General features: G+C 40.8%; 12 protein-coding genes across 23 annotated transcripts; 5 read left to right on the plus strand and 7 right to left on the minus strand.

Annotated features, from left to right (window-relative positions):
- Window positions 1-11,638: 11,638 nt before the first annotated feature.
- Window positions 11,639-15,232, minus strand: LOC102705673. The gene is made up of 2 exons (XM_006644688.2): window positions 14,704-15,232; window positions 11,639-11,869 (listed from the first exon to the last, which is right to left on the minus strand). Exon 1 carries the CDS (start codon window positions 15,114-15,116, stop codon window positions 14,709-14,711), a length of 408 nt encoding a protein of 135 aa, XP_006644751.1. The 5' UTR covers window positions 15,117-15,232; the 3' UTR covers window positions 11,639-11,869; window positions 14,704-14,708.
- Window positions 15,233-18,441: 3,209 nt separating this feature from the next.
- On the plus strand, window positions 18,442-23,822 carry LOC102705959 (glycerophosphodiester phosphodiesterase GDPD6). Its single transcript, XM_006644689.2, has 8 exons — window positions 18,442-18,607; window positions 20,219-20,397; window positions 20,966-21,149; window positions 21,640-21,714; window positions 21,987-22,096; window positions 22,544-22,762; window positions 22,928-23,083; window positions 23,516-23,822. The coding sequence occupies exons 1-8, from the start codon at window positions 18,592-18,594 to the stop codon at window positions 23,750-23,752; spliced, it is 1,176 nt and encodes a 391-aa protein (XP_006644752.1). The 5' UTR covers window positions 18,442-18,591; the 3' UTR covers window positions 23,753-23,822.
- A 1,473-nt stretch (window positions 23,823-25,295) lies between these two features.
- LOC102722269 (protein CHLORORESPIRATORY REDUCTION 7, chloroplastic) lies at window positions 25,296-26,895 on the plus strand. 2 transcript variants are annotated; one of them, XM_006646289.3, is made up of 3 exons: window positions 25,296-25,437; window positions 26,289-26,434; window positions 26,523-26,895. In XM_006646289.3, exons 1-3 carry the CDS (start codon window positions 25,395-25,397, stop codon window positions 26,793-26,795), a joined length of 462 nt encoding a protein of 153 aa, XP_006646352.1. In that variant the 5' UTR covers window positions 25,296-25,394; the 3' UTR covers window positions 26,796-26,895. The 2 variants fall into 2 exon arrangements, with proteins under 2 accessions (XP_006646352.1, XP_015699243.1); XM_015843757.2 differs by having other exon boundaries at window positions 25,301-25,437; window positions 26,262-26,434.
- Window positions 26,896-30,575: 3,680 nt separating this feature from the next.
- On the plus strand, window positions 30,576-34,221 carry LOC102706236 (exocyst complex component EXO70E2-like). The gene is made up of 2 exons (XM_006644690.3): window positions 30,576-31,038; window positions 32,250-34,221. Exon 2 carries the CDS (start codon window positions 32,291-32,293, stop codon window positions 34,100-34,102), a length of 1,812 nt encoding a protein of 603 aa, XP_006644753.1. The 5' UTR covers window positions 30,576-31,038; window positions 32,250-32,290; the 3' UTR covers window positions 34,103-34,221.
- A 467-nt stretch (window positions 34,222-34,688) lies between these two features.
- Window positions 34,689-36,449, minus strand: LOC102706513. Its single transcript, XM_015839152.2, has 3 exons — window positions 36,010-36,449; window positions 35,546-35,887; window positions 34,689-35,453 (listed from the first exon to the last, which is right to left on the minus strand). Exons 1-3 carry the CDS (start codon window positions 36,304-36,306, stop codon window positions 34,941-34,943), a joined length of 1,152 nt encoding a protein of 383 aa, XP_015694638.2. The 5' UTR covers window positions 36,307-36,449; the 3' UTR covers window positions 34,689-34,940.
- A 1,999-nt stretch (window positions 36,450-38,448) lies between these two features.
- Window positions 38,449-39,850, minus strand: LOC102722547 (PLASMODESMATA CALLOSE-BINDING PROTEIN 3-like). Its single transcript, XM_006646290.3, has 3 exons — window positions 39,449-39,850; window positions 39,323-39,356; window positions 38,449-38,989 (listed from the first exon to the last, which is right to left on the minus strand). Exons 1-3 carry the CDS (start codon window positions 39,765-39,767, stop codon window positions 38,707-38,709), a joined length of 636 nt encoding a protein of 211 aa, XP_006646353.2. The 5' UTR covers window positions 39,768-39,850; the 3' UTR covers window positions 38,449-38,706.
- Window positions 39,851-47,973: 8,123 nt separating this feature from the next.
- Window positions 47,974-51,796, minus strand: LOC102706795 (probable glutathione S-transferase GSTF2). Its single transcript, XM_006644691.2, has 3 exons — window positions 51,534-51,796; window positions 49,358-49,406; window positions 47,974-48,654 (listed from the first exon to the last, which is right to left on the minus strand). Exons 1-3 carry the CDS (start codon window positions 51,681-51,683, stop codon window positions 48,209-48,211), a joined length of 645 nt encoding a protein of 214 aa, XP_006644754.1. The 5' UTR covers window positions 51,684-51,796; the 3' UTR covers window positions 47,974-48,208.
- A 10,564-nt stretch (window positions 51,797-62,360) lies between these two features.
- Window positions 62,361-66,140, plus strand: LOC102722825 (protein RETARDED ROOT GROWTH, mitochondrial-like). The gene is made up of 7 exons (XM_040526965.1): window positions 62,361-62,746; window positions 62,943-63,054; window positions 63,238-63,397; window positions 63,888-64,036; window positions 64,128-64,279; window positions 65,297-65,411; window positions 65,508-66,140. Exons 1-7 carry the CDS (start codon window positions 62,406-62,408, stop codon window positions 65,643-65,645), a joined length of 1,167 nt encoding a protein of 388 aa, XP_040382899.1. The 5' UTR covers window positions 62,361-62,405; the 3' UTR covers window positions 65,646-66,140.
- Window positions 66,141-66,992: 852 nt separating this feature from the next.
- Window positions 66,993-70,564, minus strand: LOC102707073 (chorismate mutase 1, chloroplastic-like). Its single transcript, XM_006644692.3, has 6 exons — window positions 70,294-70,564; window positions 69,099-69,318; window positions 68,926-69,012; window positions 67,957-68,100; window positions 67,581-67,673; window positions 66,993-67,433 (listed from the first exon to the last, which is right to left on the minus strand). The coding sequence occupies exons 1-6, from the start codon at window positions 70,479-70,481 to the stop codon at window positions 67,197-67,199; spliced, it is 969 nt and encodes a 322-aa protein (XP_006644755.2). The 5' UTR covers window positions 70,482-70,564; the 3' UTR covers window positions 66,993-67,196.
- Window positions 70,565-71,949: 1,385 nt separating this feature from the next.
- Window positions 71,950-77,537, minus strand: LOC102707351 (clp protease adapter protein ClpF, chloroplastic). 5 transcript variants are annotated; one of them, XR_001549470.2, is made up of 12 exons: window positions 77,366-77,537; window positions 76,428-76,838; window positions 76,130-76,189; window positions 75,965-76,056; window positions 75,757-75,835; window positions 75,588-75,681; window positions 75,269-75,381; window positions 74,753-74,798; window positions 74,250-74,290; window positions 74,007-74,168; window positions 72,604-72,668; window positions 71,950-72,458 (listed from the first exon to the last, which is right to left on the minus strand). XR_001549470.2 is itself a non-coding variant. In XM_015832852.2 (11 exons), the coding sequence occupies exons 2-10, from the start codon at window positions 76,749-76,751 to the stop codon at window positions 74,010-74,012; spliced, it is 1,008 nt and encodes a 335-aa protein (XP_015688338.1). In that variant the 5' UTR covers window positions 76,752-76,838; window positions 77,366-77,537; the 3' UTR covers window positions 71,950-72,458; window positions 74,007-74,009. The 5 variants fall into 5 exon arrangements, 4 of the variants coding, with proteins under 4 accessions (XP_015688338.1, XP_040385701.1, XP_006644756.1 ...); XM_015832852.2 differs by lacking the exon at window positions 72,604-72,668; XM_040529767.1 differs by having other exon boundaries at window positions 71,952-72,668; window positions 77,422-77,537.
- A 2,128-nt stretch (window positions 77,538-79,665) lies between these two features.
- On the minus strand, window positions 79,666-84,062 carry LOC102707821 (isopentenyl phosphate kinase). 3 transcript variants are annotated; one of them, XM_040526000.1, is made up of 12 exons: window positions 83,912-84,062; window positions 83,533-83,769; window positions 82,715-82,812; window positions 82,503-82,545; window positions 82,081-82,139; window positions 81,905-81,961; window positions 81,477-81,512; window positions 81,311-81,388; window positions 80,999-81,065; window positions 80,811-80,873; window positions 80,213-80,316; window positions 79,666-80,117 (listed from the first exon to the last, which is right to left on the minus strand). In XM_040526000.1, exons 1-12 carry the CDS (start codon window positions 83,979-83,981, stop codon window positions 80,031-80,033), a joined length of 999 nt encoding a protein of 332 aa, XP_040381934.1. In that variant the 5' UTR covers window positions 83,982-84,062; the 3' UTR covers window positions 79,666-80,030. The 3 variants fall into 3 exon arrangements, with proteins under 3 accessions (XP_040381934.1, XP_006644758.1, XP_015693336.1); XM_006644695.2 differs by having other exon boundaries at window positions 82,081-82,142; XM_015837850.1 differs by having other exon boundaries at window positions 82,081-82,142; window positions 83,533-83,783; window positions 83,912-84,014.
- A 253-nt stretch (window positions 84,063-84,315) lies between these two features.
- LOC102708106 (putative pre-16S rRNA nuclease) lies at window positions 84,316-89,586 on the plus strand. 5 transcript variants are annotated; one of them, XR_005812267.1, is made up of 9 exons: window positions 84,316-84,494; window positions 84,755-84,924; window positions 86,032-86,089; window positions 86,511-86,582; window positions 86,675-86,770; window positions 86,914-87,006; window positions 87,160-88,177; window positions 88,608-88,955; window positions 89,248-89,586. XR_005812267.1 is itself a non-coding variant. In XM_006644696.3 (7 exons), the coding sequence occupies exons 2-7, from the start codon at window positions 84,776-84,778 to the stop codon at window positions 87,226-87,228; spliced, it is 537 nt and encodes a 178-aa protein (XP_006644759.1). In that variant the 5' UTR covers window positions 84,316-84,494; window positions 84,755-84,775; the 3' UTR covers window positions 87,229-88,278. The 5 variants fall into 5 exon arrangements, 1 of the variants encoding a protein (XP_006644759.1); XR_005812268.1 differs by having other exon boundaries at window positions 88,608-88,928; XR_001550420.2 differs by having other exon boundaries at window positions 87,160-87,934.
- Window positions 89,587-102,947: the final 13,361 nt, after the last annotated feature.

Consider the following 102,947-nt stretch of genomic DNA (forward strand, 5'->3'; position numbering starts at 1 on the left):
ATGTGCTTCTAGCATTAACAGTGGGTTGGATTAGCAAGATACAAGGATATGCAAATGCCTAGCTAGATATGCTTCTTGAGAAATTTCGTACCACACCTTCGATCAGTTAATCCTCGGATTACGCCAACTTCTGGTGAATTAGATCGAACTAATTAAAGAATCTTTCATGTTTCATGGGAAGGTACATCTGCTGAACTTTTAATTATTTTCTTTCAATTAGAATGGTGGTGAAAGCTACAATAAATGGAACTGATGAGGATTTGCAAAATGAAGTTCATTTTGATAGGAAATTGGAACCCTGCATATATATACACTTGATTTTGAACTTTGTTAGATTGTTGAATAGTATTTTTCTTCCCACTAAAATGCAGTACCTTTACAAATCTTTCAACATCGAAATCTAGGAGGCTAGTTTAGTCTAGGGACCATCCATCTTTTGAGCATCAACTAGTAGCTAGCAGGACCACATCTACTTTTATCCCCAGTAAAGACATAAATTTGGACCCAAACGGGGATAAATAATCAGATAAGATCATTTCCATGAAAAGAGAAAGGATTTGGGATTAGTAACATCTTCTCATCGTCACAGAAAACTGTCAATATACAAGGTCAGTTGTTTAATTTTGGTTGTCCATTACTCTACCTCTAGCTAATTAGCAGTAGCAGATATATACTGCTGTCTCAACCCATCCTAATTACTACTCCCTCATCCTGAAATGCACTTTATCCCAAAATATAAAACCTTCTACACCTACATTCTATTTTCATCCAATCACAAACTTCCACCATTAAAGTTTCTTTTTTCACAAACAATCACAAATTCCACCAACTCTTTTAATACACGTGTCCAGCGATCTTAAACTTCATATAATGTAGGATGAGATAATAATTAATGTACGTAACTCCTGCTATGTCAAGTCAAATTCATTTTTACTCAAAAATTAATTTACCTCATACAAAATAATTCTTTTTAAAAAATAATTAAAGTATTTTCCGATAAAAAGGAATTAATTAATTGCACTGACCCTCAATAATTTCTATTAAACATACAATAATATTTTTTTATTTAAAATACTCTGATTTGGAATTTTTATATAATACTGCTTGATGGATAAATATGTGATCTACAGTGAACGCTCATATATACATGTGCTGCAAGTTGGATTAAGCAAACCAGCATGCATGCATGTACTAAATATAAGTCTAGCTTGCTGGTGAAAAAAAATCATAAATGAGGACAATGTGTCCCTGAGCTACTTTATACGTTGGCCGTATGATCAATAATATAGCGGCGAGCAGCACCCAGCAGTGCAGTGACACCCATCAGAATCAGCAGTGTCGATCATTTCCAATGTTTCTCACGATCAGTGAGAGAGAATGGTTCTCAGTTCTCACAAAAAACACTTCTCACGCCCCCCATCTTTCTCACTCAGACATGATTATTTATTTATTTCGCAAATTGACATTTACTCTTGCTGTCTCTTTCCCTTTCTTTCTCATCTTTGTGCTTGTGCTACATGTGTCAAAGAGACCACAGGGATATTCTGCAGCGATCTTTTCGCTGCATTGGGTCGTGCAAGCTGCTGCATCACTGGAACATAATACCCAGAAGCGATGAACCATGCATGCATCACTGACATCCCATTGGCAAAGTGATGCTCATCCATGCTTGGACCGATCATGCAAATATATATATCAGAGTAAAAAAAGAAGTGCAGAGCATCTCTCCACATCTTGATGCCTGCTTGCAGCAGGCGCTAGCTAGCATACACTGCACTTCACACATACGAATATGCATAATCCTCCTCGGTATCATCCATGTCGTCTCAAAGCATTCTCCCCCCCCCCCCCCCCCCCCTCCTTCTCCTTTCTTTGTGGAAAAGGTTATTGCTGCAATACCAGCTAGCAGCAGAAGCAGCGGTAAGCAAAGACACATCAAGGCGACATACACACACCGCAACATGCAGTTGGCAGTCATCAGAACATCATTATAGATTGTTCCTTGGGACAACTCATTCAGAGGGCCCAAACTAGCTAACTGAAGGTCCCCAATGGATAGCAAGCACAGGAACAGCGAATGAATATAAGTGAGAGAGAGAGGGAGGATATTATGGTGGTGAAGAGGGGTGAAAAGCACTGGGTGATGCACATGTTGACATGTACACCTGCAGTAAATCGATTACTGCTGTAGGAAAAACACAGCAATTGCCCATGGGAAAACACCTGCACACGCAGCTGCAAATGCGCGAGAAAACTGCATACTACATGAGAAATAGTCTATGCATGAGCATAACAGCTTTCCATGCAATGCATGATGAATGGTTGCAACCCAAGCAAGTGTCTTGGCGTTGAACGGCGGATCGATCTGTTTCTAGTACCAATCTCTGTTCGTCGAGGAGACACTAGAAGACATCCAGGCTTGCAGAGATGCCTGCCTGCCTGCCTGCCTGCCTGCCTGCTTGCTCTCGCCTGTGACTGAGCTGAGCAGTGAAGTAGTGCCTGCCGCTGCAGTGTGTTTCATTGGCCATCATGCATGCATGCATGCCTCTCGCCCGGCTCAGCTCTTCCCTTTTGAGCTACTAGCTGGGGTTTCAGCAGCTGGCTAGTTGGCATAGCAGCCAGTAATTGCATACTTCACAGGTCTGATCTGAGCAGCGACCACTGCGATGCAGCTCGGTGAAAGAGAGTGAGAGAGCATCAACCTTTTTCTTTTCACGCACCCAAGTCGATAGGTGCGACCTAATATGGTTATGAAAAGGTTTCATAAAATATAGTACTACACAAACATGAACATGGAAGTCTAAAAATTTAATCTACACTACATATAGAAACAAAAAAAAATAGCAAGTTTTATTTGCGTTGTGCAAGTATGGTTTGCTATCTGGTTTTATTAGTTTTGGTTTCTATAGTTGTAAATCAAATTTAGTTATGCATGTATGTGTATAAACTTAAGTAATCAATGCTAATATTTAATTTGTTTCAAAATTTTCTTCACTTCTTTAGGTCTCCTGCATACAGTGGGTGATATTGCACCTAGGTGAAAGAAAAATCTCTGTCCGAGAGAGGGAGAGAGTTGCAGGGTGCAGCTGAAAAAGGAGGTGAGTGAGAGAGAATAGGTGTGGTCCTGTGGTTGTGTGTTGTGTGTGTGGGGTGAGGATGGAGGCAGGCAGAGGAGCAGTGTTGGGGACAGCGGCCACTAGCAAGGGGCAATGAATTGAAAGGGCTACCTTTAAGCTTGTGTGTGCAGTGCAGGCCAGCCTCCTCTCCTGCCTCCTGCAAACCAAGCTGCATCTAGTATATGGATAGATCGATGTATACAGACCGGCCAATATGCATGCATGCAGCTAGCAGTATATGCACCCCTTGGGCATGCATGCAGTGCAGGGAGAGGGAGCAGACAGCAGCCGCTGCAGCTGCATGCATGGCTGCCACAAGTCCCCATCTCATCTATCCCTAGCTAGCAGCAATCAAGCAAGCTATCTTCCGTCGTTCGTCTCATTTCTGATATATCGGCCAAGACTTGCGCGCGCATCATGATGCCGTCGAGTACGTACGTACGCTGCTATATATGGCCCCTCATGCACCAGCCGTTCAGCAGTCCATAGCATCAGGCAGTACCCACCGTACGTACACCAATCGATCGATCGCGATCGGCCGGTCGATGCAGAATGCATGCAGAGTGCGCGCGTGGAAAACGTCGAGCTGTCGTGTATTGCACGTTGAATAGAGATAACGGAATTAGATAAAAATTTCTAGAGATAAAGGATATAGTTATAGAGAAATACAATAGAATATCTCAAGTATTTATCTTCTATGTGTACTATATCTAACCCCATGATGGTCTGTGCATACACAACAAAATATTATGATCCCCTCTATTCAATATTCTCTGCGGAGTGCTCGATCAAGCTGTAGATGGTAGACGAAACCGACGATTCCTCCCTCATGCTTACCGCGACAACCATGATTATCACAGCAAGAAACCGCTCAAAACAAGGAAAAAACCATGATAATCACACTCCGTCAGTTGGTGGTTTTGATGGTCTCCGCGGTAAGGTAAACCTGATAGATATACAGGCCGGCCGATCCTGTCCCCCTTTCTCTCTCTCTGATCAGCTCGTCGCCTGCCGGCCAGCCAGTAGTAATTGTCATAATTATTGACTGCTGCTCATCCACAGCTGCTAGCTATAGCGATCGATCGATCGATCGAGCTTAATTAGGCGTCCTTCTGCCATCGTACGTGTGTCTGAGCAACTCTGCACCGTCGGTCGATCCATCCATGCATGGATAGATCTCGCGGCGGCCGACCGGCCGGGCTCTCTTGGCTGCATGCTATAGCTAGCCTGCCTGCCTAGCATGCATGCATTATATTGCAGCCTCGACCGATCGCAGCCTCGATCGCACTACTATATATGTCACATCTCGATCGCCCTACGCATGATCTTTCTGTCAGCAACGGACCTGCAGGCATATGCATGCATCGTATCGATCGATCGATCAGGCTACGAGATATCGGCATGATGAGGTATAGCTAATTTAAGAATTCAAGGTTCAGCTGAGGCACGTACGATCGAGAGCATGCAAAGGCTCCGGCCGGTCGAGACCGGCCGCGCATTCATTCTGTCTCCCATGTGTACGCTCTCGACGTCTCTGCTACGCACTGGTGACCCCTTTCCATTAACCTACCTCTGCCATAGCACGGTTATTTAGCACACCATGCACGGTCGGAGATAAATGGGCCATGCATGCTTCGACATTTATGGGCATGATCAGGTTCAGGCGTACAGGCCAGGCCAGCCGGATGTGCAGCTAGCTTCAAACAGCTAGGAACGGTATAAATGAGAAAGTGGCTAAACTCCTGTGCATGCATTTGCTACTGATCGATGGAGATGAACCCCCATATATACTGCATGTTCAGAGCTTCAGATGCTCTAATACTGTTCAAAATTAACGCACGCGTTTCTTCTGCATCAAATCGATCATCAATCATGCATGTTTCAACAGATCGAGGAGGGTTTGGTAATGTTTTACACACACTAGTTATATAATTGCATCATATATTTCATACACTATAACCGGGCCATCTCCATCGGTTATGTGTTGAATTCTTATCTGATAAAGCCAAATGCAATGTGCTGCGTGCAGTTAGTGGCAGAGCCAATGGCACTCTCGAGACCGGGTGGAGAAGGAGCGTTTGCTAGTGACCAACACTTTTTTTTATGTAAAACCAAAAAAAACACTTTTTTTATGTATGTTCAGACGGGAGGGTAGTGATGGCGCTAACTACGTACGGAGCTTGAATGGCCGCGGGACTACTGGGATCTTGGTTCGGCGCCCCTGGCAATATGGAAGTGAAATAATTTTTAAAAAATGTGTGTGAATAAATACACACACATATCACTCAATTGGATATTTACTCATTTCTTGCATATCATCTCAATAGTTACACTTTTGAAAAAAAAAGTTAACCGGATAGATATCCGGTTAATATGTGATATATCACTTGAAAACATGCAACTTAAAATTCAACTTCTATAAGTTGTAACAAAAATATATATGTATCATTGACTTTTAAATCATCGTTTGATCGTACATCTTATTTAAAATTTGTATGCAAATATAAAAGATCATAAGGCACTCTTAAAGTTCCTTTATAATAAATCAAATTATAACAAAATAATTAATAATTATGTTTCTTTTACTAAGACGATTGATCAAATATAGACTCAAAAGTGATGGCTTCAAATTAAAAATAAAAGGCAGATGGAGTACGTATATACTCTCTTCAATTTTTTTTTGATGTCGTTGACCTTTTATCTACGTTTGACTCTTCGTCTTATTCAAAAATATTATATAATTATTAACTATTTTTTTATAACTTAGTTTATTACTAAATTAACTTGATTTATAATTTGTATGTTTCGATAAAAAAATTTAATAAGATAAAGGGTCAAACTAAAAAAAAAAGCCAACTGCTTAAAAAAACGGAGGGAGGGAGTATTCATTTCGCATGGAATTACAGAATATACATGCATTTCCCGCGGGTTGGGAATGCCGCCATGCGGCGTCGTCAACGCAGAACGACACCGGCGTACGTGGGAACGATAGGACGACCAGCGCGGTGGCGCGCGCGCGCGCTCCTCCCGCCTACCGCTCATGGTGCCACGCCACCCACGCGCGCCGCCGGCGGCGCCACGAAATGGGGCGTGCCATCGCGTGCGGTGCCGACCGCGCCATCACACACCGGGGCGCGGAGCGACCGGACCAGCGCGCGGTATAGTACGGTGGCGTGCATCACGGACGGGCGTCACCGGCTCACCGCACAGCATGAACCATGCATGATTACAGTATGGTTAAGTTAAAGCTGAAAAAGGTACGACGAAACAAATCTCGAAATTTTAAATTTAAGATTAAAATTTAAAGTTTTGGCTTGTAAGTATAAATAAAAATTAAAAAAGACGAGGATGTTTGATTTGTTCGTAGATTGATGCTGTTTCCCTTACTGCTGTCCCTCTGCCAATGCATTGTACCGGTATCTCTGTCGAGAGACAATGCATGAGCTGAGCGTGACAATCTGCAGAGAGAGATGCTGCGACGGCCGGCAGCTGGCCGGTCCAAGCGCGTGCATGCACGCACGTACGATCTAACAGCGAAAGGGGCTTGGCTAAGCTATCCCCGGCGGCTAGCTGCTTGTCGCCACGCCCTTTTCGCAAGCTATATGGGGGCTTGCATGCTCCAGAGGGGCTTGTGCACCGGGGCAGCGCATGGTCGTCGCTGCAGCCGGCCGCCCGGCAAAAAGCAGGCCATGGCATGACTGCAGAGGCACACGAAGCCATCTAGGCTGCAGGCAATGGCACCATCCATCGTACACATATATATGTACAACGACGACTGTGTGCAAGTGCAACTGTGCCTCAAATCTACTCTAGGGCATGCACAATACAAGCCACTCATTAGGAGTGGTCGTATGTGTCACGTGGAGATGCAACCACTCTTTTTATAATACATTTTTATAATACAAATCATTTATGGTGGAACACATTAAAATTTTACATTATGGACCTGCAAAATAAAGAGTTATTACATTATATCCTTCCCGGCCCCAACTCCCCACTGATGCCTCTCTCCCCCCTCTGGCGTCTTACTCTCCTAGCTGGCGGCAGCGACTCCGTGCCCCTCTCCCCCATCCGGTGTCCTCCTCTCCCTGGCGGCGGCCGCTCCACGCACCTCTCCCCCTCCAGCGGATCTAGCGATGATGGCGATGGATCTAGCACGAGCGACAACGGATGAGGCGTGGCGGCGGCGAAGCATGGAGCCCTACGGTCGTGGATCCAGTGTACTAGTACTTCTCTACCCCTCTACCTCTACCAACACGTTGCCAAGCACTCGCCCCAGCCTCCTCCCGACAAATCTGATGAGGGCCTTTGTTCCCTTTGCAGGATGTGAGTGCCTTTGCGAGAGCACGGTGGACAGATATCTAGCATAGCGGCTCTGACATGGTGAGTTGTGATCAACTCGACGCGTTGGAGCAATATTGTGCATGCCCTTAGAGACCGATATGTACATATCCGGGCCAACTGATTAATTTCGCTAGTGCAACAAATCAACCTCACGTCTCAAAAACATGCCATGCATGGTCTGCCCTAACCCTTAATTAGTTCTCCCTTATGATTGGATGGCTAGCTAGTCTCTGTCATCATCATCTTTTTGATTCGGCCTATTTTTATAGCTAAAATTTAAATTTTCAACCTTAAAATTGGAGTTAATTTTGGAGGCTTTTAACCGAAGTTTATTTTTCAGTCATGAATTTTAGATCGCTAAGGCCGCCTCCAACAATAGAGATAACATACTATCTCTAAGCATTCTAAAAAGACAACTTCTTCAATGATCTAGCTCTTAGCAAATAGCTCATAATACAAATGACCCTACCATTCATTCTCGCTTGACATTAAAATATATGCAAGAGACTATCTCTTGATTAAGAGATAACTTTTGTTTCTCTTCTATTAAAAAATTATATAGTATTTCTTATAGTTAGTTTATAGATACTCATTGGAGGTGGACTAAGAATACATATATAAAAGTTTTATTCAGGATTTTTTTATGTGCAAATATGTTGTTTGTTTTTTTTCATGAAAAGCCAAATAACTACCCCTATACCCTGATGTACTCCCACCATCGCCAACTTTATAAGTTTATATCGTGTGATTCTCACTCAGTATTCACTTAGATTCGAATGCCATCATCATCCCCTTAGAAAATTTGTACTTGGGGACATTCCAAAATAAATTTATGTTGCTAGTTAAAATTAAACTTAGAAAGATAAATTTGTTTTTTGACGAGAAGAGTACGTGCATACCAAGCAGTGGTGTATCTAACATATTATATTTGAGTGGCTCAACTTATATATTTTTTAAATAACATAAATATATCATGCCAAGAATATATTACATGTATGAAATTATAAAAAAAATCACTATCACATGTTATTAAGAAAGTTTTTTTCTTTTTTCTCTTCATAGGATTTATTTTTGTTCTTTTTACACACATAAGGCTTGGACCACCCCTTGAATACACCGCTTATGCCAAACCGTGAAAAATAATGTATATTTTAAAATTCTTTATCTTACCATGCAAAAGCACGGTACATACGCGCGGCCATCGGAAAAGCAGCGCGTGGCAGGCGGCAGGGGCGCAGCCCCGCAGGCACAGGTCAGGTTGTGGTTGTGTGTGTGCTGGGTGCCACTGCCACCCCGGCCGCGAGCGGTGCCAAATGAGTTGAGCCATCGTCTTCACCAATCAAAAAGTTTTGGACACGACACATATGCATCTCGGGTGCATTTCGGTAGCCGTCTTAGTCGTCGACGACGTCCGTGCTCGAGAGACCCGGGCGGCACCCTCCATGTTCATGCATGACCGCGATTGGGTTTTTTTCTTCCATGCAGCGTGGCAAGTGGTACCGGGGTTTCATTTATCAGGGAGGCTAATGAAACTGCACATTCATGGCAACGCAATCGTCCGCGATAATCACGATAATCGTTTAAAAATCATGTGAACTTTTTTTTTAACAATTTTATCGTGATTTTGAAGGGATTACTAGAGGCGTGATAATCGTACGATTTAATGCAATTATCATAACGATTTTGAAGATGACGATAATCACTGTGTTGTGATGATCACTGTAATTTTGAAGACGATTATAATCATAGTTTTGATCATGATAATTACGTGGTTTGGTATGATTATTGCCATGTTTTCGTGTTTCACCTCATTGGATCATATTGGGCCTCGTGAACCATGCGGCCTTCAATCTTTTTCTCAATTAACTCACGTCCCGACCATTTTAATCAATTCATGTATTATTTTTAGAAATATTCTTCACCACTAGGTTTAGGAAAAGCATAACTATCCCCATATTTTCTTTGGAATTTTTCTATCATTTTTTTAAAAATAATTCGGACGATATTTATTGAACCCTATCGTCAAAAATCATTAACTTGCCCCGATGATATGCACGATTCTCACCATAATTGCGGTTTTAGGAACCATGTATACTTCATTTATCCCTTAATTCTTGTCGATATGAACCACACCATAATATTTAAAAAACATTAACAAATTATATATATATATATATGTCACATATGATTTTAGTAAAGCATTTTTAAGATTAATCTAACATATAATCTCGGTACTTCTCAAGCAAATATCTTAAAACTTATTTATAATTAAAGGTTTAAATATACAATTATTAAAAACTGATGAGTATTATAGACCGGAGCGAGCACTACTAAACTGAAAGCTACCGCAAGCTAACTACAGATGGTCAAGTCGCACGAAGCTGACAGAACATCTGATTCTTTTTGGTGCACGGTCGTGGTCCTCGCCACTGTACCGTGCTCCGTCAAAACGGGTAACTCAAGGGGGGCGTAGAGTCGCTAGAGGATCGATGAAAAACGTTGCCCTGGAAAAGCGTACGAGTTGCTGCTTCTCCTTCCGATGCGAAAATTTGGCGTGCTGGTGGGTACTACTGTACTACCGTGGAGTGTGGACTACTGGAGTGTGCTAGTATTACTGTTTCAGAAGCAAGGTGACAAAGTTAACCAGGGGTCCCCCACCTGTCAGTGTCAGCCCATTTTTGAGAGAGCCGTTTGACTGCTAGTGGCCAAAGAGTTAATGCGTAACGATCTGTAGACAAAACAAATGACATTTTCCACGAGACAGCGATGAGAGTTGTGACTGCCTCACCCTGCTCTGCGTACACAGGTCGAGCGACTGTTTTTAGCCCGCAAATTCTACCCACCCTTATAAGCCAAAATTTAATTTTTTAAATGAGAACACCGCAGACGCTCACAACGCACGCACACTTTCCCTAACAACGCACGCACGCAAACCTCCCTATGAACACCTCCGAAGACTGGAGACAAAATCTAGAGAACCAATGCTCATAGGGGGTGAGCACCTCCGAAGACTAGCCGACCGACCAAATCTAGAGAACCACGAAATCGCCACAGGCGCCTTGATGTCGACGGGCACGTCGTCTCCCACTGAAAGCACAAAGCCATTAGAGTCCTGGAAAATTCACCCTCCAACAAGTCTCCCACCAATAGTGCTACTAAGGCCTTTATAACCAAGGCTATATGGCCTTTCAATGTTAATTTTGAAGTTTTATTATAATTTATTTTTCAGTCCATGCTTTTAGATTATTAAAAATATGGATATAAAAGTTTTATTGATAAATTACTTTTTATTTGTAAATATGTCCTTACAATCACCCCTTAACCTCAATGTATCTGTCCATGTATGAGCATTCCTAGCATCCATCCAAATTTAATTGTTCATATTATCATTTATATTATCATTTGAATGACCATCTAAAATAAATTATCTCTTATATCCGTTACCACTCCAACTGAACTCGTCTGAAACAGGAAAATGAAATTCCAGAGAATTTAAACAGAATAAGTTAACTTCCCGTAAGAATCATGTAAAATTACTATTTTGTAAAGGAGCCCTTTCTATCAGCAAATCTAAAGAAGCACAGCAAGATCAAGGCACATGTAGCAATGTCACCTTTGCTCGGTAATCATTACCACGAGAAGATCCAAGAGGAAAACATCAAGACAGTATAGGGTGTCATGTTCTTCCACGTGTTGAGCTGATAACAGCAAACAGTTCGCATTTCCAACTCTAACCATGAGTGCACATGGTATTCCACAAAGCAACATTGGCAGCCATAGTCAAATTAGACAGCCTTATTACTGGCATGCAATTAGTGAAACCCCTGACACCTTTATCCCTATCAGTAGCTCTTAGCTAAGCCTAACTGGATTTATTATTCTGAATGCACAATTCAGCACACTCTGGCAGATAATTTTTTCAGTATATGCGGCTACCTGCCACAATTCCGCAAAGTGCATGTTCAGTAATGGCCACCAGCTGTATGCTTGTAGCTGGTCCTGTGTCAAGTTCTTGGTCACCATTGAGTCAACTGTGTAAAAAGTTCGTATGCCAAAACTTGTTAGGCCTACTAGATATACTGTGTAGAGTTGTAGAATTCTACTCACTATCGAGAGAACAATTCAATTGGATCGTCAGTCAAAATAATTTGCAGTAAGAGCAAATGATGCGGCCATTCCAGAAGGAATCCTCTCCTCTTTCATTAAAGCATATCATATCAGGTAGTTCCGAATTTTCGAATATAACTTACAAGAAATATGCAATCAGCAAAGTCCAGAGGTGTCATATTATTGCCGCCATCATCTTTTACAATCAGATTTTTTTTCTCTGAAACACAAAATGGATTTGAAGGGAACAAATGAAGATAGTGCAACTTCTGAGGAAGTGCAAGCACAAGACAGGTAGATACCTGAAAAAAAAAGACGAATTGTAGAATCATTAACCTCTTTTAAATGATGATTCACGAAAACAGCAATAATTAAGAATGAATTCAGCTTTACGTCTGCAGTTAGGTAGTAGTGAAAGGCCCGAAACCCCACCTAGCAGGCTCAAGTGCTATATCTCGATCTGAACTAAAGGTACTTATGAATCTAGACAATGACTTAATAGTACATGCAATTTCAGACGTCATGTAGCCTGTACCACTAAATGGAGTACTACAATATCACACATTTTGCCACACAGAATGCATGACAGCGTCAGTAGATGCTACTAATTGTTGTTACTTGATGCGATACTCCTGTTGGGAAAGCTAAACAGACATGTTGGGAGGATTATATTCATGAAAGCTGTTAGATAATGAATATAGTGTGAGATGACAATAGCGGAGAGCGTCTGTACTACTGAACAAATCAGCATTGCTACAGAATACTTGCAGAGCACATGGGATACTGAATTAGTCGTACAGAACAAATCAGTTAGGCCTAGTTTAAATCGAACTTCCATGCACAGACATGCGATTGTAGTTGTATGGGCGAGGTTACCTCAAACTTCCTAAACAGAAATATTAGGCAGCATTCTCTTTAATGCATGATATACAACATAGTATCAACCACTGAAAAATATAAAAGCCAAACAGCTGCAAGGGAAGGTCTCGATAAAGGTAAACTGATTTTTCACTATACAAAAGAGAAGGTAAACTGTTGTTTCTTAGTAAAGTGATTTTAACAGAAAACAGTGGATAGTGTTTTTGTTAAAGCATCAGGATAAACTTACCCAGGTCACACCATATCACCCAATAAATATGAATTTGATAGCTAACTCTAATCAGTACAGGTAACACAATATCCCTGGCCCAATCACTCTTCACCACAGTCATTTCAATTTTCAAGTGCCTATCTCAACCATATTAGGCTTAAGATTAGAATGTTTAATTACTTACCAATTTTAGCTAGCAATAGCATATACACTAATTAGTTTGTCTAATCATCCATAGAGCCCAATAAGTTGGAAACTCTTATTAGTTTTAGCTGACGATGACATACTCTCTCCATTTCAAAATATAGAGTGTATTTTATTTCGTTAGGATAAGAGTTTGACTGAAGATTATTATGCCAATACATCATTTATGTGACACAGAAGTATAATCATAAGAAAGTACTTTTGAATACGAATCTAATAATATCAATCTTGTGTCATAAAAATTACATTCTTATAGAGTAATCTTCGATCAAACCCTTGTGCTAACAAAACAAAATATGCCCTACATTTTGAAATGGTGGGAGTACATTTTTTTTATAACGTCAATCAAATAGATGACAGGATTCATAAAACTCAATAGTCAACAGCAGGAAAACGGTCCATTTCTTACTTGGAATGTTTTGTGGTTATCTACTGAAAAAACTACTTGGAACTTAGAGACTAAATTATATACTCGCAGCCGAAACTAGCAGGAAGAACCTAACCCATGCCTTACAGTATTAAGGCCTAACCATGAACATAGGGTAGAACCACCACAAGGCATTCGATAGGGAAGAAACTTCTATGAAAACATACTATATGAAATATGCTGTATGGCCTCATAGCAGTACATCTCTATAAAATGTTCTATTCCTATTGCCATGCGCAACTTTGTTGTGTCCAGTAGATTATGCGTGGACCCTGGGTCCCTGACTCAGGTAAATCGGCCAGATTAAGTTGTGTATGCTGTGCTGGTTCAGACTAGCTAACCAGTGGCTAAACTCAGAACACATCATATTGCAGTTTGCAAACACTAGCTATTGCAAGTGCACATCTGGTGTTGCTGTTATCAGTCAAGAGGGGAAATTTACTTCCAGAAGAAGCTGATGGATACGGAAACTGTCTTAACTTATAGCTCGAGATCAAATATGTACCGGTATAATCTCTAAAGAAACCAGCCAACCCATATTAGGAAGAAAAAGATGCTACAATTTTCAGATGTCTGAAAGTTGTATTTCTAACAACAAACTGATGTTCCTTGCTAATATCGGACAAGATACAGTCTCCCCTACACACACAAATGTCATTCCAATCGAAGTGCAACCGAGGTTTGAATGGTCATAAGTCATAACAACGTTTGTAGTTGTAGGCTTTATACACGTCAAAAGAAGATTCCAACCAAATCCAGCCCAAAGATGAAGACGACAGGTAAAACAGCAAGGTAGATTTTTGCTATGTATTATAATACAAACAGATTTTGATTTTTAAGAATGATTATGGTAGAGCTTTCACTTGTCATTTTAGCAATCATGAAAAGAGAGCTGTGCAATGAAAGTGACCAAATAATCCATGAAATGGATCCTAAATCAAAATTTAAAATTCAAAATAAGCTTCTGATTATACTCCGAAGAATTGTCAAGCAGGCTTTACAGGCAACAAAATTATATGGCAGTCCTCCAATGTAGTCACCAAAAACATATATCACTATGTAGAAGCAAATGCAGGTGACAGGTCAAAAATACGATCAGCACTATAAGCTTGATTCATTCTGGTTTTATTACATTTGTTACTATTTTGCAAATTGCAAATTGGTCAAGAGCTAAGGCATGACATTTGCGCAACTGTTTTGCAAGCTAGCAATCAACTTTGTTTCAGTCTACAATCTACATACATGGCAACACACATAACCTATCCTCAACTCTAATCATAAATCATAAAGGGAAACAGCCAAACACGTGGATTCAAAGATACTAGAACTGTAGTCATGTTCAATTTGGCGATACAATGAAGGGATACGTAAACCTAGTTCCAACCCTAGATCTAACGGTGGCAGGATATCCTCACCTCGATCACTTCTGGTAGCCGCCGCCGACGGCGTCGTAGTCCTCCTCCACGGCGGTTTTCACGTAAGGGGCGGGGAAGTCCTTGGTGGGGTCGAACTGCTTGGCGGCCATGTAGCGCTCGAGGTCGGGCTTGCGGAGGAGGGTGCGGCGGACGGGCGGACGGTCGCGGCGGCGGTCGCGGGTGTAGTACTTGATGTCGTAGACTGTCTCCGGGTCGGAGGTGGGCACGACGGCCCTCGTTTCCTCCGTCAGTGTGGCCGGGCAGCGGCGGCGGTACTCGAGGGCGCCCGGGAGCGCGCTGCGGTACTCCGGCGAGGCGCACGGGCCGGTGATCTCCCACGGCTTCTTGAAGAACTTGCGGAAGGTCTGGAACAGCGACTTGCCGGCGCCGGAGGCGGAGGCGGTGGCGGCCATCGGGATCCGGCTTGGTGGCTGCGGCGCGACGAGTTGGGAGGGGAGGGGAGGAGAGGGGGAGATCGGCCGATGCGAGGAGAGAAGACGCTAGAACTCTTGGGTGCGTAACGTGGCGCGTTCTGGACCGTCTGATCGACGACGAAGGCTCAGAGATTGCTTATCGTAATCTTACACGAATTTCACTCAAATTCAAGTGGATTAAGCACAAAAACTTGCGGATTCATGCTGGGATCATTGAGCTACGGCTGATAATATGTAGAAAGATAAATAAAGCAACTAAAAATATTTTATGAGCTAATCGTGGTTTTGGGACGAAAAATAAGATACGATAAACAGAATCAAAATCAGGTTGTTAAGTTTCACTTTTATATTTTAGCCCGGACCGATAGAAATAGGTGATGAAAGATTTTGCTAAGCAATTTGGCAGATCTACAACTATCAAGCAGAATTAGATTTATATCTCTCTGCTCACATTTTCATAAATACAATAGATTTTGTACAATTATTATTAAAACTATATTTGGATTTGACATGCAGTTCTTAACGTTTTCATAGATCTATTTTGTATAGAGCTGATGGCCGTATCTATCATAACATATATTTTTTTTCCAAAAAAAATCCTTTATTATCTCGGAAATTATTTTATCTACGTTTAACAATTTTCTCTACATGGATTCAATTTATATTTGGCCTTCTAAGTTATACGGACAACATTTGATATTATTATACGTTTTCTATTTCCACCACCAACCATTTAATTCTACATAATTGTAAATTTAACCAAGGAGTTTAAGAGTTGTACAATTGGATGTTGAGAAGAGGAGAACACAAACACCTAAATTTTGGGAAGGAAGATGTGCTCTGCGGGTGTTCATACCGGACTCATGGACAACTTAAAACAGCAATCCGTGCACGCCATCGCTAACACAAGTTTACACGATTATATCATGCCTTTAATCGATAATACGAGTTCCAGCGGTGGAACTAGCTCTCCCGGGAGGTCGGCCGGCCTGCCGGACTCCAAAATATACTATTCCTTTCGTTTTATATTAGATGATCTTTTGGTTTTACTTCGATTCATATATGTGCTAATAAATCTATACAAATATACAAAATATATGTATTAATTCGTGAATGAATCTAAAATATCCGAAAAACCTAAAAAATATTATAATATGAAACGGTTATAATATGAAACGATAGAGTAATTTTTTTGGGAGGTGTGATAGGCTTCGTCACCACAGGTTCCCTTGTAAGATCATAGCTGATCACGGCTAAGACTATCTTCCAGGTTCCCATTTCTAGCTTCAATTATGTCTCCCTACAAAAATCACTGCTCATAACTCGCATGGAAATAAACAGTTATATGATCTTGTATCAAGGTGATCAAAATCCCAATTATATCATATAATTTTTCGATTACAGTGGTAAGAGGTTCGATGGTATGATTTATATGCATTCTCATCTTTTTGTTATAGTCATGCTTATGTTTACAAGTCATAATTACTCTGTAATTTTAAAGTTGATTTCGTGATGTTTATCAAAGTTTATTTCACAAGATTTACTTTTGAATCGTTACGTATAACACTTTTAACCATAAACAAGTTTTATTCGTAACATTTACTTCTGAATCGCTACCTATAAAAGTTTCAACCATACATAAATGGTAGGGATAAACGTAAACAAAACTACGATGTTTGTATAATCTATCTATTATATATATAATAGAAAGAGGGGCCTGTTGGCTCTCACGAGCTTTTTAAGATTAATTGGAGGAAAATAGGAGAAAAAAAAGAAAAGATATTTTTTGAACAAAAGAACGGCAAAAAATATTGAATCGGACAACGAGTAACGAGGGGAAAAAAGGAAAGAGCAGAAAAAAAAAATTTGAATCGGACAATGAGGAAAAGAAAAGGAGTAGTTTATTTAGGAGAAAAGGTTAATCGGACAGATCCGATTTATAGCAGTAAAAAAGAGAAGATCAAAACGATCTGCGGATCAGAAGTTTAAAGCTATAAAAGATCACGTCAATGGTTTGGTAAGAAAAAGAAAATAAGAGATAAAAAAGAAAAGACAGTTTTTTAGACAAAAAACAACGTGATTTTTTGATTAAAAGGTGATTTTTTTTGATTTTTTGGAATTGAAAAAAAGAAAAAAATAATGATTTTTGGATTGAAAGGAAAAAAAATCGGGTTTTTTTTATCAAGCCATCCAAGGAAAATAAGAGAAAGAAAAGAAAAGATAATATTTTCTTGAATCACAAGGAAAGGAGAACAAACAGGGTTTTTTTTTTCTCATATGCCTAAACAATATTTATTTTATTTTATTAGTGAGCTCTATGTTATTTGAAACAGTCACAAATAAGTAATATATATGAAATATACGTGATTAAGAAGACAAATGAAAAAAGAGATATTATGCTATAAATTTTGTACAACTTTGATTTATTGTAGTATTATTGTTAGATCTGCTATGTTATTAAGATAATATAAAAGGAGCAACTGTTTTATTTGTGTGAACATCAAATATATAATAGTTTGATCTAAGTTAGATTCGAGTTTAACGCTGTATTGCCACTTTGATATTTATATTTTATAATATAATATAAAATTATATTTTATATTATATAAAAAATTTTATAACGAAGTTAGCCGTGCACTCTACGCGGGGCAAGATGCTAGTTGTATAGGATATACGAGCACACGATTACGCCTACAGGATTGTTTATGTTCGTTTTTTGGTAAAGACAAAGCAAGAAGCTGACTGTCCGGTAGTTGGACCATACTGGGAAAAAAGGCCCTCAACGACCATCCCGCAATTCAACGCTCGGTAGTTACGTCAGGACCCACATGTCAGCTATTAACGAAGAACGGATATTTAGGTCACCCCAAATCCTATTACTCCCGACGGTTTTCTAATTAAGATGGTTGATTTTTGATATAGGTCTGACTCTACGTCTAATTAAAAAAATAATTATTTTGTTACAATTTAATTTATTATTAAAATAATTTTAAATATAATTTATAATTCTATATATCCAGATAAAATATTAAATACGAAAAAAAGATTAAACCTAGATAAAAATGAACGTAGTCAATTAGAAAAATAGGAAGGAATACTGGAAAAGCCGCCGATATCCCACGAATATTCCGTCACCGTCCTGGAACAGCGTAACAATGCACTCAAGTCACGGACATGTGGGCCCACGTCCCGGCGAGGCCGACGTGGTCGCCCCTGTCAGTACTGACAGGGGGCAAACTGCGTGGCGTGGAAGGCCATCATTGGCTGCGTAGCATAGAAGTACTTGAAAAGGCGGGACCGGAGAGAGAATCCGCCGCCGTCGTCTTCTCCGCTGAAGCCAAGGCACCGGCCCTCTCCTCGTCGACCTCCCGGTGGCGTGGAGAGAGAGAGAGAGAGAGAGAGAGAGAGAGAGAGATTGAGAGGGGGGAGAGAGAGCACTGAAGCAGCCGGCAGCATGCGGCCTTCGTTCTGTAAGTGTCCCGCCCTCCTCCTCGAATCCTCGATCCGTCCGCCGGTTCTTCTCCGGCGCTTTCGTTCTCGCCGATCTGAATCGCGGGGCACGGATCGTCTCTCCGCTTGCACTGATTGGGTTGATTCCTGCATTTTCGACTGATTACAAGAGTTTTCGATCTACTGCACTCGAAAGGCCTAGCACAGCGACCCCTGTTCAGGTGGTTCTTGAGACGCTGTTTGTTTCTGCAGGCTAGTACCGTGAAACGGTGAAAGAAAATGAAAAAGTGGTGACCAATGAGCTCTGCTTCAGAATTACTTAGCTGTAGCTCGTACGTGTGATTTTTATGTATTTCTGTGCAGTTGACCCGATCAAGTTGGTAATGGATTACTGCTAGTACATTCTGGGTGTACACAGTATTTATTTTTCATTATGACTGGTGAAAGGAATATGGAAACATGGAGTTGAGATCGTTTCCGTATTTAGTGCTGCTGCTCCTGCACGGGGGAAATGATGGCTTGATTAGTAAAATTTGACAAAAACTCTACTATTTTTATACTGGAGGGGAAAAAGATTCTTGTAGAGGTGTTTGATCTCTTAATTTGTCATCTGATTTGTGCTTTTATGTAGGGAAAATAAAACTTAGGTGTGATGTATTTTGTTCTGAATGAGCGTCATATAAAAAAATTCATATTCACTTTCTTGAACTTTATCTTGGAACATTGCAATAGCAAGACAACTGATACAAACTGGAAGACCCTTTTTCTGAATTTTTTTTAAGGTTTCCGTAACTGTGAGCCGTCCGTTACTTTAGATCCAATGGATCTGATTTTCTTATACTACGCTGATAGCAGTGTAGTAAAAATTTTATAGAGGTAAAATTAGAACTAAAATATATAACATTGCAATAAATTTATGTATAATAATTCATATTAAAATAGATAAATTACTAAGTATATCTTATCGGAGTTTCAAATAAAACATTTAATACACTTATGAAAATATATAGTTAGATTTAAATTTTACTACACTACTGCCCTGCCCTTCCTACCGAAGGTACCGTAACAATACCGTTTTTTTCTTCTGGATGAAAAAAAAGGATCCGTTTTCTTTTGTCCAAACAAGAATCTTTCGTTGGGCATACTCATAGCCCAGATGTCTATCTTCTTAGACATAACGAAGAGATAGAAAACAGTGGGAACAGTTCATTAAATCTTTGTCCGTCTCATATAGCAATATGTCATGGTTTGTTACCTATTCTCCACGTAGCATCTGTTTCCCGCAATAATGCATTTTTGTGAGCAGATGATGGCAACTTTGTGCTGTAACTGTAAGCTATATTTCTGTACAAGTGTTTTTTCAGTCCATATTCCCTTATAACAAACCTAAATTCCTAATATTTTCTGGATAGAATCTCTGCTTTGGCTAGACAACTTTCTTATAACATGTTAAAGTATGTATATATACACACACACGTCAAAAATCATATCTGAGATAACCAAACATGGATACTAATGAGAAATTTAAAAATTAGTTGAACTGTTCTTCTGTTTGAGCTTTTCATTTATTTATATTTTCATCTTGCACATTAGCCTATCCCTGTATTTATTTGTCTTGTCATCATTGGCAGGTACTATTTGTTTTCTCCATTTTCTACTGCCACTTGTGGTTTTTGCTAGACCTCTCTTTCCACTACCAAGTAAGACTAATGAAATAGAGAGGAGACCCTTACAGACTTTTCGACCATATAACATTGCTCACCGTGGCTCAAATGGGGAAATTCCTGAGGAAACAACTGCTGCTTACCTGGTACAAATCAGAGAATGTCATATATATACTCCTTTCTAAAAGAAGACAATGGTGGCGGTGAATATGCCACTCCACCTCTGCATCCATGTTTTTAATGAATTTCCCATTTAGTTCTTCAATATTACTTATAATCCTTCAACATATTGCCACCTTTTGTTTGGACTTGTAAACACAATCATAACACAGAAAGACTAAGATGACTAAACTGTCACAGATATGTATACAAGCTAATTTGTACAATTATAATCGTGTGAACAATGTCAAGTATTTGTTGTAACAAACATTTAAAGGTCATTGAATGAAAAAAGTACATTATTTATTTTGAACAATACTAGGGCATGTTTGATTCATTTTTATTTCTAGCATAAGCTTTTAAACACTTCATACTATATTTGCATGGAATGCAATAGCTTTGTTTCAACGATAAACCAAAATAATTTGCAAATGTTGGTTATTTAAGTATGTTTACAATTGCAAATTAATTGGATTTTATACTGATGTGTTCCTATCCTGCGATATTTCACTTTGGAAAAAAGGATTCCATGTAAATAATATTTACCTATCGCAGAGGGCTATTGAAGAAGGTGCAGATTTTATAGAAACTGACATCCTCGCTAGCAAAGATGGGGCCTTGATCTGCTTTCATGATGTAACACTGGATGATACAACTGATGTTGCCAGCCGCCAGGAGTTTTCCAATAGAAGAAGAACGTATGAGGTGGAATGGTCCAATGTCACTGGCTGGTTTGTAGGTTTGCATATTACAACCAAACCCAATTTCTTCCCTTGTTCTTGTAAATGCTTGCAACTTCAAAATCAGCAACAGGGTTTAACAGTACATACTATCTGATTATTTCTTAAGGCCTTAACTTGAACTCATTACAGTTGAAAGTAGTGTACGCATGATTTTTGTACAATAATTAATTTTTGCATTATGCTTGTGTTATTAACTGGCATTATGCTATTTTAATATAATGGTATAAACTATGTGGTGTTTGCTAGAATGACTGGCATAGAAAAATGGATCACCTTATCTTGCAGTTCACGACGATTGTATCTATATTTATTTCTTTCATTCTCTTTATCCCACTTTATTTTCTATCATTCATATCTTTTTTCCCCTAAATTACGTCAAGTTTATACTGGTTGGTTTATGCCTCTAAAATGCATATTGCTAGTATGGAAGTAATGAGAATGATAACCATTGAATATTCAACCAAAATATCCTTTGTTGATATGCAGTGGATTTCACACTTGAGGAACTTAAAACACTGAAAGTCAAGCAGCGATACCCATTCAGAGACCAACAGTACAATGGTATGTGGCATGTGTCCTTGAGCATAATTTTTTTTGTATCTCTTTATGTTATCATGATCATCGCCCATACTACATTACTCTCTTATATGCGTCATATTGTTGTAGTTTTAAACATCATTAATGTGCATTCTTGACTTCTTGTTATCAATAATGCAATGCTGTCTTCACCTTTACCAGTATTTTACAGATGTGACAATTAAATGCCAATGTTTGAAAGAACAATTTGGTGGTATATAAAGGACCAAAAATAATTTCTCTATCTGGTGATGCAGGCAAGTTTTCAATTATCACATTTGAAGAATTCATTTCAATTGCCTTAGATGCAAGCAGAACTGTTGGAATATACCCAGAGATGAAAGATCCAGTTTTTATCAACAAGCATGTAAGGGTCTCCATTCTCAATTAGCAATATTTAAGATCCCCAAAATTGTCAAGTGTTTTCCACCTCAAATTTGTGCTCATATGTTATGTAGAAATTCCATGTGAATCATTTTAATATGTCTAGCCACCTAACTTTGCAGGGTAATCAAATTATTATAATATGAGCAATGTGGACCTGAATGTAATTCTTTGGATTTTATGTGTTAGTCCTGTTAAGCATATGTTTTTGTCACAAATCTTGATTTACTGTATGACACATACTTTTTGTAAAAACTTATCCTGCGCACTTGTATAATTATGAAGCAGCAACTGATATGCCTTTTACCTGAAAATAATTTGATTTGGTTTATATGAGGTTGACAATGAACAATTTTTTGTTTTGTTCATAGCAAATTTCCGGTTTCTGAATTGCCACAATTGAGGGATTTTTTTATTCTACTCTTGATAGGTCAAATGGGATGGTGGGAAGAAGTTCGAAGACAAATTTGTGGATACATTACTGAAGTATGGATATAAAGGTCAATATATGTCAGAAAATTGGCTAAAGCAGCCACTGTTTATACAATCTTTTGCTCCTACATCCCTTGTACATGTGTCAAAGTTGACAGACTCTCCCAAAATATTGCTGATTGACGATTTCTCAGTTAGAACACAAGATACAAACCAGGTATTTTTTTTAATAAATTTTCTCTCATATCCGTTGATTTCTTATTTATTTTGAAATGGGCTAATACGGTAATACCCATGGTTTCAATGTTATGAAAGTAAAGTGAACACATGGCTGGATTATCTGCATCTGAATATGACATACATTAGTCTTTTTTTCATGCAGTCATACTGGGAAATCACTTCAGATGACTACCTAGCATATATTAGTAACTACGTTGTTGGCCTTGGTCCATGGAAAGATACTGTTGTTCCACCAGCTAAAAACTATTTGATGGCACCGACTGATCTTGTCGCAAGAGCACATGCTCATAATCTCCAGGTATGGTATTTGCTTATATATTCTTTACCGTTGTCTGGATGTTCATGTTTCCATGGGTTTTGCCTACTTGTAAAGTAATATGTACAAGGTGCGCTTTTATGAGTTCATTTTCATACTTCAGAGTTCATAATACCTTCAGCTTTTTCTTGTTTAAATCTATCCGGTTGGTCTCAATAACAACAACTAATGACTATTGCACAATTAGTAACCGGATGGTTTGAACTGTGTATTTCACATGATTCTCTATAATCCCAAATGTAGCTATCATTAAGGCGTACTAACTTTATGCTATACACTACATGTATAGTGCAGGAAGATTAAATTGTTGCTCAACTTTATGTTGCACTTTTTAGCCTATAACATACGTGTTTCATGACAAAAGTTGTCTAGTAACTTATCTAGATAATTAAAAAACTATTGCTATCATTGCAGGTGCACCCGTATACATACAGGAATGAGAACCAATTCCTGCACTTGAACTTCCATCAGGACCCTTATGCTGAGTATGATTTCTGGATAAACATCATGGGGGTCGATGGATTGTTCACAGATTTCACTGGATCTCTGCACCGGTACCAGGAAATGATATCTCCACATCCAAAGGGTGAAACTGCAAACAGCCTCCTAGTTAAAATTGCTCAAATGATCTCCCAATATGAAGGTCTCTGACCATGCTTCCATTTTCTGTTAATCGACATGCAAGTGTACACGAAACAAGGGTGGCCTTGAATGTTACGGACACACGAAACAAGGGGAAAACGTTGCTTGTTTTCTGGTAGCTAGGAGTTAGAACGGATTGTAGAGACATCTATATAAACCCCTGAATTGCAGGGAGAAATTTCTTCTGCTGTAATAATTGTCTTTAAAACCAGTTATATCCTCAATAGACCTGTTTGGACAAGTTGTCAGTATGTGTGCATATTTATCAAGTGCAGATTTGAAAAAAGGTGGTTGAAACTGGTGTTGAGAGTTGCACCCTCATCTTTTCCCTTACGCTTATAAGTTAAATTTTCAATTTTCAATTTTAAATTAGAGTTGATTTTGACCTGTTTGGACAAATTAATTTTTTCTAATGTATACTTTTGAGATAATCCAAATGTGACACCAATGGCATTAAATGCTATCTCCGCTCCAGTAAATATGGGCACCTTTAAATGCAAACGGCAAGTCAGCAAGCACCGCAAGAGCAAGGCTAATAATATAGTCAACATGCTGGCTATAAGACTTTTTATAGTCTTCTCTTAGCTCACCCATATACTAGTTAGCTCTTCATCATTAATATATGACTCACATGTTACTCTCCCAGAGTTTTTTGGTTCCTGTGTCTAAGTTGGCTATAAGGTTACAGTCTGCTTACCCTCTCTCTCATCCCATCTCTCTTCCACATAAGCATATAGCAACAGTGCTTTTAAATTGATTAATTTGCTAAATATGAAAGAGTTAAAAGATAAAATTGTAATCCAACAGCATCGTTATCTTCCTCCTCCGGAAAACTCGGTCGCTATTCTTCTCACGGCGCTAGCCAAGTTTGGCGATTCTGCACGAGTCGTCATCCCTCTCCTGCGCGGGTTTTTCGGCTGATTCCCGCGACCTCGCGCTCCTCCCTCGCTAGTTCAGGCGCTTTTCCTCGTTCCCGCGCTCGCACCGGCGGACAGGCAATATGGCATGAATACACTACAAGACGAGCATCGGCGGGCAGCGTTAATGCAGTGCAAGGCAATCGCTGGCGTGCAGCTTTTGTATTCAGCGATCACTATTTCGGTAAAGAGCAATCAGCTAGGTGATCGAGCAATTTGTATGCGGTGGCGGCGGCTGCTATCTCTCACCAAGCTTAATTTTATTTGTTGATTGCTAAAAAGAAAGGAAATAATGACGTGGAGGAAGTTTAAAATATAGAGGGTGTAGATTTACCTATTCTGTTGGTTTGGCCTATAATTTTAGGAGGTTTTATTTTTTTTGAAAGGAGTACAAACACTAAATTTAGCTAATTGGATAAAACTACTGTTGGAGTTGCTCTTATAACCTGCTATTATACTTGCTCTAATCACATCTAACGAACAGTCGTATCTGGTCTGCCACTTGTGCAGTGCCGGAGACCGGTGTGATCAGGCAACTCTTGTGTGGTTTGCAGTAGCATGGCAAGTCCCTTTCTATTGTCACTGAGAGGGAATCAGTCTTCTTTTGATAGCTGTGTTGCTCACCAATCTCAATGCATAGGATGTGAAACTAAAGAAGAGCCTTGAAGGATAAGGCATTCAGCTAAGCTTTTGAAGGGAAAGATTTCAGGCCACACAACTTGAGCAGAGGAAGGATGGAAGCGGCGATGGCGGCCTCCACCGGCGAACTGTTCACCGGTAACTGCAACTCTGATTCCCCCACTCTGATCCTCTGTCAAAGCTATGAAAATGCCATATTGCAAAGCTTTGATCTTCTTCACTGTGACTTGGGTCTGTTTGACGATACTAGACTGTGCTGTGACCTCAAAGTGATATGATTTCTGAGAAATATTTTTTTATCGGTATCTTGAGTCGGTCGTCTGATCAACTTCTTAGAAAAAGAATGTGTTCATGGTGATAAAATATAGAGTTCTTGGGACAGGACGACTTTGAAGGATAAGTTCTTGTTGTTGTGCCAAGTGCAACTAATACTTCTTTGATCTCACATCCCTTTTGACCAGGACAATCTTGCTAAACAAAGCCAGTAATAAGTATGCTCCTTAGTCCTGCAGTTGAAGTAGAACATGACTGTATAAAATACATGTCTTTGAATTCGGAACATCAACCACTAGTCTTTTTACCAAACTCGTAAAACTCTTGCTCCTGAAGTAGTAAAGTTCAGGCCTAGATTCTTTACCGAACTCAAAAAACTCTTACCACTGAAGAAATACCATGGATGCACACGTCACAGAATATACAGAAATATCTTGGAAAAAGCTTGCTCTTTTCTCCCTAACTTTTCGTATGGAAAATCAACACTGGCAGCCCCATGCAACAGTCCATCTTTGAATCGAACAACCTTTTGAAAAGAAAAAAAAATGATCCTCCATATCTTTTTCTTTTATTTTTTGATAATGACTTCCATGTCAAAGGCTCTCGAGCTTTTCCCTGCACTTTGTCATCATGCTAATCCCTTCTACTCCTACTAGTGCCTACCACTAACGATTCTTGGAAATTTTCAGTGTCGAAACGTGTTCCCTCCAACGCAGGCAAAAGTTCAGTGCTGCTACCCCACCAGAGGCGATGGCAGCAGCACACGTTCACTGCAGCGGCGGCGGCGGCGTTTGCAGGCTCTCGTCGTCGCGTCGCCGGCCACCACACGATGATCCAGCACCAGCAGGGCTCCAGGACAGAGGTCAAGCCTCGCACACACTGCGCCGGCGGCGGCGGCGGCGACCGGCCGGTGAAACGTTGATTGCTTGCCGTGGCTTGGTTGTTTTCAGGTGGGCGCGGCGCGGCGGAGGAGGGCGGACATCCGGTCGGAGACGTACGTGCTGATGGAGCCCGGCGAGGAGGAGGAGTTCGTGTCCAAGGAGGAGCTGGAGGACAGGCTCAGGGCTTGGCTGGAGAGGTGGCCCGGCGGCGAGCTGCCGCCGGACCTCGCGAGGTTCGACACCGTCGACGACGCCGTGTCCTACCTCGTCAGGTCCGTCTGCGAGCTGGAGATCGACGGCGAGGTCGGCTCCGTGCAGTGGTACCAGGTTCAGCTGGAATGAATAGCCATGCGTCGTGGAATGCACAACGCGCAGTACTACTGTTACACATAGTCGTTACATGTGCGTAATCGCCGCTTTCCCTATTCCAAGATGTTTTCGATCTAGATTAATAAATATATAAATATATTTTATATGTGTGTTTAAAAATAGTATTTATAAAATCTAGAAGTATTGAAAATATTTTATAATATGAAACGAAAACAGTAATAATTTTATGAAAACACCTTTTTTCCCCTCAAATTTTTCACCCTTTAAAACACATGATTGAAAATTGTAAAATAGAGAACTACCCCACCATCCCAAAATGAGTCAAAATATAAAATACAAAAGTAACCGTTTAATTGTATCGTAGAGAAAATATGGAAATTTGAGAAAAGATAAAGGGCATGCTTAGTGGGGCTCCAGTAGCAGCTCCAAGTGGAGTTAAAACCAACTAAAGCCCCCCTTCGATTTAAAGAAAATTTATAGGAATTTTAGAGAATTTCATTCCTATAAGAATTTTTTCTACAAAATCTTTTGAATAAATGAATAAATTCTATGAAATTCCTATAAAATGTCTCTTCCTATACAAGTTTTGAAAAAAAATTAACAAGAAGTAGAACCTCATGTAAAAAAATCTTATGTGTCTTTATCTCTTAATTCCTGTGTTTTTCCTGTGGTCGAATCAAACGGCTATTTCAACATTTTCCCTGTGTTTTGCAATCCTCCGTTTTACATGTCAGAATCATATGTTTTTTCTATTTCTGCGTTTTTTTATTCCTGTGATTCAAATGACCCTAAACAGTTTAAACTTTGCCCAAAATAAAAAACAGAGCACACTGAAGTAAGAAAAAATGGTTAGAGTTTTAAGCCGCTCAATTTTAGAGTCCACTTTGAAAGTGAAATTTACAAGTCGGATAGACATATCAAACGGGTAAAGAAAACTCAAAGATCTTTTTTATGAGATTAGACCGGGATGTAAAGAATTTTGCGGAGACTAAAATTCAACAGGTACAAATTGCCACAAAATTCAACCTTCCTAGAAAGAAATGGCCAACTATTACTAGTTCGACTACCGTATCAGTTTACACTGCAGTCTGCAGATAGTCTAACCTACTCCGAGCTAGGCAGTCACGGTCAGCCATCAGCGCTAGCCAGTGCAATACGAAACCACGCCAACGCCATCGTCCCTGCAAACGAGAGGTCGCAGCCAACGAGCTGCAACTTTCCTTTTTTTTTCCCCGGGGGAAGATGCAAGGCTGAAAAAGGAAGATTGAAGAGGGGAGGGAAGCGAGCGGGCGCAGTATTTTTGACGATTTAAATTAAAATTTTATTGTATAAATAAATACTCAAAAACTATTTATCTATAAATTATCATTTTTTCTTGGCACCGGCATCATCAGCATGTCGAGGTCTAACGTTTTGGCGCTAACACTCTTGCCCCATGGCCGAGAACATAAAAGGGGTTAACGTCAATCTCTTTGTCACAAATGATCTATTGTAAATAACTTATTTTACAAATAGAGTGGCAATATCTTATATGCTAAGGATCTATTTATAAATAAGTTATTTACTTTTTATCCTTCTATGGGCATATGTATACATCAATTATTTAGAAATAGATCCTCGATGCTAGCCTTTTTGCGCCAACTCCCACAATGCCATCACTTAGCTGCCACGAGGACTGAGTGTGTTGGTGTTGGTACCAATTAACCTAACACAGAGAAATAGTTTGTTCCTTAACTAAGTTTTTTAAAGATTTATTTATAAAATAAAGGAAATTCCTTATGTACCCTTGGAAAATTATCCGATCATTTCTATATCACTAAGATTTAGTGAATCCCTCCTATAGAATCAGAGATCCCTTACATACCCCTACGACAGAGTTGTGTCGGTTTGTGTGTTTGTCCATACATTATCTTGTCATTATTTTTAAGAAAAATCAAAGTACCCTTAATAGTAGTAGGAAATGGTTGATCAATCCTTAAATTTGTCGACCCTCATCCTCAATAAGAGGAAATTTGAGCAAGCGGAGAGGAGATAGTGGTGCCGCTCATTGTCGTTGGTTGTGTCCCGCATGTTGAGATCGCACTCCCATCGTCGGTCGATGCTCATGTATGCTGCATCAGGACCGCACTCCATCGTGACAGTGAAGGGTCCAACTCCTAGCGGCATGCGGGATCCCGTCGGCCTTAGCCCCTAGTTGTTGTCCCTAGCGATCAAGCTCCCATTATTGCCATCCATCGGCGCCTAAGCTCTCGCTGTCGACTACTCCCTTATACGACCCCCCCGGTGGCCAAGCTTCCATCCCAACAACCCTCTAGTTCTCTAAATTTAGTTGACTTATCTTTTCGCTTCTATTTATACTTATAAGTTAAAATTTAAAATTTTAAAACTTAAATTTAGAGTAGATTTTGAGATTTTTTATTATAGTTATTTTTCAACATTGACTTTTAGATCGATAAGAATATATATATAAATATTTTATTCATATTTTATTTTTTATTAAAAAAGTCAAACGATCGTCCCGTTGATTTCTTCTCTTCTCTTCTTATTGTTCACATCAATGTCTTCATTTGTTCTTTTGGTTGTTCGATCAGTGTGCCTAAGTGCATACAGTTGGGAGGAGAGAAGAGGAAAAGCAGAGAAGTGGATGCCATTGTTTTTCAATCCTGGAATCACATACTCAAGGCTACGGATCACAAAAATGATCCACTGTCCTATTAAATTTCCAGAAAAAGAGGAGTTCAATGTACACACAAAGTAATTTTTCAATATTTTTTAAATTCTATGTTAATTTTTATGCACTAATTATTTTATCTCATTAGTTAGTCTTATAATACACATATTGTACACTCAAAGTATTTCGTAAATCATTTTTCAAGCTAGCTGTCACTCATCCATCGTCAACGGTATTATGGATATTTGTATTAAACTTAGTACTCCCCGTCCCAAAATAAATCAATTTTTCAGTTTTTATCTATAATATTTGACTTTTCATCTTATTTAAAAAATATGATTACTATTTTTATTTTTATTATATGATAAAATATGAATAGTACTTTATACGTGAGTAAATTTTTAAATTTTCTTAAAAAATTAAATAAGACAGATGATAAAACGCTGGATATGAAAACTAAGGAATTGTACAGAGGGAGTAGTCCAATGAAAAAACTTAGGATGTGTTTGGTTTCAGGGATGAGATGGGTTGGGACAGAGCCAACCCATCTCTGACCCTTTTTGGTTGGTGGATGGGTACAATGGGTTGGACCCAGAAAAGAAATATTCCTCCCAGATCCAGGTCTAACTCATCTCACCAAAACGATGGACGGATCCGTCCCAGGACAACCACGACGCACAAAGGATATCCATTTTATTTATTAAATTTATTTAAATATATTACTTATATAAATATACATTCAATTACTTTAGATTATTCGTATATTAATTCTAGTATTTAATATTTTATTTTGGATATGAGAGGTAACATTTATCGTATCTCATCACTTCAACCAAATAAAAAATAGGTCCAACACATCCCATCTCATCCCTTCCACCAAATAAAAAACATGGTACAACCTATCCATCCAATCAAACAGAAAAATAAAACCAACTCATCCTATAATCTAAGGATGGAGCCAACCCAACCCACCTTATCCACGGACTAAACATATCCTTATTTGTAAGGACATATCACATATGATGGATCAAATTAAAATATTCGAGTATAGGAGTGAACGTGTAATTAATGTACGCGAGAGATTGGGTGAGTTTTGAATTAACTCAATAAAACAAGGTTTTGAAAAGGATCCCAAATATAAAAAAATTCCAAGTAGCGGGCGGCTGCGGCTGCAACTGCCATCAGAACGGGAACGGAACACGGTCACCCGCCCTTTCAACGGGAGACCCCGGCAGCACGGCATCCCTTGCCCTTCCCTTCCCCTCCAGTCCCGTCCATTCCATTGACCGTCCACATCCACGCCGGCGTAGTTTTTCCTGCCGAGTCCGGCTCACACCGCTGCTCCCCCGTCGCCGTCGCCCAGCTCGGGTTGACTTGACTCCTCCCCCCCGTACTCTGTACATACACCTCCCCGTCCTCCCGACTGACCACTCCATTTCCGTCTTCTTCTTCCTCCTCCTTCCCCCTCTCTCTCCCTCCTCTGCGCTTTGGCTGGTTCTTTAATCTTTCCCCCCTGGCCTCGATCGATCGAGCACGGTGGCCTGGACCGGCAAAGAAGCAGTTTTTCGCTGCGGAGGTGGGGCGGTGAGTCATCTTCTCATCCCTTTCTTGTTTGTGTTTCCACTTGTCTTGCTGTGTTCTTTTGTGTTGGTTTCTTTTTTTTAGATAATATAATGAATTGAAATCCGGTTTATATGTACACAGTCAAATTATGTGTTAGTTTCTGCTACAGTTAGAACTGGAGCTCAGATGATGGAGGTGTGCTGCTTGATTGTTTTCTCTAATAGAGTGATAATCTGACTCGAGTTTTATTTCTTCTCTAACGGCTTGACGTTTTAGATGACTGGCTTTTAATATGGGATTTTCTTGTTTGGATAGGCAAAAAAAACATATTTCTTTTGGCCTAATCAACTACCTAGTGAACCATGGAAGAACTATTTCCGTAATACTCTGGATGTTGTAAGTATATAAAAAGGGTATCTTTTATGGACAAAAAAAAACAGAAAAGGTGATTGCGACCTAATTTTGTGGTAATCTCCACTATGAAGATTTTCCGAAGTTGCTGTGCAATAAATATAGGACGAATCACATTTGTGTTTGTTGTCCAACTAGAACAAGATGTCTTGTCGAATCATTGAAGGCTGAAAATAGTATGAAGTTTTTACTCTTTGAAATTTTTTGCTTTTGGTGCAAAAAGTGGCAAGTTGTGCTCCTAGCCTCCTACAAGGAGCCCTCATGGTATTTATCTAATCGATTCAACCTTAGACAATACATCTTCGGACTTTAACATATATACTGGAACTTATTTATTCCATTATCTATCTATATATATATATATATACTGGAACTTCTTTATTGTTCCTTTTTTTTTAGAATAATGAGAAATGGCTGGGTAACGGAAATCTCTGGGTAATGGAGAATCGGTTTTGTTACTGCTGCATTCTTTAACATCTTGAACCATGACGTTGCTTCATAGTTAATTTCTTTCTATTTCTACGCTTGCTTGCTAAATTGTTATGCTTAAAATTTTATTTGTACCTGCATCTTAAATGCTCAAGGTATTCTTGTAAGTCTTGAATCCATTTCGGTAATGCAGCTAGGCGCCAGCAGCCCAGCATTACCATGCATGGCCGATGTTAGTTAAATTCAGGGGCGTCTTTAGCCTATGTCTTTGTAATTTGTAAACTTTGCATGATATAATCTTCAATTATTATCTATCTTCACGTTTTTTGCATCTCCAAACTCCAAGGTAGAATGATGTTAGACTTACTCTTTTGTTTGAAAATGTGAATCAGGTATTGATTTTATAGAGAACATTGAATATACAGTTCATAGAATGATGGCTGCTGAATTAAATAAGCAGTTTTCAAACGTCACCCTGGGAGAAGAACAGGAGATATGTGACATTGGGCATGCACTCAAGGCACTGCGGAAGAAGATTCTTACTTTGGATTTTGAAAATTCCATGCGTGTTCATGATCCGCAGAATTCATTTGAGTACTTGGAAGTGCTGTACAAAATTCAGCAGCTGACCGAAAGCTTAGGGAGTTTACATCCCAGTGGAGAAGCCAAAGAGCAGCATAATGAACTCATGATATATGCTGCTGACCTATTTGATATGGCATTGGCGAGGCTTGAAGAGGAATTTGTTTATCTTCTTACGCACTATAAACAACCATTAGAACAAGGACTTCTTTCCTTCCGCTCCATGGAGGATGGCAGCATAGATGACTTTTCAAGCAGCTCATTCAGCGAGGAACAAAGTGAAGGCAAGACAACACAGCCTGATACAACTGGAGGATCAGAATATTTTGCAACTGATTTGATTCAACATGGTGCACTCTCTGCTATCAAGTCCATTGCCAACTTCATGTTTCTGAGTGAATATGATAAGGAGTGTTCACAGGCTTACATAAACACACGGCAAGCTGCAGTAGATGAGTACCTTGGGTCTCTTCATATTGACAAGCTCAGTATAGAAGAACTTCTGAGCACCAATTGGACCAAGTTGAGTTCATTGATAAAGAAGTGGAATCGTGCAATGAAGGTCTTTGTCCAAGTCTACCTTGCAAGTGAGAAGCGCCTTAGCAATCATGTCTTTGGTGAACTTTCAGAATCAACTGCAGACTTGTGTTTCTATGAGATTTCATTGAGCTCAGTCATGCAACTTCTGAACTTCTATGAGTCTGTAGCAATTGGGCCACCTAAACCTGAAAAGCTTTTCCGTCTGCTTGATATGTATGAGGTCTTAAATGATTTATTACCTGAAGTAGAATTCTTGTTTCAAGAAGGATGTGATGATATAATTTTAACTGAATATCATGAAGTCCTACTACAACTGGGAGAATCGGTAAGAAAAGCATTTACAGAATTCAAGTATGCTGTTCAGTCCTACACTTCATCCAATGCAATGGCCCGTGGTGAAGTGCATCCCCTTACAAAGTATGTTATGAACTATATAAAAGCTCTCACAGTTTACAGCAAAACTCTTGATTTACTTATAAAGGACACAGACCGAAGATGCCAGCAGTTCTCTGCTGACATGCAGTCTATGGCAAACTCATGTCCTCATTTTACAGTCACTGCATTGCATCTGCAGTCAATTACTGCAATTTTAGAAGAAAACCTTGAAGCTGGCTCTAGATTATATAGAGATGATCGATTACGGAACATCTTTATGATGAACAATATCTATTACATGGTCCAGAAAGTGAGAAACTCAGAGCTGAAAACTTTTCTTGGTGATGACTGGATCCGAGTACACATTCGGAAGTTTCAGCAGCAAGCGATGAGCTATGAGAGGGTGTCATGGAGTCAAGTTCTCTCTTACCTGAGTGATGATGGCTTATGTGCTGCTGGGGATGGTGCTTCTCGTAAAATCATTAAAGAGAAGTTCAAAAATTTCAACATGTCCTTTGAAGAGGCTTATCGAATTCAAACTGGATGGTCTGTCCCAGATGACCAACTTCGTGAAGACGTCAGGATTTCGATATCGCTAAAAATTATACAAGCCTATCGAACTTTCATGGGACGATACTATAGCCGCCTTGATGGCATTAAGCACCGAGAGCGATACATAAAGTATAAGCCTGAGGATTTGGAGAAACTTTTGCTCGATCTCTTTGAAGGAGCTCAAAAATCATTGTAGCTTGCAGAGTGTAGAACTTAAAATCACAATTGTTCTTGAAGACATGTGCAGTTGTAATATTTGGTTTGTACTAAGTAAAATGGTACAGTTGATAATTATATTGATATCTTTTTTTACTCGAACTTCCTCAGGTCATTTTCCATGCTACTTGAAGTGAAGTGCTTCAGAGCTTTCTGAATTACAGATGATGATTCATAGAATTTGTTTCCTACAACAGTTCTTTAAGAATCTTTCAGAAAGTGTTTGTAGTTTGTGAACATTGTACTATCAGAAAATGTGTTGCTGTTGATCCACTGCTCGGATTGTCCACACTTCTTTAAGGCTATTTTTCTCTCTTTTATTTTTCGCGATGGAGACATGCATAGCCGTACCAGTCCAGGATTGAACGTTTTTGAATCGTTCAACTGATAACGATGGCATTGCAACTCCTAAGTTGATTTATTTCGGCACGAATTTTTCTTTGTTCATTCCTCTTTCTGTTTTCTGCAGAATGCTTGCCAGGATTTCAACTGGAGAATTGAGCCCCTGAGAATTGAGCGGGCGAGTGAAGATCAAATCAATTCACGGTAACTTGGCTATTACCATAGAAATTTCAACAATAATTTCCTTTTGAAAAAAAAACAAATAGTCAAGCTCCTATCCAGCTATACTTTGTAGCCATGTTTTCTCCTAAAAAGGAATCCTTAAGTACTTCTATTCCTGGATCATGGCTTGCTTTGCGATTAATTAGACAAGAAAAAAGAGAATATTAAAAAGAATCAAGAACAAACCCATACACCTATCGCCACCAGATCTACCAAAAATTTGGGCTTCATGAATCTTATTTCTAGCCGGCCGGTCAGCCGGAGCGCTGCTCGTCGGCGTCCTTCTTGAGGTCGGACGGCGGCAGGAAGTAGTCCGACGTGAGGCCGTACAGGTTGAAGTCGGCCTCCTCAACCGTCCACGTCTCCTCCAGCTTCCGCTTGTGGTTGACGGAGCCCTCGCCGTAGCGGAAGAGCGTGACGGTGGTGTGGCCGCCGTGCGCGATGTTGATGCCGTCGATGTGGCGGTAGTCGGAGATGACGGACTCCATGCTGGTCTCCCAGAAGATGTTCTCGCTGCGGCGGGCGCCTTTGCCGGACTTCATGCGGAGGAGGTGCGAGTCCTCGAGCTGGATGAGCAGGCCCGTGCGCTGGCTGAAGTAGCCCCACACGGTGTGGTGGATGATGTCGAACGCGGCGGCGCTCCGGGCGCGCAGCGTCGCCGCGCTCGCCTCCAGCTTGAGGATGAAGCACTCCTCGCCGTTGATGATCTTCTCGCCGATGCACACCGCGTCGGAGAACAGGTTCGCGATCGACCGCGGGTCCAGCCCCTGCACGATGACAGCAAGCTCTTGGATTGTTCAGAGAGAGACCGAGGCGGCGCGGCGCGGCGCTGCTGCGACGTATGCGGCGGGCGTGTGACCTGTAGGGAGCGGCGGAGGGGGCGGGGCGGGCCGCGGGAGACGTGGGAGTTCTCGGCGGCCGACTGGCGCCAGGCGACCTTGCCGTCGCTGCCGGCGCTCATCTTGTGGCCGGCCATGATGAGCTCGAAGTACCAGACCTCGGGGCACTTCTGCCAGAGCACGAAGCCGCCGACCTCGGCGCGGCCCTGCGCGGCGGTGACGTTCTGGTCGCCGAGGTGGAACTCCGACGCGCACATCCGCACCTTCCCCACGGCGTACATGCTCTGCAACCCCTGCAGCGCCGCTTGCCCGCCCGTCGCCGCGATGTACTGCTGCATGATGTACTTGGCCGTCGACGCTTGCTTCACCCACACAAGGAGGAGGAGATCAACATGTCAAGAACCAACCAAACGGCGGTGCGTGGACGCGCCGCGCGCGCGCGCGCATGCGGCGCGGGGCATCGAGGACGGTGGTGCTGGCTTACGATGGAGGAGTCGCGGATGGATCGGCTGAAGGCGCGGTCGTGGGGGACGGGGCACGGGATGAGCGGCGAGCCGACGACGTTGAGGAAGAGCTGGAGCTCGGCGGTGGCGTTGGCGGGGCCACCGACGGTGGCGCGGTCGAACGCCTGGTTCTTTAGCCACGCGCGCATGTTGGCGCCGCCGGCGCCGCGGCGCTTGTCGGAGCCGGGCGCGTTGATGAGCATCTCATCGGGGATGGGCACCTCCAGCACGGTGTCCAGCGAGTCGTCGCGGTCCAGGTTCGGGCACAGCTTCCTCATGGCACGCACGCCCACCACCGCCACGCCGCGCCGCGCATCAATGCCGATCTCGCCTCGCAGGACGCCGCAGCAGCAGCCGGCCGGAGCTTTCGCTCAACGCACGCCGCGCAAGGTACACAACGGATCGAGAGAGAAACAAGGAGGGGGGGGGGGGGAAGGGAAAGAGCGAGAGGGAGAGGCCGCCGGGGACATGAAGAAGAAGGAAGAAGCAGACGGCCATGAATGCATTGGGAGCGAGGAATAAGTGGATCGCGGCGAGTACGGAGGTGGCTCGAGCTCTCGACACGCGGAGCTCGGACATGGCGAGCGACCAGGCAGCGACGCTGGGTTTCCCCACGATTTCATCGCGGGCGCGAAACACCAGCAGACACGACACGAGGGTGTACAAACTACAAACACGAGACGACTTGGATACATGGGCCGGGCCAACGAGAAATATCGTCCATGTACTAATTTGGATTGGTTAGGCCCAACAATGTCTGCGTGATACAATATGAGCAGGGCCGACGTGCAAGTGGGCTGGACCAAAGGTTCACACGAAAGTGGGCTGGACTAAAGTCACGCTTTTCGCCTCCGCCGATCCCGACTCCCGAGTTCCCGACGGAGCGCAACGCCACCGCAGTGCCGCACGGCCGCAAGCAGGGATGGCAATGGGTGAATAACTATCAGGTATTGCTAATTTAGACTCATACCTATAAGCAATAGGTAAATAACTAATTACTTACCCACAAGTAATATATTTAGTTCATATCCGTATCCTAATGGAGTAAATAACCGTCGGGTCGTGGGTCTCCGTTGCCATCTCTAGCCGCAAGGAGAGCGTCCTAGGGATGGTTACACGCTCTATTCATGGATCACAAGTAATTTACGATTAACTCTAGTTTAAAATCTAAGATGTATGAATCAGTCCATGGATAATTTAGAATTAACTTTAATTTGAATAAATAAAATTTATTTTATTTCACGTTAATACTTAATTTATATAATTGAATTAGAGTTATTCTTAAGGTACCTGCGGACCGACCCATCTACGACCATCCCTAAGCGCCACAACAGCGGCCACCTCAACTGTTCAGGTCACTTGCATTCAGTATTGTCTTTCTACTGCACTACTAAATAATCTAATCACCACAGTATTAATCACATGCACCGCAGCACCGCAGGTACACTTACAAAAAACCTAGATTAACTTGCTATGTCGAAATTAGTTGCTACTAGTGCTTCATGAATTCGCAAGTGAATCCGTCGAGTTGTTCTCCTCTTGACAAACAGGGTATATGCTCGTGGCCACATTTTGATGCTGTGGATTGCCATTTCGTTGCTTAAGCTACGCCTATCTAGTTTTTGGACCTCTGTCTGACTGATTTAGCTAGGGGTGGACAGAAACCTCATGGCTCGTTAGCTCGTTCGACTCGTGATAAACTCAGCTCGGCTCGGCTCGTTTTATTTTTCTAACGAGCCGAGCTAGCATTTTAGCTCGTTAGAGATAACGAGCCAGCTCGAGCTGGCTCGTGAGCTGCTCACGAGCCTAACGAGCAAGACCAAATATACGCGATTCGTCGGCATTCATTGATTCTACACCGAAAAGCATGTGTTCAATACTTTATAGGTTCACCATGTGATTTGTTGGTTCAAACTTTAATATTTAGATATAATTTCATATGATTTGCATGTTTGAACTGAAAATTTGCTTATATAATCTATTAAAAAATTGTTTAAATTAACTTTTCATGCATGGCTCGCGAGCCTAACGAGCCAGCTCGAGCTTTGTAACGAGCCAAGCCATCTCGTTATCTTAACGAGCCAGACCGAACCGAGCCGAGTCGAGCCGGCTCGTTATCCACCCCTAGATTTAGCTGAACTCTATATCCCGTTGGTCGAGCCTAGTTTTTTCACTGTAACTTCAAGGCTCATTGTCATATATTTATAATTTCATTATATCAAGTGAAAATGTGCTAACACTAGCACCTAACATCTTTTAGCTTATTAAAAAAACCAAACGACATATTTACAAACGAAAAATAATTTACAAATACAATTTTATATACGTGCTCAGACCAATCTAAAGTTAAGGCCAGAAAATAAATCATGATAAAAAAACTAAAAATTTAAAAGTTTATAAGCATAAGTAAAAGCCAAAAGATGAGAGATATAACATACATGATGAAAACAGGTCAGTTCACTAGTCTGGCAGTAAGCACTGGTACAGCACTACAGCATATGAAAACAACACAGGGACTGCAGTTCAGGTAAAGGAAAAAAGAACAGACCGTGACAAAGCACCAAAATCAGTAAGGAAGGACAGCCAAATATCTCCACGGTTAAAAGGTGCTACACTGGTAGTCGATCTGGTCCTCCATCTCACGTTACTTTCCGGTGTAATGTAAAGCAAAGACACCACTAGCGCGCCAAGAGAGAGGAAGAGAGCAGCAAGGAGGCAATGCTGCACAGGAGAGGGAGGCGGCCAGGGGACGGAGACGGTGCTTCGTTGCCGTCGGGATTCATGGCGCTCGTCGTCGGCCCAGACGCGCCGCCGATTGGCGTGGCGAAGGTCCCCCCCATGATGGGCGTGCCGCCCGTGGCAGCGGTTGCAGAGCCCGGAGAAGTGGTGGTCGTGGTCGTGGTCGTACCGGCGCCTGTGCTTGTACCCACCGTGCCGGTTCCGGTGCTTGTCCCTGCCGCACTGTACAAAAACACACCCAAAAAAAAAAAAACCACCTCAGTTCATGAATCATGAGCTGAAGGTTAACCAGTTTTTCTATACCAAGTTGAAGTTTAATCAGTTTCGCCACGTGAAGTTGAAGGGACGGTTGTTTGGTTTTGTTAAGTAAAACCAAACAAAAAATAATTTACAAACGAAAAATAATTTATAAATAAAATTTTTACATATGTTTATAGCAATTTAAAAACTAAGAACGAAAAATAAACAAAGATAAAAAATCTTAAAATTTATTTTAAATGTAAAGTTCGAAAAATTTAAATTTAGCTTACGAGCATAATAAGGAAGATTAATCACCTTGCGGTTGCAGGGTATTTGCAGGTTCCTGAGCCTGCGACATAAAGAACACAACAACGTTTAACCGACAAGAGTGACATCGAAGATACTATCAAAGGTACGGTGGAGGAGAGTTGAGCACAGTACTGGGGTCAGTGGAGGAGAGGGTGGCGGCGCCGCCGAAGTCGCAGGTGGCGCCCCTGGCCTGGCCGTTCCTCTGGAAGTAGCTGTTGGCGGCGTAGGAGCAGTGCGCCGCCACCGTGTTGGGGCTGTAGCACGCCCCGCTCGGCGCCACCGGGGCGCAGTCCGCGCCGTGCCCGCACGCGTAGTCCAGCGCCTTCTGCAGCGCCGCCTCCGCGACGTCCGGCCTGCACACGCACCACGCCCCCTCCGATCCTCTGGGCGGCACGCCGATCAGCAACACCACCACCACCAGCAGCACCACCAGCAGCCGCCGAATCGCCATTTGCTCCTCGCCTCGCCGCGGTGGTCTCTGCCGCTGCTCTCTAGGCGTTATTATTATTAAGCTCGTCGATGCTGCTGGTTTGGGTGGAACTGCGCTGCTACGAGCTTGTAGGAGTGGTTGGCTTTAGCTTCCGTCCCGGCTCCTTCTTTTTTAGGCCCTGTTTAAATCCTTTAAAATGGTAAAAGTTTTACTATTTTAAATAGTTTTTCGTAAAATGGATCTAAACAAAAAATGGATAACTTTGCATTTGGTATTTGATAGTCTAAAGTAGCAAATTTCGTCAAAAAATGCATAGAGATGTGGACCATCTCTCACTTTTAAAAAAAATTGACAACTTTTGCATGCCTCCAAACACCGAGTTACAAAAATATAATACCAAAACTTATAACCAAAACTTTTGTCATTTGCCTTTTGTTATTTTAAATGGATCTAAACAGGCCCTTATTGATTAGCAGGTCATCATATCACTCGCCGACGGGCAGCTGGCCCGATTCTTTCGCGCTTTCCGACCATTCCGCAGAGCTGCCCCGGCCGGGCGAACGAACGGCGGTGTTTGGGCCGGGTTTACGAGCCGGCGTCCTCCAAAGTAAAGGCAGGCATGCAAAGTCGTCACCTGCGCGTGCTTTGCTGGGCTCTGCTGTACTTGTGTTCGTCGTAGTGGACAGTGGACAGTGTGGTAGTGCTTACCAGATACTCGTGAGCTTTTCTCAATCTCTCTCTCTCTCTCTTTTTTCCCTGTTGGAAAAGCAAAGTTATGTGAATGTGTCCTGTTCATGCTGGGGCAAATTGAATTTCTACTTATGATGCCCGTCAATCATCAGCTGTTTATGCTTAGGTATTGATTGAGCCGTATCTTTCAGCTCAGGCTGCATTGATATATTCGAAGTTTACTAGTTTCCGTCAGATGCACAAAACCAAGGTCGGGAAATTGGAGGATTACTGCTTGATTTGTCACTTCTCACCATGTCACCAGGCCTGTTGATGTATATGAAAAATCCATTTGGCCTCATCCTAGATTCACTAGTTCTACTGCATACAAATTCGCACGATATTGCTAAAACTTTGGCTTGCTAAATTAAAGCCCGGTGATATCATGTAAAGACCATAACTCATACCAATTTTGACTTTACAACACTGTGAAACCAAGAGTGGCTTGTATTAATTGTAATCAAAATTGGCAAGTGTGGTTGAAGCGTGTGTGTTGACTAACGAGGATCAAGTCGCGAAATGTGTGCCCACAAAACAGTGGTTCGGATTGTTTGTATGCAGGTGTTTGGGGTCAACCTTGGTCAACGGCATATCGGGATCAAACTCAGAGAGAGTTATGGTCTGGCACGATCGAGGACGTTGGGTGACAAGGTGGGACACATGCGCGTACGTAATGGATGAACATCGTGCGAAACAATTGGATATTTGCGAAGAAAATCGACGAGGAGGAGGAACACACATACATGGCTGCATGCATACGTACGTGCAAAGAATGGATGGCTAGCTAGCTGGTTGGTGCAAGGCAGCATGGCTGGCTTGGATTGCTCGGCTTGGTCAACCTGCATGCGTGCATGTTTAGGTAAGCTAGCTTGCAGGTGGATGGCAAGCAACAACGCCATGGCGCATGCACTCGGGAGACGGGCCAGTGGTGGCTGACGGCTGGGCCCAGGCGATGCATGCACGCCATGAGAGGGAATCGCTGAGAGCAACCAGTGCTTCGGTCTCGGGTGCGATGCAGCAGCCGCTGATGGGCGGGCCCTGGTCGGAATATTCGGTGCACACGAGAAACCAGCCTGCGGCCGACGCGTGGCAAGACCTTCGTCCTCACGCGCGCACGGGAGGCAGCTGTAAGGTGGCATCCGGATCCCCTGTGGCAGAACAGAAAAAACCTACGTGGCTTATTCTGGAGCGCTGATTTTGGATCGAACGGCTGTGAGGACTTAGAGTAGCCGCCAAGTTTGAGGGGTAGTTTGGTCTTTTTCTAATGGAGGATTAGCCCTATATAAATATGGGAGGAATGGTTGCTTGAGGAAGCAACTTTGTGATGGAATGAAAAATATTTTCGAGAGTGGTTTGTTACTCTAGCTTGTGTTGGCTAGATGTGCCAATAACTCTCATAAATTGTTATTGTTAAGCTTGTAAACCAAGCTTTGTAAACTTCAAAAATAAAATTTTAAGTTTACTTGTGAAATAAAATTTTATTTACCACGTTTAAATTTTACGCTTTTCGCATTTAAATTCCTGTCGATATTTCCTGCTCTGTTTTATTTTTATATCTCCATTCCTGTCCTCCTATTTTTCACGGAGATATTTTTTTGGAGTTTTGCGATCGAATTGGAATTTTGTTCTTTTTGGGGATAGTTACACTTTAGCTATATTCACCCCCCTCTATAGCCTAATCTGATCTCACAATTGGTATGAGAGCTCGGTTATAGTTCATTGTAACTTAACCGTGGCAACGAACTGTACTTACGCTATGGAGAAGTACTCAACGAAGCCGTTCGTTTTCGATGGTGGCTCAGATTTTATGTTATGGAAGGCTCGAATGGAATCTTACCTTCAGAGGTTAGGGTTGAAGGAATGGCAGAGTGTTACCACTGCCTACCAAATACTCGAGGATACCTCAAATCTCACGGCAGATGCCATTGCAAAATAGGAGGCAAATTACCGAGCTTGAAATGCACTTCTTGCTGGGTTAGGGTCTGGGGAGTTCAGCAGATTAAACCACCTCAAGACTGCTAACGAAATCTGAAAAAATCTGTGCTCCTTCCATGAAGGAAGCAAGGAGATTAAATTGGTTCGTCAAAACCAATTCCAGAGGGAATACCAGCGATTTGAGATGAATCCTGGAGAATCTATTGATAAATATTTTAAGAGATTTGAGAAGATTATTTCAAACATGAGGTCTGTCGGTCTTGAGCTTGAAGAAAATGATAAGGCTCGACACCTCCTCAACAATCTTGATCTTGGACTTTGGGCTATGAAAGTTACATCCATCACAGAAAGTGCACCTTTGAGCTCACTCACCGTGGAAACGCTTTACTCTAAGCTAAAAACCCACGAGATAAAAATTTTCCATCACAAAGGTCAAAAACACTTGATGGAACGTGTAGTTGAGCGCTATTCTAGCACTTGTGCTAATGATATTGCTTTGATGTGTGGTGGCATTTCACTTGCCGCATTACACTATGTCTGACGAGCAGATAGAGAAGATCTCTGAAGATGATCTTGCTCTAATAGCTCGCAAATTCTCTAGGGCTTACAACAATGTGAGGCACAAAAAGAAAGGGAGGAGTGGCAATGCCCTCAACTATTTTGAGTGTGAAGAGCCAAACCACATACGCGCCAACTGCCCAAATTTGAAAAGTAAAAATGAAAAGACGTCCAAATGGCCTGAAGGCCAAAAGCGTGGAAGCCGGAAGGAGGGATTGCAAAAGGCGATCCACAAAGTACTTGCTGCACTCGAGGAGGTGGAGCTGAGCGACGACGACAACGATCATGAGAAGAAGAACAAGGATGATATCTTCGCCGGCATGTGTTGCTACGCCGACGACCACTACATCAACATGTACCTCATGGCACTTGAGGACAAGGATGACTCAACGGAGCATCCTAAGGTATGTCCCGATGATGCTCTCTCCCTTGATTCTCCCTTGATGATTCTGAAAATGACATGAATGAATTGTCTTGTGATGAGAATTATTCGAGTGATGACTTGGATGATGATGGCATTAGTAGAGAAAGAATGGCTAGGTTGATGACTACTCTCACTGAAAAATACAAGCTATGTGGTACTAAAATTGTGAAACTAAAATATGAAAAAGACGATATGTTAGTAGAAATCGCTAGGCTTCGCTCCATGATACCTGAGGATGATGAATGTTTTTCTTGCAAAACCTATCTTGTTGAAATTGCTCTTCTCAAGTCTAGAAATGATTCTGGTGCTTTAGGAGCTAGGATAACTGCTAGTGCTAAACATGCTTGCTCAAAATGCTATGAATTGAAACTAGATATAGGTTTGCTTGAAATTGAGCTAAAAGAAGTGAAAGAAAAACTTGATCATAATAAGTCTAGGAATTGTGAAATTTATCAAAATCTTGCTAGTGAGAATGATGAACTTAAAAAGAAATTTGGTTTGCTTAAGATTAGGAACAATTTGCTAGAGCTCATGACAACTAAAACTTCTGTTGAAACTTGTGCTAATTTAGAAGTTGAGCTAAAAGACATTAAGAGTGCTGTTGAGTCTCATGCTTCTTGTGCTTCTTGCATCTCTCTTAGACAAGATCTTGGTTCTGTTAAGAAAGAATGTGCTAAAAAGGAGGAGCAGCTAGCCATTCTAGAGTATGATCTTGTAGCTGCTAAGAAAGAGTGTGTCAAGAAAAATGAGTCCCTAGGTATCCTAGAGAGAGAGAAAATCTACTTGCAGCAATCTTTAGAAAAATTTGCCTAGGGAAAGAAAAAGCTCAATATGATCCTAGACCAATCCAAGGTGAGCAAGTTTAACCAAGGTATAAGTTATGATTTTGCTGAGTCTTTGAGGATAGGTGGACATGAGATTCTTGGCTTTCAGGATGGTGTTATAGAGTTAGCTAAAACACCTACTGTTTTCAAGTCAGCTGGTTTCTTAGATAGCTCTAGCTCTAGTAAACCGAAGCCTGTAGAAGCTGAGAAAGAACCCAAGCTTGTAGAAACTCATAAAGAACCTAAGACTGTAGAAGTTCAGAAAGAATCCAAGCCTGTAGAAACTCATAAAGAACCTGAGCCTGCAAAAGCTGAGAAAGAACCCAAGTCTGTAGAGAAAACCAAGTATGAATGCACCTTCTTTGGTAAGTCTGGTCACTTGGTTAGGTTCTGCTTTAGAAAAGCCAAGAAAGAGCGACAAGAGCGTCTTAGGACTTTGAGATCCATGCGTGGAGATCCTAGAGTTCCTAAGAGGTTTGAGTGCGCTTGTCACTGTCGTTCAAGTGGTGTATCTCGCTTTCCTCGCCGAGATGTGCACCCTCGACATGACTTGGCAGGGTTGGAGCAGAACAGGTGGGACCAGCATGTGCATCATACTATTGGTTATTCTAACTTTGGTTCTACACCTCGATTGAGATAGTACTGGATTCCTAAGTCTTTGCTCATTAACCCCAGTGCTAGATCAACGAGGGTTGTTGCTTCTCACTTCTGAGATGTTGTAGGGAGGTAGATGGACACTTGGCTTTGATCTTTTTTGTTGCAAGTTATGCCATGTGATCCTTTACCTCTTGATGGCACTTAGACTGCTTGTACGACTACGTGAGCCTTGTGGTAGTATCTAGGCTGGACTTTTGCATGTCAGCGTGTCTTTGCCAAGTCAGTTGATGCTTACTGCTTTTGCACTTACTTCCTTCAATTCCTTGCCTTGTGTTTCATCTGATCGGCATGTTTTAAGGGGGAGTGTGTGTTCTTTGATGATTTGACTTCTCAGTTGCCTTTCTGAGCTTCTTGTTAGCTTGATCTTCTTGGCTGAGTCTCTTGATTTCTTCTTGTTTCTGTTGTTGGATTGTCTTGATGCCCTATGAGCTATATGTAGTGACATGGGTTGACATTAAGAGATTCACTGAAACTGGTTTGGTTTATTTCATATGGCGTCAGTTCAGGGGGAGTTCTGTGCTTTGCTCTACATTTGTATATAGTGCATCATGTTTACAAATACCTGTTTGCATTCTATCATGTCTTCCTACATGTGAGCTTTGCATGTTATCTCTTTCACATCAATTTGTTGTGCATGGTTTACATATGTGCCAGTTTGATCCCTTGTCTAGCTTTGATGTGCTCGAGTAGCTTGTTTGAACTTGACGTGTTTAAACAAGTGCGTTGAAACTTGCCTAACTTGAATTTCACTTAAACATAAATCTTGTGCAAGTGCTTGTTCTAAGAGTTTGCTTAAATTGAAGCTTTTTACTCATGCTTATGTCATGCTTTACTCCTTTACAATAGTTGTCATGCTGTCGGAAAGCTTTGCTATGGTCCATGTGTTGAATCTTTCATGCTATCTATGTCATCTTTTGCTCTTGTCCGGACTACTGAGTGCGCTTACGTGCAAGTAGTTCCGAAGATAGCACAGAGACTGTCTGTAATGAGAACTCCAGCTGGATGTTCTGATTGACCAAATCAGAAGTACCTTCGCGATTGTGCTATTAAAAAAAGGTGTGATGAGGCATAAAAAAATGATTAATGGCAGGAAAAAAATGATGATGACATGTGCTCTTCTTGAAAAACATGGTTGATTCTTCATGGACTTTGACATAGCACGTCAAGCATGGGCATTTTGTGGAGTTGGAGTCTTCATTGCATTCTTATGAAGTCGATTGCTTCTTCTTAAGTCTCTTTTAGAATTTGCATTGCACACTAAGCTACTTATTTCAGTTGAAAGATTTTATTGTTGCTTGTGATACAATCTTGTTTCTATATGCCATGATTCATACCTCTTTTGTGCATACATAGCTAGATATTGACATTTTCTTGCTCTTACGTGGACCATGCACCTTGTTTGGATGTTTTTAGATAACTTCCAAAGCTCACACATTTACATTGTGCATTTTTCATCATTTTGCATATGCTCCTTTTGTCTTGATGGCATCATTGTCAAAGGGGGAGAGATTTATGCTTTCTTTGAAAATTAAAAAAATGTTTTATTCTTGTTGAGAGGGGGAGTCTGTGTTAGGCATTTGGAGAGTCATTTCTTATCTTGAGTCTATTTTCTATAACTTGGTTTTTGAGTTTTGATCTATTTGACCAAGTTTGACTTTTGGCAAAACTTTTGCTTTTAAATTTTTAAATCATTAAAATTCTTCTTTAGTGTTGCCAATGTTTCCATAAGGAGGAGATTGTGAAACCAAGAGTGGTTTGTATTAATTCTGATGGAAAATTGGCAAGTGTGGTTGAAGCGTGTGTGTTGGTTGACTAACGAGGGTCAGGTCGCGAAATCTGTGCCCGCAAAACGGTGGTTCGGATTGTTTGTGTGCAGGTGTTTGGGGTCAACCTTGGTCAACAACAGATCGGGATCAAACTCAGGGAGAGTTATGGTCTAGCACGGTCGAGGAGGTCGGGTGACAAGGTGGGACACAGGCATGTACGTAATGGACGAATATCGTGCGGAACAATCGGATATTCGCGAAGAAAATCTACGAGGAGGAGGAACACACATACATGACTGCATGCATACGTATGTGCAAAGAATGGATGGCTAGCTAGTTGGTTGGTGCAAGGCAGCATGGCTGGCTTGGATTGCTCGGCTTGGTCAACCTGCATGCGTGCATGTATCGGTGAGCTAGCTTGCGGGTGGATGGCAAGCAACAACGCCATGGCGCATGCACTCGGGAGACGGACCAGTGGTCGCTGACGGCTGGGCCCAGGCGATGCATGCACGCCATGCAGAGGGAATCGTGCTTCGGTCTCGAGTGCGATGCAGCAGCTGCTGACGGGCGGGCCCTGGTCGGAATATTCGGTGCACACGAGAAACCAGTCTGCGGCCGACGCGTGGCAAGACCTTCGTCCTCACGCATGCACGGGAGGCAGCTGTAAGGTGGATTTGCTGTGGCATCCGGATCCCCTGTGGCAGAACAGAAAAAGCCTTGGCTTATTCTAGAGCGCTGATTTTGGATCGAACGGCTGTGAGGACTTAGAGTAGCTGCTAAGTTTCAGGGGTAGTTTGGTCTTTTTCTAATGGAGGATTAACCCTATAAATAGGGGAGGAATGGTTGCTTTAGGAAGCTAACTTTGGGATGGAATGAAAAATGTTTTTGAGAGGAATGGTTGCTTGAGGAAGCTAACTTTGAGATGGAATGAAAAATGTTTTTAAGAGTGGTTTGTTACTCTAACTTGTGTTGGCTAAATATGACAATAACTCTTATAAATTGTTATTGTTAAGCTTGTGAACCAAGCTTTGTAAACTTCAAAAATGAAATTTGAAAGATTACTTGTGAAATAAAATTTTTTACCACATTTAAATTTTACGCTTTTCACATTTAAATTCATGTCGATATTTTCTGCTCTGTTTTATTTTTGATATTTCAATTCCCGTCCTATTTTTCACGGAGATATTTTTTCCGAAGTTTTGCGATCGAATTAAAATTTTGTTCTTTTTAGGAATAGTCAAACTTTAGCTATATTCACCCCCTCTATAACCTAATCCGATCTCACGACAGATCACCAAATCGACAACCGAAAGTTTACCAGGGATCACTGGAACAGGTGACCAAAACAGAATTTATTATAAGGTTCTCAATTGCGAAGGCCAGAGCACAGGAATGCTCATAGCAGTACAATACTAGGTTAGATCAACAGCATAACAACACAATGCTGAATCCTTGAACATTCAACAATCCAGGACACGTAGTAACACAAAATCTTAACGAGCAACCAACCGGGCACACCTCGGCTTATTTCTGTGGACCATGGACAAACCTGCATTAGACCGGCTACGTTTATGAGGGCGGCTTCATCAGTGCAGCCACCTTCTGGACAGACGGCCTTGCCATCAGGTCAGTCCACCAGGCCTTCACATGCGGGTATGCATCGAACAAAGATGCATAGGGTGTAGCGAACAAGCACAGGGTGGTAGACACATGGCTTAGGTCCGCGACACTGATGTAATCTCCAGCCAGGTACTTGCACTTTGTCAGGCGCGCCTCGTACACCTCCAACACCTTCTTCAGCTTCTCAATATTCTCCTCGACGACTTTCTGGTCGGTGCTTCCTCCGAGCATCGGAAGGATAAGGCACTGATAAAGCACGGGGTTCAGTGCAGAAGTGTATTGGTTGGACTCCACTTCAAGCCAAACATCCACCATTGCTGACTCCTTGAGGTCGCCTTCCTTCAACAGCTCCGGCTTGTTCTTGCGGCATACATACTTGCAAATTGCACGCGATTCTAACAAGAAGAAATCAGACAAAGTTATGGTAACAAACAATAACCAAGATTTTAAAGGTGTGCACAACAGTGGTCTCACTTAAATAAATTGATCCAAAATAACAAAACTGTCCATGCCATGGGAATTAAAATTGTACACAAACTATATGCAGGCTTGGAGCTCCTATACGGCAGTAATAGCTTCATCATATTGAAACCATGCACGGCATCAGACTACGGTGCATGACTAAAGAGCTTTTGAGAATTTTTAGTGGTCTTACTATATGTGTGATGCATGTAGATATATCTACAATGTTCTATTCTTACTTATAAAAACCTAAGGCACACCACATCACTTCCATAAAATTAATATTGTCATGTACATCTCTACACTTTGTTCCCTTCCCCATTCAAGTGCATGTCAAACATTTCAGCTAACCCCTTGAGAAGGTATTGTAGCAAATAACAGTAACCCAATAAAAACCTTACCCCTGATAATGCAATGGTTTACAGACTGTCAGACTCCTTTTATAAATAACGACTGTAACATTGAAACAGGTGCTTCCAGAAAAAAAAAAGTCGGGTGCCATTTAGGCCCATGTGGAAGTGCTAGCCTTGTATATTAGGAAAAGAGGCATAATGGTTTCCACAGTTAAAGAAAAAACACATCAGTTCCCTTTATTTATGAGAGAAAAAGATAGAACTCCAAGAAATAGCATCATACCAAAGAGGTATAAGTCACCATCTTGCAAAGCCGGCACCTGACCAAAGGGCTGCATAGAACATAACAAGACACATTGAGTTTAGCGAACAGATGCCATAGGTTATGCCCTAAGTGGTACAGATGTATCAATTTTCAAAGTCATGATGGTAAGATAATCCTATGGATAAAGACCTCCACTAGTCCGGAAAGGCGACACATTATAACAAGTGTAAAATTGCTACATCACAAACCAGCTGAAAGTGTGCACGAGTTAAATATATCACTATCGAACGTCAGCAGACTAATCTCTACTAGCTCCATCCCAAGCCCCAAAATATAAGAAGTTTTAGAGTCCGACACGAGTATTAAGAAAGTAAGTGGAATTAAATGGGAGGATGTTGTCATTGGTTAAGAGAAGGAAGTAGGAAGAGAAATTGAATGGTGGAGTGGAAAGTTGTGATTGGCTGAGAAGAGAATGTTGGTGGAGAAGTTATTATAATTTGGGACAAATTTTGAATGCTAAAGGTTGTTGTATTTTGGGACAGACGGAGTATGGAGTACTATATAAGAGAACCTAATGGCTGTGCCAGTGCTGAGTCTGTCAGCTCCTACCACCTCCTGAATTGATGGGATCATCTAAGTAGATATTTGTGCATGTGGCTTTTAACAATGTTATGTTATTAATGGATTGGTGTTTGATTGAATATTATATAAGATTTCTTGTAGGACTTATATAAATGTTTTCAACTTTATAATCTATGACATATTTGAAACCGTTACAGTTTACATGGGTATTTGGCTAGTTGTATAACAGATACGCACAAGAAGGTGTTCCCATGCATTCCTTTGTTCATCGGATGGAAGGCTCAAAGCTCTTTGAGAATATATCTGTTCTACTTAAAAGCTGTGTTACTTGTCCTCCCCTACTCTTGAGCCCAGCCCATGGGGATCATGCTCTTTATGCTAGATCCAAACCACAGCCCATTCCCAATGGCATGGGCACATTGCAAAGCATGAGCATATTACTAGTATAGAAGAAATAGGGTACATGCATTGAGAGTTGGAAAACTCTGGTTAAACAAGTACCAGACAATAGTTACTAGGAAACACTTAGCAGCCACAGGTGGCCATCTAGTACCTCCGCCACAGGTGGCCATCTAGTACCTCCTCTCTAAACCTGATTGACACCTAATTATTATCATACCTCCCTCATTCCCAAGCAAATTATGGCGGCATATCATAGGAGCAACTAGTTAACACATTAACCAGGCAGTCAATTGATTCTCATCAGCAATTCTCTCAAAACAGTTTCCGAAAAATACCTGCAAATTTATGTTCTTCAGATCGAGTGGACATATGCGACCGGTTTCCCCACATTTGATCCGGTTCACCCACCCAAATCAAGTTAAGCTATGCACATTTATCATCTCTTAACTTCCCATTTGGCCTCGTCCTGTCGGACGAAGAATCAGACATCTTCTAACCTCCCACGAGCAAGTAAGTCAACATCAGCAGTTCGATGTAAGATGGACGGATCAGATCTTCCACTACAGGACTATACGACATCATCAAAATGGTAGGGTCGCAGCATGAACATGATTGATGGCATATCACAATTATTTGATACAGTATGTCGCACTGTGGCAGCGTCGGTGGTGGTTGAAGGAAGTGGGGATGTGCCTTTTTGAGGAGAAAGGGTGGTTTGATGCTAAAGTAGTCCTAAAAACTCATAAATCCGTTTATTTTGGGACGGGGAGGTCGTAAAGTCAAGCAACTAGCATTTAAGGATATTTTTGTGCCGAAATCGTTTTCCTAATCTGTAAGAAACTATATTAATCCGTAAATCTTACGCCTCTATTACGTATTGTTAATTTCACCTTATACTTGGAACATAATACTCTTCTAACAGGTCTCATTTGCTTCTTATACCTTAACGCCTGATGATTGTAGAAATCCAAATAATATTAAGCGGGCGCAGCGAGACTGAAACTGGCAATTTGGCATGCAATCAACCCGTGCAGTTGCAGCATAAATAGTTAAATACCCAAAATCACTATAGAGATCCTAAAACGGCTACCGCCCGATTCCAAAAAGGGAACAGCTAACCTAGCGCTGGTTAAAACAGTAAATAGGGGAGGATTGGGGGAACAGCGAGCGAGCGAGCGGGCGAGAGAGCCGAGAGGGTTTGTGCACGTACGTTCCGGGCGAGGTGCTCGGGGGTCTTGTGCTCGCCGGTGCCGAAGTTGAGGGGCACGACCTCGTACTCGGCGCCGGCCTCCTCCAGCACCGCCACGCACCTCGTCACGTTCCACGACAGCGTCGCGCCGTACAGCTTCATCGGAGCCATCTCCCCTCGCCCTCTCTACAACCCTCCTCCTCTTCCCTCCTCGCTACCACGCGGCGGCCTGGACTGGAGTGGTGGTGGAGATCGGAGAAGGCGACGCCTGGGGCGGAGCGACTGGGGGAGCCCCCGTTTAATAGGGCGGGGCGGCGACCGATCGGTGGGGAGCCCCGAAGTCTCGCGGGTGTGCGGACGGAGTGCGGTGGTGGTTGGTGGGTCAGTGGGTGGGGCCGCGCCGTCCAGAGCCCGCGCGGGTCTAGATGCTTCCGGGATTTTTTTTTTCTTTTTTTTCGTCTCTGTTTTGCTGTAACCATAATCATCAGCGGGTACGTCATTTTCCACAAGGTGATTAAATTAGTGTAGGTACGATACGAGTACCACTATATCTAGACTATTGGAGTATTCTTTCCTCCTCTGTCGCGAGGTGATTAATTAGTTTCTTGACGAGTATGATAGTACTACGCGTGCAATTCTTTCTCCTCCGGCATTGACGGATCGCGCAGCGAGAGAGTAGGACGGGTAACGGACTGAGATCCCTGTTATTATAGTATTGTAATGATCACCGACGTGTGGGTCCTATTATCCGTGGGAGTCACATAGCCGTGACTATAATATCACTGTCATAATGTTAGAGAATTCAGATCCGACAGTAACAGTAACACAAAGACCAGGTTTGGATCACGTGCAGCATTACCAATACAATACCAAACACGACATTCAATGTTCCAAAACACGTATCTTTTACCCGATAGATAAAAATATTATCTTATTATTATGACAACCATTAAATTGAATAAATGACACAATTAATCACTGAAATGTTAAAAAACTACCGTAGAAAGTTAGGACAATAAACTTTTATATAGAAACTTCCTCCAAAAATATATCATTTAGTAGTTCATAAATCTTGCGACAAAAGTCAAAAAAAAAATCTAAGAAAAATCTAGCAATGGAATACGGTCCTAGTAGCATAAAGCTTAACATGATGTTTTTGGTTGTCGACGGTTGTTGTCATCAGGTTGGTGCAAAGGATGAGTGAGTCTTCTTCTCTTTTCTCCTCTTCCTCCTCAACCCCACAATGTGAGGATAGCTGAGAGCTCATTGATGTACTTCTGCGTGAAGTCGGTGTTTGATGGGGCGTTTGGGAACTTATATACATCTAATGGCGATCGGTCATGCTTGGCGCTGCCCACCTTGGTGCTAGCATCTTTTCATGGCTCGTGGGATAGGAAGCAGATTCTCTAACGTAAAGTCGGAGGGGTGTGATCAATGACATGTAAGCTCTACCATCCATTAGGTCAACATGTCAGTCTATCTGACTTTACGGTAGAGTATCTCACTTCTGTGGGATGAGCTGCTAGCTTAAGATGTGGGTTGTTTTGTTTTATTTTTACTAGTTACAACCATCTAGGATTATAGTTTTATAATATTTTCTCTCTATATCAAATATATAACTTCATGATGTCTTGGATGAGCCATTTAGAAAAAAAAGGTATTTCTCAACACTAGGAGTAAGGTTAGCATCTTGTTATCGAGTCCATAACTCTTATTCTTGTTAGTAACTTATTGAAAGCTTAAATTGGAATATTATAACTTAATTGCATTACGACAAATATGGCATTTTATAGAGAAATAATATGATAAATATGTAAATGACGTTTTTTTTCTTGAAAGATTGTCCTCAATTGATTTTAATGATGAATTAAAAATGTTTTTTAATAGAAAAGATGGGCACATCGAGCTGGTCGGGAGAGAGCTCCTTGCCGCCGCCACCATTAGAGAGGGAGCTCTACGCCATCGATCGGCTAATTAAAGCTTCCCCTGCCTCCATTGAGGTCATTCCCAGTTGTTGTTGCATGCACCTTTGGTCCGATCGGCATCACTTTAGGGAGGGAAAGATGGGAGTTCATCAACTTATGCCGCCCTGATCTGCACAGCTGGGGAGCTCATCGGTCTGTGCCTCCCCACTGTGTTGCTGGGGAGCTTGCTGACCCACGCCTCATGGTACTGGCTACTGTTGTTGGAGATGGGAAAAGCGATAGGAAGGGTGGAGTCGTGGAGGTGGTGGAGAGAAGATGCGACATCAGGGGGAGTGTAAAAATACAATTTAGCTAGCATGTGGGGCGAGAGGGTTCAAATTGTAAATTTCTTTCAAAAAATAAATATTAAATAATTATAAAGTCTAAAATGAATAAAATGAGGACGGACGTAGAAAATTATTTGAGGCCTATTGAAAACACCATGCACTACGAGAAAAATGTCCCAAGTGTAGTTTTATCATATATTTTTTTCTGCAACCACTCCAATAATTAACTCGTATTATACGTGCCCTTAGCCATGTTATCATGGTCAAGGCCAGGACCAGGAGGCTTACAGGAGATGCATAATGCAACGATTAGATAGACCTAAAATCATCGATGCATTGCTTGCCGTTCCACTACTGTACTTGGATCAGCGTCAACTATAGTTCTGTTTTTTTCCTTCTGTATGTAGTATTATTTTAACAGTTTTGTTATTTGGCAGTCGATTGATTTTTTGGTTGTTCGTCAGTCGATTTGTTGACCATCCGATCAAACAGCAAGATTCGTGGGCTGCTGCTAGATTTTTTTTTTCAACTGCTGGCCCATGCCTACAAGCACGTTTAATCCTGGAGGTGGATCACGTAATGGGAAAACATGAGTAAACCAGAAATGTGTTTGTTTCTTCTTTTAGAAAAATACTTTACTAAAACTGTCTTGCATACTCTATTCAATCTCTTTTTTCCCCTAATTTTGTGATGCTGCTGCATCACATTCTTTTGTTTTATCCCTCAAAATTTGATCTAAGATTTGTTTGCTTCCTCAAAATTTGATCTTAGTTTTGCTATTTACTGGCTCTCATTCTTCGCCATCGGTCACCTATACTTGTTCAATATCTATACGAAACTTGCACCTAATTTAACGTAAGTTGTAAGATATGAAAATAAGCAACTTTAGTATAACCAATATGCAACTTTAATAAAAACTAAGTGCAATAATAGGTTTGAGAAGCATTTTGTTTAAGCTTGCACAATTCATATACTAAACTTGCACGTAGCTTACCCTAAAATTGCATAATATGGAAAAGTGCAACTTTTACTATAGATTAAGTGTAACTTTAGTATATATGAAGTGCAACTTATTGTATAAACATGACCCACACATTAATGCCAATGTATAAAAAATACAAAAGAATTCTATAGAACACATACAACCTAGCCGAAAATATATCCAAATTTTGAGAAAAAAATCCAGTACCTAACAGCAAACCAGCTTAGTAACAAATCCAAATATGTTAATGTAGTCATTAGTCCATATTGAAATTTAGTATCCTCGTCTCTATTGGAAAGCCCAAAACCAGAGCCCAAAAAATTTAATATCCATCAGTTAGGCTAGGGATCAACTCACATGGGGTGAATGACGTCAGATGCATATCTTTATGGTCTAGAATGAATCGACTGATACATTCCAAAAAATCAGTCACCTGCTTAATAGGCAGACCCTTATTTTAATTGCTTGGCATGAATCCTTTTTTTCTATAAAGTTAAGACCCAAAGCTCAGTTGACGTCACCTGTAGACCTCAGCTATTGGATCTAATCTAAACGCTCAGTAACCACTAAGTATAGTTAATGCTAATTATCCCTTCTCTCACGAAGCCACATCAGCTCAATTGTTTTTAGTCTTTGGATGACTCATCAAGAGTGTAAATTGCATCTATTCCCCCAAAATATACACCATACAATCCAATCATTTATAATCACAGTTCTCCCGCGGCAACGCGCAGGGTATCCATCTATTGTATTAGTTTGTGACTGTATTTGTTCCCTTGTGATTGTTTTTATTTTGCTTTGCCTTAATTCTTTTGTGGTTTTTCTCTTCAACAATCTTGGAATTTCGGTTACGACTATCTCTGGGTCCTTCGCATAGACAAAGAAATTTATCCTCCTAATCCGATTAAACAAACATCGCTCTTGTTTGACGAATGACAAGTTAGCTACCAGAACTATGAAAAAGAAAATGCATGTCCGTGCGACTTTTAGGTGAAACATCAGATGGGAAATGTTGAATATAGCAAGAAATCAAAATGTCCGGTCGATCTGCTTGGACAATTCAGTTAAGATTTACGTGTGTCAGCAGTGACCTATAAGATGCACGAGCTGTCATCGCTGATGTACTTGGCAACCTGCCCTTTAGCACCTAATCTAACAATCAAGTTAATCTTCTGAAAAATGGTTTTCTGTAATACTCCGTACACCATAATTAGTTGAAGTCCAACAGCGCTGCTAAAGATATATACATAGATAATGGAGAGGGAATAATCGAGTTGTCCTCCGTGCTAGCGACACACTGATCGACATGTTCTCTTCCATGATAGCACAACAATGATGGCTGCGCGTGAGCTTTCCAATCAGCATCTCGCGAGGGGGAAAATAGAATATGCCTGGTGGCTAGAAAAGGCAATACAGAAGGAACAACCATGCTTGCAGCGTGAGGCATAAGTTGGTTGGCTCTAGACCGAGGAGCAACAATCACACGCCCTCATCGTTTCGTTTTTCCTTATTAATAAGTTAAAATTTAAATTTTAACTTTTATTTTAAAGTTGATTTCGAAGTTTTTTCATCAAAGTTTCTTTTTCAACATTTACTTTTAGATCGCTAAAAACGCATGTATAAAGCTTTTATTTATAAATTATTTTACATTTACAAACATGACGTACAATGGGGGCCTTATTTTCCATGTTAGCTATACTTGTAAAAAGCTCCGGTGATGATTGTTTGGCTTTTTGAAGCAAAAAAAAATGAAACAACACATTTGTAAATAAAAAATAATTTGTGAATAAAAATTTTATATACTTTTGTATAGTGATAGCAAATGCTAAAAATAAACTATAATAAAATAATCTTAAAATTAACTCTAAATTTAAGATTAAAATTTTAAATTTTGGTTTAAGCTTGAGGGTGAAAATGAGGCTGTCTACCTAGGTAACAAATACCTATTTAAGAATGTTCACTTGCAAGTTGATCACAACAAACCTAACTTAAAGAAAACAGAGAGCTAGTAGGCCAAGCAGTTTCATATATACACCCTAGTAGGCCATGACTCCAATTAAATATCACAATTAATTCGTTAAAAATAAATATTATCACGATGAAGTGTTATCTAATACTACTGGTAAAGTAGTAGTAGCGACAGTGGGCTATTACATTATTTAATTTGTGACGTAGATTAGACTGCTCTCAAAATTTCGGATTTTCATAAGTAATTTTACTCCCTTAAAAAAAATATCCAGAGATACAATGGTTTTGTAATGTACAATTTAGTATCTGTAGTACTACTAAAATTTACACTTAAAATTTTCAGATCCAAATATATTTTCTTAAGGGCTCATTTGGATGAATAGGGGAGAGATCCCATAGAAAAATATCCCATTCGGGGATTAATTATCCCGTGCCCCTAGCTATCCCTCTCCACCTATAGGGAAATCAGTTTCGGTAGGGGAGATTTCCCTACCACCATTTGGGAGCATGCTCCCTTCCATTTCAAATGTTTTCAGTTCTGCTTATAAGATAAAATTTAAAATTTTAACATAAAGTAGGTTTTGAGGTTTTTATTGTATTTTATTTTCAGTTTTTAAGTTTAGATAACTGAGAATTACACATATATAAAAGTTTTATTTATAAATTATTTTTTTTACAAATATGTTATTTAGCTTTTTCTTAAGAAGGTGAAAAGATGACGCCTTAGGTTGTAGAGAGCAATCGAGGGTTTTTATTTTTATGCATGAGCCAGTTAAATTACACATACTATACTGACAGAACAAGGTAACCAAATGGTCCATTTAGAAAAAGTGCTTAAGTGGCTCACGGCTAGCTACATTTTGAGTACAATTGAGGATTGACAATATGGATTACATTGCACGAATTAATCATCAGAAAATGAATGATGGTTTGCTACATGGTGCATGTCGTGTTCCTTTGATGGGTAAATAACTGACGTAGAAAATGTAGTCACATATTAGCGTATCATCAATAAATTATTAGCTATAAAAACTTATAAAATGGATTCATATGATTTTCAAAGCAAATCTCATATGATTATTAATAGTTATGAGTTTGATGTGCGATACATAATTACGATCAAATTTATTTTTATATAAAAAATAAATATATTTTTATAGATAATGAAATAAAAAATATTTATTTATTTTATTTTTTAAAAGTCATAAACACGAGGAGCATTCGTAAAAAGATAGGACTACCAATGTTCACGATATTTTTTAAGAATGCTCCCGACTAAAAAAATCTATTGTCCTATTAAATTTAAAATGAAAAATTTAATTTGTTACATTTGGTTTATTTTAAAATTTATGTCAAAATTTTCCGCACTTATTATTTAGTTTCATTAGTTACATAAAATGCACATATTGCATACTCAAACAGAATGTTCAATCATTTTCAAGATTATATTTAAACCTAAACAATCAAGGGTATTAAAGATTTGCCACCAAACTTAATAGTGAAATGAAGGCAAATGTAATATCCTGGGCAGGGAAGAGAGCTTAAATTTTATGGGTATAAAAAAGATCAAGTGAGTTTTCAAGGGTATACAGGGAATTTACCCATGATTCAACACTTATATTGGCCCATGCATAGGCCATGGCCCAAATGCGCTCAACTTCAAATCGACGTGATGCTGTAGTTGTTGGCCCAAATTTATGTCCTCTTCCTTTTATCCCGATAAACGTATCTTGAAACTGTTGACAAACCAGTAGTCTATTAGTGCCAATCTAAAGTAGACATTATTGTTCACTCATACGCATGCAAGAATACAATACGCACAGATGTAATAAGAGACAAAACTTTTATTGCTTTTCTCATATATATATGGTCCAGGTGGGTCTAAGACCACTAAAAATTATAATAAAAGCTATATATATATATATATATATGAAAAAATAAAAATAAAAATATATACTCTCTTAATAATACGTGATAGTGAATTTTTAATTAATTTTAAACTTCTATTATATATTTGATATGGTACATTTATGATATTTAAACAAATTATATAAGTTAGACTATCCAAACCTAGAATCCTAGATATGCCACCAATAGGGAGCATGAGCAATGCTTTCGTAACCAAGGTTAGAGCTACATTAGGTGTGTCAGTTCCTAATAGGTTTGGCGATGGGGTGGGGTGGGGCTGGGATGGCAAGAACGACCCTGCCCCTGTCCCGGAAATATATCCCGGCCCTGACCTTGAATAAATAGGGGAAAGCACTCCCCACCCCCGACCCTAGTGGATCTCAGCCCTAAACATCCCCGAGAAAAGTTTAAGATGCATGCTCCTTGGCTGCCCGAAGCTGATGGTGGCTGCGCACGGGTGATGGCCGGAGCCAAATATGACGGTCGTGCATGGACAGTGGCGGAGACGGAGAGGGCGGCGTTGTGTGGGCGAAGGGCGGCAGCGCATGGTGGCACACTGATGGAGAGTGGCAGCATGCGGCGGGGCAAGCGGAGGGCGCTGCCGAGAGCAAAGTACAAAAAACCGAACTGGAGATCAACCCGCTCTAGCTGCCAGTTCACTGGTTTATCGGTCGAACCACTGGTCATAGATCAAACCGCCAATTTCTTTTATAAATATTATATTAATTTATATTATTTTTAATATACAACCTCCACAAATTTGTATAATATATATATATATAAACCAATATATCAAAAAAGATAATTATAGTATGGTAAACTAATAAATTTATAATGCATTACGAATATAGGACAAATTAAAAAAACAGGTTTAATACTAAAAAACTGACACGTTTCACTGAAAAAACGGTTGGTTCACCGGTTGTTTTACCAATTCAATTGCATGGGCTATTTTTTAGCAGAACCGACCCGTCAAGGTTATCCGTTTTTTCGGTTCAATCGTTGATCTGGTTGGGTTTTTTTAACTGTGGCCGGAGAGGGTTGGGGTTAACTAACGTGAGCTTAGTCTGAGAGTTGAGAGAGATATGACTAGGGTTTACCGTTCAACTAGGCCAAAGGCATGTAGACCTTTATAAGCAATGGCCCAATAAAAATTTTAAAAAAATCCATGGCCTCGTTGGGATCTGCGCGGGTAAATTTTGTCCTGCACCCCTAAAAAATCCACGACCTGACCCCGAATCCTTGCAAGATGATTTTGGCCCCGTCCCCGTCCCCGTCCCTGGTGGAGATTTTGCCAAGACTAGTTCCCAAGAACTCAGTTCAAGCTTTTTTTAAGTTAGAGTTAATCTATTCTAACTTATATACAATATATACTTTTAATTCAAAGTATTAAAAAGTAAATCAATGGCACCCCTATCTGTTTAGTTCTGGCTCCGGCTATGTCCATACCACTATAAAAGCAAATCCAACAGATTATCTATCCTATCATCCATCTTAAAAATAAATAATATGAGAGAGAAAAATTGTTCTAACAGATCATCTATCACATCATCTAAAAATAGAGTATCATCTATATCGGAAAGAGAACACCCAAATATAAATATTCTCTCTTCTCTATCTATATCTCAACATCCAATCACAACAGTAGAAATCAATATTAACCTGAGATGATATGGTTGTAAAATATTAATAATATATATATAATGCAATATAGATGTTCTGTTAGAATGATGCATGACATGGATAGATAATCTATTTTAGATGGTTATCCAAATGAGGTTTTGTTCAGTCTAACAAAAAGTATCTCGAGGTACCGGTACCTCGCGGTACCAAATCGTTTCTGATCGTTAGATCTAACAGTGCACATACTACTCAGCTAGATCCCATGGTAAAAAACGATTTAGCATCTCGAAATGCTGATACCTCGAGATATTTTTTTTGGACCGAAGCAAATTTCTATCCAAATACAGATGATAAAATTTGGATAAGCCGTTAGAGATATTCTAAAGAGCCGGCGATTGCAACGCACCGTGCGACAAGCTCTCCGGTTTTCCAGCCGCTGTTGCGATCCCATCGCGCCCGCCTCTCGCGCGCCTCGCCTTTGAAGCCCACCCGCGTCCCGCCCTCGAGAGTCGCCTCGCCTCTCGTCGCCTCTCGAGCTCTAGCGCAGTCTCGCTCGGTAGAGTTTCAGACCAGCTATACACATCGCCAAGAACACAGCAAGATGAAGCATCCGTCGTCTTCCTCCCGCGTCGCCTGTCTCCTTCTAGTGTGCTGCTCCCTGATGCTCCCCGCCGTCGCTTCGGCCGTCACCATCACCCCGTCGGAGACTACGACAGGGGCGAAGACGACGACGGCGCCGGCGGCGATGCCCGACGAGGAGTTCCTTGCCCGTCTCTGCGACCAGCAGCACAGCCCCATGCGGCGGCGGCTCCCCTGGTGCCAGCAGCTGCACGCTAGGCCGAGGCGCCACGGCGGCGCCATCGGTGGCGGCGAGCGATGGGTGCCGATGCCGCCGCCGAGCCGCGACGGCGAGGTGATCGACGTGCGCTACGGCGTGTCCAAGCGGCTCGTGCCGACCGGCCCGAACCCACTGCACAACTAGATCGATCGATCGATCGATCGATCAAATCATCCTGAGCTTGCTGCATGCATGGCTGCATAAATGCCATGATCATCTTTCTTTCCGGCAGTGGTATACTGATTAGGATTAGATTGGTGTATTTCTTTAGGTGATAATCGAATAATGTAAATTTTACACCTCGTTATTCAATAAATAACACTGTGCAATGGCGAATCCAAAATACAAAGAGTGGAAAGCTGGTTTCACTTTTTTCTTCACGAAGCCTATTAAAGACAATTTTATTGCATGGGTGGATAAAACAGAAAAATAGTAATAAAAATATGTTGTATTAATGAAGAAAAAGATGAGTTTATGGGAGAAGAGTCGATCATAGGCTCTATCTTTAAACATGTCCAATAATAGTCAATCCGATCTACTCCAAATTCATTTGAAGTGAGGATATGTTATGAGTTTTTAGATATTCAGTGGATAAAGATTTGGATGTGGATGGTAGTTTGCAGATATGGTGAGCCAACGTTAGTTTGCGGATACGAACACATATTTGGTAATATCCAACGGATACATATTATCCAATACTTTGTGTGGATTACCGATTGTTATTTTTTAGATAATCTGACTTTCAGCCCATACAATCACTTTTACCCAAACCCGATTAACCATCTGCCCATTAGCCCATCACCGAGAGTTAACCTAGGCAATCACATTCTCACCCTCTTGCTTCCACAGCGAAGGCGATCAATAGACCTTCCCTTGCACGGGGAGGATGGCCTGAGCCTTTTGATGAGCTGCATTCGGCAGGGAGATGGCTAGCCATATCACTTGCCCGTTTCGCTGTTGGGAAGATGACATGATGATTAATCGGCTTTGGCAAGTGGTCAATTAGAAGTCGGAGTGGCAAGTGGCAGTGGCATGCATGCTACCACCGTCGCCGCCACCACCACCAGGCAGAGAGTGTTTCGTAACATTGGGATTTTCGCGGTATAAATTAAATAAAAATCGACCCACTGTTGAGGGATCTAAAGTGAACTTTTTTCTCAGAGAAATACATCGAGCCCAATAGCCAAATAGGCCTTGATTCTCGTGGGCCGCCATGTCCTTTCCTCCTTTCCTCTGCGAAGGCGAGTGGAAGCCGCAGAGGAGGAGGGGAGAGAGCCCCGGCGGCTCGCGGCGCGGCAACCCCACCAACGCACGCTCGCTTCGATGGGGCGGCTGCGCGCGTGCAGCCGTCTCCGCCGCCTCCTCGCGACGAGGCCCCCTCCTCCTCCTGCGCGGCCGCCGCCGACGACGAGCGAGCCTCTCCCGCGCCTCGACGCATACTCGCGCTTCGCTAGGGCCTTCTCGTCGGCCTCGGCGGCGGTCGCCGTCGCGGTGCCGCACGAGGCCCGCGACTCCGGCCTCGGGAGCTCAGCCTACTGGGCCTGGATCCGGGCGGCGGCAGAGTCGGCCCCAGCTCCCCCGCCCCAGCATGAGGAGGAGGAGGAGGAGGAGGATGACGGCCTCGCGCGCTGCATCCCCGTCAAGGCGTACTTCCTCTCCACCAGGTACGTCGGAGAGCACGCGCGTGCCTGCGGGACAGGTGTTTGATGGTTTCTCTCAAAGGTGTATGTTTACAGTTTGCATCGTGTTGTGCTGATTTAATCTTCCTTGTGGCATTTTGATGCACGAACACAGTTAATAAACGCAGAGGACTAAAATGGCGGGCTTTTGTCTGATTTTTTTTTCTCTCCCTGGTGACAGCATTGATTTGAAGAGTTTGCAGGCGGAGCATGGGAGCGACGTGGTACCTCCTTCGACCCGATCGTTGAACTACATTGCACTCCGATACTCTGAATTCCCGCAAGAGATCATGGTTAGTGATTCCAATTTAACATCAAATAATTCCTGGTCCAAATGCTTTTGAATCAGCTATGAACTGATTAAGTTATTAGTCCACCATGTTCACTTGTTGAACGTACTGGTGTGACGTGTGACCTCTCTTTACCAGCAGTGCGAAATATAACTCCCTTGCCTTGTTTGGCTAACATTTCTGTAGGACATTGGTGTGAAGGACAGCAGATTCTGCTACCGCTTTGTAGTTGTGTTTCAATATGGTTCTGCTGTGCTTTTCAACATTGCTGATCATGAAGCTGAGCACTATCTTGATATCATCAGGAAACATGCTTCAGGATGGCTTCCGGAGATGAGAAAAGATGGTATGCACTTGCTACTCATTAGCTTGCTGTCATAGTTTAGCTGCTGAGGGAAGACGTTCTGCTTGGTACTTCTAGTTTTTCTTGACTGTATTACACTATAGTATGTGCATGAATAGCATATAATTCAATTTTGTTGTATGACAGTGAACACTGAAAACTAATTTTGATAAAAGCCCATACGAAAACTACAAGAGAGACCCTATGCATCTAATTTGAGTATTGGACATGGTGGATTCATATTTATCTGGCATTGCTAACATGTCAAGTTAGTTAGAGATAGCAGCTTCCTCCCCCCTCCCCCACCCCAAAAAAGGCAAAAGTTTTCTTTCACAAGGGCAAAAATGGACCATTGATGTACAAGATATGTACATGCAGCTATGAAACTGATCCACTTACAGAAAATAGTGAAGTACTGTGTAAGATCAATTCATCAATAATGATTTAATACTTAGATTACATCCTCACATGATATATATTTTACGATGACCAGATTATGCAGTAGTTGAGAAGCCTTCCCTGACAACATGGATGAAAGGAGGTCTTGACTATATAGTTCTTAAAAGTTTAGACACAGATGGAATTCGCATCATCTCAAGTGTTCTTGGCCAAAGTATTGCTCTTGATCATTACATACGGCAGGTACTGAAAATGAACAAAGTCGACGAGCTTTTTCCATGTGGTGGTAGCATTGGAACTCTGTTCTTAAAGTTATAAATTCTAATTTTTGCAGGTTGATGACATGGTTGAGGAATTTACTGAAATCAATCGTGTCATGGAGAAGACTGGGAACTTTACCATGCAAAGAAAGAAGCTGTTCCAACTTGTTGGAAAGGCTAATTCTAATCTTGCTGATGTTATCATTAGACTTGGCCTTTTTGACAGGTAGCTCTTCTACACCCCTTTTTAGATGTTTCGTCTCCGCTGCAACTGCATCATTTATAGCATTTATATTATTTGTTCTCATGTATGGAAGTAATCCATTGTATACCAATCCTATATGCATATGTTATGCTGTAGAGTAGGAGACATGTAAACGAAGATATGACTTAGATATTTCATGTAAACATCCTATAACACATTGTTTACTTATTCACACAAAAAAATTCCTTGGGAAAAACAATCGCATGGGAATATGGGATTTACACTGTTAGATGATATTCTTTTTCGGTGCTTTTAAGAAAAGTTGATGCTTTTGATCTCTGAACTCTAAAATTGGAGTTTACATGCCACTGTCCTGTGTTATGAAAACGCCTTGTTCATTATCCAAATGCTCTGTTATCTGTTGTGTCTGATGCACTGCATTAACCCTAGCTCTGAAATGCCATTCTGCTTAAAGAAGCATACTCATTTGCCAATTAAATAATTGAAGGAAAGGAAGACTTATGTCATATGGCCTTTCGAACAGAAACAATTTACATGTCAAGTTGAAGTGGGGCGGATCTAGGGTGTAGTCCCGGTGAGCCTGGGATCACCCATAAAAATTCTAATCTAAGGTATATATATGTGAAAAAGAAAAAAAAATAACTCCTTTAAAGAGTAAAAAGGGGATACTCCCTTAATAATAGTGTTAGTGAATTTTTGATTAATTTTAGTTCAACCACCCAAACTTAGAATCCTAGATAGGCCAAGTGACATCTTTTGTCGCAAGGCTCATTAGTTACTGCTAATTTGGCACAATCCCTTTAGTAAAAATGCATCTGTTCGTTTCATGCTTAGCTTATGAAAAATTGCTAAACTCTGTGTTGTCCTCACCTGACTATTTCCAACTATGAGGTTTGGGACTTCCAAACTATAGATAGGATTGAACAAAACATGATGGATGAAAGCTAATCTAGGAGATATACAACATTATGGATAGGGTCTCCTTGCATATCTTATGGTAGCTATTAACTTCTCCAGGTCTGAAATTGCTTGGAAGAATTCAAATTATGCACAAATTCTTGAGTATCTTCGGGAAGAATATGAACTGAACCAACGTTTTGGGAGCCTCGACTTCAAATTGAAATTTGTGGAGGTAAGTACTTTAATTTACGTTCATTTCCAGTGCAATAGCTGTTTTTTTTTTGTTTTTATAGTTCCCATTCCTGCTTACACCTTATTATTGTAACAGCACAACATTCATTTTCTTCAAGAAGTTCTCCAAAATAGAAGATCAGATTTGCTGGAGTGGGGTGTCATTATACTGCTGATTATTGAGATTGTCATCTCATTGTACGAAATCATCAAGGACTCCAGCATGATGTCTTGACTTCTCGAGAGCACTCTGCTCACCAGTGTCTTTGACACAACCGGCCCACACTTCATACTCTCCCTAAACCCCCACAGTTGAACGCTAACCTTAGTTGACAGGAAGTAGAGTAAAGCTTCCTTCATAGCTTACTTTTGTGTTATACTGCCTGAGATGCATTTTTTAGTTTATTTATTCTGCTGGTTCCAAGTACATCTCACCGCTAACAAGAGCAGTTCTCCAATACCCAGCAAAATTCAGTGCCCCAGGTTCTTCAAAATTCAAATGGAAAAAGAATTTTGGTTTTCTTCCGCATGCATTTCGACATATTTCTTGATACATGCCCTATTTGCTGATACCACAGCTGGGGCTTCTTTAAGACCTGATAATGGTCTCAATTTTGTTGTAAGACATGAAGCCAGCAGGAAGCTTGGCTATTCGAAGATATGTAAAAAAAAGGACCCGACAACATTCAATACTTAATGGCGTTCTCCTTTATTATAAATGCGTTTCTCCTTCCACGTTTATCTTTGTATTAATATTTAGTGAGATGCAGTGATCTTTGGTTAAACCACTCTTATTACTCCAGTTGTTTGTGCCCAAGGATCTTTGCACATCCCAGGTGATCTTTGGTTAAATCACTCTTAACTATGTATTAGCTTTGTCTATATGGTGACCGTAACCAGTAACCACCAAACTATTACTGCCATTTGGAACGGGGTCTCTAATTTTGTTGTTGAAAGTGATCAGAGACCTGCCTTTTGTATTGGTGATCTGGATGATACTATTATGAATGGTAACGAAAAGTATAGTGTTGCCCCTACTAATCATTGTCGAATTAATATTCTTCGTCATCAAATGAGAAATATATGGCTCACTGACCAACGAATAGTACAGCTGATACTTGGGCCGCGTTTGCCGCAAAAGTAAGTTAACTCCCTTGTTTTGCGCGATTGCTTCTCAAATGATTAAACGGAGTATTTTTTAAAAAAAATTCTATAGAAAAAGTGTTTTAAAAAAAATCATATTAATCTATTATATATATATATAATAATTAATTATGTACTAATCTATTTTTTCGTCCCGCCAAGTTAGCCCTGGTCAAACAAGAGAGATGTTAATGATCTGGTTCTTTTAACGTTATTTAGCAATTAGCAAATGTTGAATGGTGCACTGTTTTTTCTTTTTCCAAATACCACTGTTTACCACTTACGAGCTTTGCGACCGGCCGCGGCCAACTCCCACCGTACCTTCAGGAAACCTGCGAAGATTTTCAGCCACATTACGGGAGGTGCGCATGTTCAGATGATCAAGACCGACGACCGCGACCGATCATCGCAAAAGGAAATTCCATGACAGGCAACGACGACGCAAAAGGATGGTATACATCTATTATATTATATGCAAAATCTCCATATCATCTCCTGCTTGTTCTTGCGACAGAAAATATAGTGTAAACCCGAATGGAAATATTCTTTCAGCTGTCCCAAAATGGATCCTATGGTTGTCGTTCGCATAATTTTATTCTTTCATGCCAGGAAATCGAACCTGGCAGTTTACAATCGTAAACAATCAATCCAATCTCCTAAGCAAGTAGGCTACTTGAACCTCCTTGGTGAGCGGCATGATCCTGTAGCTGTACAGTTCAGCGACCAAGCTGGGCCTAATCTTGTACACCGGCGGAGCACCGTTGTCTTCAGCACCTATATCCACCTCCTGTCCAAAGATCTTAGCCTTAGCTTCCACCCTATGTTCAATAGCACGCTCCACCGTTTCATAGGTGAGGAGGTGCATTAGTTGATCACGGTCCTGAAATTCCCAGATAAAAAGAATTAGACACTTACGTTAATGGACTCAATTGCCATATGTATCTAAAGTAATGTACAAGAAAGAGAATCATGGAATTATTTGCCTCCCATGATAATGACAGAATATACAGCAAAACAGAACACAAACCTGTGCTATTATCGCAGGCATATAAGCTTCAGGAGACTCTTGAAACTTGGCCTCTGCCACAAACTTACCATAGTGGATTCTTTTGGAGAGCGCCTGGATGATAGAACCAGTAAGAACAGGTGAATAAAAACATAAAAAATGGCTAATTGCATGAGTTAACAGTGAACATCAGTACAGTACTACGAAAGTGACATCTAGCGGAAGTCTGGCAGTAGAGACATCTTGAATCAACGCTAAAATAATGAATGCTTTGACTAAGATTATTTTGCTAATTTTAAATTATTTTGAGCAAATGAAAAGCTAAAAGCTATAGCAGAATCGATGCAGTATGAGGCCAAATTAACAGATGATCTGCTATACTAACTATAGTACCTACCTGCAAGCAGATTGTGTCACAAAGAGCACTGGATCCATAATTACCATCACTTCCTTCTTTCACTAATCTTGGAAGAAGCTCATCAAAATACATTTTCCAAATCTCCTTGTTGATATTAATAGAATCAGCTACAGGATGCAAAACCTAGCAAAAGAAAAGAACAAGTAAGAATTTTCACCCAAAATTTACTTGCAACTATATAACAACACAGCAATGTAATAGTAATGTCCGTATTTCAATAGACTGTGCTCCACTTAGTATCAATAGAAGATATATTAGGTTGCAGGTGGATTGTACAGTAAGCACAATATCAATATGTTCATCCACCCCCACCATAAAACCTGATAATTTTGTGGTCAGCCAATATAGGAATATGCTTGCCTAAACCGACAAAAGAAACTACATGAATCTACAGAGAATAAATCAACATCTAAGAACACACACAACTACACAAGATTATGCATAAGCATTGGATGCCAGATAGGTGGCAACAGTAAATACCAAAATCTCGAGTCATTTCAAATTTAATAATAGGTTGCAATTCATCTACTGTCAAGTTGAATGCCAGTATGGGCCTTATAATGTAAGTCATTAGACAATGGCAAAGAAGAACAAAAGCACAGCATCAATATGTTCATGCACCCCAATTATAAAACCTGCACCCCATCTTTTCGCTTCTGCTCATGCTTATAAGCCAAAATTTGAATTTTCAACCTTAAATTCAGAGTTGATTTTAGGGTTTTTTCTCCAAAGTTTATTTTCCAACCTTAGACTTTTACCTCGCTAAGAATATATATATAAAAGTTTTATCCACAAATTATTTTCCGTTTGCAACATGAAAAGGCCAAACAATCACCCCTCCTGGTATATTAGTGGTCAGTCAATAAAGGGCTACGTTTGCCTGTATTGACAAAAGGAATGCCACAGAGAAGAATCCAACTTCTAAGAACACATGAGCTTATGCATTACTGTTGGATACTGGAGAGGTGGCAACAGTGGTTCAGGTAGATCCTCTGGAAAGAATGGGTGCTCATCTGGGCTCTTATATCTCCCAACCTACACAAGATGGTCAGAACCATCAACATACTAAAACTTCTGGCATACACTGAACAAGTATATTGCTTATCACAAGCCTGCTCTACCTGTTGATGTAGCTTTTCAGTTTCTCTAACCATAAATTCAACCAAAGAGCCATCAAATCCATCGACGTGGAAAGCATTTTTGTCATAAGTATCAGCATTGTAACAAAACTGTGCTCTCTCTAAGAGGCTGAATATGATGCTGTCTTCTTGCCTAACCAAGGAGGTTCTAATGTTGTCCAAGGTCAGTATTTCACTTTGATCTATCCTCTGTTTCTCCTCCCTACAAAAAAAGTGTAAGAGAAAAAGTTGTTAATTTCTTTGGTGTAACACAAAAAAGTCAGATCGTTAGTAGAAGTGACACAGTGACTTAACCGGATTATTAATATGTTATTTGTCCCAGACAAAGAAAAAAATGTTCTCTGTTTCTTAAGTCAATTCCCTTCTAAAAGGTGGACATGCATTTCTAGAAAGTTTTGCTGCAATTCAGGGAACCTTGGCCATTAAGATACAGCATCATATGAGTCATGCAAGAAAATAAAATTCACCCTTTGTCAAACTTTCTACACAAAGACTTTCTGGTCAAGTCACCAGCTGCCCATGATTTTTGGTCCAAATGGCAAAAGACCTTGCGGGAAATCTACATGCTTAAGCATCTTTTGCATCGCACAACGATCAAAACTATAATATGGTTTCAATTAATCAAAACTACAATATGGCTTCAAGTAGTCAAAACTATAATACAGCTTCAAGTCACCGCTAGCGAGCACAAACATTAGCATAATCAACTCCGTGATGTTAGGAAATCAGTTCAAAGGAAATATTTCCCAAACAAGCTTAACTAGGAGACCAACTCTCAACCATCAACTCGACATCAAACCATACCCTGATTACCCTCATTTTTTTTTTCTTCCCAGTCAGAAACCACCTCGAATCGTATAGTCGATTCATGAACTCAGCAGCAACTAAAGCATAACGGAACCGGGTTCGATTCACAAGGCGCACAAGCAAATATGCTACACCACCAACGGCAACACAGAATCACGCATCCGATTCACAAGGCGCACAAGCAAGTATGCTACACCACCAACGGCAGCACAGAATCACGCATCCGATTCATTCCAAGACCCGCACGGATAAGCACAAACCCGGAACAATCAAAATCACAAGCAGACCTCGCGAGCAAGCGCAAACAAATCGGCACGAGCTAAGGCGAGCTCTAATTTCGTCGGGAGGAGAGACCAGAGGGAGCCCATACTTGGTGACGGGGGTGACCGAGTTGTTGGTCGCGAGCAGCGCCCGCCGCGACGACGGCGCCTTCGCCGGCCCGAGGTCGACGCGGCTGGGCCCTCCTCCTCCCCCCGCGCGGGCAAGGCCGCCGGGCCGCCGTGCCGCGGGAGACGCCACCGAGGCCGCGGAGCTGGAGACCACCTTGCTGAGGTCCATCGCTCGCAAGCGCTAGCCTGGAGGAACGAGCAAGCACGGTGGCGGGGTTGGTGACTAGGCGAAGGTGGGGGAAATGCGGGTGGTGGCGTCGGCCCGCGACTTTGTACTAGGGGAGAAGCGGCTGGAGAGGGGGGTGGGGAAGGAGGAGACGACGAGACGAGACGAGAGGTGACGGCACGGAGGGGAGAGGGGAGGGAGGATGGTTGGCGGAGGCGGAGGTAGGTGGGGCGTGGGGTCCCCTCCCGAGCGACGTCTCGTCGCGTGAGAAAACAAGGGAAAAATGTCGTGCGGCGCGCGCGGTAGGAGGACGTTAGGTTGGCACGCTCGCTGGTTGGTCGTTCGGGGGGAGGGGTGGGGTTTTCTCCCGTGTTCTCGGGTGGGTTTCGGTGGAGGTGGCGCGGGGGTTGGTCTGGTCAGTGGTGGTGCGTTGCGTGCGTGTGCGTCGCGTGGTTTTGGGAGTGGGGTGTGTGGCTGGGCTGGCGCGAGGAGGAGGACGGGAGCGCGAGGGTCGCCACGGCGACGGGCGCCCGCGCCGGTGGTTGGTTGGCGATCGCGCCGGGCCCTCGGCCGGACGGACAGCGACCTCGGATTTGAGGCGATCCAGCCAGCCGGAAACGGAGAACGAGTGCGACGGCCTGGATTATTTGCTGCCAGCCTACCACTGTCAATTGCAACCAAACGCGAGGAACCAAAACAGTACTTTAGGATTACTGCTAGCAGTCTGTGAACACTAGAGGTTAGCGGCCCCTCGTCTGATCTGGCCGTGGCCGGTCGTGTACGTTACTAAGCAGCCAGTATAGCATCCGGACGACCAGTCGACGGTGGTATCTGTTTTCCAGACGAGGAAAGGTTGTCCCTGTCACGAAGGTGATCATTTTTTTTGGCCTTTTTTATAAAATAAGAGCGAAACAACATATTTATAAACAGTGACGGAGACAGAGGGTAGTCCCACCCAAAAAATCTTAACTTGTGTATATATATATATATATATAGTAAATATAAAAGAAAATTATTATTTATTAACATATATAAAATACATTTTTGATTAATTTTATATTTTTATTATATATATTATATGTTATATTTGTGAAAATTAAAAAACGAACGGTATTCCGTTCGAACGGATTGTTAAATGACTTTGCTAATGACTTTGTCTCATGCACCGACCCGGACTGCTATATACCCTTTTTTTTAATTATCCCGTCCAACGGGATGCCGTGCTCTAGCCATGCTCTTAAAAAATTATGTAAGGTGGATCACCTAAATAAAAATCCTAGATATGCCACTGTTTATAAACGAAAAATAATTTATAGATAAAAACTTCATATATATGTTCCTAGCAATAGCAATTTAAAATAAATCTTGAAAAATAAACTACGATAAAAAAATTACAAAAATAAATCAGATTTAAGGATGAAAATTCAAGTTTTAATCTATTAGTATATGATTAAAAAGTATAAATATAAGAAAAAGATATGTGGGGAAGACTTGGCCAGACCGGTCACAAGGGTGGGAGGGTCAGAGAGTATCTGCGACATCTTTGCGCTCCAACTTCTCAGGCACGACAAGAGTTTATCGAGTTCTAGAGAGCAGCATTTTTTTTCCTCAAAATCCGCGGCAGCAGCCCGTGCTTTAGGGAGTTCTGGAGACTGGAGAGCATCATTTCAACTCCAGCAGCAGCAACACTCCTGGAGTAATGCAGGCTTTGGTCTTCACCCTTTCTTTTGGGCGAGTGTCCAACTAGAAAATCATGTGGTTTTCAGTTCTCCACGGAAGTAAAATTCCAGCAGCTGTGCGTCAACCATTTACTTATTCTGTGCAGAGTTGCAGGTATGATGAATGAAGCTTATCTACAAATGCCCATCAGAGGGGGCACATTAACAGAAGTTGGGAGGATGTTCTTTACATTCACTGAAATTGGAACCGTGTACGTAGAAGGCTTCACGGATTAGGCAATACATGGGAGTTACCCTCAATCTGCAAGGTCAGATATCAGTATATCAGATGCAGCTTGCTTCATTGCAGATTACTGTGGATTGTTGAAGTTCGGGATAGCCCAGCCAGCCAGTCTTCACTGACATTAGCTCACTGTAGTTACATCAGATAGTAACAGCTTCTTTACCGTTTCTGAAACTCAGTCGGTGGCATGGCTTCAGAGATGACATCAAAACAACTCTTGCTGCTTGTCTGAATGTATCACACAGGAACAGATTACATTAAGTTTGTGGTCACTTCCACTTGCCAATTACATGAACAAGCACGGTGATCCGTGCATTTAAGCAGCTAGATTTGCTAAAATCTATATATTTTTATTTTAACAATCTTTACCTTTTTCTTGAAAAAAAATGATAACATACTGTTTTTGGTCGTTTTTTCTTTTGCATGAATATACCTCTTTCTAATTTCCTTTTTACAGAAATATACCCCATTCATGGTGGCAATGGGCGATACTGATGGTGCCGCCCCATCCCTAGGCAACAGCGTGTGGTGCTGTTGGTGTTGCTAGGTAGCTGTACGACACCACCGCAGTCCTATCCAGCCAGGGTTCCTGGTCTGTCGCCTCCCTGACCGGTGACACCACGTCTGGCCAGTGTGCGCCGATCACTCTAACTGGCCAGGTTTGCAGCTGATTGCTTCATTGATTTTGAGTTCCCATATACGAATAAGGATGCCCTTGGAGAGTTGAAAATATACTCTTAATATTTCTCAAATAGGTGACTTCTAAATCGCAATGAAAAATCATAATTCAGACTCGCCATAATCAGATGATGTAAATATTTTTTTTCCATTGATTACTATAATTGAAGATTTGATTTAATGCCAACAAAATGTATTCAGTATTCCCTCCAATTCATATTATAAATTATTTTAGGTTTGTCCTAAGTCAAACCTCTTCAAATTTGACCAAGTTTCTAGAAAAATATAGCAACATTTCCAACAAAAAATAATTATACTATAAAAATATATCTAATGGATTATTTAATGACACTAATTTGGTGTGTAGATGTTAGTACATTTTCTATAAATTTGATCATATTTGAACAGTTTTGACTTCGAACAAACCTAAAAACAAAAAATATAGTTAACTTATATTTTTCCCGTCAATGCAGGTGCATTCACCAGAAGTCCAGAATTACCGATGCCTGTTTGTTTCCTAGTCGTCCTCTCCCTATGTTGTGTAAGCTTGAAATATGATATTTTTATTAATTCCATAGCTGCCAGGCCATGCAGTCCTATTGGGACTTAGGAGTGCAAGTAGGATTTCTCTGTTGGTCAACTCGGGCTAAATTTGTTTAGTAATTTTCCTTTACTTGTATGTATATATCCAATCAAAATTTCCTTTAAATATATCCAATCAATCTCAACCTTTAACTTAGACCACATATGATCTTGACAGTGTAGATTTCTCTTTTTCTACTATATTAATGCGGTAATTTAAAGCCTCAAGAGCGAACATGGTGGCTCATTTTCCAAGCTGCCTTTATAAGATAATAGATAGATGCCTCATTATAAGCGAAACCTCACCTTTCAGCTATCTGTATTGCCATCATCATCATCATCTTCATCCCCAGAAGCTTCATAACGTGGCTGGTCATACTTCTCACGAAGCTGCTTGATAGGAATGAAGTCCCCAGCTGTGTCCTCACCGAAAAACAGAAATTCAATATAGGGGTGATCAAATCTTCCCTGTATTTATGAACAGAAACAACATTAGTTCAATTTGACGAAAAAAGAAAATCACCCAGCAACTGAAGAACTCAAACTTACTTTCTCTGACACTTCAGCTTCTGCAAGATTTTCTTCTGCAACTGAAATTAGACAGACATAAACATGTCTCAAAGTGGCACATCATAGACATAAACAGTAAATCCTACTATCTTGCCTTCTTGTGTCATTTTACACGAAACCAGATGCTCATTAAAAAAAGATCTCAAGATAGAACTCCACCAGTGGTCAATGTCTAACAAAATAGTAGAATCAGAACATAATTGTTCATTTTAACTTAGCAAAGGTAATTTATAAACTGAGTAGAGAAGCTACTGGTTTATGGTTTCAGGGTAGTGCAAAAATACAGTGAGCTGTCTCTGGTGATATTTCTGATCAATAGCCTGAGGAGGCTTCATTAATAACAGCATAGCTAAATATAAATTCGCAATAAATCTGAGCTAGCATATGGAATGTAAGGAGATAGATTTTTCCTGTGGAAAGGAAGATCAATGTCAACCGCCTCACAAAACGAAGTGTCAACAGAGGAAAAGAAAAATCAATACCATATGCAACAAGGAGTTCCGGGTCAGCGTATACATCAACAAGGACCTGCAAGATTTCAGCAATGAATCACAAAGTGTTACACTAAGCATCTCAATTCTCAAAAGACTAAAAACTCTGCAAACAAATCAGTATGCATGGGCCCTATTGTCCAACTGCGGAACAATTCACATAAGTGTAGTGCAATAGGGCCCCCAGTAGTTTCAGTATGGTTCATGGGCTGCAACCACAGATTGATCGATTTTCAGATCAAAACCATGGGCTAGCTAGAAGGATAAATAGGGCTGGCAAAACATGTCCATAATGATCTAGTCAACAGAAAACCAACTTAGCATTAAACATAATAGTATATTAATTGGTGTCAGTCTACCAATCTAGTGGTCCTGTGAATCAATGCAAACTTGGACAAAAATTAGCATTGTTGGTGTAGCTTACTGATGCTACATAAAGAAGAAAATGAGATTTCCATGCGGGCACTGAAGAACTACTTAAATCAGAAGAAGTCAAGCAGTATTTACTTGATAAAAGGGCTGATTCGGTCCTTTGGACAAGTTTTCCACATTTGCTGTCTCCATCCATGATTTGGATTCACAGCACACAGGATCCATGCCACAAATCACAGCTCTATATCCTTCAGCAGTAGATGCAAATTAAGAACTATAGAACTAATGTGTGTTCGGTGCTCACCGAAGTTAATATTTGATATAAAGTGCTTAACTACATAAAAAACTAAGCAGTCTAAGCTGAATAAGAAACAACTTTCAACATATGGAAATGAACCCTTTAAGGATTGTCAACTATGAAAAATTAACAATAATGTAGTATAGGAGTACTCACCGTGTACCTTATGACGAACTTTCTGCCCTAGCCGAAATGCATATTTCACATTTTGATATGCAAGGGCCTTAGCAGAGACTGCCAGAGACTCTGCCTACATGATGTTTGAAATTAATATGCTATTTACACATAATCATCACATGGACAGTGCACTAAAGTTTGGTTATACCTCAAGTTTAGCAATTTCATCACGCAGTGAAGCTGCCACAGCATAGTTTTCACTGCCAACAGCCTTTTGCAAATCCGCACTGAAATAAATAGATGAAACTAAGCCATATTTCAAAGGAGACGATGTTACATAACACTGATCGTATTCATTCAAAAAGAAAAGGGTTCTCGATTCTTCCTGTCATGGAGAAATGGAAACATTAACATACCGTACACGTAAAAGGTTTATAGCTTTGTCCTGAGCTTCAGTCTTTGATGAGCCTCTTTTAGCTTCACGTTGCCTAATTATCTCTGTTTCAATCTAGAGGAGGAGATTTTCTTTAGCAAGCCTTATCCAAGAAATTCATTTATCTTCAAATGAAGCCATTTGATACCTCTGTGAGTTTTTCCCTCAATTGTTTTGCCACATCAAATTGCTCTATATTCAATGCATACTGGTAAGAACCAAGCAATTTGATAGTTAGGCTGGACGTGCATAGATAAGTATCAAACATTTGCATGACCCAGAAGTCAGCAACTAAGAATGATGTAATGCTGATGATGGGCTGATGGTAAATTTAACTAGCAGATTGCATACTATAGTCTACGGAGTTAATCTGTGAAAAAGAATAGCTGCCAGCTGGACTGGTAACTTTATTATCTTTATAAAATGAAGTTAAAGAAACAACTTACCTGTATCCGGGTCTGTAAATCCAATTGGAAGTAGAAGATCAAGATGTCTTCATTAGCAGCCTCACTGCGTTCCAGTCTTGCATTACTACTGCTACGGCCATCTCCTCCAAATAGCCATCTGGCGTTAGTTCTTACTGTAGTATTCATTTTCCTTCCGTTTGTCCTCATATGCAGTTTTTTCACACACCAGTGCCATGGGTATGCTCCACAGATTACTGAATTTATTTTGTAAAACATCCCCAGATCATCCAGCGCAAGACAAGCTGGTCTAAAGCCTGCTCCATGGGACAAGGAAATTGAACCGCATGCAAATATGCCTTGCATTGTGTTGGTCTGAAACCTGGCCAGTTCAATTCCCCCAATTGGGCACCAAACTGACAGTAGTACGCAGCAAGTCAGTGGTATCTCCAACTGCACAGAAATCATTAGTATTTTGTTAGCATTTTGCTTGAAATAACAAAATGCACTAGGTAACTAATAAAGACTTTTATTTATTTATTTATTTATTTTGCGAGGAATAAAGTTTTTGAATTTGTGGTGTCTGAACGGTTATAAACTACTGCAACAAGCAGTGCCTGGAATCCTACCATACCGTAAACGTGCAATAAACATTTGCTAAATTCTTTGTCCCTAGTCATTGATCAACCTGTTATGCATTATTAGATTTAAATCATGCCAAACGTGGTCTAGTCGAGTGGGCGAAGAAACCCAAATTTTTGGAAAGCAGAAAAAAAAAATCCTCAAAAACTGAATGGTTAATGGTTGCCCACTGCAGTTAAAAGGCCGGAACAAAACTATCAAACCAATCAACGAAAACCGCAGGTCATCACCAACGGACGAAACCAATCAACTCTTTCGAGATCAATCAGGTCCTAATGGGACCTCTAATCTACGCCGACCACGCAGCGCGGATGGCCTCCACTGGGAGAGAAGGATACCCTTAGACGAAGCCGCCTGTAACGCAGAGGACCTCCGGCGAGAGTGAAGGATATACCCTTGGAGCCGAGGCGGTGCTCCGGCGGAAGGAGGCGGGGAAGGATCAGCGAGAGGCTGCCGCTGCCGGAGGAGGCCGCTTCGCCTGCAACCACCACTGGCTCAGGTGTGGCGGTCGTCGACGGGGTGGGGTGCTGGAGTAAACTGGATAGAATGTAACCCAACCAGTAGAACTGTGGAAGCCATCTAGACCGTCCAACAACCAGCCAACGTACAGGATTGTCTGCTATCGCGTCTCACCTTCTCCTTTCCTCTTCCTCTTCCTCTGCCGCCTTGTTTCTGGCAGCCTTTCCTCTTTTTTTTTTTCCTGACAGACATGTTTAATCAGCTAATTGCGCTTATCTGCTCCTTGATTTTTCTTACGCTTTTCAAACTATTAAATGGCATGTTTTGAGAAAAACTTCTTATATGGAAAGTTGTTTTGAAAACCAAACAAATTAAGGGCTTCTTTAGATCGCGCAAATTTTTAGGTTGGGTGTCACGTCAGATATTTGACTGGATATCGAAAGACTATTTCAACGACTAATTAAAAAATTAATTACATATGATGTCATGAAACCACGAGACAATTTTTTAAGTCTAATTAAACCGACATTAACACATGTGAGTACTGTAGCAGTTATGATTAACATGGATTAATTAGCCTCAAAGGGTCCATCTCGCAAATTTACATGTGAGTACTGTAGCAGTTATGAGTAACATGGATTAATTAGCCTCAAAGGGTCCATCTCGCAAATTCCTTTTAAATTATGCAATTAATTATTTTCAACTATATTTAATGCTCTATGCATTTGTTCGAAGATTTAAGTCTAACTAGGTATTTTACTCCCTTACCTTTCCAATATCATTTAAATAAACCCTATGATGTTTTTTGCAAGGTGGTTTGCCCACGTTAGCGCTTGAGATGTACGTTTCTGGCTACATTGGAGCAGGCTAACGTGTATGATATCTTGCAAGTGAGAGGTAAAGCGTCATGATGAGCTTGGACTTATTGCAATCATTACCTGATCACCCGGGTCACTGAGGTGAAAGAGATGAGAACCAGGGAGAGAGAGAACTGCCTTTGCGGAGTGAGAGAGTTAGGAGTTTCTAATTTTTTTTCTAAAAACATCACATCAAAATTTTGACACCTAAATAAAGCATTAAATATAGATGAACTAAAAAACTAATTGCATAGTTATGGAAGAAATATTGAGACGAATCTTTTGAACCTAATTAGTCCATAATTAGCCATAAGTGCTATAATAACCAATATGTGCTAATGACGGATTAATTAAACTCAAAAGATTCGTCTCGCGGTTTCCAGCCTAGCCGTGAAATTCGTTTTTTTTATTCGTGTCTGAAAACCACTTCCAACATTCGGTCAAACATTTCACGTGACACTTCTCCCAAAAATTTTCTCAATCTAAACACCCCATTAATTCGTGTATCCTGTGAAAAATTTCGGGTTCACTGCTCTTTAGTTACACTTATCATGTATGTTAGTCTGCTCCAACACAGCAAGATGGTCTAGCTCAGCGTGCCACCGTCGAAAAAACACCTTACAAAACGTGATATAGTATGGGGTTATATAAACTCAAACATTTTCTAAAATATTTAGATCAAATTGTCATCGTCTTCTTCCTCCATCCGATCTCCTATCCATCCTCTCATAGCAAGCATCATCGAAGTAGCAGCCACGGCAGCGACGAGGTCCGGCCACTAGCATCATACCACCTCTGGCAAAAGGTCTAGCTACTTGAATGACGATGTGCGCCTCCTGTCGGTCAAGTCCATGATCTGGCCATCCTCATTCTTGGCTGAGGAGGCAACACCCTAGAAAACCCTAAGTGCAAGCCCAACCTTGGAGTTGGAGGCAGAGGCGGGAAATGGCATCCACGAACGATGTTTGCATGCAAAAGAGAGGCGGCTCAATGGGGCAAGCAGGCATCGATGAGTCTATCGACTAGGGTGGAGACCTCAAGCTCGCTGGCCTTCTCTTTGGAGTCCTGAAGGCAATGTAGAGCACAGCTGCTTCGAATATGTGAGATAAAAGATGTGGATGGACCAGCCGAGTGGATGAACGGGAGAGGGGAGGCGATGGAGGAAGAAGACATATGCAATTTGGTCCAATAAAAAAAATCAGAAATTGCATTGAAGGGGTAAGTAATTGTATATATCAAATAACTAGAATTTTATAATGGCATGGCTCTAAATAGATAAATAATAGTTTTATATTTTAAAATCGTGAAAGTTGTAGTGACATGAATCCAATGAATCATTCTTTTTATACCAATATAATGTCACGGGGTTAATGGGCAAATCGAAGCTCTGGAGCATACAAAATGTCCTCGAGTCTACGAGGCCAAGTGAACTTTCGACAAATAAAATGAAGTTATTTCATACAGCATGGTAAGCTTGTAGCATAAACAACAACATCGTAAGCCTAGCATAAACACCAAGCTTTGCGTCATCGTCTACATGGAATTAAGCAGTAATATAGCCCCATGAATCATCTGACGGACTAGGCTCATCACTTCATCAGTTGTGATTCTTGCCCTACAACAATGGTGATGAATTGTTTGCGAAATGCGAATGGATGCTTATCCCTGAAAATTTTGGCCAAGAAATTCATTTGGAAGATCGTATGACAGTTCCAAGCCAATCTTCTGAGCTAGTATCGCCTTGTAAGGCTCTCAGTGAATGCTCTGTACCAACCTAGATCAGAAGGCACATGACTCACATACCGAAAAAGCAATGTCATCTAAGATTGTATGCATATAGCAAGGCGAGGGAGAAAAGAGAGACCGCACCTTTGTAATGTACACATCAACTCCAAGCCTAGCTATCGCGGCAGCTTCCAATATTTTGGTCTCCATTCCGCCAGTGGTGTCGTGTGCAGCTACAGATATCTCCACTAAAATGCATACAAATTTTCTTTGTCAGGATTAGACAAGCTACAGTAAGCAATGAATCTGTATAATGAATTTTGTTAGCTCTTAACCTAACAGAAAACTGTTACTCCCTTAGTTTAGCATTTGACCCAAATCATTGAATTTTTCATGCATTGCTGCGTTCTTTTTGGCCGGATTATTCCTCGGCTTATGCTAGCGCAATTCCTGAACTGTTAAACGATGTATTTTTTCTAAAAAGTTCACATTTCTAAAGTAGATTTTTAAATTTGTACTAGTTAATTCTATCGTTTATATCATGAAACAACTATCACAAAAATCAATAGTCTTTCATCTTCATCTAACAAAAGAACATTGTTCTGTCATCTGATAAATTTTTATCTACTTGCACTTCCTATAACCAAAATAGATGAATCAATTTCTCAGTATATTGGCTGTATACAACTGCTAGGGATGATTTGACCACCAGCGCACAAATGAAAGGAAGACAAAAGGATACCTCCTTTATTGCTGCCTTTCAATGCAGGTTTTACAATTGACCAGCTCCCAGTGTCATCCACCTCTGTTTTAACAGGCAAACAGCACAATGCAAACAGTTATTGCACATATTTTGCTTTTCATGTGCTCCCTACAATTACTGATGTTCATCAAACAGGAAATCTAGTAGGTGAGTTCTGAATTGCTAACCTATCTCTCTGAGAAGTACTGCATTTGGGTCTGATGGAGGACGATCATATACTCCATGGACATCTGTCTACATCTCAATTTTCAGAATGCTATGTGAAAGCAAGTAAGCAACTATAACGAACAATACATACAAAGAGCGGCACAAAAATGTGATAAAACGGAGTCCATCTGATAATGATCAGATCAACAAGAGCTTCAAGTATTAGAAGAAAGACATTACATCCATGTAAATAATTTGGAGCATGGACATCTCACATGCATAGCATATTATCAAGTAATGGCAAGGAGAGAAGAGAAGGCAGTATGCAGTACCAGAAACACAACATATTTTGGATTGAGAAGCTGTGCGAGGTGGCGTATAATGACATCCCCACTCAATATGGTGCAGTCCTGACCGTTTAATTATGTCATAAATCTTAGACAAGTAGACACAAAATGTTAAACAGTGATATGGGCATGATTCAGTCCAAAAGCTCACCAGTAATTCATCAAGAACAGCATCTCCATGCAAAACCTAGAAGAAATTAGAGTTCTTTATATATGTAGATGATGAAAACATAAGTGGAACTGTGAAAGTATGCCATTCTTTCCCTATTATCAAAACATTTCCTGAACAAAAGGTTGAGTTCAGTTCAAAGTTTCAAACATCTGAACTGGTGATTCATTACGTACCAGCACAAAAATCTAGCTATGTTGGCATCAGAGACGTATCACAAAATACACATTCACATAACAAATGTAATGAATATGTTATATACTACATAAATATTCCCAGAAATACAAACATTTTTCTCACAGCATGGATGCATTCAAAGTGACATATAACTAAATTGCTTAATGTACACCTTCGTCAATGTAAATTCTAGAGAAATGAATCATTCAAGATTATGAGGTACAACAACTTACAGGGACAAAGCCAACATGGAGTGATTGAATTATTTGAGAAGCATTTGCTGACTCAAGCTGTAAGTGCAAAAATGGCAAGCAAAGATCAAAGAGCATCTCTGAATAGGATTTTTCAGGAACTAGCAATGTCAAGTCCATTCCCAGAGATGAAATTTAGTAAATTTTGGCTTTCTCACGTTTCTTTGCTTAGTAGACCATCCACAAGCGAACGGTGACATTCCCACAGACGGTATACCTTCTACATAATCACACGCAATTCAAAAACTTATTTAATTAATATAAACTGCAAACAATAAACTGGCAGCAATAGACTAATAGCAATATATCATGATCATGTGCTGGTCAATTCAATCAACATTGATTAAGATTACAAACATGGGAAATAAGTGTTCCATAACAATTGACAATGGATCCACAGATGGTACTGTTGGTTAAGCCTAGACTTCACAGTTGAATCACGACTAGAACACATATAGATTATTATAGAGCGTGTATTTATTACAAATTAACAAAAGGAACACATAAATATAAAATAGCACGAATGAAACATGATTGTGATTCAAACATGATGAATGATTCTTATCTCAATGTTGTGTACCTCTTGCAAGGGCTCTAACAATTTCCTGGTTAAGAGAAGTCACCTGAATTATATATGTAGAGCATAAGAACATTTTTCAAGCATGTGCATCAAAGAAGCACTACATATTTTGAAGATATACTGGGCAATAAAGTTATATCTCTGAAAGTACCATGAAGAAAAAAAAAGGATATGATATACACATGAAGGAGAATTTTATAAACTAGCCTTACTGAAATTCTTGTAGCTACAAAGCCAGCCTTCACAAGTGTTGACTGTAGACCTCCTTTGTGGACTCCAGATCTACTTGCTTGGAAGTGACCAAAAGACCCTGAAGTAGCAGATGCAGGTAGCCAGCTATTACAACATCATAATACTACTGGTGGGGAGTATCTCTAAACTACAACACTCTAATTATAGCTCGCAAGTAATAACTTCAGGCATTTATCGCCTACGAATCAGGCTAAATTTGTTTTATATATATATATATATATATATATATATATATATATATATATATATATATAAGGCAGCTACATTCCAATTACTCACTCGCTAAATAGAGCATCCCCAACAGTTCATCTATCCCATCCTCCATACTAAAAATAGATGATGCGAGATAAAAAAATAAGCTCCAACAGAATATCCATCTCATTCTCTATTTTTAGATGTCATCTAGAGAAACTTCATATTTAGATATTCTCTCTCCATCCTCCAAAGAAATACGAAAGATGTCATGTATGGATGATGTGCTGGAGTTCAAAGAGATATGAAGGATGTAACTGTTTTAGATAATTATCTAAATAAAGATATAGATGACCAAATTTAAATGAGTTGGAGATGCTCTTCCTATTGCTCACTCACTAAGACTCATCTAGAGTGGCACGTGGTTCACACCAATTACTCACATCCCGTAGTATTCTGAAACAAAAAGAAAAAAAAAACAGCAACCAAGCGGATTCTATCGTCCCAAAATCCCCACCGATCACCCAGTTCCGCTCAGTAATACGAAATGGCAATAGCCACAATCAACTCAGAGGACGAACTATACCGGCACCATGGACGACGACGAAGTTGGTGTCGAGCCCCAACCCCTCCATCTCCGACAAGCCCTCCGCATCCACGACGGGGTCGGTCGGATCGCCGGGCCTTCTGCTCCAGTCCATCCCCGCAACCTTCTCCGTCGCGCCGGAGTGGGACATGGCCTGCCGCAGCTGCGCGCACGCCGACCTCAAGTTCTCCACTCCGATGCTCTCCAGCTCCCCCTTGTTCGTGATGGCCGCTCCACCTGCGCCACCAGAGCTTCTCCGAGATCAACGACCCCAGGCTCAGGCTGGGATCCTGGGGGAGGGATGCGTACACAACCACAGGAGCACGCAAGGAAAGGGTAAATGCAAAAAAGGAGTGACGGAGCGCGCGCGGGAGAGTACCGAGCTTGACGATGCATCGGACGGGGCGGGAGGCGGTGGGGTTCGGCTGCTTCTGGGTCGCCTCCGCCATGGGAGCTCCAGCTTCTCCTCGGCTCCTCGCGCCGCGGCCTCGACTCCCGAGGGGAGGGAGATGGGAATCTGGAGCGGTTCAATGGCCACTGACCAGTGGGACCCCCAGTCAGCGGGACATCTGGTTCTAGAGATTGCCCAGAATGCTGGGCCGGGTGCTTCGTCTGCCTGCCGCTCCGGCCCATCAAAGCTTTCAGCCGCTCGGTTTGGCCCAAACCTTCTCGGCCCGATCGTGCAACACAAAGGCACGAAACCGCAGCGCCGCCGCGAGCCCCCATGCGCTCGGTTGCTCCTCCCCGCCGCCGCGTCCCGCTCGCCGGTCACCGGCTAGACGACGACGCCGCCGCCGTCGCGCGGCTCCTGTGTTGTTGCCCTATATCCAGAGCTTTCTTGCTGGCCTATCCCTACGAGCTTCGCCCCCTGCCTGCCTGCTCGGGATCCGGGATCGCGTTTGCCTCTCGGCTCGCTGCGCCGCCGCCGCAGCACCGCCGCCTCGGCCCGTCTGCCTGTGCAGGTCAATGCTGTTTACAAGTAGTACTAAGAGCTCAAATCTGTACGTTTATATTTGCATATATGTGCTACTGATCGACTTGCTTGCATCTGTTGTGTATGGTCATTAATTTGTAATAATGCAGTATTACTTGTTAGCTCAGGCCCTTGTAGCTTGTAGATTTGTAGGTTTATAGCTTAAAAGGGGTAATTTATGCCGTCAAAATTGCGGTATCAGTTCCATTCAGTTCAATCCGTGTGTTGGTTTGGTTCATGTGCTTGCAGTTGGGAGTGGAGGATCATCCAATGAGGCTGTTGAAAGCGGGTCAGTTGTTCAGGAAAGTCATTGAGGGCGGGTCAGAAAAGCAATCTCGACTGCTTGGGCTTGATGTTGGCAGCAAATATGTTGGACTGGCCGTTTCTGATGACAAAAATAGGATTGCATTGCCCCTAAGGTATGCACTTCGAACGATTGGAGATGAACATTAAGTTGCTTGATACAAATGCTTCACTGAGATGTTTTTCAGACCTTGTATAGCACGGTTTTAGTGACTTCTGTGTGCCTCCGTACAATTCAAACATCATTTTCTGTGTGATGATTTAAATCCAGGCAGTCATGTACTCATATGTAATCTGCTAGAATAAGTCTATATATGTCACGCCCTGAGTTTTACCCAAGCCAAGAATTAATTAAATAATGTATTAAAAATAATTTATTAATTAAAGTTCAGGAGAAACCCCAGTGTAATAAATTAATTTAATTAATTGGAAGCTTTTTGGACCGTAGGAATATTGACTTTCCAATTCATTTCAGTGTATCGGCAATTTTGGTGTACATTGCTGAAACCATTATCCTGTTGAGATTGGAAATATTCTAACTATCAGAATTTATTTCAGTTTGTGTGCTTTCCTGCTTTTGCTAGACAATCTATTAGTCTTGGGTTAGAGCTGGGTGCATGTTGAAGTAACACAAATGACAAATGCCATGTCATGTTGTGCTGTGTCTGTAGTGTGAGGTCATTTTCTAGGTCTACTGTACTAACTTCAGCTTTCTTAGGAAATAACTGTAATTGCCTTCAAACTGTTAAGAAAAATTACTTGTACACAAGATCTTATACTACTAATGCAGTGTATGTTTGTTATCGTGAAAAATTATTAGCCTTCAGCATATTCATGCCTTATAAGTCTTTCTTCATGAGAAACTCTTTGCCTACCACTGCTTTGATGAACTGCGGTTAGCTAGAGCTGATATCCTTTTGCCTACCTGAGCACTCAGACAGAGCAGATCTAGATTTTCTGAAGTATGTGTTTATCTAGAACTTTGGAATCACTGCCGGCATTGTTTGGATAAGGTTATCTCAGAGGACAATACCCCTGTTTTATCAGATATTTGACTCTCTTGAATTTGTAACAACCTACCTGCTTACCTTGGTTTTCTTTTCTTTTTTTGTGGCCAATACTACCACCTAATTGCTGATGGAATATAAGATCTGCATGCATTTCCTTAAAGAATAGATTTGCCAATTAGGGATTGGGATTAACAGTTGCATTGTCTCATACAGTGTATTGAGCAGGACAAAGACAAACATTGGCTTGATGGCAGATGACTTCGTAACTTTGGTATGCTGAGTATAGTCAACATTTTGATTCTGGAGTAACCTTATTGTAGAGTCACTCACCAAAAGGTCGAGTGCTTAATATGACATGTCACATGCACAAGCAACTTTGTAGCATATGTGGTTGAGGTTTTGATTCATCTATGAAAGTCAGGGTTTCAGGTCATGTTTAATATGATATTCTTTACTGCTCAATTTACTCATGTCATTTACCCGTTTGAAATACTCAAGGGCAACATTGTCCACAAAGACATCATAAATGATTTAGTAATGAAAGATATTTTGCAAACGGGCAGCTGATTATGCATGGTTTATTCTGTTAGGCTTCATTCTAGATTCTGGTGAATATTTAAAAGCACTTGTGTTTTGCCATTTTTGATACATGGAAGCCAATTCCTTTTCCTTCTTTCTTTTTTTGTGAATAGGTTTCAAAGTACTCCCTTGCAGGCTTTGTTGTGGGTTATCCATTCAACTTGCAGGGTCAAGCTAGTCCAGATGTAAAGTACTCCTGTGCTGGTAGCCTGGGATAGTGCACCTCATTTTCTTGCTATATGTTTGCCTATGGTAATGTTTCTTTTCTATTAACCAGGCATTACAGGTAAGGCTTCTTGTCGGAGAACTCTGTAAAACTGGGAAACTTGATGATGTGAGTTACACCTATTGGGATGAAAATTTTACCTCGAAGGTGATAGTCCATTTTTTGCACATTATCTCTCAAACATGAGAAACTACATATAGCATGGGTTGCATTACTCTTATGGCTATTTTATATCACATTTCAAGGACTTCTGTGGCGAAGTGTTCTGAGTGATCTGTTTGTTTTGCCAGTGTGTAGAAGCCCTTTTATATCCTCTGAAACTAAATGACCCAGTTGAAATCAAAACAATGACAGATAAATTTGCTGCAGTTTGCATACTCCAGGTACATACACCAACTACCAACTATTACAAGTTTCGTTGTTTCTATTACATAATTATTATTGAAAACCAGTACTTCATTTAGTTGAACATCTGCTTAGTAAAACTGACACTGATATTTTGTTTGCCTAAAAAGGGAATTTTACCTTCTGTGCAGGGCTATCTAGATAACATGAACAGAGAATTGAGATGTGCAGATGATTCTGAGAAACAGCGTGACACCTGAGTTCCATCTTGTTGGTGCACTGCTGCCATATGAAAAAGGCATAGGTAATGTCCATGAGCAATTCGTCGAGACGTGTACAAAGCTCATGCTCTCATATGGGTCATAAGTTTAGTAGATGCTGAGCTGACAGTTCATCAATGGGTACGAGCAGCCTCCCTGCCTGCCCGCTGGAGGCAAATTTGTTGTAGATGATGCAAAAGTATTGAGAAGTTTCTTGCCCGCTGTTTCAACCTCTACTTGCTTATGAGGCCATTGGCACCGAAATGCTTCCTTATCTCTATTCTCCATGAACTAAGCGGTCCAGCTATGCATTCTTGGCAGCTGGAGCAACCTCTTCCAATATGCTTGCCGAACCGAGAAGATCCAATCAGGCTGTCGAGTCAAATCGAGTTCAGGTTCACACTGGCGTGCTGCAGCCAGATTCCATTTCCATGTCTGCATGCGTATGCTTGGACAAAATTCACCGTGATGTTAACAACTCATGTCATTCGACGGGCAGCTTTTGCTCATTGTCACATCCCGGATACTTGCAAATCCTCCACAGATGTTGTGCTTGTCAGGTATATATCCGTGGCCTGCAATGCTCCGCGCAATTGTGAAGTCTATATCTAGAGCTGATAGCGTGAGGAATCGTGTGACCATGGTCCTTGCTGTCTGGTTGCAAAAGATCGAAAATTCTACTCTACAAAGCAAGTTAGGCTGACAGGTAATCTTGTGGATGTGATGAGATATGTTCAGTTATCCAACTTCGTGTACTATTCTATAGAGTACATGATAGGTGAAGAAATAGGCACAAGAGCTAATGCGTAGACTTGGGCTGATGAGATTGTTTCAGGCTGGAGGACAATGCTCTGTGGTTGGCATGCAATGCGAGCCTGCAATGGATAAAATCAAACAATCTGCGGCTGTAATCTGCATAGTCTATTTCCAGTTTTCCACAAGGGATGGCGTATGGAATTTTCCGATGTTTCTCAAAGCCTTTTGTCCACGTTTTTTTTTCTGTTTAGGTTTATAAGTTAAAATTTAAATTTTCCGATGTTTCTCAAAGGCTCTTGTCCACGTTTTTTCTTTTCGTTTATGTTTATAAGTTAAAATTTGAATTTTCAATCTTAAATTTAGAGTTAATTTTTTGAATTTTTTTATATAAGTTTATTTTTCAATTTTGGCTTTTAGATCGGTGGTAAGAATACGTATAAAAAAGTTTTATTTATAAATTATTTTTCGTTTGTGAATATACCGTTTGATTTCTTCTATAAAACATCGAACAATCGCCTCTTGATCGGTGGCTGAGATAGCTGCTGCTACCTGTACATCCAAAAGATAATAAAATTCGATTCTACCAAATCTAGTTAGGCTCACGATGAAGTTTCAATACACAGGTAACTTCAGTCATCCATCCAGCAGACTCAGAAGTCAGAAAGCCAAACTAAGGAGAGAAAAAAAAAATCTGATGTGGTAGGCACAGAACAGCACAGCAATTAAGCACGACACATCAGGAGAGCAAGCAAGCCACTTGTCAACGAGCTCTCACGTATGCCTGCCTGCTTCCACGCCAAAAGTCCACTGCAGCTCAAAGACCAGGAGAGGAGAAAGCGATGAGCACAGCACGAAACCGAGGTAGCCGAATCATGCAAAGTCAACACAGTTGACAGCCAGCAGTAGCTCTGTGTAAAAGAGATTTGGCAGCCAAGGGAAGACAGGTCAGGTGCTCACATCACCATAACGTGGTCAGACACTGACCGTACTCTCTCCTTTCCAAAATATACACATTTTTATGATTTAAGTTTTCTATCATAATATAAGTATTTTTATATGGATTCCGATGATTACAATCACTCCAATGATTCCGACATAAATCAGATGTTTAGATAAAAAATCTAATTAATTTAAAATCTAAAAATTAACCATGTAAATAACTAAAAATAAATCTTTTCACATATACTTATTCTATGCTAAATAAACTAGAAATATTTATACTTTGGAACGGAAGCACTATGGATTGCCTTTTTTTCATTTTAGGAAACCGTACTGCCTAATTAGGGAGATAGATGAGCTGAAAGTACACTGGCACGTTGGAGATAACTTGAAGGTAAAGAAGACGGCTGGTTCACGGTAGCTGATTCGGTCGAGCAGCCACCGGTTTTGGACCGGAATGCACGAGCTAGTTCGAGCGGCTTCCTCTCCATTATTTCTTTATTTTGATTCCCGGTTTGTTTGTTTGTTTGTTTATCTCGCGGTTTCTTGACCAGAGATAGGCTGCCGTGTATGTTTAAAGATCGAGTCTTCGACAATTTGGTTGTCTCGATTTTTTTTGGGGACATTGTAGACTTTGAATGAAAGGAAGGAAGATTAATTAATCTCGTGGTCCGGTTTAGCAACGGCTTGAATGGAATTAAAACTTTTGTTAATTTAAGATTAACAACTAAGATGCCTCCGTGCATGTTTGCTAGATTTCAGGAAAATTCAGGAGGCAGAGACATTGTAGTTCTGAACCAGGAACACGTACTCTCCAAACTGAAATTCAGCCAAATATGAATACTTTGTATGTGCTATTTAAGCTTTTATGAATAGTAAGTTCATTTCTGAGAAATTATTATTAGAGTTTGTGAAAACAAGACATAAATATATTAGGAATAAACAAAGTATAGGACAATTATATTGAGATTCGATAAAGGTATTTTAGTCTTTAAACTTTTGTATTTTTTATGTGTGATGATTGAAAAATGAAGTTACTTTAAAACAGTATATATCATTGATTGGCTAATTGCCATAGCATCAGAAAACATGTTCATATATACCATACGTGAAAATCGTGACCGACTGTTTACTGACGGGCACCTGCGGGCTTCAGCAGCAGCATTGTCTGAGATACGCACCAATCACCAACAGCACCCATCTCCATCCAACGTGCAAACTTCGGTTTGTCCACTGGAACATGTACCTCGTGTGACGGCGACATGTGTATGTGCACACATCGGTTTTCTCCGCTGATGAGGCACCGCCAGCTAGCGATCGTTCGATCGATCGCACGCTTGCCCTAACTGGTACAGCTCGATCGGGGCCAAAGGAGGGGACCAAACGTGTGACGGGAACAACAACGTCTCATTGGCGTACGTTGCTCTCTGGTCGTGGGGCTACACTACACTACAGACCTATTACAGGGTGTTTTTTGGCTGTAGCTTTTTTTTAAAGTTATTTCTGCCATAAGTTACTCTAGACGGCACATAACATCTGAAAATATGTAGTTGTCGATTTAAAAAATAAACTAAAAAAGACTAGATTTAGAAGTTTTTTCAGATTCTCGTAAACTAATTACCGCAGAGTTGTATCTCCAAGCAGACCCTACCCCAACCCCGGCCGTAGCGTTTGGTGAATCTGATGGCCTGTTCCCCGTCACGCGGTGACGCGCGGGCCGGTCCACACACACGTACGCGTGTACGCACGCGTCGCGTCGCCCGCGCACGGCCACCACCGGGGGAGGAGACCCCCTCTCGCGGGCCTAATTTTGGTCACGCCGCTGTCCCTCGGACCAGCGGCCGCGGAGCCGTGCTGTCCCCTCCCTCCCTCCCTCTGAGATCGATCGATCGATCGTAGAGTCTCTCGGCTCGATCGATGGGTACGCCCGGATAGATCGACTCGCTCCAAAAGCCAGCATTTGACGGTTCGTTCAACCATCACCAAACGATCGATCGACAACTTGGGGGTTAATTTCACGTGTACATGTCGAGTAGTTCACTGGTTGGGCCTGTTTCATGGAGTAGGAGTCAATTACGATATATTTTATGAATTTTTCATGTTCTAACCTATTTTGCAACGAAAACTTATAAATAGATTTTTTAAAAAAAAGATTATTCAATAATAAATATGTTTCGCAACATTAAATTATATGGTGCCGAGGTATAACAATTTAGCATTATAATACATGGCAGCTTGATGTTGAGGTGAGGTGAATTGAGATCTAATATACGTCGAGGTGGGGTTGGCGCACAGTTACACCAACCAACCCACCTCAGCGCCACGATCATGGCGCCAAGTTGTTATACATTGACGTCATGTTATTTGATGTCGTAAAACGGGTGTATTTTCAATAATATTTTTTGGAAAAGTCTATTTATAAAATGAGCAATTTTATACTAAAATTTTGATAGCTCCTGGTATCTTCTCAAATATCGTAAAATTGCTCTTATAAAATTCCATCGCGAAAAGGCTAGAATATGAAAAATGCAATCATATTTCTGCAGGCTAGTTTAGTTCACGGTGATCTTTACCATACACATCCGTTCTTCGTCTCGCCGGCTAATTAAGGTTCGTGATCGGAACGAATAGCCGCGCTGATCCGTTGCGCTGCGGTTCGTTGAATCGTTGTCCAGGGTGCCGGGTAGCGACGGCGACCCGTGGGACGGGCGGTCGTACCGGACAGAGACCGTGCCGGAGCGTCGCATACCCAGCTTCACCCATACATGCGTGCGTGCGTGCGCGCACGGCGATGGATGGGGAGAGGTGCATGCACGCACGCACGCACGCGAGGCGCGCGCTAGCGAAGCCAAGGCGCCCTCCTGGCCGGGTCTTCACATGGTCATCGATCGTCACCTTGCCCCGACACCGCCACGTGAACACAAGGCAAACGGTACGTGAAACGCGCGAGATCGACCTGCCGCGCGCCGCGCGGGCGCGGCGTGTCGTAGGCGGCGGGCGGTAGACGGGCGGGCCTCGACTCGGCGTCCGCTTCGCCTGCGCGCGTCAGTGCGTGCGTCGTAGCTATAGCTCGGCCTCGTTTTCTTTTTTCTCGGCGCGGCGCGGCGCGTCACGCACGTACGCACGCCGTTCGTTCGAGCTAGCTAGCCGTGTTGCGTGTACATGTCTGGTCGGACGGACACGCACGATCACACGGTATGTGCTAGAGCTAGGCTAGATGCGGGCGGTCGCGGGCTCGGCGACCCTTCGTTTTCACGGACGTGTGTTTTTAATCTATCCGGATTCGATCTCGTCATCTCGATCGGCTCGGACGCGCGCGGCCCGGCCGGTCCCGACGACGACACGGCCTAGCTACACAGTAGCCGCGCGACCGCTACTAGCCATGGATCGAATTCGAAAGGGGATATCTTTGAATGGATGCTACGAGTTGGCTAGGATTGGAAGAGTTGTGATGGGCAGGAATGAAAAGGGCGTCTTCTTTAAGCTAGCATGCCATAGAGATAGAGGAATCAGGCGTGTCTGCCGACAGTGTCCAAGCTCGATCGTTTTGTTATTGCGACCTCAGATGTAGAGGACGTAGAGGCTGGTTGCTCTTGCTAAGGTTAACCGAGACAGGGCACCCGATAGCATTTGCCGATTTGCGTGCATCGCTACACATGTCAGACATGGGAGAAATTGATATGCATACGATCGATCCCCTATCAGAAAGTTGTGCGATTTTGATGTGACTTAGATGTTATCAAAAATTTCATAAAAAAATGGTAAGGTAGATTATAACGTTATAAGTCACTATGAGTGCGTTCGCAAGATGCTCACGGGACTAATGTATCTCTTTTTTTTCCTTGCGCACACTTTTCAAACTGTTAAATACTATATTTTTTTGCTAAAAAAGTTTATATGATAAATGTTTAAAAATTCATATTATTCCTTTTTCAAGTATATTTAATTAATCATATACTAATGACGTTTCTCGTTTTGTGTGTGTTGGGTAAGTACATCCGGACCTACTCTTGCGAACGAGCCCTATGTACACAAGTATACAAATCCAAATTTGACCCACATATCATGGACTAGAGACATTTGCAAATTTGTCCTTGTTATTTTTTTTGGCAAATATGATACACGAAATGATAACTTTATTGGTATTGTCTAATTTTCCAGTGATAGTCTTGTGATAATGTTTCAAAGCAGAGTTAAATCTATAACTGCCCTGATTTTATTTTCTTTGCATAGGTACATTTCGCTGTTCTAGTTTTGTTATTTTTGTTATAGATCAAATTTACCCTTGTATATTTGCGTATATACTTAAATTAGTTGTATGTGAAAATAATGATGCATTACACCTGAGTATAGAAATTCCTTATTCTTTGCACTACATACAACATAAACTCCTTATCCTTTGCACTACATGCAACATATAGTTGTAATTCACACTATCCGTGTATAAATGTGCAGTTATAGAGGGTCCGTATGATATTTTATAAAAGCAATTTTACCATCTTTAATAAGGTAACAGGAGGTACTATTATTTTTTATGTAAAATTTGGTATCTTACATACTAGAAAGTATCAAATTTTACATAGAAAATAATAATACCTCATGGTACCTTCTCAAGTATAGAAAAAATACTCATTTTATAATAGCATTTCTCTAAAACATCATTTTTTTCTAGTCTAATAGGCTGTATCTATTTGTATTTGTTACTATGCAATATATTAGCAGTATACACTACACTAATTGTAGTAAAATATTTGTTATTCACAATAAATCTCATAAATAAATGATTGAGAAGCTTCTAATAATACTAATATTGGCTCCCCGCAAAAAAAAATAATACTAATATTGGTAATCACGGCCACCCGGACCAACGTATATGTTGTTAAGCATATATAAGAGAAATTTTACGGTAAATATACTAATAATATATACTGACAGGATATAAAAGGTATATTTAGAATTTATCATAAAATTAAAAAGCAAGTATATTTTTAGTAATTTTGCGATTTGGCTTTAATTTAATCATGAAATCAATTGGACTCTGAGACGCCTAACGTGAAACTAATCCATGGCGGGAGATGAAGGCACGCATGGCGGCATCGCATTCTGTAATTATAAGTGTGAATTTATGAAAATTTTCCAGGGAGTAATATAAAAGGACAGACTTACTCTTTTAATTTTATACCCCAATCTAATTAAGTGAAAAATCAAACCAATCTATATTCTTGGATGGTTTACATAACAATATATAGTTCCAAAATATCGTATCATAGAAGTTCTCATATCTCTCCGAGACTTCGATATATATAGTTCAATTTAGTGTACACTGGTATATTGTCCATGCGTTGCAATGAGATTTTATTAAAATATATCGTTAACATCTTATTAAAGTAAAGTTAATAAAAGTTGTTTGATATATATGTATCAGTTTTTTCCATTCAAAAAATAGGAAGGAGTCGATGGTGGAGTAAGTGACAGATTCACCATCATACACCACCATCACTATCTTTTTACATAGGAGTATAGAAACAAAGAATGTGTTCGGCTAGGGGTATTATCTGGCGTGGAAATCATGTTACTAGATTAATAGATGATTAATTAATTATTAGTTATGAAAAATTAAAAAATAGATTAACATGATATTTTAAAGCAACTTTTCTATAGAAAACTAAAAATGTATTGTTTAGTAGTTCAAGAAATATGCAGGTGAAAAAACGAGAGAATCTTAGAGAGGGCGCCGAACTCGGCCAAAGTCGGATAAGTTACATTGCACTTGTTAATGAATCACCAGTCGACATGTCCAGAACATAAGCTAACAAGACTCACGCATGGCATGGACTAGAAGTGCCGTCGTATTGCTCAACCACCGCCAGCCGCGGCACTATGAATGAAATGATCAACCCAGTGATCGACGACGTCGTCGCCAAAAAAGGCTAGAGCTTGACGAGGGACAGCCGATTTTTTTACTGTGAGTACTTCTTTATCGTACTGGGCCACTTCAGGGAACCTCCAATTATGCCCAGGAAAGCACAGACAGTGCTGCCACAAAGTCAATCCTAGATAGCGACATACGCGAATGACTTCGACCTGGCTAATCAACCACTAGCTAGCATTTTTCATCTACCTCTTTCTAACTAATTAGGCACTACTTCATTCGATCGATTGGTCATTAGCTTATGGATATGTCGAGCTCATGAACATGCCAGCCAATCGACGTGCCCACGTACCTGTCCATGTTGACACACATACACAGCACTATACATTACGAGGATAATAATTACGGTTAAGCTAACCTTAATAGGACTTGTGTTTCTAGAGAGATGAACAGAATTGTCTCTGCTAGCTGATATTTTAGACAGAGGGTATATATCCTAACGTGTAACACTGACACTAGTAAAATATAGTGATCAAGTTAAAGGGGAGGAGTACAGGAGTACGTATGGTGATGATGCAGTCGTCGGTTGCACGATTTTACTCAAACAAAGTTTAAATTTCAATACCTATATACACACGACACGAGTGCGTTTTAGTAGGATTTGTGTGTGTGTGTGTGTGTTTAAAAAGAGGGGTTTTACCAACGTGAAGAAGATTAGACGAACAAAGAACTACAGTTACTTCAAATTAAGCGTGCAAAGCTCCAGACATCAGCAGACTAGAGAGCCACCAGAAAGGCGCATTTAACCCATCCCTTTCTCCCCCTTGTTTGTTCCTTGCTTGCCGACCGAGAACTCTGATCGTGACGGGGCCAAAACAAACCGGCACGTACGTACGTACACTGACCGGCCGTTTGGACTCGGATGAGCTAATTAATCAATCGGTGTCCGGGAGCGTTTATTTTTTTTTTCCAATCCTCTGTTCTGCTGGGACTTGACCCTTCGATAGGAAATTAATCGGGTTTGTTAATTTCGCTGGATCTATCAGATCCGCGGTTGCTTTCAGTGTGGAACACACGGCGCTAATTAAGACTTAACAACAGTGGAGATTAATTAGAAGGCGCTCAATTAGCTTAGCCACTCCACCTCCAACGCCTAGCTTAAACACAAGTATTCTTACGTCACTCCAGCTAGCTAAGCTAATTATAGCTAGTATTTCCCATTCCATAATATAAGAGTTTTTTATATTGACTAGATTCGTGTATGCGCTAATGAATCTAAACACATATATAAAAGATATACAAATACATGATGAATCTAAACAAATTTAGAAAGTATTATAATACGCATTCCGTACTATATATGCACCGTTCCTCTCTACTCCCTCCTGCCTTCACCGTTGACACGAAACGTGGTACATATATATGTATCTATCTTGACGAAACATCTCTCCATGCCACTTAATCCTTGATTTGAAAGCACATCAAACTGGGCAAATTAAACGCACTCCACATGCGTACGTACGTTTTGAGCTAGTAGCAATTAAGCTAGCTACATCTATGTTCCGTAACACTGCAACAAATTGATAAAATTAATTAAGCTAACAAGGGAATCCCTAGCTCGCTCTAATCGCCAACACGATTGGTTTTGCCGTCTTTAAAATCTCCTAATTATAGCGTAGTTAACTTGTTTAGGAGGTTGGAGGATTCCCCTCTATCTAACTCGAGCCTAATTAAGCAGCAGCAGCCGCTAGCTTCGCTTAGCTCGTATTAATTATGCTTGCAACTTGCATATACTCCTAAGCCGAGAGAGAGCAGGCGACCGGCAGCTCGACTCGCGTAGTTCGTCGCCCTTCCGCCCATGGCGCGCACACACACGCATTGTGTTTAGGCAGACAGGAGCATCTTTGTCTTAGATCTCCCCGAGAGTAAACTAAGAGCATCCCAACAGTTTTTCTAAATTTGATCATCCATATCTTTATTTAGATGATCATCTAAACTGTTTTATTCTTTATATCTCTTTGTACTCCACGATCATCTATATATATGGCATCCTCTATATCTTTTTGGAGGATAGAGAGATTCTCTAAATATGAATGTTTTCTCTCTTAATATGGATAGATAATAGGATAGCCGTTCTGTTGGAGCTCAATTTTTAGTTTTCATCCTCTATTTTCAGGCTAGAGAATGGGATAGATGAGCTGTTGGAGATGCTTTAAGACCCTGTTTAGTTCCCAAATTCTTTTTTAAGATGAGTCCCATCGATACCTACAGTTACACATTTGAAGTATTAAATGTAGTTTAATTATAAAACAAATTTTAGATTCCGCCTAGAAACCACGAGACAAATCTTTTGAGTATAATTAATCCGTCGTTAGCATATATTGGTTATTATAGTACTTATGGCTAATCATATACTAAGGCCGCGTTCGTTTGGAGCCATGGTAAGTTAACTTACCTGGCGTGAAAAACGTAGTAATAGATTAATACATGATTAATTAATTATTAATTTTCTAAAAATATAAAATAAATTAATATGATTTTTTAAAATAACTTTTCTATAGAAATTTTTTTGCAAAAAGTACACCGTTTAGCAGTTCGAGAAGCGTGTGCACGAAAAACTAGAGGGTAAGTTAACTAACTGGGGGCAAACGAACGCGGCCTAATTAGGCTGAAAAGATTCATCTCACGATAAGAGCAGTTTTTCATCATTGAGAAGTTACCAGAAGGTTACATTTGGTACCTCTTGGTACCTTAGATATTAAAAGATACCAATTTTTACATAGAAACCGGTGATACCTCATGGTACATTCTTAAGGATGGTAAAATTGCTCTAGTTTTAATGTGTATTTATATTTAATGTTCTTTTTATGTGTCCAAAGATTCGATGTGATGTTTTTTGAAAAAGTTTTTGGAAACTTAATAGGGCCTAAAGTGCCACTGGATTGATTACTGGAAGCCACCTACCTGTTTCAGACTTCACCGTCACCTGTGTGTCATGCATGATGCATGCATGCTTGCATATATAGATATGCCGCTATATCCTGAATCGTGAGACATATACGTACGTGGTGCACAAATGCATCATATCATGGATGGATACACTGGATGGAGGGATGGATGCATGTGTGTGTCCAGGTGCTGGCATATACTTCCAGCAGCAGCTAGCTATACCTGTTAGAATAATGCTTGTAGATTTTGACTTGGTATAGAGACGACGTACGGGACGAGCCGGCCAGCTGCTAGCTGCAATTCCAACAGACACCAGGTGTAGTGGGGAATTGGAAATTAGTACTATCTCGTCCCTAGGATAATTTTATTTTTCGTTTTTTCATATCATTCGTCTTATTTAAATATATATATATAAACTTTAAAAAAATTAGTCACGTATAAAATATTATTCATGTTTTATCATCTAATAAGAATAAAAATATTAATCATAAAAAAATTTAAATAAGACGAAGAGTTAAAACATTATATAAAAAACTAAAGAATGGTTTTATTTCAGGAGGGAGCAGCATGGTTTCAGGCAGAGCGATCATGACGCCGTCGTTCCTGCTAGATAGGTATCGTCCTCCTGTCTCTCTTCCGGATTTTAAACTAGCGCCACTAGTTGACAAGTCTTTTAGTTTTTGATTAAGGCTGGCTGGGTAGCTCTTTGCTCGATCTGGAATTTTTATTTTATTTTGGAGATGTCATATAAATATACCTTTCACCCATCTGCAGATATAATAGAAATACAACCGTTGCTTGATTTTGTAGACATGAAACGAGAATGACAGGCAAGCTCGTGTGCTGGCTACCACAGTTTTGAGACAGGAACCTAACTTGGTTTCTGGAAAAAGCATTAAAAACTAGCAATATGAACTCTAAGAAATGTAGAAACATAAAATACATAGTGGACATGCCTTTCTTTTCATATCATTTCAACACAGTGCCTAATCGATGCACTAAGGCGTGCATTCCTTGTCGAGGGCTCCTTTATAACATACGATTTTAAAGGTGCGTGAATAGGATAAAAATGTTCAGTTAAAATGTTATTTGCTAACGTCCCATGAGAATCTAAAATACAGGATTTGAAGAATATATGTTGTATTTGAATGGCTCATAGAAATTTGGAAGGATTCTAGCTAGAGAGGAGAAAGAGAGAGAAAAAAGATGCATTGTACTTCTAAAAGAAATAAAGTTTGAGCTTGCATGCTAATTAAATTCCTACTATATATAAAATAGAGGTATAGGAATGTCATCTACAAAGTAATTTTTAAACTTTGAATCCTACTCCTTCAGTCCTAATTAAAAAAACTTTATTTTTCTACATGTCTAGATACGTGTAAAATTAAATTCTTTGTGGGGGGTAGTATATTCCATACAATATAACCGGGAGAAAAATACCAAGGATTTGAATCCTTCAAAATTCGAAAAATCCTTTAATCCAAAGAAAAGTATGTATATATGAGATATACAATTTTTTTTTCTTAACAAAAACATGCACAGGTGATGTAGCTTAACTGGTTAGATTCTTTATGGTGGAACCGGTTCAAAACGAAAATTTGACATGACTGCTCACATTTACGGCAAAAATATTTTTTAAGAAATTAATTATTCTCTGAGTGTTATGTGATGTATCCATTGATGGTAAGGTGCCCGGTGATTTTGTCACACTAAAATATAACCAACATAACCTTCGAAAGTGTTCATACTAATATATATATATATATATATATATATATATATATATATATATATATATATATATATATATATATATATAATATGTGTAGGTGATTGTTTGATTTTTTAGAAAAAAAGTGAAATGGCATATTTACAAATAAAAAACAATAATTTATAAATAAATTATTATATACATGTTCTTAGCGATATAAAAGTAAGAGTTTTTTCTATCCTTGAGGAGATACCACTCTTTTTATGTAAAATTTGGTATCTTTTAGTACCTAAAACGTAGAAAACAATGGTACCTCTTGGTACCTTCTCGAGGATGATAAAATTCTCTAAAAGTAAAGGCTGAAAAATAAAATATGACGAGAAAAATTTTAAAATCGTCTCTAAATTTAAAATTTTCAATTAGAAAAATAAACAAAAACGATAAAATGAGGCTACGTATGTGAGCTATTGTGCGTGGGTTATGGTCCTGCGATCAACTATACTAGTATTCCGTTTGCAAAGGCAGCATGGCATGCGATTAAGAAACATATTCACCGGCACCGCCAGCTGTCTCTGAATTTAGAGTCGAAAGCCCACAGCCTACCAGCAAAAGGAGCGCTATATATCGATCTGATCGATCGACTTTATCCATGCCCTGATGTTCCCCGCGGCAACAAGCTTAGTACACATCGATCACTCCAGCAGCCGCAGCTACCATGCGGACCGGTCGATCAATCGATAGTACATCGACGACGGATCGGAGGGCTCGCGATCGACGACCCGCGTGCCAAGCGCCGGCACGCCCGCGCCCGCGTATGCCGTAGTACTACTGCACTGCACGGAAGTGACCAAGCGCACACGCGTTAGAAAGACGGTCGTTCGATTCGTCGATATTCCGCTCTGCGCCAGCTGTTTTCACAGCGCACCTACTACCGTGTGATATTTCGTAATCATAAATAAAACATTATTTAAGTTTTAAATAGCTATTTATTGTATAAATAATATTATTAATTGTTGTCTTTTATGTTAAAATTCTACTTTAAAAATTATAAAAAATTAAAATAGTCACCTAAAGTACTTATTTATATTTTATCATCTAATAACAATAAAAATATTATTCTAAATATTAAATAAAACGAATGGTTAATTAAAAACAAAAATAAATTTATTTTATGACAGAGTATATTTTTTCTTAAGAAAATATTATTTACATGTTTAGAAAAACGTACCCATAGAAAATTGGAAAAAAGGTTGCGGAAAATAGCACAACTGTAACATGTATACGAGATCATATCGTTGGTGCTGCGCCAGCTAGCGCACGGTTGGTTATAAGCAATACGCACGCATAGTTTTTGCCAGATGCAAAGGCCGCGTGCTAGCTTAATTAGGGCATGTACTTACTGTGTTAGGAGCTTTATTAATTCACTGCACGTATTTGTGATGGAGTGCAATATACTGAGACGTATGCAGATCGGGGTGATGCGAACGTAATTAACGTACGATTAATTCGTCGCTTTCTACCGGGCCGGGGGTCAAGACTGACATTCTGACAAGGAAAACCTGAAGGACCTGTTCAGTTGCACGTAGTGTACTACTGTACACCTGGGGCCGGCCGGTACGTTGCGTACAACGTATTTGTGCTAATTCGTCTTTTTTTTCTCTCTCTTTCGCTTTCGCTAGCTAGCCTTGTCCTTTTATATGTAGGTTCGATGTGTTGTTCCATTCCGAGTATAGGCTGAGGGTGCAAACGCCTGCTCTGGTTTCTGTCACCCTGTCACGCTCGATCGATCGGTTTCCTCCTAATACAGTGTCACGCAGATTTTACTGTAGATTCTTGAAATGGACGCGGCGCGGTAAAAATTTTCGTGAGTGAAGAAAAATCAAGGTAACATAGAATCGATTTAAAACATGCGGCAAAAAATCAGACGGACGTGCTAGCTAGGCAAAGACAGATCTTGAAAAAAATAATGTATTTTATTTTTTTTAAGAAGGATAAAAAAGTCTTATTTTAAAATTATGACAGATAATTTTAACGAAAGCTCAAAATAGTTCCACGGGCTCAAGTCCTCTAGCTAGTACTAGTAGCTAGGAACCAAACAAAACCATCTTTAGCCATCAAAATTGACTCGTGAGAGGTTAAAACTTGATTGAAAGGAAAAGATCGATCGGCTGGATGCTAGCGTTAATTAATCGAACCGATTTTAACGTAAATAATGGAGTACTACAAGTCAAACGACAGGGAAATTAATAGTGGTCGCTTCTATGCCTCGACCTGAACCGATCGATCGATGGACAACACGGAAAACACGTTTACCTCTTCGCGATCACAGAATAGAGATAGATAGCTGGGGCGACACGCTGTAGTAGTGTATAAGCTGCAAGGGCATTGTCCATATGCTCCCTATATATATATATATATATATATATATATATATATATATATATATATATATATATATATATATATATAGCCATCCAGCCGTACTGCGCACAATTTTGTTTTTGAGATGTGCTAATTATGTGTAGAACTTTTTGGAAGGATTTTTTCAATTATAATCTAATGAGATATATGTAGAAGATCGCTCAAATTAAAACCAACTGACACGTTTACATGATTACATCCAGCCCGGCAACCTATATACTCCCTCTTTTCTAAATGTTTGACGCCATTAATTTTTTTAAATACATTTGACTATTCGTCTTATTTAAAAATTTTACATAATTATTAATTATTTTTATATCGTTTCATTTATTGTTAAATATACTTTTTACATATATATCTTTACATATTTGAAAAAAAAATAAGACGAATAGTTAAATGTTTATAAAAAAGTCAATGACGTTAAATATTTAAGGATTTTCGACGTGAAATGGTTAATTAGCTAGCAGCTAGCATGTACCCTATTTGTGGTTCTTGTGTGGTTTAGTAAACCGTACTATTATTAATACCAAGCACGTTTTAAATGGATTTTCAGTTGAAGTTGTGCTGGCTTTAAAATGCTTGTTATTGTTTGAAAATAGTGTAATTTAACTACCCTCCTTTGAAATAGCTTAATTTACAGGTCTATCGGTACCTGTTAACGTTCCTAGGAGATCTTAAATCGATAAGAAGGTAGATTTCCTAACATGACGAAACTTTTCAAACTCGCAAATAAAAAACGCTACAAAACAAAATGTCAATATTCCTGTGGAAACTCTTGTCAGTCAATGCCTGCTTCCATCCATGCATGCATCTCCAGCTGCTGGTTCAGCTCACTCAGATATATTAAGGAAGAAAAATCCCAATTTTCCTTTCGGTCCATGTCCACTAACCATTTCCTTATACCCTCACACTAACACATATGCTCTGGTCAGGTGGCTGTTGCACACTACTGTGTCGACACAAGCGCAAACCTCTCCTGGATCATCCCCACGTTAATTAATATCAACTCTACTTTCTTAATTCTCCTCTTAATAGTATAAGAGCCTAGTTTTTTCTACTCTCCGTCTCTGA

Source organism: Oryza brachyantha, chromosome 1, assembly GCF_000231095.2.
Source record: "Oryza brachyantha chromosome 1, ObraRS2, whole genome shotgun sequence".
Taxonomy (NCBI): domain Eukaryota; kingdom Viridiplantae; phylum Streptophyta; class Magnoliopsida; order Poales; family Poaceae; genus Oryza; species Oryza brachyantha.

Excerpts from the sequence above, each read along its gene's own strand:
- LOC102705673 (XM_006644688.2), bottom strand. The coding sequence starts at position 15,116 with ATGGCCGCCACCGCCTCCGCCTCCGGCGCCGGCAAGTCGCTGTTCCAG.
- LOC102705959 (XM_006644689.2), top strand. Across the intron at positions 20,398-20,965 it reads AAACAACTGCTGCTTACCTG|AGGGCTATTGAAGAAGGTGC; the intron begins GTACAAATCAGA and ends TACCTATCGCAG. Across the intron at positions 22,097-22,543 it reads CAGTTTTTATCAACAAGCAT|GTCAAATGGGATGGTGGGAA; the intron begins GTAAGGGTCTCC and ends TACTCTTGATAG.
- LOC102722269 (XM_015843757.2), top strand. The coding sequence starts at position 25,395 with ATGGAAGCGGCGATGGCGGCCTCCACCGGCGAACTGTTCACCG. Across the intron at positions 25,438-26,261 it reads CACCGGCGAACTGTTCACCG|TGTCGAAACGTGTTCCCTCC; the intron begins GTAACTGCAACT and ends GGAAATTTTCAG. Across the intron at positions 26,435-26,522 it reads AGCAGGGCTCCAGGACAGAG|GTGGGCGCGGCGCGGCGGAG; the intron begins GTCAAGCCTCGC and ends GGTTGTTTTCAG.
- LOC102706236 (XM_006644690.3), top strand. The coding sequence starts at position 32,291 with ATGATGGCTGCTGAATTAAATAAGCAGTTTTCAAACGTCACCCTGGGA.
- LOC102706513 (XM_015839152.2), bottom strand. The coding sequence starts at position 36,306 with ATGAGGAAGCTGTGCCCGAACCTGGACCGCGACGACTCGCTGGACACC. Across the intron at positions 35,888-36,009 it reads CCATCCGCGACTCCTCCATC|CAAGCGTCGACGGCCAAGTA; the intron begins GTAAGCCAGCAC and ends GTGTGGGTGAAG. Across the intron at positions 35,454-35,545 it reads CCCTCCGCCGCTCCCTACAG|GGGCTGGACCCGCGGTCGAT; the intron begins GTCACACGCCCG and ends GTCATCGTGCAG.
- LOC102722547 (XM_006646290.3), bottom strand. The coding sequence starts at position 39,767 with ATGGCGATTCGGCGGCTGCTGGTGGTGCTGCTGGTGGTGGTGGTGTTG. Across the intron at positions 39,357-39,448 it reads CCTCTCCTCCACTGACCCCA|GCTCAGGAACCTGCAAATAC; the intron begins GTACTGTGCTCA and ends TTTATGTCGCAG. Across the intron at positions 38,990-39,322 it reads AAATACCCTGCAACCGCAAG|TGCGGCAGGGACAAGCACCG; the intron begins GTGATTAATCTT and ends GTTTTTGTACAG.
- LOC102706795 (XM_006644691.2), bottom strand. The coding sequence starts at position 51,683 with ATGGCTCCGATGAAGCTGTACGGCGCGACGCTGTCGTGGAACGTGACG. Across the intron at positions 49,407-51,533 it reads CCGAGCACCTCGCCCGGAAC|CCCTTTGGTCAGGTGCCGGC; the intron begins GTACGTGCACAA and ends TGTTCTATGCAG. Across the intron at positions 48,655-49,357 it reads TGGTGACTTATACCTCTTTG|AATCGCGTGCAATTTGCAAG; the intron begins GTATGATGCTAT and ends TCTTCTTGTTAG.
- LOC102722825 (XM_040526965.1), top strand. The coding sequence starts at position 62,406 with ATGGGGCGGCTGCGCGCGTGCAGCCGTCTCCGCCGCCTCCTCGCGACG. Across the intron at positions 64,037-64,127 it reads TTGATCATTACATACGGCAG|GTTGATGACATGGTTGAGGA; the intron begins GTACTGAAAATG and ends TAATTTTTGCAG. Across the intron at positions 64,280-65,296 it reads AGACTTGGCCTTTTTGACAG|GTCTGAAATTGCTTGGAAGA; the intron begins GTAGCTCTTCTA and ends TAACTTCTCCAG.
- LOC102707073 (XM_006644692.3), bottom strand. The coding sequence starts at position 70,481 with ATGGACCTCAGCAAGGTGGTCTCCAGCTCCGCGGCCTCGGTGGCGTCT. Across the intron at positions 69,319-70,293 it reads TCGGTCACCCCCGTCACCAA|GGAGGAGAAACAGAGGATAG; the intron begins GTATGGGCTCCC and ends CTTTTTTTGTAG. Across the intron at positions 68,101-68,925 it reads CACCTCTCCAGTATCCAACA|GTTTTGCATCCTGTAGCTGA; the intron begins GTAATGCATAAG and ends TTCTTTTGCTAG.
- LOC102707351 (XM_015832852.2), bottom strand. The coding sequence starts at position 76,751 with ATGCAAGGCATATTTGCATGCGGTTCAATTTCCTTGTCCCATGGAGCA. Across the intron at positions 76,057-76,129 it reads TGAGGGAAAAACTCACAGAG|ATTGAAACAGAGATAATTAG; the intron begins GTATCAAATGGC and ends CTCCTCCTCTAG. Across the intron at positions 75,682-75,756 it reads ATGAAATTGCTAAACTTGAG|GCAGAGTCTCTGGCAGTCTC; the intron begins GTATAACCAAAC and ends AACATCATGTAG.
- LOC102707821 (XM_006644695.2), bottom strand. The coding sequence starts at position 83,981 with ATGGCGGAGGCGACCCAGAAGCAGCCGAACCCCACCGCCTCCCGCCCC. Across the intron at positions 82,813-83,532 it reads CGTCGTCGTCCATGGTGCCG|GGTCTTTTGGTCACTTCCAA; the intron begins GTATAGTTCGTC and ends CTGCTACTTCAG. Across the intron at positions 80,118-80,212 it reads TTGATGTGTACATTACAAAG|GTTGGTACAGAGCATTCACT; the intron begins GTGCGGTCTCTC and ends CTTCTGATCTAG.
- LOC102708106 (XM_006644696.3), top strand. The coding sequence starts at position 84,776 with ATGAGGCTGTTGAAAGCGGGTCAGTTGTTCAGGAAAGTCATTGAGGGC. Across the intron at positions 86,090-86,510 it reads CAGATGACTTCGTAACTTTG|GTTTCAAAGTACTCCCTTGC; the intron begins GTATGCTGAGTA and ends TTTTGTGAATAG. Across the intron at positions 86,771-86,913 it reads ATGAAAATTTTACCTCGAAG|TGTGTAGAAGCCCTTTTATA; the intron begins GTGATAGTCCAT and ends TTGTTTTGCCAG.